The sequence below is a fragment of the Rattus rattus genome, chromosome X (assembly GCF_011064425.1).
Source record: "Rattus rattus isolate New Zealand chromosome X, Rrattus_CSIRO_v1, whole genome shotgun sequence".
Classification (NCBI taxonomy): Eukaryota; Metazoa; Chordata; class Mammalia; order Rodentia; family Muridae; genus Rattus; species Rattus rattus.
This window is the reverse complement of record NC_046172.1, coordinates 13,257,828-13,383,331: the sequence shown is the minus strand read 5'-3', so window position 1 is coordinate 13,383,331 and position 125,504 is coordinate 13,257,828. Positions and strand designations below refer to the sequence as shown.

The 125,504-nt window shown below is 43.8% G+C and overlaps 1 protein-coding gene and 1 pseudogene across 4 annotated transcripts; both read right to left on the bottom strand.

Moving 5' to 3' along the window:
* Nucleotides 1–8,082: 8,082 nt before the first annotated feature.
* Nucleotides 8,083–89,921, bottom strand: Iqsec2 (IQ motif and Sec7 domain ArfGEF 2). 4 transcript variants are annotated; one of them, XM_032890431.1, is made up of 15 exons: nt 88,968–89,921; nt 67,751–67,780; nt 31,738–31,999; nt 30,493–30,894; nt 24,497–25,392; nt 22,793–22,954; nt 22,191–22,313; nt 20,824–20,990; nt 17,576–17,715; nt 16,786–16,911; nt 14,282–14,381; nt 13,379–13,540; nt 11,504–11,677; nt 10,971–11,020; nt 8,083–10,383 (listed from the first exon to the last, which is right to left on the bottom strand). In XM_032890431.1, the coding sequence occupies exons 1-15, from the start codon at nt 89,672–89,674 to the stop codon at nt 8,650–8,652; spliced, it is 5,235 nt and encodes a 1,744-aa protein (XP_032746322.1). In that variant the 5' UTR covers nt 89,675–89,921; the 3' UTR covers nt 8,083–8,649. The 4 variants fall into 4 exon arrangements, with proteins under 4 accessions (XP_032746322.1, XP_032746324.1, XP_032746323.1 ...); XM_032890433.1 differs by lacking the exons at nt 67,751–67,780; nt 88,968–89,921 and adding an exon at nt 55,636–59,713; XM_032890432.1 differs by lacking the exons at nt 67,751–67,780; nt 88,968–89,921 and adding an exon at nt 32,903–33,037.
* Nucleotides 89,922–112,513: 22,592 nt separating this feature from the next.
* LOC116889256 lies at nt 112,514–112,899 on the bottom strand (annotated as a pseudogene).
* Nucleotides 112,900–125,504: the final 12,605 nt, after the last annotated feature.

The following is a 125,504-nucleotide window of genomic DNA, read 5'->3' as shown; positions in this document are numbered from 1 at the left end:
GGAGCTAGTGTCCATATGTAGTGAGCCTGGACTAATACGCACCCTTGCACGCTCACACACGCTCGCGCACGCGCACGCACACACCCTAGCTCCCAAGCTGGTTGTCAGCTCCTCCCCAATGTCCTTTGCTTCTTCTCCCAGGTCTTTTCAGTGTGAACCACGGAAGGCGGTGATTTCGAGGAATCTCCGCCCCCTTCCTCCCCGTCACCCTCTCCCATTCTGCGTGTCTGCTGCTGAGTGAAAATTTACTGGACTCTGAGGTTTTTGTTTTTAAAGGAAAGCAGGAAGCTCCTCACTCCCTAGAGAATGTGGATTTTAATAAGCTTCAGTCCCACATAGAGTAAAAAATACATTATTTTTATCCCAGTGTCATTGGCCATCAGCATTTTAATGAAGGCTTTCAACTGTTCTGTATACATTGTAACTGTATAAACACTTAGCATAATGTGTGTATTCACTTTTGTAGCAACTACTGCTACAAAAAACCAAAATGTTTACATTTTTGTTTCTTTTGAGTTTGAGACCAGCCTGAGCTACATAGTAAGATCCTGTCTCACAAAGTAATAATAATATTATTACTAATGGCCGGGCAGTGGTGGCACATGCATTTAATCCCAGCACTAGGGAGGCAGAGGCAGGCTACTCAGTGAGTTCTTGTCTCAAAAATTATGGGCAGACTTGGTGGCATACACCTTTAATCCCAGTACTCAGGAGGCAAAGGTAGGTAAATTTCTGTGAGTCCAAGGCTATCCTGGTCTACAGAGCTAGTTCCAGGATAGCCAGAACTAACTAAACTCCATTTCAAAAACTCAATACTACTACTACTACTACTACTACTACTACTACTACTACTAATAATAATAATAATAATAATAATAATAATAATAATAATGTAACGTCATAGAGCTGGACAGGAGAGAATGAATAAAAGTAAGGTTGGTAAGTTTGCTGTTCCTCATTTTGCTTTTCGACCCGAGGGACATCTCTGTAAAGAGTAAATAACTGATCAGGCTTTTGGTCTCGGCACCACCCAGCCTTCCTAATGTCCTTAGCCCAGACATACCATGGGGCAAAAGGAAACTGAGCACTCTTTTAAGCCAGTGATGTCGAATCCATTAATTTGTATTTGTGAAAGTCATACTATGCAGCAGGAACTTTTATGAGCATGTGGAAATACAAAGGGATGCCTTCCTGGAATAGGTATTTACTCACTGGGACCTGCCAAGTACCTCACGTCCCTGACCCTTGATTTTCTTGTTCATAAAATGAAATTAAGTAATCCTTTCATTACTTAGGAAGATTAGAGATAATGGTGTCTACCTTTCTTTAAGAGCCAAGTGCTGGAGAGTAGTATTCTCCCCATCTTGCAGATGAGACGAATGAAGTGGGAGAGCCAGAATTCAAACCTACAATTGTTTGACTCCAGTAAATTCTGCCTGTGAAAGTCTCAGATGAAACTCAGATGTGAAAGTTACTTCCTACACAGAAAAGTGTTTAGGAAACAAGTTCCTTTTCCAAGCTTCAAGTCTTGTTGAGGAACAATCAGAAACTAGGCATTGCGGGCTTCAGAATTTGGAAGCAACAGGCATCTGGTCTTGTGGTGAAAGCTGATGTGGCCTCGCTCAGCCATCTGGGAGAGAAAGGCTGGTATAGAATGTATGCAGAGCAACAATGCAAGGTCTTAGCGAAGTTCCCAAGCACACCCTCGTCTCTTTTGTAGATGAACTGCAAGAAAATGATACAGCTTTGGTGGTAGGGATAAAACCCAGTGCCCTAAACATAGAGCTTCATAGCCTCTAAATGGGTGCTCTGCTACTGAGCTCTAGTCCCAAACCCTATGGCTCTTTTTAATTTTGGTTTGTAAAATTCCAAAATAGATACAGGTTGTCTTTTGTAATTGTTTGTTTGGCCTTTGTTTGCTTGTTTGTTTGGCATGAGGTTTCACTTGTTATGTGGCCAAGGATGACTTTAAACCCCTGGTCCTCCTGTCTCTACTTCTCAAGAACTGGGCTTACAGGCAGAAGTCTCCATTCCCAACTCTCAAATAGCTCTGGAATCCATCTCCTTCCCACCTCTACCACCCTCCTCTACATCACGTGTGAATCATTTACTATCCCTTTACCATGGATTTTAAAAAGTTTTTATTATTATCATTTTTTTATGTGTATGGATATTTTGCCTGAATGTAGGTTTGTGGTTTTGGAGGACACTGAATCCCCTAGAACTAGAGTACCATACAGTTGTGAGACACTGAGTGGATACTAGGAATTGAACCTGAGTCCTCTACAAGAGCAGCCAGTGTGCTTAACTGACGAACCTTTCTGGCTTCTTTTCTTTTCTTTTTTCTTTTCTTTTCTTTTTTTTTTTTAAGATGGTGTATCGCTATTATGTTGATCAGGCTGGTCTTGAACTTGTGTACTCAAGCAATTCAACTATCTTGGTATTTTGAGTAGGTAGGGCTATAGATATGTACTACCACATCCAGATTCTACCCTGAACTATTTTAAGGATCCTAACCAGATATATGTGATAGTGAAAGAGTCAGAGAGAGACATACTCAGAGAGAAATATAGGTGTAGAGCATGTGCATAATACAGATACTTAACTATAAAAATCATGGGCTGAGAGGTGGCTCCGGTTAAGAACTCTGATTGCTCTTCCAGAGGTCCTGAGTTCAAATCCCAGCAGCCACATGGTAGTTCACAACCATCTGTAATGGGATCTGATGCCCTCTTCTGGTGTAGCTGAAGACAGCAACAGTGTACTCACATACAAATAAATCTTTTAAAACCAAAAAAAAAACAAACAAAAAAACAAAAAAACTAAAAAACCATACAATTAAAATAATAATTCAAAATGAATTTTAACAGTAGATTATAAGTTGATTAAAATATGAATTAAAATCCATATCCCACACTGATATAAATGGCGAATGTTAGAGAAAAGGGAAAGTTTGTTCATTGTTATTTTGGTTTTTTGAGACAGAGTCTCGTGTAACCCAGGTTGGTCTTGAACTCCTGATCCTCCTGCCTCCACCTCCCGAATTCTGGGATTATTATGTGCCATTACACTCATCTGAGAACATTTAGAATTCTAAACAAAAAATATAGAAGAAATAATTGAGTTAGGAAATTGTCAACACTGAAACTTTTTCCAAATAAGATGACACTATTAACATAGATGTATAACCTGAATGCCCAAATCTTAATCTTTCTCTTTTGAGGGGAGAAAATGAGACAGGGTCTCACCCTGTGCTAAACTGTCCTAGAATTCACAGTATTCCTCCTGCCTCATTCTACAAACTTCTGGATTAAATTTGTGAGACACCATGCCCTATCCAAGCCCTGATTTCCATTTTTTTTTTTTACCGGAATCTTTGTTTAAAAAAAAAAAAACAAAATAAAAAAAAAACCAAACCTAATCTACTCATTCTTGGCTGGAGCAGGGGAATTATAAGATTATCTAAGGCCAGGTGGTAGTGCACATCTTTAATTCCATCTCTCAGGAGGCCAAGGCAGAAAGTCTCTCCCTGAGTCTGAAGCCAGCACTACAAAGTCAGTTCCAGGACAACCAGGGCTACATAGAGAAACCCTGTCTCAAAATAAATAAATAAATAAATAAATAAATAAAAATTAAAAAAAAATAAAACAAAAAATCAAAAACAACCCCCCCCAAAACAAAACCAAAACAAAAAGTGGTGCTCAGTCAAAGGACAGGGGAGCTACTTAGAGTCTATCTACAGGCCAAATCTGGGCCATTTTATGTTCACTGATTTTTTTTTCTGTTTGTTGTTTGTTTGTTTTTACAGTATTTGGGATTGAGCCTAAGACCAGACAAGCACTCCTATCACTAAATTTTATTCCTAGTTTATCTTCTATATCATTTCCTTATTTGTTTGTTCTGAGACCAGATTTCTCTGGGTGGCCCTAGTTGTCCTGGAACTCACATCGTAGACCAGATCCAACCTGCCTCTGTCTCCTGAGTACAGGGTTTTACAAGTATGCACCACCACCACTAACACCATGCAGCTTTATGCCTTTAGATTTTTTTTTTTTTTCGGAGCTGGGGACGGAACCCAGGGCCTTGCGCTTGCTAGGCAAGTTCTCTACCACTGAGCTAAATCCCCAACCCCGATTTTTTTTTTTTTAGATTTATTTATTTATTATATATAAGGACACTGTAGCGGTCTTCAGATACACCGGAAGAGGGCATCGGATCTCTTTACAGATGGTTGTGAGCTACCATGTGGTTGCTGGGAATTGAACTCATGACCTCTGGAAGAGCAGTCGGGTGCTCTTAACCGCTGAGCCATCTCTCCAGCCCATGCCTTTTGATTTTTAAGACCAGGTTTCAGAGCTAGGCACCTTCTCTATGAGCTCAAGGCCATTCTGGTCTACAAAGCAAGTTCCAGACCTTGTCTCAAAGGTGTTTTAAAGGGGCAGGGAGGCTGGAGAGATGATTTAGTGGTTAAGAATACTGGCGGCTCTTCCACAGACCCAGATTCAATTCCCCATGTGGCAGCTCATAATTGTTTGTAATTCCAGTTTCAGATGATCCAATGCCATCTTCTGGCCACAGGTACACATGTGTACAGACATACATGAAGGCAAGCCACCCCTACACATAAAATAAATTAATAAAAATAATTAAAGACAGGGTCTCAGTTGCTCAGGCTTGTCTTGAACTCACTCTACAGTTCAGTAACCCAAAGTTGAACTTGTGGTCCTCCTTCCTCGTCCTCCAGAGCAGGATTACAGGCCTGTATCACCATGCTCAGCTAACTCTGGGGCATTTTGGATATTAAAATATTGGTGTTAGTAGAGCCAGGTATGGTGGTATATGATTATTCCCAGAACTTGAGAAATTGAGACAAGAGATCATAAGTTAGAGGCCAGCCTAGGCTACATCCTGAGACCCAATCTCAGAAATTGAGAGGAGAGGAGAAGGAGATCACAGAAGGGATGGAAGGGGAGGAGAGAGGAAGAAAGAAAGAAGAGAGTTTGGGGAAAGGGAAGTAGGGAAGGAGTTGAAGGAAGGAGGGAGAAGGAGAAAAGAGAAGAGAGAAAAATATTTGCACCATTAAAAAGAGGCAGTTTGCATTAGAATAACAAGAAAATGCCATAACGTTACACCAGAAATTGGTAGGTTCCCACTAAGTAGTAGTAGTGCCTTAGTAGTAAAAGTTTGCTTTAAGAAAGATGGGTGAGAGTTTAAGCATAGTGGGTAAGAGTGCTTGTTTCTAAGCCTCCCAACCTGAGTTTCATCCCTAGAACCCACATGAAGGAAGGAAAAGGCCAAGTCCCACAAATTGTTCTTGGAACACCACATGTGTGCCATTGTTCCCTTTACCCACACACACATCATGCACACAAACACAAGTGAATACATAATTTTTTTTAATTAAAGAGACCTGGGGGTTACTAGACAGTGCTGGTGCATGCCTTTAATCCCAACACTCAGGAGGCAGAGGTAAGCAGATCTCTTGAATTTGAGGCAGAGCCTGGTCAACAGAGAGAGGTCCAGGGCAGATAGATAGGTAGGGCTACACAAAGAAACCCTGTCTCAAAAGAAGGAGGAGGAGGGGAGAGGAGGAGGAAGAAGATGAGGCAGAGGGGCTGGGGAAAAATTGCTGAGGAAAATGAATCGCATGGCACAGTGCTTCCCATGGAAGCAAGAGGACCTGAGTTTTATTTGCAGCATCCACGTAAAAAACCAAACATGGGGACATGGGGTTGGGGATTTAGCTCAGCGGGATGAGTGCTTGCCTGCAGCACAAGGCCCTGGGTTCGGGTCCCCAGCTCGAAAAAAAAAAAAAACCAAACATATTGGTTCATGCCAATAATCACAACACTGAGGAGCGACAGGAGGATTCTTAGAACTGATGGATAGGTATAGTGAAAAACCCTATTCCCAAAATAAGATGGAGAGCAATTGGGGAAGATACATGACATCAACCTCTGCTCTCTCTCCACACACACACACACACACACACACACACACACACACACACACACACACACACACACACACATCCTGTGGCTCACTGTTCATACATCCTAGGGAAATATTTTCCTACCTCTGCCATTCTGGTACTACAAGACAGGGGCTGGTGTGGTCCAAGTCTCTCACTCTACAGTTGACAGCAGAAGTTGGCCACCCTCCCCATGACGCTGATTAATTTTGGTTTGGTTCAATTTGGGGCTTTTTGAGCAGGGTCTTATGTGTATCTCAAACTTGCTTTGTAACTCAGGTTGCCTTTGAACTCCTAATCTCCCAACAGAAGGGGCCACAGGGGCAGGGCTTTCCAGGCCTATATCACATTGTGATACCACATGACCTAGACACCAGACATGAATCGACAGAGCGTAATGTTCGCCCTACTGAGTTTTCAGCCTTGTTTTGGTCTCTCCCTCCTTTCTCTATCTTTATTCCTCCCTTGCAGAATGAGAACATTTATTCTTTACTGCTTTGGAACTCTGTGACTTTTTAAAATTTGTATTAAGTGTGTGGGGGGGGGCGTTGAGATTGGGACTTTGGAGATCTTGGCTAGGGCTGCTGTGAAAGATTCCTACCTTTTGCACTTATTTCTGTAGGTAGCTGAGAACACGTGACTGTGAAGTCTGCAATGAAGTAGGCTTTTCACATGCATTAGCAATTGTCCTGCAAAACTTTTATCTCTGTTCTAGAGGTCAAAAACTAGGCTCTAAACATTCAGGTGAATTGCCAAAGAAGCACTTGGTCAGTGCCAATCTCTAGCTGAAAGTAGAAAAAGAGGGCTGAGACCAAGGATAACCTAGCTTAGTCCACCAAGGAAGAAACCAAAACATGCTGAGAGGACTCCCACATCTGGGCTCTTAACTCAAGTCTAAGTCATAGAGAAACAGCAAATGCTTCTATGGCTTTAGCTGCTGCTCTTGCTAGCTGTCTTTCTTGGGTAGCCTTTCAGTGTGCTTTGCCAGGAAGAAAACAAAGGTACTGATTCAAGAAATGTAGGGTCATATAAACCGTTCCCTTTTTAGAGACCTTTCAGATTGTAGGAAAGCAGCAAAACTATCAACTGAACACTATGTGTAGGGACACTGCTGACTCTAAGAGCCATTGCTCTGCCTTGTCATTCTTCCCGTGCTAGGTTGAAACCCAGGGCATAATTATTGGTGCTAGAAATGAGTCCATTTTACAGAGAAGCAGCTTGGGGCAGTCGAAATGGGTTTGGGCTACAAGTCAAGAAAACCTAATCATGACTTGCTGTGTGGCCTCTTTCCTCATAAATGAGAGATGGCCATTAGTTACTTAATATCCTAAGTATACATAGAGCTCATACAAAGTATCTAGATCTGAGCTTTTCTGGCCCATGTCACCTCCCTGCCCTCAAAAGCAAAAAATATGGCCAGCCACTTCATGGAGGGTCAGTAGCAGAGGTTTCAAGACAAAACCAGGCCAGTCACAGGAAGAGGGAGAACAGAGGCCACACATTCTTCAAATATCCAACTTCTACAAAGATGATGAGAGAATTGACTTGCTTCACCCTAGCTGCTTGGCGTTTTTTTTTTGGAGCTGGGGACTGAACCCAGGGCCTTGCGCTAGGTAGGCAAGCGCTCTACCACTGAGCTAAATCCCCAACCCCTTGGCGTTCATTACTACACAGTCATCACGATTCCATGCGACTGTTTAGACAGCCTGGCAGAATTGAAGATATTCTTTTTCTAAGGGGGGGTATTTTTAATTATGTATGTGTGTATCCATGACTGTGTGCAAGCTTCATGGAGAAAGCATAACAACACATGGCCATCCCAAGTGGTAAACTGAAGTAACAAACAGTTGGAGGATGATCCCCTGAAACTCTTGTGCCTAAGTAAAACCTACAGGATGTGAACTGGATCAACCCCAGAGCCCACACTCCTGCCACCATCATACAGGCAACATATGAAACAGGAAAACCCTCACCATCATCTACCCTCCTACCTAACCAAAGCATCTTGCCCACACAGTTGCCTGAATTACCATTAGAACCTCCCCGGACTAGGATCTCTCCATGGGCTCCATGGCAGTGAAGGGATCATAAGTAGGAGGCAGAGGCCAGAGGTGAGCACAAGGTCTTTTATGAGGCATCAAATATACATTCTTATATACAAGGAGGGAAAAAGACAATGTCTGAACCCCAGCTCCTCTCCATACAGTCCCTCCCACCAACACCCTCCCACAACCCCAAGCCCCAGGGACCCTTTGACATAGAGGGTCCATCTGTCTGTCTGTATTGCAGCCCGTACTGGACAGGGGAGAGAAAGGCAGGGACTGTGAAAGGAGCTGAATGTAGGGCAAGAAGAGGAGCTGGGACTTGTAAAAAATATATTTATAATAAATAAACAGGGTGCAGAAGGGCTGGCGAGGCAGTGGAGATTTTGATGAACAAGAGGGGCTTGGGCATTCTGGCTCGCAGCCCCTGCTCTGATGGCTTCAATCTCTGCCTCAGGAAGGACATCTTGGGCTCAGGGTGGTCCTCTGGGAGTCTTTCCCCAGGGCTGATGCTGGGTGCCCTGCCCCAGTGAGATATGTGTGGGTGGTATCTGTAAAGTGCATTATCTTCAGTTGAAGGTGGGAAAAGAAGGAAGGGGGGGCATGCAATATGGGTGAGGGAGGGCAGTACCCTTCTCATCCCAGACCTGAGCCCCCCCCTCCCCCGCCTCCAAAGTAAAAACCTGTCTGGACTTTGATCAGGATAAGAACATTGCAGGGCAAGGCAAGTTCCTGAAGCCAAAGAGGTCTGGGCTGGGGCCTATTAGGAGAGAGGGCACAGACTGGCTCAAGAGAGGAAGCACTGCCCTCATTGGGGGCCAGCACAAGCGGGGTTCCACCCACGGAGTGCACTGACTGACGGTCTATGTGTCCTCCAGCAGGCAGAAAGACACATGGAGGTGTGTGGCTAGGCCCTGAGGTCAGAGGGCTGAGCCAGCTGAGGTTTGGCCACAGCTCTACAGAGCTCTCTCCTAGCCCCACACAGCCAGAGGAGCTCTGGGGAAAGCCTTCACCTCTGCAGCTCCAGAAGCCTGCCTTCTCCATCAGCTTGCAAGGAAGCTCACATTTGCCCAGAGGTCTGAGGTCACCAACTAGACCTCCAGGGACAAGAAAGAGGAGAGGAAGACAGGAACGGGAGGACGAGGGCTGCTGAGAGGCCCTTACCGCTTCCCAGCATTGCAAGTGCCCTATGCTCAGGCTGCAAGTGGCAAGGGCCCTCCAATCTGAAAGGAGACCCCATGGCAATTGCTGGGGGTTGGAAGAAGGGTCTGGAGATATGGAGGAAGTGGGAAGAAGGACACTGCTGAGTGTATATATATTTTGAAAAAACCGAGGAAGAAGTGAGGGGCAAGGTCCCTCTCCTGTGGATTTCCCCAGACTATCCTGTTCCCCAGTACACTCATTCCATTCCTCAGACCACAGTGCTGATCCGGCTTGGCTTGGCCTTGGGGTTTGCACTGGGTGGATTAGCCGTGCCAGGGGGTCCAGAGGCGTGCAGTGGGCCATGGGGGAGGTGGGTGGTGGGGGTGAATGGGAGTGGAGGTGAGGGGGGGGCAGGGGCGGTAGGAGGGGTGAGGGGATGGGTGAGTGTGGGGACAGTGGTGATTGGGGGTGGTGAGGGTGGGAGTAGGATCCCCCTGGTGGCCGGGACCCAGGGCCCCCAGCTGCACCTGCTGCTGGCATCATCTGTGGGTGGTGACTGAAGATGAAGTGCTTGGGGCCCTGTTTATGGGCAGGAGGGTGCTGTGGAGCAGGACTGTACAGGGGTAACGGGGATGTGGGCTGGTGCAAGGGGTGGCGGCCATGTGGAGCAAACTGAGGGTGTCCTCCAGCCCCTCGTCTTGGGGCTCTGCCTGGCCGGCCCAAGGTATAATGCTGGGGTCCTGGAACTGGGCCATGGGCATGGAAGTGTCGATGTGGCCCCACAGGTGGGGCTGAGGCAGGTGGTGGGGGAATGGAGCCCAGCTGGGGCAGGGGTGGAGGCTGCTGAGGGGGTGGAGGCAGAGGGGGTTGCTGGGGTGGGAGGTAGGGTGGTGGGGCAGGGCCCGGTCCTTGGCAATACTGGGCATGCAGGGCCTGGAGCTTGGACTGCCCATCAGGTAGCACCCCCAGGCCACCATGGCTGTGACCATGGTGGTGGTGGTGATGGTGGTGGTGGGTGGAGGAAGCAGATGAAGACGAGGCAGAGGCCTGGCCTGTTGGCGGTGGTGGCATCTGGAAGGGCCCTTTGCCTCTCTTGCTTCCAAATAGGGAGCCCAGGAAAGATGAGGAGTTGGAGACTGGCCTCTGGCTCTTGTACTCCTCTGGCGGCGGGGGTGGGGGCGGAGGTGGCATCCTCTGGTGAGGGCGTGGACTGCTAATAACAGACCCCTGAAATGGGGGAGGGGGGGAAGTCAGGCCAGTCTAAATATCCTAAACCCCCAACCCGAAATTCCACCCCTGTCCCTGAAGCTGTAGCAACAGGGATTCCAAAGTACAGTGGAAACCAAACAGCAGTCCTGTGTTTGTGGCCAGCTCTGCTCCCAAGTTCTGCTGCCACATCCACTAGCTCAGTTGAACCTCAGAGGGCAGAGGAAAAATCAGTAGGACTTCCTTCGCATGGCCATTTCTCAGGCCAAGAAAATGTTAGGCCTAGAAAGGCAGAGTGACTGGCTCAGGGTCAAAAAAGCAGGATCTGGAGGTTAAAGTTTCTTGAGGCCCAAATCCAAGGGCATCCCTATTTGGAGTTGGCCCTGGGGTTGAGAAGGGGCATGGGAGAGTGGAAGACAGACTGAGAGACAGGCAGAGTGAGGACAGACAGAGTTGAGGACAGATGGAGAAAGTGGTTGGCTGGGAGAGGCAGCCATATGGTTCCCAGCACGGAAGAGGGGTAGACAACAGGTCCCCCTCCTCCTCTGGGGCTCTATGGCCAGGGCAGGGCTCATGCAGAAATGAGTGGGGCAGGAGCTGACACTTACTTCGATGGTGCTGTCCAGCGATCCCACGCTGTTACGCCGCCCCCGCTTCCCTGCACCCACAAGCAAGGAGCCCAGCGTCAGAGCAGCAACCCTCCCTCCCCACCCTGCTGGGCTCCAGAGCTGGGCACCAGGCCTAGGTCCCTCCCAGGGACAGACACCCCATTGCCCCCTTCCCCCATTGAAGAGGGGGAGGTAGGGAGGAAGAGAGGTTGAGAAGGAGGAAAGAAAGGAGGAAAAGATGGAGGAGAGGCAGTAAAGGAGAGACAGAAGAGGGAAGAGGAGAGGGGCTAAGTTTGTGGCCCCACTTTATACTTCCTGGCAGAAACCCTGGGCCCCACCTGTTCTGACCTGGCTACCAGGCCCCCTGTGGCATAGAGTGTGTGTGTGTGTGTGTGTGTGTGTGTGTGTGTGTGTGTGTGTGTGTGTGTGTGTGTGTGTGTGTGCTGGAGGAAGGCTGACAGCCAGTGAGAGGAGGCAAAGAGGACACCTGGTCCCGCATCTCCCCAGCCAGGACAGGGGTCCAGAACACTTACCTGCATCAGAGAGGTCTCGCAGGGAACTACTGAGTGCACCCCGCTTGAGCCCATCGCCTGCCCCATAAGTGTCCTCCAGACTACTGCGGGCCAGAGTCCCATTCACTGAGTCCTTGGCTCCTCCAGGTTGTGAGGCATTAGGCCGCATCATACCTTTCTGCTTCTCCAGCTCCGCTGGGTAGCAGTGAAGAAAATGGGCAAAAGTCAAGATGAGCATTAAGAAAGAGCCCACCTGATTGACTACAGCCTTCCTCTTTTTTTCCCCTTCCTTCTTCTGGTCCCCAGGCTTCCTGCCCACTTCTACCCCCTAGTAGTAATTGTTTCCCCCAAACAGCAACTCTATCTTTAAAGGTCCTTAGGTGCCTAGCCCATCCTATGCTACCTACTCCTTCTTTGTCCTCCCTCCCTATGAGTGGAAGTGCCCCCTCCCTGCTCCCTCTCCATCTTCTTAACCTTCATTTTTTTACCCTTTTGTGTTGCTTTGCAACACATGGCTCACAGTAAGGATGGGAAGGCCCTTCTAGCCTGTGGCAAAAGACAGTTCTTTTAAAGTTCACTCAGTTCTCAGATGCCTTGCTTCAGAGCACAGGAGCTCTTGGAAGAACAAGGACATGAAACTGAATGGGAGCAAACCCTCTAGCGTATGCTGGGCAGTATGCTGGGGACAGCGTACGCTTGATCCCTCTCATTTCACATTCTGACCATCATCTACATTGTGCAGAAGAAACTGAGAATCTAAGAAGTCACAGTTTGCTCAGGGCCAGAAAGTTGAAATCTGTGAAGCGAACATTCTAGAAGCAGATCTATTCTACTCTCCTGGTTCCCCTAGTCCGCAGTGAGGTCAGGGAAACTGGTTTATCTGGCCTCTTGTTCTCTTGATATGGTTAACCATTTACATTTCCCCAGGGGATCTAGAATCCACTGAACTGATAGTCTGCCTTGTTGAAGACCTATCAAGGAACTGACTACTGCTTCTCTTTCTCTCTGCCTTCTTTCTCCTTGATGCCATGTTACTTAATTGGGACTGCTTAGTTTAGAGAAGAAAAGAGAAAAGAAGAGAAGACCTGGAAAGCATCAGGAAGAATGAGATATAATTACTATTTTCCATTGTATATGATGAAGCTAACTTGGTGCATTGCCTATGGATTAACCTGGATCTCAGCTCAGGCACTGATATTGGGGAGAGAAGAGGAGACAGGGAATGATATTTACTGAACACCATGGGTGCACTGGGGACACTTTGGCATCTCTCTTCTCTTCTCTTCCATTACCTTCCCTTCCCTCTTTTCCATTCCTTCATCTTCAACTTCTCCCTCTCTTCTCCTCTTCCTCCTTCCTTTCTCTTTATGACAGAGACTCAATACATAGTCAAGGCTTGCCCGTGAACTTGAAATCTTCCTGCCTCAGCTTCCCTAGTGCTGGAATTATGGGTGTGCAAGGATTGTGCCTGGCTCCTTGTCAAACTCTGTGAAGATTTCTTTATCCCTGTTTCATCTAAACAAAGGTTCAGAGGGCCACAGAACTCACTTGTTTGCCCAAATAACAAGCAGCATACATGAAATCTGAAGCTACAGTCCTAACTCCTATGCCCTGAATCTTCTCTCTGATACTGTTCAATAGAAGAAAGAATTGGCTCATGGTTTAAGGATGGGTTTGGAGGCACAGCATAGACTTTCAATGACTAGAATTATAATCTGAAGTTAGGAAGCAATCACCTTCTTGTCACTGAAAGCATTCAGACAGAAACTGAAGGGTTCCTGAAATAAGGGTAGGAAGGTTGGGCAAGCTAGCCCTCAATTCTATGGTTCTCAGAAGACAGGATTCTTGGTGTCTGTGAGGCACTATATCAGGAGAGGGGAAGTTGTAGCTACTCACATTCCACACGGTACTTCTCCATCTCCTGCACCTCAGCAATGGACTCCCGCAGGTCAGAGGTAAAGCGTAGCCTGTCTTGGAGGCTAGGAGCATTAAAGATAATGAGGACTTTTCGTTCCCCTCCAGGTACCGCAGATAGTAACTTGATTCCAAACTGATAATCTGTGACAATGAGAAGGGACAGAAGAAGTTGGATATTTCTGTCAACTTGGAAGCAAAGTGGATAAGACAAGAAACTGAGAGATGATACAACCCTCCTACACACACACACACACACTGCTGCCAACCATCTCTGAGACACAGACACACTGGCTAGGCTAATCTCAAACTCCTGCGCTTAAGTAACTTTTTTGTCTCTGCCTCTCAAATGCTGTCCTACAGGCACACATCATGCTGTCCAATTGGAGATGATTTCTGTAGCACCCAACTCTGAAATGCCTTTTCTGTGCTCAAGCATCTTCAGTGGTTTCCCTTTGTCCCCAAACTCCTGGTAGCCATGGCAACCTTATTCCTTATACTCCAAGATGTAAAGGCAAATAGAATTCTGAACTGCTTTCTAGAAACCTTTTCCATTGTCTCTCTGTCTCTCACAGTGACTCTGCTCTCTTGAATTATACCCAATCATGCTCTTCTCAATACATGACTTCCAAGCACAGTGTGACTGCGACCTCTTCTGCCTACTAAGGAACACACAAACATTGTTCTGTGTTTTCCAGGAGCCACACCCAAATCATACTCCATTCTAATCTTCCTTTCATCCTCAAACCGGTAGATCCTTTGGGGACTTTCCCCCAGCTATAGAGGACTTCAGTGGCTGGAAGCTAGTATAGCTGAAGGGTGAGATGGGCTCTGATAACCCCGTCCCCCCCTGGGATGCATGCTAGGGTTCAAGAGGGAACTCACATGAATTTTGGAAGAGCTGCATATGCATTTCCACCAGGGGAAAGGACTGACGGAAGCTGTATGTCACCAAGATCTTCTTCTTCTGGAAAATTTTGGTGACCTTTGGCAAACAAGGGTGGGAAAAAGATAAGAGGCAAGGTTTAGGGTGGGGGATTTCCAAATAATACCCATTTCTAGTAACCATCTTCCCCACCTATTCCCAGTAACAGGCATATGCACATGAGCACATATACCCACAAGGAAGAACTGAAACTTTAGGAGTGGAGAGGTGGGAGAGAATGCAAGTTTGTGATATCATGACCATGCACAACAAGCATTTGCAACTCTTTCCCCCGCTCCCCGGAGGACCAAACCCTGGGCCTTTCACTTGCTAGGCAAGCGCTCTACCACTGAGCTAAATCCCCAACCCCAGCATTTGCAACTCTTAAAGGAACTAAATGTTGTTCCCTCCAGGAAGCCTGTCCTACCTCACATAGATTTCTGTCTCCATCTTCTGAGCTTCCAAGGTGTTGCTCTATACCCCTTCCCTTATCAGATTTAAATATGTGATTGCCCCTGCTGGCCTGGAGGGCAGGGGGTTTGGTGGGTTTAGTTTTCAGGTTTTCTCTCTTATCCCAACTCCCACCATCCAAAACTAGCTTATAATGACAACCTCTGCAGAGCCCCTGAACAAGGTTAATGATCTCTCAATGACCAAAAGTCTTTATCAAGTATGTAGAGATTTTAGATTCATCCCTAACTTAAGTTGGACAATCTTCAAATGGCTATTTTATTCCATGTATTTTGTTTGCTGGGGAATGAAACCTGGGTCCAGACAATTGCTCTATCATTAAGCTACAGACTCATCCACTACAAATGGCTCTTCAAAGGTTTGGTTTAGGTTGGTTCCAGTGGTGTGGTGTGGGTGGTTGAGACTAGACCTCTGTCATGTAGTCCAGTCTGATCTCAACATTCTGTTCCTTTTGCCTCCACTTCCCAAATGCTTAGATTACAGGAGTTTATCAGCACACAATGTTGCAAAACGCATTTTAGGCCATTTGTTTGTGAGTCCTTGAGTACAAAGGCTTAGGCTGATATATCTCCATGTACTCGGTGCCTAGAACAGAGCTAGATAAATAGGGGTGTTGGTGCATGAAGGGCATCTAACAGGGACTCAGCATCCGTGTGGGCCAGGCACACCTGGTTTGAGATGGGATCATCTCTTCCTCACCCTCTTCTCTCTTATAGTGCTGGGAATGGAACCCAGATCCTTGCAAGCGCTAAGTAAGCACTCTACTGCTGAACTGCATTGTCAGGCACTGACTTCCTGTTTCATCCTCTTGACAACTCTAAGAGATAAGGGTTAGCACCATTTCATGAAGCAAGACACTAAGGTTTGCAGAGGGTGTTGGAGGTATGTTGTCTAAACTCATGATTCTCAACTAGAGATGATTTTGAGCCGCTTCCATAGGATACAGAACAACATCTGGAGAAGACATTGCTTTCTTTACTTTTGTTCCTTCCACCTTTTCTTCCCCGAAGATGTTCCTTCCCCTCCCACCCTTCCCCTTCTATTTCTTTATCTGCTTTTCTCTAGAGAACACATTTTTGGTTGAAGGTTTGCTGCTCCCTTCTAGTAGGTATCCCAGGGTGCTGCTAAACATACTACGATACACAAGACAGGCCCTTGCAAGAAAGAATTGCCTGGCCTCAAAATAACAACAGTAGTGACAAGACAGAGAAACGCTAATGTGAAGATGAAAATACCAAGAAGGAACAAGACTGCTGGTCTCAGGAGTACTGTCTCGGAGCAGAGGGAGAATATTTGCTCTTTGTGACCCCAAGAAACAGTGGAGAATGTAAAGTAAGACCGAACCACATCAGGAGGCAGATTTGAACCAGGTGTATTGGCACACACCTATAATTCTAGCTAAGAGGCAGAGGCACGTAGATTTCTGTGAGTTTGAGGCTAGCCTGGTGTACATAGTAAATTACAGGACAGCCAGAGCTATTCAGTGAGACTCTTTATTTTAAAAACAAAACAAAACGTAAGCCCCCCCAAAAAAAAAAAAACAGATTCAAGCACTTGGGGCTAAGCCATCTTGGAGAGTAGCTCTTGCCTAGGAAATCCTGAAAAATCCCTTTTGATATGTAGAATCAACAAATTCTATCACTAAAAGGTGGGTATCTCTGTACCAGTGGTGTGCTTCGTTTTAGTCACTTCCAACATCAAGAAAACTGAGAGGTTCCCAGAGCCACAGATTCACAACTGTGCTATGGTGCAGTGGGCAGGGACATTTCCTACCACTTCCCAGATTACAAATCTATTATTAGCCCCCTACTAATGTCCCTGTGTGGCTCTCACTACATCAAAATGAAGGAAATGGAGGGACAGAGACCTTACTGGAGACCATGCAGATGACATGCTGGAGCACTGTACCAAGCACACTGCACACAACATGGTTTGCACTAGACCCAGCAGCTCTGCTATCTCCCTCCCATTTCCTTCTGCACAATGCCCATACCACAAGGAGGTCATTGAAGAGGAAGACCTCCCGCTGATGCAGCCCCAGCCTTTGGGGGCGATTTGGATCTGGCACCTCATAGAGCTGGCAGCAGCAAACCAGTCGACGGTGAGGGAGCGACAGGACCTGGACAGGTGTGGAAAAGTGGTGGTCAGTAAGGCCACCCCATCAGTTTCAGGCCTCTGGTACCTTAACAAGGCATATCTGTCACTCTGACACAAAGAATATAAACAACTAAGTCCTTTAAGCTTTTCTGCTACCTTGTCTTTGTCCCTCTAGAACCTTCTGTCTGAAATGTCTTTCTTGCCCAGGCCAGCTAAATTTTGTCCTCTTTCACATCACAATTCCCAAGTTATTTTCCAAGAAGCCTTTCTGACTTCCTTTGACTTAAAATGGCCTCTCCCTGCTTTCTGTTCCTCTAAATTAGACTAGGAGGCAGAAGTTTTATTTGTGTCTTTGTCTGGGAACCTCACTAATCTTTGAGTACCCTTAAAGACAGCAAAATGTTGGGATCACTGGTAAGGCACTCATAAATGTTTGCTGGCAGTAGGGTATCTTCTTAGCTATTACAGCTTGGCTCTCTTTACCTAGATAAAAAGAAAATATTCATACCACACCTCTGATGGTCGGAATGGTTTGCAATAAACTAAAGGCACTTATATAAATCTATACCATGATTCCTAAGGAATTATCATATTTCCCACTTTATTTTATAGGTAAGGGGAATCTGGGGCTTAGGAGGCCAGTGACTTACCACACAAGGATGCCTCCTATCCCCCCAGTCACTTACCGGTTTCTTGCCAACAATCATGCGCTCCACAGCCTGCACCTGGGACACATGGTCATCGTTGGTCCTTAGTTCACGACCTTGGATGCGCTGGTAGATGCCTACTAGGAGGTCTCGGGGGATGTCTTCACCATTGTCAACTCCTACATGGAAAGTATTACAAAGGAATATGTCACATCAATATAGAGGGTAGGCAGTAGAGGGTTCTCCATAATACCCCACGCCCAGGCATAGGGACAGGAAGGTGCCTTTCAACAAAACAGCCCATTGCTTTTTTTAGCCAGGGTTGGGATTTTATCTAAATGATTTATAACACACTGTAATTAAGACATCCAGGTACTACTTTTTATCTTTCTTTTGCTCCTCTGAATTGGGAATATTACTTTCAAACGATATATAGAGTAAGAGTTGCACCAGTTGGCATGTCTACTGATGTCCGTTTCAGAAATGAATCTAGCAAGAGCGTTAGGTATTCAATCGCATCAACTCCTTTCCAAAACATATATCCTAAGGGATTATTCAGATATATTTGTGAGATTGATGTCAAAGAATGTTCAAGTGGTATTTATGGAGAAATTCTTAAACAGCTTAATTTCTAACAATAGAGAAATAGCTAGGTAAAGGATAGTTTATTTATAAACTTGATGTTTACCAAAATATTTCAAGAGTGAGAAAATTCTTGTAGCAAGTTAAGTGAGAAGAGGAAGATACTAAACTACTTGAGAGGCAGAGAGATGACTGAGCAGGTAAGGGTGCCTGCTGTCAAGTCTGACTGCTTGTGTTCCGTTTCCAGAATCTACGTGGTGGAAGAAGAGCACCAGTTCTTGCAAGTTGCCCTCTGACCTCCACACGAACAATTATGGCAATGTGCATGCCCACATCTCCAGCATCCGACACCCCCCTCACACACAAATACACAAGCAAATAGATGTAACAAAAGAATCATTTTGGCACTGCTCAGCATTAAACTCGGGGCCTCAGCATAGCGTTATTCCTAAAATAAACATGTATTACTTTCATTTATTTGTTTGCTTATTTGCTTATTTATCAATAACTAAAGGAAATATATAGTCATGTATGTACACACACACACACACACACACACACACACACAATCATCCCTCCAAGACAGATTAATAAAATGAAATTGCCAGATGGTGACACATGCCTTTAATCCCAGCACTTTCGAGGCAGAGGCAGGCAGATCTCTGAGTTGGTCTACAGAGCAAGTTCTGGGATAACCCCTATCTTGAAAAACAAACAAACAAACAAAAAACAACCCTATCCCTCTATCTCCATGGGAGACTGGTTCTAAGATCTTCCATCAGTACCCAAATCCAAAGATGCTCATGTCTCATGTATAAAATAGTATAGTTAAGAATGGTAAGTGGTCTATTATAGCCAAGTGGTAAGGTGTTGGTCTCAAAAAATGGGGGAATATCTTCATATAGCCTACACACATTTTCCCATTACTTTAACTCATCCGTATATTACTTATAATACCTACTGCAATGTTAATGCAATGTAAATGGTGGTCTTACTGTATTATTTAGAAAATAATGACAAGAAAAGGGGTTGTACATGTTCAGTACTGACCCAAGTTGGGTTTTTTTCTCAGAACTTTTCAATCCACAGTTGGTTGAATTCTTGGATGCAGAGCCCACAGATATGGAGGACTGACTGTATATATGGTGAGCATATGTATATGGATGAATGAATGATGCCAAGAATACAGAAATAGGTCTGAGTGCCCTCTGACAAAATTCCCTTTTTTTTTTTTTTTTTTTTGGTTCTTTTTTTGAGCTGGGATCGAACCTTTAGGGCCTTGCCTTCCAGGCAAGCGCTCACCACTGAGCTAAATCCCCAACCCCAAAATTCCCCTTCTTAAGTCTACCATCTTTCTCCATTCTTGACTGTGTGCTACATGCAATTTTCTCAGTCTTCTCTTTAAGGCCTCTGCTAGGAAAAAAAAAATAACCTCTCCTTTGGAAATACTATACTTCTTCCCTGGACAAGTGCTAAAGACCCATTCTTCTCCCTGCTTCCCTGCTGTCTTTTTCACCTTAGCTTCCAGACAGCTTAACTACGTACATTACAACAGTCAACAACTTTTTGTTCTCCGAATCTTTACTTCCCCTTTTCACTTCTTTCGAAATAATCACAACGTCTGTGCCATTTTAAGTAGGCTGCTTTTTTGGTGAGAGCTAGGGCTTGTCAATAATACAATAAAGCAAGAGAAAAGATCAGAGTGATGCCATTTATCTGGCATTGGAGGATCTCAGACAGAGGATCTATTTGACCTTCCCAAGGATTCATCTACCCCATCTCAGTTGTTTCTCTAAAGAACTTCACATTTTCGTCTCCCTGGGCCTTTGTTGTTCTTTCCACTAAGTGAGTTCTCCTCAATTTTCAGTTTCTCACCTCAAAGGCTCACCTTAAAGAACAAGCCCTGCAGGAAGTCAGTAGGAGATGATTGTTCCTTCCTCTGGGCTCTGGTTGTTTTTTGGCCTCTTTGACATCATTGTTTACTTTCTGTCTTACCTTGGTTATCTAGGCTCTACATTTCAATGTCTCTAGCAAGCAGGAAGAGCTCTCAGAACACAGATTATGGCAGCCTCCCCCCATTGTCCTTCGTACTCATTTTACTTGGTACACATATTATCCAGTGAGAGTCCACTGGCTGAGTGGTTGGTTGGCTAATTGAATAAACAAATGGAGAAAACGGTATCTAAAGTAATCAAATGAGTTTTTATGAGTATAAACAGGAAAGACAAGGGGAGAGATAATAAGGAATGGATGAAGGAATAACTGAGTGAGTCAAATAGTTTAAAAGCCAGGCAGTTTGGCTTTGTTTTGTTTTGTTTTGTTTTGTTTTGTTTTGTTTTGTTTTGTGAGACAGTCACATTCTATGGCCTGAGTCAATACTTAGTAAATAGTTGATCTGAGGGTCAGTACACGGAGAGATAACTATTTTTCTTTGCAGTGCTGGAAATCAAACTCAGAGCCTTGCACATGCTAGATAAGCACTTGGCTGCTGAGTTACCTACACAGCCTGGGAAATGACTTTTGATAAATTTGAGTGAATTAATAAGTGATTGCCTTGGGGAAGTCTAGCCATGAGCTAGAGTGGCAGCATACAAGAAGGCTAATTTATAAGGCCATCTGGGATCCCTCTCACCCCACTCCCATCCCCACCGTCTTTCCTTTTCTCAGATGATGTGCAAGAAAAATAGATGGGAAATTCTGGTCACCTCTCAGGTTCTTAATGAAGTCATCCAGCTTCATCTTTCGTTCAGCCTTGACACTGGGGCTGTACATATCGGTATTGAGGAGGATGATGGCAAAAGCAAGGATGAAGATAGTGTCTGGGTTCCGGAACTGTCGTACGAGGGCAGGGTTACAGACACAGTACCGCTGGCTGTGAAACAAGAAGGGTCAAGTCCAGACTCAGGTGCCAGAAATTTCCACGTACCCACCCAGGTTGCCATCACAAACCCTTCCCTTCAAGAATCACTCCCTTAGCATCTGAAGTCTGTCCTTTTCATTTTCTCCAACGCCACCAGGAAAAATCATAACCACTACCTTCTTGGAACTTTTCCAGGAGACGTATGTACATTATTTTATGCAATTCATCACAGCACTGCATGAATGGTTTTTGCCCACTTCTTTCTGCTTGTAGTGCTAAGGACTGAGCCTTGGGCCTTGAGTTAACCTAAGCTCTACCACTGACTCACACACACCTCCAACTCCTAAGCAGTCCCATTTTACACAGGATATAATGAAGGCTTGAAGTGGTAAGGTAACATGCCCAGGCAACAGAGCTGGTGAATGGGAAAGCCAGGATGAAAACGATCATCTGGCCTCAAGGCAAACCTTCCTCCACCTCTCCTGAGAAAAGCTCCAAAAGGGTGGAGCAAGATTCAGATCCAGCTTTGTCTGATCTTCAAAGCATTTAGAGCTGAGCACAGATAACATGGAGTTAGATACACTCAAGTTTAAACCCTGGTTCAGCTAACTTACTCTAACACCCCTGAATTTCAGATTTGTCATCTGCCAAATGCAAATGCCAGTAGAAGGATCCACCTCACAGAATGGTAGCCTTTCTTTCATCAGTACTGGGCACTGAAACCAGAGGCTCATAGTCATAATAACCAGCAAATGCTCTATCAGTGACTTACACACTCAGACTCATGACTGCTATCATTTATTGCCGACCTTGTCACTTATTACTACTATGCCTATATCTCAACGCTGGAGCTAGCTATGTCATTCATATTCACTGACTCTGAACCTTACAAATGCCTCTTAAGATGGTATTTATCATTTCTGAACTTTTGTTTGTTTGGTTAGGTTTTGGGTTTTTGTTGTTGCTGTTGTTGTTTTTGTTTTTGTTTTTGTTTTTTTGAGACAGGATCTCTTAGTGTCTAGGCTGTCCTGGAACTTACTATATAGACCAGGCTGTCCTTGAACTCAGAGATCTACCTGCCTCTTCCTCACCACACCAGACTTTTGTTTCTGTTTTATGGTGAGAAAATTATAATACTCAGAGAGTAGCTTCTTGTGGAAATAGGGCCCCAAAGTGGAAAGGGGCAGCTTCAGGAGTGGGAAGCAGGCACACCTGAAAGCTTCAATGAGTCGCTCCACTTTCTGGGCCTCACCCTGAACTCGGATATGGGATTGGAACTTCCTGAGTGCATCGTCCAAATCCATAGAGGAGAAGTCCATCTCATCCACCACACAGCTGAAGGGTAAAGAAGCAGGGTGGGTGGTGGCAGTCTTCATTTCTCTACACAAACCACTGACTCACCCACTTGCACAAGCAGCCCAACACTCCCACTGACAGACTCCCATACTTTGGACCTACGGCCACAAGTATAACATCTGAAAGACAAAATGTTTGAAACTCAAGTAAGAAACCAAAGGCACATGGACACTAAGAGTGTTTTCCCTTAATCTATTCATTTCAGTGATGGGAAACTAAGACCCAAAGCAAGCTATTAATGAACGTGCCCTGCCCAGAACCACCCTTAGGAGACTTTAGGAATAGGGTTAAGAAAAGTAAGACCCTTTTGGAGCAGAGGGGTATGGGAACGGGAAAAATCTACTCATCTTGTTTTGAAACGTTCATCTGAGCCGAAAAGACAGACTGCCCCCTTCCCCCCTCCTGCCTTCCTTTTTCCAGGAATCCCTGGCCCGCCTGCCCCATGCTGGGGTCCTCACTCCAACACATCTCTGTTGAACTGCTTCTGTCGATTCCCCAGGAATTCCCCTATCATCTGCCGACTCAGGCCTTTCCGCTCCAGGATGAAGTGAGCCACCCCCACAGGAGTGTCTGACAGGAAGCCTCGCTCGATCAAATACTGGATACCCTTCTCTGGCTTCCTGCAGAAAGAGAGGAGGTAGATGAGATAGTCGTTCCTCTGGAACTGCACGTGGTTCTATTTCTAGAACTGATTCTAGAGAACCAAGGATGGATCATGTGGTCAATTCCTTCAGGGTACAGAAGAAAACATCAGAGCACAAGAAGCAACTACTTTCCCATTCCATAGAATTTCCCAATTCCAAGGTATCACTAATTTCCTTTTTATCTGACCCATATCACAGTTAGGAAAACAAAAATCAACATCTAAATGAAAGGATGCTCTCTGCCAGGAATTATTATAGGCCCAGTAATCATCAGAGTCTTGAGAGGGTGCCTGAATTCTAGACCAAGACTGCTTCCCTGACTCACAGACCCTCAAGGCAGGGAAGAAGTAAAAAGGTTACTGTGTTAGATCTCCTACATCCTACCCAGCCTCCGAGGACTGTTTCTACAGAGGAGGGACCTCCAATGTTTTCGGAGAGTGGGGCCAAAAAACTCTTCGTTGGAATTGTCCCATATGCAGAACTTGAATGCCTTAGGCGGGCGTTCATAAAACTAAAATTTGCAAGTTTGGATTTTGATGTTCTAGGAGTCTCTGAACAATCACTTTCTAACTGCATGATTTTGGACAACCTCTTTCACTTCTCTGGGTCTCAGTTCTTTATCTCTAAAATAAGAATATTACTATGAACCTCGATGAAGTTATTGTGAAAATTAAATATAGGTGGCAGTGTTTAACAGACTATAAAGATGCAAAGAATTACATTAAATGCCTTCCATTATATCTAATGTTTTCTAATTGTATTTTATGTTTTCTAATTATTTTCTAATCAAATGCCACACTCTCATCCCCATTCCTAAGCACCTGGCACAGAACCAGGCACCTAGAAAGAGTTTAGTCACCGTTAGTCACACCAGCCTGCCACCAAATACACAACCTACTTATGGAAAGATAAAAAAACTGAAGCCCAAAGAAGGAACACAAATTACTTAAGACTAGACAATGAGTGAGTGAAGGCAGACAGGGTCTTGGTCTAGGGTTCATTATATTCCGAATTGCCTACCCCTCTACAAGGGGGGAATAGGGAGGACAATTCCCGGAAGCCATCTTGCTCAAAATTATACAAACAGGTACTGAAAGCACTAAGACCTGAACTCAGGCATGTTGGGAGTCTCTCTGTTCTGTAATCCTGTTTTTGTGTGTTGTGTGGTTTTTTTTTTTGGGAGGGGGTGTTTCTTCTTTGTGTCTTACTTTGGTGAGTTGTCTTTTGAAACAGGATCTTTGTAGCCTAGACTGGCCTGATGGTCACAACAGAGCCCTGGTTATCTTCTAACTTGTGGCAATCCCTTTCACTCAAGCCTACAGAGTGCTAAGATTTACAAGCGTGAGTCACTGCATCCATCTTCTGCTGTCCTTCTCATCCCTGGACATCAGGGGAGAAATACCATTTCATCAAATGCCAAGATGGCTGACCCAAGGTCACTGCTTGGAGCTAGCCTTTAAAACAAGGTGCCCATGCAGGGTGGGAAGTGGCGATAAAGCTAGAACTGAGAGCACATACTTATTGAAGAGGTTGAGGCCAATTCTGTAATGCCTTCTTTGTACCACGTCATTGTTGAAGGCTGGCGAGTCCCAGCTGTGCCTTGTCTCCCGCTGGTAAGTCTGCTTGCACAGGCCAGTGGCTGGAGGTTCCCTCAGGCTATCCCGAGAGGAGGAGCCAGAGCTGCAGTTGATGGTCTCATTAGAGTTGCTGGAGCTCTCAAGGCTCTCATTGTCTCCACCATCAGAGTTCTCACCTGCTGCCTCACACTTTCCCAACCTCCGACCTCCAGCCACACCACTGGGCCCAGTACCACTATTGGGGGCTGGTGGCAGGGGTCCTGGTGGGGCTGGAGCTGGACCCTCAGGGGCAGGGTAGTGGCGGTGTGGGATTGGGGCCCTGCCTGGTGGCCCCTTGTGCTTCAGGGTCCCATGGGGGCTGCAGCCATCAGCCTCATACACCAGCTGGCGGTGGACAGAGCCGCGATCTGAGCGGTCACTCAGGTCTACAGAACTGTCACTGGGAGGCTCAATGGTGAGGAGGGGGAGGTGTGCAGCCCGGAGCCGGAAATCCCGGCACTCCAAGCACCCAGGACCCCTTCGAGTGCCTTCCTCACGGCTACCATCTTCCCGGGTCCCTGGTGGCATTGGTGGAGGAACTGGTGGGAGGGGAGCTGGTGCCCAGAACTCAGGGCGGCCTTGGGGTGGGGGCTCTGTGCTGGGCAGTCGCTCAGGTGATGGAGGAGGAACTGGGTCATCCAAGTAGAGGGGGAGGTCACTGAAGGATGTGGCTGAGCTGTCTTCTTGCTGTTCCTTTGATTCCCGCTTCTCCAGTTGGCCTGACCCTGGCTCCTCAGACATAGGCCCTGATGGGTGGCAGTTCAGGGCCTCATCAATGGATTCAGCCAGAGACTTTACCTGTAAACAGTGGAAGGTGAAAAGAAAAGGAAATACCCAAGTTAATCAAGATGAAAAAAAAAAAGAAATGTAAATAAGAAATACCCAAGTTAATAAAGATGAAAAAATAAATAAAAAAGAAAATAAAAAAAAAAAAAAAAAAAAAAAAAAAAAAGGGAATCATAAAGGGAGGAATGGTATAAGGGTCAAAAGGTGAGAAGAAAGGAAGGGAAGGCGGGGCAAGCTTCCTGGTGTGTCAGCCAAGAAAGCAGATCCTTTGCCATAGGTTCTTTATTTTAAATGTTTAAAATACATACTTGTTTAGTGTGTGTGTGTGTGTGTGTGTGTGTGTGTGTGTGTGTGTGCGTGCGTGTGTGCGTGCGTGTGTGTGTGTGTGTGTGTGTGTGTGTGTGTTTTGCCTGCATATGTCTGTGCATCATCACATGTGTTTCTGGTGCTAGGGAGGCCATCAAATCCCCTGGAACTAGAGTCACAGAGGGTCATGAGCCACCATGTGGGTGCTGGGAACCAAACCCAGGTCTGCCACCTCTCCAGCTACACACACACACACACACACACACACACACACACACACACACACACACACACATTTTTATTGAAAATAAAATTTTTCATATAATGTTTGGATCACAGTTTCCCCCAATTCTTCCCAGATCCCTCCTACCCACCCAACCCCCCCATGTCTTCTTTCTCTTTTTAGAAAAAAAAGTAGAAAAACAATTTTAAAAGGACAAAGAAGCACACGCAGAGACATCTAATAAAAATCCATAAAACACAAAATTGGAAACTGTAATACACAAGCAAAAGACCAGTAAGACAAAAAAAATTTTTTTCAAACAAAGCAGTATGAGATAAAAAGTCTACAAAATACCATTGAGTTCATTGTGTGTTGTCCAGTCAGTTCCTTATTTGAAATTTTATTATTTTTAAAAGGTTGCAAAGAATCCCATAGGTTCTTACTAGTTTATAAAATAACTCCCAGAGAGTCACTATGAGTTCACAGAGGCTAGGACTAACATTGACAAAATGCCTTCTTGGACACTCCAGTATCCTTGTCTCCGTATCAAATACTCCCTCCTCCCTGATTCAAGCCACACTACTACCTCTGTCATATAGGCTCAGTTCCCATCCAGGGAAAACCCCAAATCTCAGCTTCCTCCCAGAGCTCTCTGTGTGAAACTCTCTTAGGAAATCCATCATATTTACTCTTGAGAAAATGAACACCTAGTAACTCTGTCTCCAGGTGTACTCAGCTTCCAAACTGGCCCCCAGTGATCTCTTCCTCCTGGTATTCATAATCTTAGATATCACATTGTGCTAGAGTTGTGTGGCCCACAACATATCGTAGAAATGAAGGAGTATGATTCTGGAATGACACTGGCAAGTACCGTAAATTCTGTCTTCTATGCTCTTAGACTTACTTGTACTCTTTCAGACTCTTCACCGAAGGGGAGCCACACTGTGGACAGTCCTGAGAGGGACTGCCAACAAAGAGGTATTTGAGCACAGAAGCAGACCTGTTAGCCCCAGTCCAGTCTTCTGAGACTGGGTCCTACCCAGATTAACAGCAGCCTCCTGAGAGACGTGGAAACAATCATCCAGCCATACCCCTCTCAGCTTCCTGGCTCTCAGAAACTGCATAAGATAATAAATGTTTGTTGTTGGGGTTGGGATTTAGCTCAGTGGTAGAGCGCTTGCCTAGCAAGCGCAAGGCCCTGGGTTCAGTCCCCAGCTCAAAAAAAAAAAAAGAAAAAAAAAGTTTGTTGTTGTGTGTGGTGACACAACTGTAATTATAGTACTCCAGAAGCTAAGCCAGGAGTTCCTCAAGCTCAAGGCCAGCCTGGGCTACGCAATGCTACTCTGTTCAGGAGAAAAATAAAGAGATCGTCTGTTGTTTAAGCTCAGTTCTAATCTCAGGTTCTTTGTTTTAAAGTCTGTTATTATTGTATGTGTGAGTACATGATGTATGGGTGTAGGTACAGAAGCCACAGCACGTGTGTTGAGTTAGAGGACAACTTTGTGGCACTTCTTCCTCTTTCCACCTTTCCATAGGTTCGAGGGATTAAATTCAGGTCTCTAAGCTTGCACACCAAATGCCTTTACCCAGTGAGCCAACTCACTGAGTCTCTTTGACTTGTACTCTGACCCCTAAGGTCAAACTTAAATTACTAAATTTTAGGGTAGTTTGCTGTACATACATTTCCCCCCAATCTGTCTTAGATAAAGCACTGAGTGCTAGGATCAGGCCTGGTTCTTCTCCCTTTTCCATCACATGGTATTTTCCTGTTTTCTATTCTTCCCTGGAGGGATAGGTGCGAGCCCAGTTTCTATTTTAGATCAGCTACCGCTCGACATAGAAAAGATGCTTAATTATCACACGAATAGATGGACGGATGATGCAGACCTTCCCTTCATCTTTCCTTCCCTCCATTTTACTAGCCTCAGAGAAGCAAGTGTAGACCAATGATAGGGTCACATAAGAGAGTTTAGATCGGGCTGGAGAGATGGCTCAGTGGTTAAGAGCACTGACTGCTCTTCCAGAGGTCCTGAGTTCAATTCCCAGCAACCACATGGTGGCTCACAACCATCTACAATCAGGTCTGGTGCCCTCTTCTGGCCTGCAGGCATACATGCAGGCAGAAAGCTGTGTGATGTATACATAATAAATAAATAAATGTTTAAAAAAAAGAGAGAGAGTTTAGATCACAGGGATATCTTCTTTTATAAAACTTCATTCATTCAACAATTTCTACCAAGTACCTCCTTGGCTCTAGGAGAAAAAAAATAACAACTAACTTAGCAGCTACCACATACCAGGTACTTTCGTGTATCTTACCTAATTGAAATGCATCCAACTGCTCTGAAAACAACACTAAAAAGAAAGCTTCACCTCCATTTTGCTGATCAAAAAGTGAAACCATTTGCCCGAGATCACATAGCTGGGAAATGGCACAACTGGGGTTGTCACACAGGGAGCCATGTTGAAATCTCCCCAGTTTAGAATGACCTCCCATCCCTCTCACTGCCATGTCCAGTCCCATCATTCCATGTTTTAGTGATGCAATCACAGTGCCTGGGCAAACAATGCACTTTTCAACGTCTCTGACTAGCAACATCTTTTCTGTCCCGTAAGGCCTACTTACAATGCTATTTTCTCCAAGAAACTGGTCTGGTCTTCCCAGAATCCCTTCTGGTTCTGAGAACACTCTATTTTAGGAGATGACCATGCACCTATATGCTTCTACTGTCTACCAGACTGGGAGAGCCTTAAGAATATGTACCAGAGCACATGCCTCAGCCTCAGTCTCCTCCTTTATAAAATGGGGACAGAATCTCCACGCCACAGATCTACTGTGAGGTATACATAATACCTGGCAGGCACCCAACAAGGGCTCGTTATGTTAGTAAAGGCTTTACTTGATATATATCTAGTTTCAAAAAGTAATGCCTTTTTGTTTTCTTATTTGTTCTATATATTCATATTTTTAGTTTTATTGCTTTATTTAGAGTGTGCGTATGTGCATGTGTGCATATGTGTGCATGCACATGTGCTTGTATGTGACAGTGCATATGTGCAGGTGAGAGGTAAACTTTCAAGAATCTTTTCTTGGGGCTGGAGAGTTGCCTCAGCGGTTGCCTTAGTTACTTTTCTAGCCCAAAGTTTCAAAGTCCTTCCACAATCCTCCCCCAAACATGGTCAGGTCTGTCACAGCAATATCCCATGAACCTTGTACCAATTTCTGTTTTAGTTAGGGTTTCTATTGCTGTGATAAAACACCATGACCAGAAGCAATTTGTGGAGGAAAGGGTTTACTTCAGCTTACAGCTTGTAGTCAGTCGATCATCCAGGGAAAGTCAGACAGGCTAGAAACTCAAGGCAGAGACCTGGAGACACAAACTGATGCAGAGGCCACTGAGGGGTGCTGCTTACTGGCTTGCTCCCCATGCTTCCTCAGCCTGCTTTTTTATAGCACCCAGGAGCACCAGTCCATGAATGACACCACCCACAGTGAGCTGAGCCTCCCACATCACTCACCAACTGAAAAACTGAACCATAAGCTTGCCCACAGGCTGGTATGACATGGCCATTTTTCTCAACTGAGGTTTCCTCTTCTAAAATGACTATCTGTGTCAAGTTCATGTAAAACTAGCAACACAACCATTAAGAGCACTTGTTACTCTTGCAGAGGACCTAAGCTCATTTCCCAGCACCCACATTCATAAAGTTCCATGGAATCAGATACCCGCTTTTGAATGCAACAGGTATGAGGTGTGCACATGGTACACAAACATACATGTAGGCAAAACACCCAAACATATAAAATAAAATAAGTAAATGTTTTCATAAATAAGTTTTGGGGGACTGGAGGAATGGCACAATGGTTAAGAATATATACTGCAAGAGGACCTGAGTTTGGTTCCCAGCAGCTATGCCAGATGAGTCACAAATGCCTTTAACGCTAGCTCCAGGGGACCTGACATCCTATTCTGACCTCCTTAAGCACCTGTACACACATGGCACACACACAGAGATACACAGACATAAAAATAAAATATTTAAAATAAAGAATCTGTTCTCTCTCCTTCCATAGCATGGGTTCTGGGGAGTCAAACTTAGGTCATTAAATCTGGCGGCAAGCGTCTTCACCCACTGAGCCACCTTACTGGCCCTATGGCACCCATGTTCTAATATGCTTGTTTTAGCAATGCAATTTTTTAAAACAGTGCTGGAGATGAAGCGCACGGTGTGGCACATGTTAAGCAAGTGCTCTACTACTGAGGTACATCCCTGTCTTTGGGGATTTTATTGGTTGGTTGGTTGGTTGGTTGGTTGGTTGGTGTTATTTGCCACAGGTGTTCCCAATCCTCCTGCCTCAGTCTCTCCAGTGCTTCAATTACAAGTATACACTCAGCTGTCATTTTTTCTCGTGTTAACAGTTCTCTCTCACCACTCTCCAAGTCTCAGGTCAAATCACTGCTATTTGTTGCTGTTAAGTGCTTAATAGTGCAAACACTTGCAGTTTGGAAAATAGATAAAAAGCAGTAGAAGCAGCCAGAGCCCAGGAATGGAGAAGAAAAGCCCCTTTCAGGGCTCCTGACCTGTTTGGAGAAGGAGTCCTCGAGCTCTGTGATGTCATTAGAAAACTCTCCAGATGTGGTGACTGAACTTCCGCCACCATCGATGCCCCCACCACAGGAGCCTCCATAGGGGAGGCCCCGTTCAAGCCGGTGGCTCCGGGCTCCAGCCATGGCACCCTCATCCAATGAGGCAGGCTTGCCTTCGAAGTATGCAGGGTTCTGTGCTTTCTCGTACTCCTCAAAGGAGAACTGCATCCGCATGTTGGACAAGATGATGCGGCGGGACATGCGGCTCTCTGAAGCCGAGCTGCGCAGTCGCTCAAAGTTCTTATTCATACGATACTGGCGAAAGGCTGTCTGGATGGTCCTGGCAGCCCTGCGGCTCAGGAAGGAGCCCCCATACTTCCTCTCCAGCATTTCCACCTGTCAGAGGAACAAGTTCAGAAAGTTGCCAGAGCCTCAACCATATCCCAGTCAAGTCACAACCAACTGCTGGAAGTCATGACAGGCTCTGTGCCCAGTGTTTTCTCACTTCTAATCCCGACATGTATATAAGCGGGGGGGGGGGGGATATGTATATTTAAAATCAGAAAACACTTAGAAAAAACAAGAAAGAAAGAAAGAAAGAAAGAAAGAAAGAAAGAAAGAAAGAAAGAAAGAAAGAAAGAAAGAAAGAAAGAAAGAGAGGAACAGTAAATGAAGAGAAGGAAGCTGAAGGAACAAAGAGAATCAGAATAACAGAAAAGCAGGAAGGAAGGAAAGAAGGGAGGGGGTGAGGGAGGAGTCACCTACAGTCCGAACATCTAGGCATAGCCATAATTAATGTGTTGATAAGTGCCCTTCCAAGTCCTATTTTTCTTAAATCTTGTATAATGTCCTCCCCTCCCTCCCCCTCTTCCCTTTTCTCTCTTTCACACCCCAAGGCAGTGTATTGCATCATACTGTGAAACTGTCAAGTTATGTGTGTGCCTGCCCCCTTAGACTGCATGTTGTTGAAGGCTGGATGCAGGTCTCATTCCTCTTCTGGAGCCCATTATCTGAGCTTGATAATGTTTGCTGAGTGAATAGGGGGCTCAGTGCATGTGCAGTGAATGTGTGAATCGCCTGTACAATGAGAGGCCCTGGAGCCAGTCTTCTCCAGTTCCAGCCTTACAGTCCCTCCCTGAATACCACCCCCAAGTGCCACACCCCAACCTCCCTCCTTTGGCTCTCTCCGTATCCCACGTATCCCACTCCCACTTTCAACCAGAGCCATCTCTTCTGCACCTTCTTGTCCTGTAGGTCTGTGGAGAGTTCATAGCTGTCTGACAGGGCCTTGGAGCGCTTTATCTCCTCCTCCTCCTGCTTCCTCAGGGCGACACTGGCTGGCTGGAGGCGAGCCCTCTGAGACCAAGGTAGGCCCACGCCAGCAGGGGGGCCCCCCATGTGGCTGCTGGTTGGGGGCAGTTGGCTCAGCCGGTAGGGGGGTTGGCTCCCAGGACTATCAACCGCTGTGCTCAGGTCACTGCCTGGGGCATCACCCTCCACACTGTGGGGATGAGATAAAATGAGCCAGGGTGTGGCAACAGGAGAGAGGCTTGCTAGGCCCAGTCAGTGAGTACACTAGATCCTGCCCCCAACCCCATCCCCTCCCATTTTCCTCAGATACCTAGGGACTCCAACATTTAAGAGACCTTCAATCTGTCTCTTCACTGCCTGCACAGTTCATTCACTCAAGTGCCCTTGTTTTTTTTCTTCATTCCTTTGCAGTTCCTTCCCATCAGAGAGCGCCATCTCCATAACCCCTTTTTGAGACACTGTTCCCTCAAGGGTGTCTTCTCAGTTTTGTCCTCAGTCCTACCCACCACCCCTCACAATCTGGACCAGTCATAACTTTACCTCTAGTCTCCTCCCACTCTTGTCCCTAACGGCTCCATCCCCTGATAGCCCAGTTGTTCCCTCCCCAGACCTCTTCTCCCAGCTAACTCCTCATAACCCCATGCAGTGATTTCCCCTATAATCCTATTCCCAGAACTACCTCAGACCAGTTTCCATGACATATCGCCCCCTCCCAGCCCCGGTTGATGATTCCTGCCCATCCAGGTCCTCCCTCCCCCACCCAGCCCTGCCCCTGTGCCCTGCCCCTGCCCTTAGCAGCCTGGAGTCCAGGCCTGGCCAGTTCCCAGGGTTCCCAGGCTGCTGCTGCTGCTGCTGCTGCTGCTGTTGTTGTTACTGCTGCTGTTGCGGCTGCTGCTGCTGCTGGTGAGAGGGCAGGGTGAAGGCACAGGCTGGGCCACAGTGGGAAGCATCCTCACAGGTAAAGAGCTGCCCTGCGGGGAAGCTTCCTTTTTCTCCTCATGTCCTCCTCTGCTCAGCTCCGGGAGGAGGGCAGGGGGCTCTCAAGCAGAAAGGTGGCAGGAGCTGGGTCCCAGGTCTTGCCTGCTGGGGTTACCTAGAGCTGTTGTTCTGCCAGACCTGCTCCATAGTGCCATGGCAACCAGGCTGCCAGGGAACCCAGGTGGCAGCAGAGCTCCAGGGCATGTTGAGAAGCACAGAGGTGGGGTGAACCAGGAAGACTGAGGCATGGAGGAGGTTGTGGGAGAATGGGTGTGGCTGGGGCTAAAAGAATGTTGTTTTTTTTTTTTTTTTAAATCAGGGAAGTAATATAGGCTGTGGGGTGGGGAGCTCTTGGCTAGTAAAAGGATTAAAGGGCCACTCCTCCACCTCTATTGAGAAAGGGCAGGGGGAAGGCAAGGGCAAGTTGGGTGGGTAGAAGGGGTTACCTACTGGCAGAAGTGCCTATGCTGTCTGGGGTCTATCTGCCCTCTGTGCTGAGGTCAGGGGCAGTAGAAGTGGGCTCTGCCCTGGTGGGAACTCTCATTCACTATTTATCCTCCAACCTCCCAAGTACTAGTCAGAACAAGACTGAAGGGCTGCTTTGCACCCTAAATTTCCTTTATCTCAGACCTCAGAGGCTTCCGACGCCACCTTCCACAGGTTAGACCCAGCCCAGTCCAGCTTCAAAGACACTCCTCTTGTCTCCATCAGGACGGCTGGACCCTGCTCACCAGCCTCTCAAACATTGTCCCTTACCAGTACACATTTCAAACCCAGCTTTGAGCAACTGTCTCCTCTATCCACATTCCCAGCTCTCACTGTCTATACGTTAGTCCAGTTTCCAAGCATTCTGGCATTGAAGTCCTCTCAAGGTTCAACAGACAATGCTTCTAGAATACTTAATATTTAGGTACCGTTTCTTACCATTTTGTACTTAATAACTTGGCTGTTCCTTCCAACAATGCTGTACAGTTGTTAGCTGTCTTCATTTTATATAGCAAACAAAGCCTGGAGAGGTGAGCTACCAACAGTACAAGCAGGACTCAACTCCAAGCAGAGTGACTTCAGAGTTCACACCGTCAGTCATTAAGTAATCCCCTAATCTAATTCACCCAGCCCAGATTCTGTTTCTCTTAAATGTTCCTCAGGCCCCTACCTCCCAAACTGCTCATATAAGATTTCCCACCCCCAATGCTATCCCCATCATTTCGGCTAGTGCAACCTGAGAAATGCAGCACATGCCAGTGCTGTTAAGATTCAAGGTATTCAAGGCCCCTACTGAGATGCCCCCTGGATCTTACCACCAGCCAGAAATGACTGCTGATCTTTACACAAGACTTCTTTTTTTCCTGGCACAGATTAGCTTTGGCAAAGAATGCAGGACTCTCACTATGTCAGCATAGGAAGAGAATTTAGTGATCTCTCTGCCAGACACAGGACATGGGGCCTAGACCAGTAGATGTTTCTGGTGTAAGTGAGTCAGTGAATGTTCTTGGTGGCTGCTCTAATAAAACTCTCACTCAAATTTACACCACAAACTTCAGGCTTATTTGCAGATCTCTTCTCTATCCTGTGGATAGAGAGACTGTTGAAACATACAAATCAGCCCATCTCCCTTTTTCATCCAACCCTGCCACAGCTTCCCATAATTCACTCAATAAGCAGCAACCAAGCACTTTCCATGGATCAGCACTAAACACCAGTAATACAATAAAAATCAAAGCCACCAAATTATTTCTTCAGGAAGGTGGTATTATAGTGAGGGAAACAGACAAGAAAAAGAAAGAGGAGGGGTATCATTTTAAATAAATGTTGAAATAGAAAAAAAAAGCAGAGTGTTAAAAGGTACTGTTTTAATTGTGTGTGTGCACGCACACGCAAGTACGTATATGTGATAGAGAAAGACAGAGGACAGAGAGAGACAGAGGTAGACTAGGGATAGAACTCAAAAAATTATGCAGGCTAGGCAAGCTCTTTACCACTGAACCACAAACCCAGACAAATTTGCTATTTTAGATGTGATGTCCAGGAAAGCCTTGGTTGGGAGGAATGACACAGAAGCAGAATCCTGGTGGAAATGTGGGAGTGAGCTGTGTCTGAGGCTAGAGAGTAGAGTCAGTACAACATGTCTACATGTTTAAGGAACAATTAAAAAGACAGTATAGCCAGAACCTAGCGAACAAGAGAGAGTAATGAAAAATAAGATTGGACATGTAATGAGAGTTGTACTAGTTAAGTTTTTGTCAACTTGACATAAGATAGCATCACCTAGAAACAGGAAGCTTCTGAGGATTTGTCTCCATCAGATTGGCTTGTGGGCATGTATGTGGGCATTTTCTTGATTGTCAACTGATGTGGGAGAGCCTAGCTCATTGTGGATGGTGGGGCAAGTAGTCCTGGGGTGTACAAAAAAGCAGGCAGAGCAGGCCAGTAAGCACCAAGTCTTCTGCCTCCAGGTTTCAGCCCTATCCTGCTCTGACATTCCTGATGAGTAAATAAACCTTTTCCTCCCCAAGTTGCATATGGCCCATATTTTATCATAGCAATGAAAAGCAGACTAATACAAGGGAAACCAAGCCTAGCATAAAGACTGGCTTTTGCTTTGATTGAAATGAACATAGGAAGGATGTAATCTAACTTACCATCAATAGAACAGCTTCCTTACCTGGCCTGAACCCTGTACCACACATAAAGTTGACTACCTTCTGCTCACATCACACTTCAACATTTATCTTAGGTGTCCCTTTCCATACCTGCTTGTCTCCTTCGCACATGTTGCCTTACATACGTGCCCCTCCTTCATGTTACTGTAGGGCTCTGCAGTCATCTCTCCCCCTTGCTATTCCTTGTAGCAGGCTCTGTTAGCCCTCTTCATAGTGAAGAGAGGTAGAGTTGATATAAAAGTAACTCAAGGTCATATATAGTGAGAAAGCCAAATTGCAAACTCAGAGCTCAGACTATCCCCTAATGATATTTCAGCACCTCTCCTATTCCCAACCCTGTGTTGCTCCAGGCTCTCTACTCCTTGGTAATCCCTCTTGAGAACTTGCTCCATTTTGATTGCAAAGAGAACCGTCCCAGGAATTGTAGGGTGGCAGCACAGCCTCCCATGGGAGAGACTGGCCACAAACAAGGAGATTGCTTGAGAGGATGTTTTTGCTATCATACATACTGCTGAAGAATCTGTGACTAGAGGTGTGGAACCCTTCATGTCAGAGCCCTTGGAACACTTAGCAACAGGCCAATCACATGGAATCCCCACCCCCACCCCCACCCCCACCCCCACGTATGGACAAGTATAACATCACAGACACAACCAAAGGCCAACAAATCTAGAAACAAATATACACATCCCTATTCACACGGAAGTAGACATGAATACATGTAGACCAAACACACATTGCCTGCTGGACTATTCTTTAGGGGGAAATGAGAGCATTCTTTGTAGAAGGGGAGAATAAGCCATGCTACACAAATAACCACAGAACAAAGTGGAAAGTTATCAGGGGTGGGGAATACAGGAAGTGATGGGGGAGTAAAGGAGAGAGATTCCTTCTGCTTGGGGGTGGCTGAGCAGAATAAAAATAAACTGGCACTTAACTATGCACCTACCCTGTGTCAGGCATTTTCCACACATTATTTAATCTGCATGGCAAACACAAGGAAAGACTTAGGATTTCTGTTTTACAGAGGAAGAAAGCAGCTCTAAGAGGGAAACTGACTGACAAAGGTCACAGAACTAGCAAATGGCAAGATAGGGATTCAGACCCAAAGCCTGTGCTGGCCCTCCTGCTGTCTTGAAGTCTTCCCTGGGAGAGGAAGCTCATGGACTGTGCTTTGCCTAGGAGGAGCTAGGCGAGGTGAGAGTAGAGCAATCCTGTAAGCCAAGGCTCTAAGATGGGGGAAGAAGGTTAGGATGCTTTCTAGAGACTTGAGGTTGGTCTGCCCATGACAGAGGGTGTGGCACGGACCCTTCCCAGATGCTACTCCTGTTTAGTGGGGGTGTCTTTTCTCCCTCCTTTTTATTGGTACTGCCCAGAGCCAGGAATTCAGCTGGGGAATGGGAATCAGAATGCAGTTGCCATGGAAATGAATGGAGACTGTTGCTATGGATACCATAAGATGAGGGCAAGAGGAAAGCAAGATTGCTGAAAACTATCCCCATGACAACTTAGGTTAGAAAGGGAAAGGACTGGAAGTGAGATACAAGAAAACAAGGAGGTCAGGGTGTGTAGATGGAACCAAGGGCTTTAGGTTCTAGAAATAAAAGGTGGGGCAAGAAGATTGGAGCTGACAGAGAGACTGACAGGAGCAGTGCCTTTTGCTGTCCAATCCATTGCCACATAAAGTCCAATCCCAAATTCAGCTTGGACTAGCTAACTGCTGAGGGATAACCAGGGAAACAAAGGCAGATTCTGGGAGCCCAAAGACCTTGGTTTGAATCCTGGATCTGCTCATTTGCAACCCTAGAAAAATATTAGTTATAATTTATTCTTTTCACCAGGCCTAGCACCTGGGCAAAATCTGGCTTTTCTCACTAAAGGAGATACAACATAGGTGGGGAGATGAACTCGGTTGCAAAAGGTCTCAAAACTAAGTAATGGAGAAGCCAAGATTCGAAAGAAAGCAGATCTGATCACATGAGACTGATAGTATGGCTAAGTGGGAGAGCATTTGCCTAGCATCTCCAGTTTAGGGTTTGATCCCCATCTACACACACACACACACACACACACACACACACACACACACACACACACACACACACACGAAACATAGAAAAGTTCTTGCTCTTCCTGTCCTCTTCCACAGAGGAGTCCTTGTGCTACCCACTTCTCCATTTCTTCACGTAGTGGTACACAATGGACGAGACCCTGGGGGAAACATCTGTGGAGCGGTAAGTGAGGAAGCAGGAAAGGCTGAAGTCAGATGGGAAAAGCTCCTGTATTTAAGAGCAATGACTCATGGATTTGTTCAGTCCACGGAGTTGGAGTGAATTTTGCAAACAAGTTTTAAGAACTATCCAATCCCATAGATGCCAAGTGAAGCTCAGACAGTGAAAGTGACTTTCTCTCGAAAATTTCCCTATCTCCTAGACAAAAGTTGCACTTTGAGCTACAAATACCCATGCCACCCCCACCACTTCCTATTGCCTCTCACTCTGTTCAATATGTTCCAAACAGGGAACAACAATAGGCTACTTGCAATTCGCATGTAGCAAGCTTATCCATTACTTTTCTGCACTCAAAGACTTGCTTTATTTTTCTTGTCCAAAATGTCTTTTCTCCTTTTTACCCTTGGACTCAACTGGCCTAGATGAGCTCATCTTCATTTTGAATACCGTGAACAGGCAGAACTTCCAGCCAAGAGAATTCTGACTCACTCTCACCCTACCAGCACCCGACAGGATCAGGTACCGTCTTCTCTGTGGCTCATGCTCACCCATCTCATGGTACCACCAGTCTCTCTTGAAATATGTATTGTCCACTCTTGATCCCCATATCTGTTTTTTCTTTTAAACAAAAAAAAAGATTTATTTATTTATTATATTTATATGAGTACACTGTAGCTGTTTTCAGAAATACCACAAGAGGGCATCGGATCTTACTACAGATGGTTGTGAGCCACCATGTGGTTATTGGGAATTGAACTCAGGACTTCTGCAAGAGCAGTCAGTGCTCTTAACAGCTGAGCCATCTCTCCAGCACCCCTTCCCCTACATCTGTTTTTCAAGAAAAGTGACCTGGCATGATTCACTTTCACAGGGCTACCATGCACAGGTCAGAGCCTAAGATACCTTGCTCACCTACCATGTCCCTTAAAATCTACAGGTAACATATGTCTGTATGTGTGTCACCATCTGTCTGATAACTGTTACCCTAAGAGCCACAGCCCCATGTTTAAAAGCCAACCATATCCTACCCCTGTGATTAATTCGCTGGGCACATACATTGAATCTTTCAGGTACAGAAAGCCAGACCTCACGCAGACACCTCATAGTCTCAGGACTTCTCATACCCAGTCTCACATAATTACACTTCCTTAGATATACAGCAGCTCATGCAGTCTCTCACTATGAGACCCGTGTAGCCTCACACACACGCGCACATAGATGTACAGACACACTGAGGCATATTTTTCTCACAACAGATATAGGCCTGCTCCCTTCCTACAGTACAGCCCCCTCTGTTCCAGTCAATGCCATTGTCTGAACAGGTGTCAAGCATTCTTACAGTTTCCAGTCTGTTCTTGACTTGCCCTCTTCATTCATTTAACCCCTGCCCACTTCCTTCTATTTCCACTGAAATAAAGTATAGATGGTGTTCTCCTGGTCACAGGTCATCTAGATTCACACATCCTGGAGAGACATCTGAGCACAGTAATTACTCACAATTCCCTAACTTGACCCTGGCACATGTCAGTGGGTTTTTTTCTCTATGTGGTCCCTATCCCCTGAAATGTCTTCTCACCTCTTGCCACCTAATCAAATCTTTCCCAATACTGGAGACCCATTTTTTATTCATCTTCTTCCAGCAAGCCCCCTGGATCCTACCACTCCCCACCCACTTTTCCATTTCCTAACATAAACACATCATGGAAGGGGAAGCACAAAATCACAAAGGCCTCTGTCTTCTCTCCCAGGAGTACCTTTAAAAGCAAACAATATTTCTCAACCTTCCTAATGCTGTGACCTTTAGCATAGCTCCTCATATTGTGGTGACCCCAACCATAAAATTATTTCATTGCTACTTCATAACTGTAATTTTGCAGCTGTTATAAATTGTAATGTAAATATCTGATGTCTTAGGTGACCTCTGTGAAAGGGTCATTCAGCCCCTAAAGGGGTCACGGGCCACAGGTTGAGAACCGCTGCTTTAAAGAGTCTGAGCTTTCAGCTAGGCCAAGGAAGTGATTGCAGTTTTGTTGGGGTAATGGCTTCCTCTCTGAGATCCTAAAGTTACAGTATCAGAACCAAGGAATCCTAATATCACAATATTAAAATCATATCATCAGATTTTTTTAAGTGGTAGAATTACGAAATCTAAAATCATAAGATTGGGGAATTGTAGAAAAAGAAATCACAGAAGTGCATGAAATATGTCTCAGAATCATAGTATCTTCAAAGCTCATAATTACAGCTATATAAAATGGTAGCATCTCAGATTCCGAATGTCAGAGCTGGAAGAATTCTGGTGACCCTGGTCAAACCACCCTCCCAATTTTCCAGATGAATAAACTATCTATTGCAGAAGTCAAGGGCCATGTCCAAGATTAGCCAGTTCAAAACCCCAGGCTAGTGCACTAAAAGAAGGCAGTAGGTGTGCTCCTGTCTGGAGACATTCACACATTTATTTTTTGAATGACTTTTAGGCATTGACAAGCCACAAATCAAGCCCTATTCTGTCTTCCAACCCTTTCCCAACTCTGGATAGGAAAGAAGGCAAAGTTCTGGTGGGGATGGAGACAGGGAGATGGGGTAGGGTGGAACATACATCAGACAGAGAGAAGAGATCAGCTTTTATTGATGGAAATTTCTTTATACATAGCAACACACATGCTGAAAGGCCTTTTCCTCCTAATCATGTTTACAGAGCGCTATGGGAGTGATAGGGGTTGGGAAGAGGGTATGAGGTGAGGCCTTCAAGCAGTGGAGAAAATGGCAGCTATGGCCACAGCAAGGGAATGAGTGACGGGGAACTAGGCAGGCTGGGTTCCTGCTCCCGTCTGGTCCTCTGAGCCCTAGGCACCCTGCATCTCTGTTTGTGCTCACAGAGAACAGAGGTAGGTCCTTGGGGTGTCATTTGGAGACCTCTCCAGAAGTAACAAGCTCCAGGGTGCCTGGGAAGTGGGTGTATAGGTGCAAGAGGGTCCAGGTTGCAAGCTTCAAAGCTCCAAGCTCTGCGTCTCCCATGTATTAGTAAAATCTAGGACTCCAGCTCTTTAATTCAGGGGCTAGAGCCTAGGGGAGATAGCAGGGGCGGGGAGGAATTCCAAGAAGGTTGGGGAAGAGCATGATGCTTGCCCATCTGGTTCCTGAAGCAGGGGACAAGGTCCCATGAGGGATCCACAGAGGCAGGGGTGGGGGCTGGTTAAGGCTTTTGCTTCTGCATAGAAAATGGCCCTTGTCCTCTCAGTTACCGAGAGGAGGGACTACTGCATTCGGAGGCCGGACAGCAGAACTGGTGAGCGTCTTCCTCTTCTTCTTCCTCAGTTTCCTCCTCCTCCTCCTCTTCCCTGGGGCCAGGAAGGGCAGGGTAGAGGCCACAGGCAGGGGTGACAGAGAGAGGCAGAGACATTAGTTTGCAGAGAAGGGGAGATACATGAAAGGGCCAGAACTGGGAGGTTGGGCTAGGATGGGGGTCTAAATGGGGTAGGCAGTATGACACATTATCTAAGGCCACATCCAACTTAGTCTTCAAGGAAGAAATAGCCCTCCCCAACCCAGCCTTAATCTTAGGGTCACCTTCCCAGTATAGAAACACAATTTCTGACTATGACAATTGCTATTATTTCCTATAAATAATAGCCACCTGTTTTATGCCAGAACTTAGTACACATTATCTCATCTAACCCCTGCAACAACTTTGCAAAAGCATCATTTTAGAGATGATGCTTAATCTCAGAGATGTTAGATAAGTTGGGCATAAAATACAGTCAGAATTTAATCTAGAGTTCTTAGAGCCTCAGGTCTCACCCTCCATCCTTCCAAGTTTTGCGTTAGAAATCTACTCTGTCCTTAAAGGACAAAGATTTGTATCATTAAGACTCAAGGTCAGCAAAAACAAGAAGATGCTTATAAATAAAGTGTGGAAAGTGCCCAGCTTTAGAAGTGAAAAGACCTGAGTTCATGGGTAGGGATGGAGCATATGCAAGGCCCTAGGTTATACTCCTAGAACCACAAAAAAAGAAGGAAAAAAGAAAAGGAGAGGAGAGGAAAGAAGAGAAAAGAAAAGAAAAAAGAAAAGAAAGGTCAGGGCCCAGACCTAGGCTTTACAATTGTTTCCATGTTATGTGGCCTTGGGCATTGTATTGCCCCTCTCAGGAGTTATTACTTCATCTGTAAAATGGGACTTATGGTTCCAACTCCCAGGATGTTGTAAGGCCTAGGACATATATCATATCCCTAGCACACAATCACAATGGAAATAAGAACAATGGGGTTTTGTTAATTGTATCAAAATCTCATTTCTAAGAGGCCAGACTGCATATGACAGCCACTTGAGTGGAGTCACAGTATCATGGAGTGTATGGACAGACAGTAGGGCTGGGAGGGGATCAGATGCCTCATAAGTAAAAAGGTGGGTCTTTTGGGCACAACCAAGGAAATGGCAATGTCCTTCCCAGACTCAGTTCAGAAAACGTAAGAAGTATGGAATCCAGGAAAGAAAAGGATGAGGAAGAAATGAAGATGAAAGATGGACAAGCAGGGGAAGGCACTTTGGTCCACCTGGCAGACAAGCACACACACGAATACACATACTTACACACGTGCACGCACCCTTTTCCAATTTGGAGACCACTCTGACACACTGTTCCACACACTGAATCAGCAAAATCACATAAACCAGGTTTCAAAGCCCTGAGCCTTGGTTTCCCACTCCTCATTTCTACAAGGTGATAAAAATGCCATAATTCTTAACGTTGTCATAAGAATGACAGTGCAGTCTCACTGTGCATTTTCCTATTACCAAGGACTGGGTCCTGCTCTTTCTCCCTTGGACAATCTCCTTCTCCTTACATTTTAAACCTCCTTAAAAGTTCACTCTAAGCATCAATTTCTTCTGCTCACATACCTATCTTGGCTCTTCATTGTCTGCTGGATAATAAAGTTAAGACTTCAAGTTGAATTGAAGGCTCCTCATCATATGGTCTCACTTGGCTTTTCTGGACAGATGGACTCAAACAAGTCTGACTTTCTTTTTTTTATTTTTTAAGATTTTATTTTATTGTATGAGTACACTGTAGCTGCCTTCAGACACACCAGAAGAGGGCATCAGATCTCATTACAGGTGGTTGTGAGCATGTGGTTGCTGGGAATTGAACTCAGGACCTCTGGAAGAGCAGTCAGTGCTCTTAACCACTGAGCCATCTCTCCAGCCCCAAGCCTGACTTTCAATACCAGCCCCACGACCTACCACCTTGGTAGGCTAGGATCCATTTCTTAACCAGCCTGGGATTCATTTTCCTTATCTGAAAAAATGAGGAACTATCTATCCCACGGGGTATGGTAGGACTAAATGAATCCACGGATAGTTGGGTGCTTAACACATGGTAACATTATTATGGCCGCCATTGCCAGTGGCATCCACATTGTTATACTCAGTCATGTTGAACTGTCATCAAAGGAGTTCATTATTCTATCTGTATGCCCAGACTTTTCACTCCTCTATGCCTATGCTGATTCTATTCATGCTGAATTTCATGTCCCTGATCAAATGCTGCTTCCCAAGAGCCATTCTCCCCGACTCCCAGACATAGATTATTCTTTGCTTCTACCTGGCTCCAGCATTTATGTGCTTGGTCGGGGCTCTTTGTTGATTTCTTTGAACTTCTTGAGGCATTCCTTTTACTGATCTCAATGCACCTATATGCCCACTACCACTACTACTTTTCCTCTCGAGAGAAAGAGGGGTCCCTTATACTGTTTAAGGCCAGTTTCCACCTGCGCGCTGGGGCCTATCCCTGCTCTGTCATCCACAACAACCATCCTTTCTATCTCCCACATTCTCAACTGTTCCCTCTTTGTTGCCTCCCTTCCTGTCCTCATTTATAGAAGCTCAAGTCTTTCCCATCTGGGAATCAAAACCCTCTACCTGCCTCCACATCTCCCTCTGTCCCCCTTTCTTCTTCACAGCTAAGCTTCTTGAGAAATGTGTCTACACTGGCCATCTCCATCTCAGTACCTCCTACGAGTTCTGCAACCCACTGCAATCTGCCTCTTGCAGTCATCGCTGCATGGAAAATGGTTTTTAGAAAGGTTGCCCAGGACTTCCTGATGGTTGAAGCAATATATTCACTTCTACCCTGAACTTAACTCCTCAAGATTTAATACTCTTAACAAGGCCACTTTCTTCCTTGGTGAGTCCTGTCACAGTCGCTTTTCTGCTATTTCTCTGGCCCAGCCCTCTACCTCTTCTTGGGACCACTCTTCATGTTGGTACCTCTTCCCAAGTTCTTCCTTCCTATTCTCCCTCATGCTGCTTCCCTTTAGTGATGTTATTTCCATTTTGTAACTTCAGGTATGGTTCCGTCTATCACAGATCTTTCTGCTGGGTCTAGGCCAGCTCCAACAGGCCAGCCTGTCCAGCCCATCCAGCCCTCAGATGCCAGAGGGACCTCTCCCACAACCTTATAATGTAAGTAAGCCTTGCCTCTCGCATCCCCCACCTTAGTGAAAACTATTGCCTTACACCTAGTCACCTGTGCCCAAAACACATCTTGGAGTTACCCCGCCAAGCAGGTCCAAACTTTTGACATTTTGACATAATGACACCTCCACAGTTTATACTTAAAAAATTGTGCGATCACATTACAAGGAAAAAAATGCAAAGGGTCTCAACAGTGTTTCAGGTAAGTTTAACATTTTGTGTTAGACCAAATTCATAGCTACTATTAGTCTACCGTGGCCTACAAATTGGAGATTGGACACATATGCTTGATTTCTCCTGCTTCCTGAGCAAGTCAGAGTGACTGACTGGAACTTGCTCATTCTACCACCTAAATAGCTCTAACATTCTGTATCATCAGCTGGTGGCACCTTCTCTTCTGTTCCTTTTGCCCCTCATTCAACCTTTCTCAAATCACATCATCCTTCCCACTGTTCTTCAAACACACACACTGTCTGGAATATCACCTAAATTTGTGTATGGCTTTGCTACTTGACTTCCATCAAGCCTCTGATCAACAATTCATCATTAAAGAGTTAACTCCTTAAAAGGCACACAACACCAACATCCTCTACTCCTTTGGCACGCACACCCTGTTGTTTGTTATTTGTCTTATGTACAGTAAGATCCACCAGGGCAGGCATCTGTCCTGCTCAGTGCTCCACTGCTCATGCCTAGAACAGTGCTTTAGTAATTATTCATGTAATAAGTGAGTCCATTGCTAAGCCTGAGACTCCAACTTACTATGAACTCCATTCTCAATCATGTCCACCTCCTCCTCCATCTTTCCTCAGGCCCCCAAGTCTCTGACTCCGGTACTTTCTTCTGCCAATCACTTCCCAGTCCATCTCTTCTTCTCTAAGCTTACTGTTACTTTCTTAGTTTCTCTTTTCTTGGATGACTGCATTAGCCTCTTCCCACATCTTCCTTCTAAAATGTTAATTTGATAATGACACTTTCCTATTCAAGAACTGATCAAACCTACCTAGCTGTCTACCCCCTTAAAAAAATAACAACGCTATACTCCCCCAGACAACTGCCTCTGCTCCACTAATATTTTTATTTGCTCCTTCTTATTTCTAAACCCTGTATAGACCCTCAGAGCATCTTCCGTCTTCTATCTTTAGCCTCCCTTTTTGAGACAGGATTACTCCGTATAGCCTTGCTGTCCTGGAACTCCCTTTGCAAACCAGGCTGGCCTTGAACTCACAGAGATCTGCCTGCCTCTGCCTCTCTAGTGCTGGAATTAAAGTTGTGCATCACCACAAACAAGCTATCTTTAGCTCATGACGTCATTATGGATCTTGAGTAACTAGCTTAGATGTTACTATCTTTGGAAAACTTTGACTCACAACTAAGAAGCAATCAATAGCCCCCTCTTTCCATCTCTTTGTTCTGTTCTCTAGTCCGCAGGAAAAATAAGTGTGTCTGCTGTTACTTGGGATCTCTAAGAACAAGGACGATGGTGGAAGTTAGTAATTAGTGATGAGACCAAGGACTTTGGATGGTGGGTGAGCGCTGATCAATAGAAGTTCTTGTTTCTTGTACTAGTATCCTGGACTGATCTATAACCTGCTGTCTGTCATCCTGTTAATGTCTACTCACTTGTGTCCTCCTGCCCCTCACCTTTGCTATCTATGATAGTTTATATCACCAAACAGTTGAATTGAAGCTATCTTACTAACAACTCTCAAAGGAATTGGATTCCAAGTTTTGAAGTTAAAATGCCTCTAAATGAATGGTGCCCACCAGAGTTACACAATGTGCTGACAACTTGATGCTACTTTTTCTATGACAATCCCAAGTCAGACCTCACACTGGCCTCTATGCACACAATCCACTTTTTGTATCTCTGGCTGAACTGTATAGTCAAAGACGGCTTCCTGATCCTCCTGCCTCTACCTACCAAGTGCTGAGATCACAGGTGTGTGCCACCTTGCTACAATTCATTTATTACACGAACTGGTAATATGACAGTTCTAAAACAAATTTTATCAAATTATACTCTGATTTCAGATTCTTTCACGTGATAGTTTGTTACCAAACAATTTTGGCTCTCAACATTTCTGAGGGGATACAAATCTCTTTATACCTTCAATGAAAGCCACAAACTGTCTTTTTCATAAAATTATGTGCATATAGTTATAGACATGTAGCATTTTGATCCAATTTCAGGAGGATCGTGGGCCTAATGAAGCCTATCTGGGAGCCATACACTCTTGCTCTATCTAAAAACATCCAGTTCTTTCACATATGCTATTTCTTCTGCCTAGAATATTCTTCAGTACTTAACCCATCTGGCTAACTCTTACTTATTCTTTAAGACCCAGAACTCAGGGTGAATTTATCTGTGCCAGCCCCAGACACAGGGACGGATCTCTTCCTTTGAGCTCCTATTCTCTACCCTCTACATCTTGTTTTCTTTTCTGTCACAGGCCTTCACAATCTTCCTCCAAATAACTGTGGATTCAGAGAGGACAACAGCTATTACCTTCCAGAGACTGTACTCTGTAAATGTCTACTGAAATAAGTCCCAATGACTACAACTCTACTGAGTACCCATTATGTTCCTGGTACTCAGTGCTATGAATTCTGAATGCACTCATTTGAATGAGATCATCTATTCCTCAGTCACTAAAAATCCATAATGCTGTTCATAGTATTCTGTCCTGTTCAACAGAGAAGACAGTAGATTAAGAGATATATGAAGTTGTTCAAGTGACAGAGTTTGGACAGAGAGTGCCATGGATATCATGGCAAATAGTGGTATACCATACCCAACTGCTCTGAACTGTGTGATTACAAGAGAGTATCATCAAAAGAAGAGGATCAAGAACTAGGACCAGAGCTCTGGACCTGGGTTCCAATTTTCAATACACCTCTTATTCTAATTCTCACAATAGTCTTGCCAAGGTCAGGCACCTGACACTCTCCTTACGTTTCCTCCTCTTTCCCCAAAATCCTGCCTGCTATGTTGAGTGCCAGCCTTTGTTTCAGAACTGTGGTCACACATTTATAATGTTGCACACTTTGTTAGTAGGAAAACAAGATCTGAGTAGTCTTTCCTAGTCTTTATTGACAGTCACCCTGCAGTTTCACACGGACCATCTCCAATCCTAAAAACAGTCCTGAGAAGCAAGTAGGCATTAGCTTCATGACTAGATTGGGGAAAGAGAGGCCCAGAAGCTAAGTGACTTACCAAGTCACAGAAAGGTAAATGGAAAAGGTTGAACTTGAATAAGCTGACTCAACTACTTTTCCCCAATGAGGTCATTATGCTTGGAAGAGGTAAAAAGACAAGGCCACGTATCATAAAGGAGGAAGATGAAAGAGAATTAATATTTTTTCAACTCATTACAAATGTCACCTATAGGAAGCTTTTTCTAGGAGCCAGATGGAGTTGCATGCCTCTCTTCTGGCAGCCAGCTCAGCATAATTCAGTCTCATTCCAAAGTACACTGTGCCTCTTTTCTGCCTGCTAGACTAGAGCTCCCTGAAAGTAGGACCAGATACACTCCATTCCAAAATAGTAGTGCATGCACTTAACCACTGAGTCATCTTATCTAAAGTGAAGATAAAAGTTATTTCCATTGTTTTAAGTGTATAGGCTAAAGGGAAAGGCTAGTCAAAAATCCTGTCTTTATTTAAGGCATACATTACATAACTTTTTAATGAAAACGTGGTCAAAGGGCTGGAGGACCGGAGTTCTATTCCCAGAACCCATTATCATTTATAACTCTAGTTCCAAGGTATCTGGTGCCCTCTTCTGGCCTCTATGGGCACTAAACATGCAAGTGGTGCTCAGACACACATGCACATAAAATACCCATGTACATAAAATAAATTAATTAATAAAAAATTATGAGACTTGGTCAAGAGTATCATTTGAGGCAGGAGGGATGGCTTATGTATTAAGACCATGCTGAGTACAAAAGTTCAACCCTTTAGCACACATATCAGGAGCTCATGACCTAGATCTCCAGCTCCAAGGGCATCCAATGCCTCTGGCCTCTAAAGACACCTGCAAGCACCTGGTCTATAGTGAGTTCAGGACAGATAGAGTTATGTAGTAAACCTGTCTTGAAACAAAACAAAAACTAAACTAAACAAACAACAATAACAAAGACACCTACATTCTCAGGCATATACCCCCTACACCAAAATGCGTACACGGGTGCGTACACACACACGCACACGCACACGCACACACACACACACACCCACGCACACACACGCACACATGCACACTTGCACACATCCACCCACACAGCTAAAATTAAAATTAATAGTTTTTTTTTTTTTTTTTGAGCTGGGGATCAATTCAGGGCCTTGCGCTTCCTGTAGTGAAGCGCTCTACCACTGAGCTAAATCCCCAACCCCAAAATTAATAGTTTTTTTAAGGAGTGATATTCTACAAGGTATTTAATAAGGAGTTTCACAATAGAGCTCATGCTTGAAATCTGAATTGGATGTTTTGGGAAGGTTTTTGTCTGGCTGCGCAGGTTTTCTGTCACTAAATCCTCAGAAAGATCTTGCTCCAAGACATGTTTTTCAGCTTGAAAGAATGTGTACACTCATGATTCCCATGCTCATGATCTTCACTATCACAAGCCTGTGATGCCATCACTCAGAAGGCTGAAGCAGGAGAATCAAGAGTTTCAGACCAGCTGGTGCTATCAGCCAGACACTATCTCATAAATCCAAAAAGGAAAAGAGAAATTTTCCTGGAAACTGACAAAGTGGCCCCATAAAACAAACAAACAAAAACCTTTATTAATCTGTACTTCAATCGAGATATCTAAGAGGCTCTGTTTTTTCACTATCCTTCTGATCTTTTAAAAATTTTTAGACCTAAAAAACAGTTTGTTATGGTTTCACCTCAGTTTGCTAACCAATGATAAGGTTAATGTACTTATTAGGCAATTAACTATTTTATTGTTGAATCATCAAATCATGTTATTTTAACATTTTATTTTACTTTATTTGGGACAGGATCTCACTCTATAGTACAGGCTGTCCTGGAACTGACTACTTAGCACAGGCTGGTCTCAGACACACAGTTCCTTTTGTCTCAGCTTCCTGAATGGTAGGATTACAGTTGAAAGCTACCATGCCCAACCTATTTCTCCATTTTCAATGGATTGCGTATCTTTTTCTTACCGACTTCCAGGAGACTATATAGATTTAGACAAAGATAGCAACATTTCACCTGTCGTAAACATTTCATCTATGTCGTAAAGATACTTTCTAGTGCCTTGTTATTTATGTCTTGTATGCATCATCTTTCTCCACGTGGAAGTTTTATATGGTAATGCAGAAAAATATTATTCTATTTGATGGTTCCTATTTTGGTTTTTGTTGTTGTTTTGCTTTTTGAGAAGGGATCTGGGATCTCACTATGTTGCCCCTGCTAGCCTTGAACTCCTGACATCATGAAATCCTTCTGCTTCAGTCTCCTGAGTATGGGAATGCTGGCATGCACCATCACAGTTGGCTTGACTAATAGATTTTATTTTCATTGCTGTTGCTGTTGATTTTTCAAGACAGGCTCTCACTAGGTAGCTTTGGTGGTCCTACATAGTGACTCTGTAAATCAGGCTGGCTTTGAACTCACAGAGATCCATCTGCCTATGCCTCCTGAGTGCTGGGATTAAAGGCGAGTACACCTTTAATCCTCAGGGTCTTAAAGCCTCACATTGCAAGGCTCTCTGAATATTATAATTAAAAGATTCCAGATTTCTTTCTTATAATTCTACAACCATATCTTCTTATGTGTCACTGGTCTGAAATGTCTTCTTTATCACAAACGAATTACCCATTTCAACATATGGGCTTACATCTAAACCTGCCACTTCATTCCATTTGTATATTTCTCTATTTCTGGGAGGATATAATATTTGTAATTACTGTAGTCTTACATTTTTGACATGTATTTTTTATTATTTTACGTGTATTGTACATCACATGTATGCACCTTGTGCCTGTGGAGGTCAGAGGGTATCAGAACCCCCAGAACTGGAGTTATGGATGGTGGGAGTCACTATGGGTGCTTGGAATTGAACCAGGCCTTAGGAAAAGCAACAGTTCCTTAACTGTTGAGTCACCTTTCCAGTCCATTAATGTGCACTTCTATGGTAAGGTTTGGATCCACCAAATAGATAAATCTCCTATATTATTCCTCTTTTCCAAAACTTTCTCAATTATATACCTTTTCAAAGGAACTTCAAAGTGTAATTGCTCAGTACCACAAAAAATATCACTGAAATTTTTATGCCAATTGCATTGGGCATTTTGATCAAATTGGGAGAAAATATCCTCGTTCACCATATTGAAAACCTTTTCATCCTCCAATAGAAGATAATCCTTGACGTAGTCAAGTCTTACAGCCTTCAATAAAAATTTACAGCCCTTTACAAAAATATTTCCTGTTTCATATAAATTCTTTAGGGAGTTTGTAAGTTGTTTCTACTACTGTAAATAGCATCTTTTTTTTTTCTTTTAATTTTTTTCAAGACAGGATTTCTCTGTGTAACAGTCCTGGCTGTCCTGGAAATAGCTCTGTAGATCAGGGTGGCCTCAAACTCAGAGATCTGCCTGCTTCTGCTGGGATTAAAGTGCTGGAAGCAAAGGTGTGAGCCTCCATCGCCCTGCAAAAGTATCCTTTTCTATTCTGTCATTTAGATGCTATTGGTATCTAGAGACGCTAATGTTTTGGGTACATATTTTCCCTGTATGAACCCATCACACCGGAATTTCTTAGTTATTGAAAGAAGCTTTCATTTTACTCTCTTTGATTAAACAATCATATCATCTTCAGATAATGCTAATTATGATTCATTCTAATATTTACACTACTCATTTCTTTTTGATATCATTGTTTACAATTGTAATGAAATGTATACTGTATGAAATCATCATATAATAAATTCAATAAAAGTTGTTTTAAAAATCCAGTTTAAAATTTGAAAAATTATTAAATAATACTGATAACAATCATCCTTTGTTCTTAAATCTAATGGAAACGTATTAAATGCTTTTCATTGTTACATTTGATTGTCTCTGATTTCTGATAAAAACAAACCTTTACCAATTTGAGGAAATTTTCACTAATTCCTAGCTTAGTGTATTAGCTATCTTTTGCTATGTAACAAACTATTCCGTTGTAGCAAGAGAATATATTGTAAATGCATCAGAACATTTTCTAGCGTTCATAAAAAACAATCTTTCCTATAAAAGAGATATATTGTGGGGTTGGGGATTTAGCTCAGCGGTAGAGCGCTTGCCTAGCAAGCACAAGGCCGTGCGTTCGGTCCCCAGCTCCGGAAAAAAAAAAAAAACGATATATATTGTAATAAATTACAGTAGCAGAGTTCTGATATTTATCATTATCATTATTATTTTAATGTATATGGATGTTTTGCTTGCTGTATGTCTATGCACCAAATGCATACCTGGTGCTTGTGGAGGCCAGAAGAGGGCATCCTCTGGAAAGGGGGTTACAGAAGTCTGTGAGTTGCCTTGTAGGTACAGGAAATCTAACCCAGGTCCTCTGGAAGAACAGCCAATACTCTTAACCACTGAGTCATTTCCCAGCCCTCAGGGTTCTTAATGTCTAAATCCCTGCACTCCTAGGAAGCCTTTACTTGTTAAGATTGTCTGCCTGTCTGTCTGATGCAGTCTAGATTTGTTTTCAAACTTACTTATGTAGCCAAATCTGACCTTAAGTCCTCCATCTTCCAGCCTCTACCTTCTATTCCAAGTGCTGGAATTACAAAGTGCCACCAAGCCAAGAGAAATATACTTTTAATACTCTAATGGATTCTATTTAACATTCTATTAAAATATTTGCTACATCAGGTAAGGAGGACGGGCCTGAAATCCCAGACATAGCTCAGTCTAACAAATCCCTGCATCTAATTCCCAGTTCTGATAGAAAACAAACAAACAAACAAACAGTTCCTCACTGATGTATAATCTTTTTGTTGTGTTGTGTGTTTGAGAGCAGAGGGATTAAAACCCAGAGCTTTGTGTTCTTCCATTTAGCTATATCCCCATCCCTGTTCTGCTTTGTTTTTGAGAAAGGGTCTCTCTCCATTCAAACACCTACCCTAACGCAGCATTCTTGTCTCTGCCTCTTGGCTGGCCCAGGGACTGCACTGAACAGCAGTTACCGACCTAGCCTTACAGTATGAACTGGGAAGATGGTTGTCTTTCCTTATTATCCAACTCTGCAAGATTTGCTAGACTTTCAGAAACCCCAGAAACAACTGGACATGTATTATTTCTCAAAGAGAAAAAATGACCAGTTTTTAAATGTATTCTTTCCATCCTAATCAGGTTTTTTTTTGTCCTTTTGTAAGTAATTGCAGTAATTTACATGTTCCTAGAAAATCACCCAATTAAATTGCATTTTTTGTGTTTGCATAAATACACATACATACACACACACACAGTATTTTCTTTTTTAATTTTAAACTTTTTCCTCAAATCTATGGTTTTTAAAACCTTCCTTTAAAAAAAATCTTTTATTTCACTTACACTTTTTAGTTTTTCCATAGTCATATCTGCTAGAGGATCAAAAACTTTTTTGTTTTTTTGTTTCACTGATTTCTGGCTTCATCTACAATAATTAGTGTATTCTGTTTTCCTTTTGTTGTTCTTTTTCTAGCTTTTTAAGGGGAATAATTAGTCCTGTCTTGTTCTCTAATAACAGCACTAGAAGAGCTGGGAATAGAATATTATAGTATTATTATAGAGTATTTGCCTAGCACTTGTGAGGCCCTAAGATCTGTTCCCAGCACCACACAAAATAAAGTACTGGACACTATAGATTTTCTTCTAGAGCCTCTCAGGACATACCTCATGAGCTGTGAGATGAAATTGTCTCATCAATTAATGTATTCTAAATAGTCTATAAATTCCATTTTTACTTCCTTTTAAATGCAAGATGTTTTGTTTGTTTAATCTCATTGTGTAGTTCCAGCTAGCCTTGAACTCAACTGTGTAGATCAGACTGGCTTTGAACTCAGACATCTGCCTGCCTCTGCCTCCTGAGTACTGGGACCAAGGTGTAAGACACCACACTGCTAGACCTCCCTATTTTGATATTGCTGTTAATACTTCCTCTTGTTGAATTCTAATCAGAAATATAAAATACAATTTCTGATTAACTTGAAAATAATGTAGGCAGATTCTTCTCTCTGCCTAAAAATCTTTCCACGGTCCCCAAATGGCAGTCTCCTATTCATACTTCAGAACATCCTTTAGATGCCACATATTCCAAGACCAACCACTCCCAGCTTTGGAGGCAGGCCTCTAAGAATGGATTTCTTTAAAAAAAAAAAAAGTACAAATAGATTCTGAAGGTTCTTTATTCCAGAAACACATTCAGAAACCACCCACAGCCACACGGGGACTAGGGGACACAGGACAGGGGTTGGGGGTGTCTGGCAATGATGGTGCATATTGGTTTGGAAGGGGGAAAGGACTAGGGGAGGATAGGTCTAGCTCTTACCTGCTCTCTGCCAGCCTGCCTGAGGGGGTAAGCTTCATGGAGTCAAGGACCTGAGTAGGACAGCAATACTGGTGTAGAGTATGAGACGCTGTGGACCTGAGAGACAGTAAGAGACAGGGAAAGAGAGACAGAGAAAGAGACAGGGAAGGAGGGGAAAGGCAGGGTGGGCAGTGGGGACAAGAGGGTAAGAGTGGGTGGGGGATGGGGAAAGGGAAGGCTCACAGGAGAGGCAGCGGAGAAGAAAGGGAGGAGGGATGGGAGGAAGGAAAGGAAGGAAGATATGATGGGAGGGGGAAGACAGGAAAGGAGTGTGAGAGGGAAGAGTAAAGGGAGGAGGGAGGAAGAGGAAAGGAAGGGAAGGAGGAAAGGAGTGAGGGAAGGGAAAGGAAAGGAGGAAAAGAAGAGAGGGAAGGAGAAAAGGAAGGAAAGAAAGGAAAGGAGGAAGGAAGGAAGGAAGAAGGAAAAAAAAACCACAAAGTCAAGAAAAAGAGAGGACAGCACCAACCACAAACAGAACATAATGACAACAGGGGGCAGAGGAGAGGAGACTGGGCTTGGGCCTGTGTTCCAGGTGACCCATGGGGACCTGGGTCACTGAGAGACGCTGGGACACCACAGCAGGGAAGGGAAAAAGGAGCCCTCCTCACACCAGACACCACAGGGGAAGGTAGGAAGGAAAGCAGAAAGGGGATGAAAGAGAAGAAAAAGATGTGTGGGTGGATGCAAGGGTTCCCCTTAGAGAAAACCCCTCATATGAAGGGAGGGGAGGAGGGAAGAGGGGTCTGGGGTAGGTTAGGGTGGGGTAGGGCACTGAAGGAGCAGAGGAAAAGACAGAGAGAAACCGAAAGAGACAGAGGAGGAGAAAGAGGAAGAGGGAGACAGAGAAAGGGCTAGACAAAAGACACAGAGAGAAGACAGGGAGAGCCAGAGAATATCAGAGCAGAGGGGGCTGAGGGCAGAGAAGACTGACAGGATCTCAGTGGTCTTGGTGACAGGATAGGACTCAGAGCTAGAGGTGGAAGGGCAGGTAAGGTAGAGGACAGGGTGGTTCCAAGGAGGAATCTTTTGCTTCCAAGGCCACTACTGTCCCCCACACATCCCAAGGCTGGGCCCACACTCCACCCCTCTGCTGCACCCCGCCCCCACCCCTAGTGCACAGTCTAAAGGCCCCTCGGGCACCTGCTTGATGTGATTAAAGTCCAGAAAATGGAAAGAGAGAAGAGGAGGGACAGTAGGGGGAAGGCCTCTCCCTGCTGCCCTATCCAACGCAGGTGGGCCACAGCCAGGATGAGCTGAAAGCGGAATCCCGCGCCCAGGTCAGCCAGCCTGTCTCCATAGGCTCCCCAAAGGGAGATGGTCAGTATTGGCCATTCAAGAGTACGAGCAAAAGTCAGAAACGGGGCTATCGTTCAGGCCGGCTGACCACTCTCTAACGCATTACAAGTCAGAAGATACCCAAATTTTTACAGAGAAACTTGGAACACCAGAATCCATATCCGAAACTCCAAATAGCTGCTGTTGTCAGAGTGGCTGTTTCTCCAGTACCTTCTATGTGTCAGTCACTACTGGTCCCAGATTCAATGTCTCACTGCATCTGAGCCTCAAGCACCCTCAGGCTGCTGGAATGCTGGCATCAGAATGTCAGTGGCTAGAGCATGCTGGCTGCCGGTGGTGTGCTACGCTAACGCCAGGGCAGTCAGGAAGGTCACCTCTCTTAGACCACGGACTGTGCTGCTTTGGGCTCCTAGGTCCTTACCAAGCTGGCTTTCAGTTGCCCACCAACTCACCCACTCAAGTCGGCTCCCTCTCCTAAAGCAAAGGCCTTCAAGTGCACAAAAAGGGAGCTAGAAACCAGGAAGCTAGAAGGCAGCTGAATCAGCAGCCCAGGCAGTGGGTCTAGGTCTGAGCAGGAAGAAGGGGATCAGGCTAAGTGGCTCAGGTTCCTACCTGCTGCTCTTCCAGGGGGGTTCCATGAGTCTGGACCTGTCCCGGGGCAGTCCCCCTCCCTACCCCCTGCCAGTGCTGCCGGGTCACTACCCCCACCCCTTCTTTTTCAGCCCTTCCCTAGAAGGAGGAGCCAAGGAGGAGGGGCCAGGCCAGTTGGGCTGCAGGCCAGGCTGCAATTGGAAACTTTGCTCCTTCCTTGCTCTCCAAGAGCTGGGAATTCCTAAGAAGAGGAAGCAGTTTAGCGAGCTCTCTTCTTCCTCACGGCCAAACTTGGGGCTGTTTCCCCCACCATGTGCGTCTCCTCTGCAATCTCCACAAGCAACTTGTCTCATCCTGAAAAGTCTGTGTCTCAAGGCCTATTTGAATACCCTCTACAGACAATTGAGATACAAAAGTGTAGTAGTAGTAGTAGTAGTAGTAGTAGTAGTAGTAGTAGTAGTAGTAGTAGCAGAACCCCAAGATTAGGGTTTAATTTGGCTATTCCAAAATCTGAAATCTGCACCCTCAGCCTTATTACTATTTTGTATACACAGAAATCTTTTAGCAGAAGCTTTTCACAAGCATCCTCGTTTCATCACATTTACAGAAATATATAGACTAGAGCAGTCCACATCAAGGAAAATCCAGATCAGTTTTCTGATATGAGGGCGTGGCCAGGAACACTATTCTTTATGATTATAATAAGCTCTCATTCCTTCTCTGCTATTTTCTTACACTGCAAAAACAAAACAACTGAAAAAGCACACGCCATTTACAATCAAGAGGTTGTTCGTCCAGGAAGACTGTCCATCCTGATTCTATAGGTTCGACAACTGAAGTCTGGATGAGAGCAAAAGACTCTCGGCAATGTTGATGTATCAGGGCACTCTGTCTACCCACATGGCAGTCTCTACTGTCTATATGGGTAGTATCAGAGAAAACAGAATTTTGAGGGTCTGAAGGATGGGAACATTCCTTTAAAAGGAACATGGGTTCAGCTCTGAGCATTTCAGCCTTTCATGGCCCCAGAGCCCAGGCTCCTGGCTGTTCTGAGCAGAAGGCTCCTGGGAAGGGCCAGGGTGGTTAGTGATCCAGAAGAAATAGGAGATGACAGGCCACAGGCCAGCCTTCCTGTCTCCCTACCAGGACAACTAGCTCATCTGAAGAAAGCCAAAGCAGCTAGGAAGAGAGAGGCCCTCCAAACCACTACCAGCCTGGCATCTGTGGGACCCCTGCGGTCTCCTCTATTCTGTAGATCACTCCATTTGGTTACCTATAGAAAAGCAATGACAATCCCCTACTCCAGAGGTTTGGTTGGGTTTGCTTGAAAGAGTCTTGCTCTGTAGCTCAGGCTTGCCTCCAATTCATCATTCTCCTGCTTCAGCCTCTCAAGTCCTGAGATTGCAGGTTACCTACCATGCTCAGTTACCTCAACCTTAACTCTCTCAGCTCCTGCAGCTGCTTCGCCTCTGGCCCAGACCTTCGTCTTAGCCCGGCAGCAGCTGAGGACAGAAATTGTAGTCCTGACTGTAAGGCTGCTGATATACAACTTTGGGCAAGCCTCTTACTCTCTGAGAAGTCTAAAACCTGCACTGTGGAGCCTAGTAGGTTCAATGTAATCATTTGTCTGGGTTTATCCCCGAGACTCTGGTTACCTATAGAAGAGGACTGACAATCCCCTACTCCAGAAATTCGACTGGGTTTGTTTCAAAGAGTCTTGCTCTGTAGCCCAGGCTTGCCTCAAATTCATAATCCTTCTGCTTCAGCCTCTCAAGTCCTGAGAGTGCAGGTATATGCTACCCCACCATGCTTGGTTACCTCAGAGCACTGTTTTTTTTTCATTTTGTCAATTTTTGAGATGGGGTCTTGCTACAAAACCTTGGGCTGGCCTGCTAGTTGTTATGTAACCCAGACTGACCTCAGACTCACAGCAATGCTCCTGTTTCAGCTTGCTGAGTGCTGGAAATATAGGCATGTGCCACCACAACTGGCTTACCTTATAGGCTCTTGTCAAGATTCTATAGGCTCAAGTATGCCCATGATAATGGAAGAGTCTCACTTAAGCAAGAGAATCAATCTGACCCTTCTCCCAGTGGACAGAGGGGGACTTTTGAGAAACCCATTTGCTTCAGGGATAGGGAAGAATTCTAGGAAAATACCTGTTAATGAACTGCCTTTGTGTGATTCAGGCATATCTAAGCATGTTACATAAACTTATATAATGAATCACAAGGAACTGAATGAATTCAGAGTGAGGAGTTTTTTCCAGCCACAGGGTACTAGTGAGTCCTTTTTTCTGGCAGATACTGTGGACTAGGCACAGTGCTGGGTACTAAAGGTAGATAATGTCCTGTCTTCAGGAAGCTTATGTGTGAGAGGAGACAGACACTATGTTCACATGGAGACAGGAAGGAGAAAGAATTCTATGCAGAAGAAAAGGCCTGAGGTGCCACTTCCAGGAACTTGAAAAAGGCCAATGTGGCTGAGGGTAAACTACAGAGACATGCATGAGGCTGGCTGGAGGTGCAGAAGGGGTTCAATATTGCAAATCTTTGGAGGCCATGATAGGCTTTCCTTACTTATATATATACTATGGTTAGTTTGGAAGTCTGTGGTTCGTTGGTAGGCATGGGAGGGAGTTGTATGGAAAGTATTCTCAGAGAAATATATTCTCTAGATTTCATCAGATGCTAAGATGGATGTATGATTCCAAAGGGTAGAGAAGCTTTGAGCATGGTTCCATGCTTTAAATCCCCAGTAAATAAGCTAGTAGCAGGTATCATAGATCCTTAGGTGATGTAGCTCCCATCTCCCACCTCCAGCTAATCTTCATCTTCCCTCCATTAGTTTTTTTTTTTTTTGAGATAGGATTTTGCCTTGAAGCCCAGGCTGGCCTTACACTTGAGCTCCTCCTGCCTGCATCTTATCAGTATTATGGTTACAGAAATGTACCATATTTCCCCGCAACCCGCACTTCACCCAGAGAGAGTTTCTTCTAATTCCAGGCAAACACAGCTGCTCCATGCTTCACCTTAACTCGTGCTCTCCCTCTGGGCCCCCAGAGCCACCTCTCCCCCTGAATAGTCTTCAAAAGTCAGCTAGAAGCTGTGTCTTCTGGGAACCTGCCCTCATCCCACCTAGGCAGGGTGGATCACCTCCCTAGTGCCCTTCCATCCTGCTCGTGTTTCAGTCACCTTCTCTCAACACTGTTCACAGTTTCATCTACTTAATTTGGAAAACTGTAAGAGCAGGTGTCTCTACTAATCCCAATCTAGTACAGGTCCAGTTGGTTACATATGTTGGTGGGAAATGTTGTACTACAACCAGTGGACACTAGAGGGCACTGAAGCCACTATAATATAGCGAGGATGCCGCACAGACCCACCTAGGAGGTGGCCTGGCCCAGTACACATTTCCAGGAGCCCAGGAAGCATGGAAACACCTCTGCTGAGCCCTATAGCTCCCTAGTAGTGGGTACAACTGACCAGGGCTCCAGTTCCAGCCTCCTAACGTATACTCTTCTAATTTCCAGATTCTCTTAACAATCCACTCCCACTGCAGATGAAGCTTTAGTTCCTCACAAAGCCAGGTGCCAGCCACGCCTCCCACAATTCTAGCCTGTAACATGGTCCATGTCATCTCACACCACTTCATCCTCCCTTAGATCACATCTGCTCATCCTCCAAGTCTCAGTTTGGACATCAGCTTGGGAATCTTCTAAGACTGGGTTAGGCATACTTCCTTGATGCTTCTGCACCACATCACACTTCTCTTACAACTGTGGATCATTTTCTGTTTCCTAGCCAGACAGTGGAGTCCAGCACAGGGCCCATCACTATACTCTGCGCCACCTTATTTGCCACATTGAATCATCTGGTATTGGTAGGTACTCCATAAGTCATCCTTGAATGAAGGACAAAATGCATGAAGGGATGGATACATTGATGCTTTGGAGAGTCTCTTCACCTCCTCTATGCTTCCCCATCTTTAAATCACCCCTACTCGGCAGAATGGTCATGAAGACCGAAGATAATGTGTGTCAAGTAGTCTCTAATACTACCTGAAATTCAATAGATATTTTCGGAATCAAAGCAATAATTAATATTTGGAACAATAAAAAGCGAAGGAAGAGGGGTTGGGATTTAGCTCAGTGGTAGGAGCTTGCCTGGGAAGGCGCCAAGGTCCTGGGTTCGGGTCCCAGCTCGAAAAAAAAAGAACCAAAAAAAAAAAAAACAAAACAAAAAAAAAAAAAAAAAAAAGGAAGGAAGAAGAGGAGCTGAAAAGAGACTCTGCGGGCTTGGGATAATCTCTGTCATAGACTTAGCAGTAATAATAGTGATCATATTTATTAAAAATAATATCAGCATCTCTTGCTGAACCAGAACCAGAAGGCCCCAGATGAGGTGGTCAGGAGACTCTAGTTTCAGCCAGAGAATGCTAGGTCAGAGTCAAGTCCAGAGCTATGGGCGTGGCCCTCACATCTGGAGACCAGTCATTACTGGCACAGCTGGTTCCTACCTCTTTACTAATAGGTGAAAACTTGTCTAAGGTGTCATTAATTCCCTCTGTAATTAATGTAAAAACTGCAGGGTTTATATTAATGGAAAAGTAAGCTCAAGCGTCATGCTGGTAATATTGATAATGTGTGTCTGTAATTATATACTACAAATAACTATAAATTTAGTCACTGAACCAACAAAACAGAAAAATCTCTAAAGTGACCATGAATTTGGTAGCAGCTGTAGCATCAGGAATATTATGCAAATGTTCTGGGGCTAAAACTGCCCCAAGCTGGTAGCAATGGCCATTTGCACTGTGCTCTTGAAAGGCAATTTTGGGCACATGTGGCACATGTCCTTATTCCAGCATTCAGAATGCTCTCAATGTGAGTTCAAGGCCAGCTGTGTCTACATAAAGAGTTCCATGGATACATAGTAGGATTCCATCTCAAAAAAATGTTTAAAAGGTATTTGGACTTAAAATAAAGAAGCAGGATACCTCAAGAATAGAGCATACGCCTAGCATGTGAGGTTCTTGGTTCAATACAAACCCCATGAGAAAAAGTGAAGAATAGTTTTAGATATAATAGTGTGTTTTGATATAAGAACATGGAATGTGGAAACGGAGAACAAAGGTCACCTGGAAATGAGTAGGGACCAAAAACTTGATGAATGGGCACTCTTTTTCTCCCCCCCCCCGGAGCTGAGGACCGAACCCAAGGCCTTGTGCTTGCTAGGCAAGCGCTCTACCACTGAGCTAAATCCCCAACCCTGTGAATGGACACTCTTAACATCTGATCTCAAATTTTTGTTTGTTTTCTGAGACAGAGTTTCTTTGTGTAGCCCTGGCTGTTCTAAACCTTACCCTGAGGACCTGGCTAGCTTTAAATCCAGAGATCCTCTTGCCTCTGCAACCCAAGTGCTGGGATCAAAGACATGTGCCACAATACCCAACTCCTAATCTCAATTTTGCGCCCGTAAAAACCCTGCTCAGCACAGAAACACCAGGTTCTAAGTACTTTACCATCTGTACCCTCATCCATTTTCAAAGGAACAGAAATCCACCTTGCTGTCTTGTATTACAAGAGGCTGAACAGGAAGGATCTTTGCAGTTAGATGACAGGGACCTTAAGTCACATAGCTTCTAGGTTGTGACCATGCTAGGGTGCACAGCAGCAGAGGAAGCCACAGAGAAGAGTTAGACGGAAGCGGGGGAGGGCAGGGAAGGGTCAAGCAAGCTATGAGGAAGAAAAACAAGACAGACCCAAGAGATCCACAGAGTCAAAGAGCAATCTTGTTCCTTGACTTCTGGTCTTGATTTTAGTGGCGAAAAAGCATGGCTATCATTAATCTACTGTTCTTACTTTTGTGAGGCGTAGGCTCAGGATAACCCTCCCCTCTCTATTCTTGAGCTAGCTTGGTTAAGCTTCTGTTTCCTGCAACAAGATATATCCTAACTAAAGCAAGTGAAATTTGGGAATTCAAGTGCAGGGCTGGTATAAGGGAAAACATCAGGAGAAATGACTGCAATTATTATGGCATTTGCCTTTGTTAGCCCCAAAGCTCCCTCCCTCATTTCCTGACACTTGCTATCACAGCTGCACACTACAGCCAGACGTTCATACAGAGAGACATTCAGTGACACACAGAGACAAATGCAGCAACCACCGGAGTTGATTATGTGCAGACTCCCTGACATGCATGGCCTGGAGGCAGCATGCAACGTTCCCCTGCACTTTTCTCAGCAGCAATGATGCAGATCCTCTCTGACATGCAGTAATACACACCCACACATATGAACACAGTGGTGCTGCCTGTAAGACTCAGGGCAAGAGTCGAAGCTTAACTGGGCTCTGCATAGCCTCCCTCCCCAGCTGCCAAGTGACTCATCCCTAGGGCTGCTAATTAAAGCCAGGACAGAGGGGACAGAGGCAAGGGGAGGGAAAGAGAGGGAAGGCAAGTTTATTTTGGTGCCAACCAGGCACTCAGCCAGCTTAGGGGTCACCCACTTCCGGGGGCTGGGCCAAGAGGAGGCAGGAGAACCCAGAGAGGAAGGGGAGAAGAGGAACCATTTGCTCTAACTCATCTCTCTGGAGCTTCCAGAAAAAGTTCCTCCTTTGGGAAAATTACCCAGCTCCCCTCGGTCCTTCCTTTTGTTATGAGAAGCCATATCAACCCCTCCAGACTCCTGTTCTTACACATTGGCATCTACCTTGTCACATTCTAAAACTAACTTATCTTTGTAGCAACCCTAGACTAAGAGCTCCTTATATGCAGAGGTCCCCCAGTTACTTCTTTCTGTGTCACCCCTCCTCAAAAACAGATTGTCCAACCCAGGTCTGCTACTTAGGAAATGAATGTTTTCCATGCTTCAGGAAAGCAATCAAGCTAAATTCACAACACTGTGGTAATTACAAATCTGATGATCTAGATTCCTACCTTAATTTTTGCCGTGGGGCAAATTAACTTAGCTTTCTAAGCCTTAGAATTTTGGTTTGTAAAATAGCACGACTATATAGCCTTTAAGAGTATAGTGAAGACAAAATGAGAGACTACATATAAAGTACCCAGCCATCGTTTGGTAGGGTTGTCAATGCCCAAGATGAAAACTCGCACCTGCACCCCAGGCTAGGGGCAGAAGGAATGATACAGAGACAAGTTCTAAACCTGGATCCCCCATAGGGTACCAGAAGGGCCTCAGACAAACCCCAGGAGCTTACCCGATAGTATTATGTAAAGTGGGGAATCACAATATGTCACCATAAAGGTACCTGCCAAATATCATGCGGAGAGCCCAGCTCTTAGAAATAGCTCAATAAATTGCAACAGTGATCACAAGTGGGGTGGGGTGGGGTCAGACCTTTGACATCCGGGAAGCCTATGATGGAGGAAGCAGTCTGGGTGGATGGGGTCAGGCTTCCCACACTGTACAGGATGGGAATTGCTTCCCCCTCCCAGGCAGAGAGCATGTTGCAGGCAGTAAGTGAAAAAGGCTGGAGGCACAGGAAGCAGTAGGAACAGAGAGTTGGGCAGGGTGGGTAGCCAGGCAGAGCTAAACAGGAAGCATATGGGAGGGAAGGCCTGGACACAACTCGGGTGGCTCTGGGGATTGGTTATAGTGTCTCACATATGTGAATGGGGGAAGCCAAGAAAGGATTGTAAGGTCTTAGTCATTCTAGGAGGTCAAAACAAGGAAGAATCTTCAAAATACCTAAACCAAATTTTCAGTGGGACAGATAAAGGGACACTGAGGCCTGGAGTGGGAGGCCTCCTCTGGGAACAGAGCCAGCCATTGCTCCTCCTCCCACTTCTCCAGACACCAGTGGCTTCTGTTGCCATGGGGATGTCCCTGACTCAGAGGGTGTCAGTGGCTCCCTAACCCCTCCCTCCTTCCCTAGCAACAGGCCACCTTCTCTTGTTCTTATCATTGCATACCTAGCAACCCCAGGGTCATGGAGTTCTAGCCTGACCTCTTACAGCCATGATTGCCTCTGGGACATCTGGGACTCCCTCACCTTCTTCTGATGGGATCAGTCTAGCTTCTCCTGCCAGCCTGCTTTTAAGTTCTACACTTGTTAACATTTTGCAGCATGACTTCATATCATATGGCTACGAGTTAGTTTAAGGGAGGCTGTAGTGCAGTTGGTTGACCTGCTACTTGATGTTGAGCATAGGGTTACTTCAACTTCCCTCAACTCAGTGGAGTCAGAACCATTTTATAAAAGAGAAACAAAGGACCAGAGTATTTAAGTGATGGCAAAAACCGGATAGCTGGGAAGCAGCCTATGCTGATAGCTTTGTGACCTTTAGCTATGGCCAGTCTTAATCTGGGCTTTGGCTTAAAAAAGTGCCTGTAGGTCTGACAAATTCTGTTGGATCTACAGGAAACCCAGACATTCATTTTGGCCCCCTGCCCCACTGTCAGCTGTTCGGCTTTAATTATATCCTTGCACTGAATCCTGAGGGGTCCTAAAGCCTGGGCCCCAAACATGAGTAATTTGCCGTCTACCTGCCATGCTCACTCCTTGCTGTTCAGTTTTCACACTAGCTGAGGTCTACCTGTCTTCCTCCTGCATTTTTTTCCCCACCACCAAATTCTTCTCCATTCACACATGCACCCATGAGTGTACACACTCATGAATGCCGGTGTGTACCAGATGAAGAAACTTGGGGTTTACAAGAGACAAACAAATTTGCCCAGTCAAATAACTGGAAAGCAACCTAGCCCAAAATGGAGCCCTTAACCTGGATCCAGTGTTTCTCCCCATTTTCTGTGCCACAGAGCCTACTTTCCTTAGCTTCTCACCACTCAGGTGTGGGTAACTTACAGGTTGGAAGCCTCCTGCACCCCAAGAGAGCTATAAATGATGCCACCACAAAAGTATGAACTTACTTAAAAACATTATGAGATTGGTTGTGTGTCTGTGTGTATGCATGTGTGTGCACGTGCAGGTGTGTATATGTGCATGTGAGTTCACAAGGACATGTGTATGTGTGTGTGTGTGTGTTTGTCTCTGTGTGTGTGTCTCTGTGTGTGTGTGTGTGTGTGTGTGTGTGTGTGTGTGTGTGTGCGCGCGCGTGTGTGTGTGAAGGCGAGAGGTTGAAAACAGGTGACTTCTTCAATTGTTCTTCTCTATTTTAAGACAGGGTCTCTCATCGCTTGTTAGGATGGCTGGCCAGTGAGCTCTAGGAATCTGTCTCCCAAGCACTGTGATCACCAAATCATGCCATCATGCTTAGCTTCTGCGCATCAGCCAGAGGTCCTCACACTTACCAAATGAGCCTTCTCCCCAGTTGAGTTTTTTTTTTTTTTTTTTTGGCGTTGTTTTGTAAACTTCAGTTTACAAGGTTCCCCTGTGTGAACTTTGTACATGACAACATCATGTCTTAAAGTCAAAAGGCTGAACACATCCTTGACCCAATCATGGTTCTTACCTTTAGAAGTGCTTTCCTGCTCATGTCTGTTTTAGCCCAACTGACTGGTCCCTGGCTTTAAACACACCCCTTGCTTTCCTAGTCATTCTGATTCTATATCCGCGGACTCTCCTTATGTAAAGTCAATCCTGATAGCCCTGCCTGCTTAGATACCATCTACCCAATGAGCACTCCCTAACTGTAGTGAACCTGAGAACATATGCATGGGGCCTAAATGTATCCTCAGAGAGCCCCATCCACCTGTGGTCCCAAATTAAAGGGTCTGCTATTTCACAAGACCTTGCCTTATATGTGCTATGGCTATAGGCCCTTCCCGAGTTTGGTCTGCCTGCTGAGTCCTCAAAGCTGTGAGAGCATCCTTGTATATGAACCTAGTATTCAACACCAGGAAGCAAACCCGAGTAAAATCAACACTAGCTTCAGAACCAGAGACTTCAGTGTATGCATCAGAAGAATGCCACCCCAACCCTGGTTAAGGTGCTGATCCTCTTGGGATCTCCTTTCTTGTTTGCTTTTGTTTTTGAGACAAGAGTTTCACTATGTGGCCATGACTGTCCTGGAACTTGTTCTGTAGACCAGGCCAGCCTCGAACTCACAGAGATCCACCTGCCTCTGCCTCCCGAGTGCTGGGATTAGTGGCATGTGCCTCCATACTAGGCTCCTTTTCTTCGACTGCAGATCAGACATCATAATCCACAACTAATGCAGCTGCTGTGAGCATTAAATAAGATCATATTTACAGTTCTTAGTGTATGAAGAATCAATGATAATTATTATGATTACTAATATTTGGATGATGGTGAGGATGATCATCATCTACAAAGCTGTTATGAAGTCCCACAGTGACAGTCAAGGCAGGAATCTGGGCTTGGTGCCAGGCTGACTGGAGTTTGAATCCTGGCTTGTTTCCTCAACTGTAAAACAAAGATGCTAAGGCCAGTGCAGGCTCTACCCACAGTGTCACTGGGTGGATCAAATAAAGCAAATCCTCAACAAGTTCTGTTAAGTTATAAAGGCCCAATCTATTCACCACATGACTCATGGTTATGGTCATTTTAAATACCATGAACTAAAGATTCCAGGAGCTCCCCAGCTGGAAGGAGCTGGCAACTAGAGATGTGTTCAGTCTGGTTCCTCTACAAGTTAGCAGGTACATCAACAGGGAGGCCTGGGCTTGAGGTCATTCCAGGTTGCCTTTCTCCAATCCCGCAGGAAGGACATTGAGATCTGTGTCCTTTCTTAGACAAGTGCCATCCTAAGTGCTAGAACAAGCTGTGCCTGGCCATGCTCCTTGGCCGCACGCAAGGATTAATTATGTGCCATCACAGACCTCTTGCCCAGACATTAGGACTGACTATATCTACCGCATTCCCACTGATTTAATGCTGGCCTCTGCAGGTGTCCATCCTCCCCCTTGGACCTGGGCACCAATTTGCTCGCCCCAGACCTCCTGCAAAGGATGCTAGGACAAATTCTGTCTGTACACAGACGACTTCTGACCCAGGCTCATGTTCAGTAATGTGCATGGCACAACAGGAACTGTGCTGTTACATATGGTTGGATGAGCTGTGCCCTACCCAAGGGTTTACAGCTGAGAGGTAGTGAAAAGGGGCTAACATCCCATTTGTGCTTTGTTCACCAACCTAGAAAGCCTGGTGAGCAAGGCTCACAAGAAAGGGAACATTTTTCCAATTGATCCATTCAGAAGGAAGGATAGTTCCTTAAGTGATCTGTTTTCTAGCCAACACAAAGATGTCATATACTAGTGCAAGCCTAGACAGCACAGACTGTCCCCATTGTATGTCTCTACTGCCTGGGCCCATCTTATCTCAAAAGTTATAGTTCCCAATCCAGATGCTAAGACTAGACCGCACCCCAAACCACCTCACCATCCCTACATTAGCCCTATTTCTGACACATCTGTCTTCCTGAGGTTTCTGACAGAAGAGGTCCATAGGCATGCACAAAGGGCCCTGGTCATACTCCGTCTTTAGTTCTGCTTCCTCAAATGCCAACAAGTCACCTTTAAACCTTTCCAAAGCTCATAAACTTTTAACCAGGCATGCAAAACTGCTTCCTTGTCACCACTATCTTCCTTCCTTCTTTCCTTCCTCCTTCCTTCCTTCCTTCCTTTCGGGTTTTTCATGACAGGGTTTCTCTGTGTAGCCCTGACTGTCCTAGAACTCACTCTGTAGATGAGGCTGGCCCCGAACTCACAGATCCAACTGCCTCTGCCTCCCAAGTGCTGAGATTAAAGGTATGCGCCACCACCACCCATCATACCATATATGTTTCTAATATCTAGAATGTATCACATCTAAAGTCAATGTAAGTCTTATTACTTGAAAGAGGAAATAAGACCAGGCAAGCCTAGCATCCATTGTTCCCTTCTCTCCTCGAAGAAGAAAACAGAAAAATTCTTGGGTCTAGAGCTGATGTCTTATGTGCCCTGAGGTGTGCAGCAAAGCTCTCAAGTCCCCTAGGACTGCAAGGACTGAATGACAGTCTTTAACACCATCATCTCTAAGTCTGCCATATTCTCCCCATCCTCCCTTCCATTCCACACCCACTTCTAATACCAATGGGGGAATGAATCCTGCCATTGACCACTACCCATGGATCCCAAAGTAACAACCAGAAAACACCCCCTCCCCAGGCCCAGCCCCACCCCCCAAGTACTACTAAAGAAACGAGGTACTGACCTGACTGTTCTGGAATTCTCACCATCAGATCTGAAAGAAACAGGGAAAAAAAAAAACAATGGTCAATATAGGCTCACCACTCTTTCCCCTTAAAACCACGTTAAAGGCCCACTGTCTGTTTTGAAAACACAAACACACATGTTCCATTCATGCATGGAGAGCAGCAAGTGCAAAGACCATGATGATGAGTGCTTAGTTGGAGTAACAGGGAGAAGGACTGGTGGGCTAGGTGAGCAAGCAAAGGGCCACTGAAGGTGTGTTGGGGTCAGAAAACTAGCTGCGATCACAATGAGTGTGGCTTTCCTTGGAGTGTGGCTTGATAACAGCCAGAGACAACCAGGTTCAGATATTGTCTCTACTACTTACCATCCCTGTGACTTAGGCAAGCTACTTCATTTCTCTGACTCTGAGCCTCAGTTTCCCCATTTGTAATACAAGGTTGATCCTCACAGAATTGTTGGGATGATTAAGCTCTTTGGAACCAAGCAAATGCCAGACATTATTAACAAGACAGGAAAGGCTTTGCCAACTGCCTAGTCCGACCTGCTTATTTTCCAGAGGAACAGACTCAAGCTGAGAGGGTAAATGAGTCAGCTGCTAGGCTCCTTTCTACTGTACTGAACTGCCTTCTTCATTATGCATGGCCCCAGATGCAAAAGAAGGGTGAAAGAGAATGGAGTGAGGGCCAGCTCTGTGGAAAGCCAGGAAATGAGCAAAACCCGGCCCCCTCCCCTCCCTTCTCACTCCTCCTCCCTGAGAAGAGTATGTGTTGTATAGGCACACATGCCTGGACAAGTGATTAGTCACATGGATAGTATGTGTGCATGTACGTATGCACATGTACTTGTGTAATGGAGGCTAGGACAGAGAAGCTACTGTATTGGGAACAGAAGAGGAGAGAAAGGAAAACTGGGGACCCTGGAAGTTCGAGAGTATGAAAAGTAGTCTTCCTCCCTCTTCACCCCACACCTCAGGTCCTCTCTCAGGCTGAGCTGTAAAAGGCACAGAGATGAATACATGAGGCTCTGTCTTCAGCTGAGAGAGCCAAGATATATTCTTAGGTTTCTTGTGGATATTATCCATATCTATGTTGAGAGGATGATTTTAAAAGAGCATTTGTTGAGAGAATGAGCATACTCGATCGCGAGCGCGCGCGCACACGCACGCACACACACACTCCAGCAAGGTAGGGCAGGCAAGCATCAGGGTCTTTACTAGGGTGCTAAGTGAGTCTGACTGCTTGCTAGCCACATTATCCTGAAGAAGTCACCTTGCTAGCTAAGAACCTCAGATTTTTTTTTCATTCAGTAAATGGGGCAGTGTGGGGCAGTGGTGAGTATCCCTCCCTTCTTGGAATGGCTTTGAGGCTTAAAGTGCCTGACACCTGGTGCATGTTCAGCTGATAACAGTTGTCTTTTTTTGTCCCCTTAAAGGAACAGAGAATCAAGGCCACAGCAGACTTTACTGCAATTATTAAAACTCTCCATTGCACAAGACAGCTTCCAAATTCCAGCTCAGTTATTCTCAAGTACCAAGTATTTAGCCAAACTTCAATGACTCCCCAGCTGCTTACAGAATGGAAGCCAGAACCCTTGGCATCTCTAATACTAATCCCCTGTCCAGAGAGTCTGGTTTCCTTACAAGCACCCATCTCAAAACCCACCACGCATTTTATTCAGTTGACCATACCCTAGGCTCTAACCTGGGAAGACAACTCCCTGCTTAAGGAGTTCAATTGCATCGTCGTCGTCATCATCATCATCATCATCATCATCATCATCACCACCACCACCACCATCATCATCAACAACAACAACAACAACAACAATCAATGAGCATCTACCGTGTATCATTTATAGTATTTCTGCTTCCAAAGCATTTCTGTGACGTGTTATACTTCTCAAGATGGCAGTGGGGTTGGAGGGGATGCCCAAGTCCTGATGCAGAGTGTATTAGCCAAGTCTTCTCACAGAGGACTAATTCTTCCTCTTTTGGTAGGATATAGCACCATAAGATCCAAAGTGAGGGTGTGTTCCACCTCAAGGGTCTATCACTAAGCATTCAGTATGTTCTATATGGATAACAATTGTGCTGGTCAGTTTTTGTCAATTTGACACAAACTTAGACATTTTGGGAAGAGGAAATCTTAACTGAGAAAATGCCTCCATTAAATTGGCCTGTAGGCCAAGTCTATGGGACACTTTCCTGATTAATGATTGATATATGGAGGCATAGCCTGTTAGGGGTGGTGCCACTCCTGGGCAGGTAGTCCTGGGATGTATAGGAAAGCAGGCTGAGCAAGTCAGGGGGAGCACGCCAGAAAAGAGCATTCCTCCATGGCCTCTGTGTCACTTCCTGCCTTGAGTTCCTGCCAGGACTTCCTTTAGTGATGGACTGTGTAGAAGCATAAACTGAAATTAAGCCTTTTCTTCCCAAAAGGTTTTATCACATCAATAGAAAACCTAAAACAACAAACATCAATATAGAGTGATCTGGCACCTTTTTGCCTTGAACAATGGTCAATCTGCTTCTTACTTCATGAACCTAGGCCACCATTTTGCTGAGAGGGAGTATAAAGTGGTAGGAAGTTAGGATGTATTATGATTTGGTTTGTAGTAGGCAGTGTTAACTCTGGTAAGTCACCTCTCTGAACCTTTGTTCCTCATCTGTAAAATGATGGAGCTGTGTTAGTTGAGTTCTAAGCACTCTTTAGGCTTTAAAACATCTACTTTCTGCCAGGCAGTAGTGGCGCATGCCTTTAATCCCAGCACTTGGGAGGCCAGCTTGGTCTACAGAGAGAGTGTTCCAGAACAGTCAAAGCTATGGAGATAAACCCTGCCTCGAAAACAAACAAAAAAATTTACTCTCTTCAAACTCTAGTGTTATTTCTCTTATCAACTAGTCTCAGCTGTTCACATGTGGAACCAAAGACCCAGGGACCACACTCTACTTTTTTACTCATGTCTGTAGAAGGAAATATCTATCTGCCCATTCTTCTTTCTTTCTTCCTTTCTTCCTTCCTTCCTTCCTTCCTTTCTTTCTTTCTTTCTTCCTTTCTTTCTTTCTTTCTTTCTTTCTTTCTTTCTTTCTTTCTTTCTTTCCTTCTGTCTGTCTGTCTATCTGTCTATCTATGTGTGCATAGATACACATGCATATCAGCCCAGATATCATACCCTGTTTGTGGCCCCCTCCCTTGCTCCTTAGGCTACCCTTGGGCCTAATGAATAGACTTTGATGATAAGACAATACAATTCCTAAAAGCTTGAGAAATCTAGACAGGAAATTTGGGACCTCAGACACCCAGAGTATAGTCTAGAAGGGATGGGGTCCTAATGGGCATAGCCTCACAGATACTTGCTTTGTGAGGAGGAATCTCTGAAGTTTGGAATCCAGACCTGTGTTTCTTGGGGCAGTCTATGATATTGTGATTTGTAGTAAACTGAGACCCAAGAACCTCCTCTTTTTGTTTCCTTAGCTAAGTCCTGCTTTGAAATCCAGGTATGTCCCACAGGCCAAGACCTACAGGATCGATCTATGGCCAATGCACCTTCCACTTCAAACCCTGCTAAGCAAATGCACTGATTCTCAGACTATCCATTGGGGTATTTCATTCTTAGGTCTTTCTGTACACTGATCTTCAGTTCTGCATGGCTTTTTAAAACCTGTGCACTGAATGCATTCTTGCATTGGAAAATCCATGAAAACCTTGGGAAGGAAAGGAGAAAAGTATGCACAATTACAACACAGAGGCGGTAACAACTCTGAACAGTTGCTCTATCTCTCTAGTCTCTGCATTTCTTCAAGTAGTTAAAAATGATTTTGCATTACATGGTTTTTATTGCATTTTCCTTAACATGTTTCCGTACATAACTGCATATTCTTCATTACCAGTATTTTGAGTAATCATGATATAGTCCAGTATCCTCTGAATGTACAGAATGGAAGCAGGTATATTTTTGCATTGGCTTAAACTGTGCTTAGGAAGACTTTCTTGAACACAGCTTTAAAAGCAACACATGCCTTTTAAGAAACTAACCTTGTATCAGTACAATTGCACCCAACTTATTTCTCTTTCTAGATAATCATTCCCTCTAGCTATGTCTATATTCATTCATTCATTCCAGTGGCACATATTCACTCTGTACTTTTATGAACCAGATCCCAAGCTCGGGCTATGGGAGCAAATGAGGCATAGGTCCAGATCACTATTAGATGGGTCTCAGTCATGCCTGAAATAGGCAATTTCAGAACATTAATGGCTGAGAGGGAAATAGAGGATATCATAGGAGAACAGAGAAGGGTCCCTTAACCCACCCTACGGACATGAACATAAACTCTTTGGAGGATATGGTGCCTATATGAGTCATGGAAGATGACTAGCAGCTGGCTAGAATAAAAAGAAAAAAGAAATATTCACCTAAACACAATGAGTTGATTAAATTGATTTGTCTCTGTTCCCAAATCCTACCAAAATGTGAGTAAATAAACAACAGAAAGAGACAGAAAGAGAAGGTCCAGGATGCTGACCAGAAGTAAACTATTCTGCTTATAGAACACCTTCAGTGCTGAGGATTTGGAGGTACTGGACACCTCAGAAGGCGGAGTGAGGTATAAAGCTAAAAATAGTGGATTGCAAAGCTGTCCTCAATGCTGTCCAGTCAGATTCTCTCCACTTCCAGCACCAGACCAGCAACCGGAGGCTTTGGATTTGAGAACACCAGGTGCAGTGGCAGATGGGGTGAAACAGAGCTAAAAGCAAAGGAATCTTCCTTAGGAAATGCTGGTACCCTAACTTCCTGCTTCTAACAGCAAAGTCAGGTGCACCTGTGTAGTGTCATGGGAGCTAGTTTCAAAGCAGCAGCATCCAGAGACACGTAAGGGTTTCTGTTTTTAAGATTCATTTATTTGTATTTTATACGTATGAAGGTTTTGTCTGCATGTATATAAGCGCTGTGTGTATGCTGAGACTAGAAAGAGGCTAGATCCCCTGGAACTGTAGTTATAGATGGTAATAAATTGCCAAGTAGATGTTGGAACTGAACCCGAGTCCTCTGCAAGAGCAACAGGTGCTCTTAACTGCTGATCCATTGCTACAGACCCCAAGTTTCTTTTATATTAAGTAAACCTTAATAAAATTCATTATTTTTAAAGGAAACAAAGTTCTAGGCAGTCAAAGATGACGGTATGCTGCAAAGCTGTGTGAGGAAGACCGCCAACCTGGAAGGCAGATGGACAAAGAAAACAAACTTAAGAAGGAATCTGACAGGAACAAAGACACTGAAAATAGAAAAATCTGGAGAGAAGAAATAGTGAGGGGCTGGAGAGATGGCTCAGTGGTTAGACCACTGACTGTTCTTCCAGAGGTCCTGAGTTCAAATCCCAGCAACCACATGGCAGCTCACACCTGTCTGTAACTCCCAAGAATTTGACACCCGCACACTCACACACTCACACATACATGCAAGCAAAACACCAATGCACATGAAATAAAAATAAATGGATAAATGTTTTTTAAAAAAGGAAAAAATAGTGAGAGCCAGAATAAAAATGTCACTGGGGTTAGAAAATAAAAGGAAAGAAAATAACAGAAGAAAGAGAAAGACAGAAGGGAAAAGATAAGAAAATTGGAGGATTAATTGAGGAATTCCTCCATCTAACAATAGGAGCTCCAGAAATAGAAGCTGGAGGAAACAGCAGGAAGGAAATGCTCAACGGCACAGTATAAGAACGTTTCCCAGAACTGAAGGAATGAAAGGCCACAGATCAACAAAACAGAGACCCACCTCAAGATATGTAGGTATACCATTTCAGAATACTGAGGGTTAAAGAAAAAGATGTTAAATGCTTCTAGAGAAAAAAAAATACATATGTATAAAGGCTCTTTCTAGAATGTCACTGGCCATTAGGTTTTCTATAGTCCTTGTTCACCATAACTCTCTGAACAAGTCTGAAATCATAATAAAGATGATGGTGGTGATGGTAACAATTGCTTCGAACTTTAGACTAAATATTTGTCTATATTTATTCTTATTTTTCTGAGACACGATTTCACCAGGTAGCTCATGGCTATCACTTTTTAAATGTCATGTTCCAGAACTAAACAGGCAAAGATCACTTTATATTTAGATCTTGAGAAAAACAAAGACTACAACCAGAGACTTAAAGGCTAGGTAACAGAGTATCAACATTGCCCTATAATTGCTGGGAAGCTCTAGGGAGGCTTCACATAAGGTATGCCTCCTTTTAATCATAAATAAGTATTATATAATCATAATAAATATAATAAGCAGGCATTATTGGCCTATATCATAGCCAAACTTACAATAACCCAAACCCTAACAATGTCACTATTTATTACGTGTTTACAATGGTCTGGGACTCAAGCTATCATCCTAACATCTGTACGAGGTAGTTGTTCTCGTCGTATGGGTTTAGAAACTGAAGCTTGGTGGAACAATGTGATTCATGCACAATTGCCCAACTAATAAGTGGTGAATCTGAGTTTAAAATCTGTACTTGACTGATTGCTAGGGTTTTTGAGACAGGACTTTGCTATGCACTGAATGCTTGTGGGCAACTTCCTGCCTCAGCTTCCTGAGTCAGCATGTGTCATCATGCACGCGCACACCAAATGCCTCTTTAACTGCCACAACTTTTGCTCCTTTCTGTCACAGTAGAGCCAAGAGGCACTTCATCTCTCATACTAGCCTGCAGACTTGACCTGCCTTCCTTCCCTGTCTCCTATCTCCCCTCCCATAGCATAGCCCAAGGCATCCTATAACCAGAAACATTTAGCAAGCACTTTTATTTTTACTTATTTTTAAATTTTACATTAACTTGTTTTTGTTTTATATGTATGAGTGGTTTGCTTGTATGTATGTCTATGCACCACGTGCCTGCCTGGTACCTTCAGAGGCCAGAAGAAGGGGTTGTAAGCACCATGTAGGTGCTGGGAATTGAACTCGGGTCCTCTAGAGGAGCAGCCAGGGCCCTTAACTGTTGAGCCATCTATCTCTCCAGCTACAACAAGCACTTTTAGAAGGGGCAAAAAGGGGTGCACACACAAAAGAAAGTGGTGGTGGGGTACAAATATTGCAGATGAATGTAGAGGAACAGGAAAATGGAATTGGTTCTATGGCCTTCCATTTCTCTGCTGGAGGTTCAGGAGTCAGTGTTCAGCCAAGATGAAGCAGTGCCTGCAGAAGAGTAGGCAGCTGGAGCAAGTCTTCTGTTGCAACTCTAAACTCAGCCTCTGAGCCCCTTCCAGTATGCTTAGGGATCATCTCTGGCCTGCCTGCTTTCATTGCCAGGGTAAAGATGGGCTGCTCTCCAAGCACTTAGCCAATCCTGGAGTGATTGCTCACAGCAGACCAGAAGCCTATCAAGTCACAGACAGAGCACCCAGGGAGGTGAAGGAGAAGGTCTGAAGGTTCCTAAGGATGCAATAGCCAGAATAGGGACGGAGCCCAGGTATCTGTTCTTCACCTGAGGCTCCTTGCTATGGTCTAGGTAGAGGAGGTTGGGGGAAGGGATGTGCCAGGGCTGCTAAAGGAATGTTCATGACGCTGGCTTCAACCAACAGTAACATAGGGTCAAGATGAGGTCATCCAAGCTTGGCTACTGAGAATGTGGAGTTACTAATATTTCCAGTTTAAATCAGGCTTAGCTGGAGCCAAAGCCTATAACTCAAGAGTATAAATATGTACTGCCTTTCTTCCAGAACTGTAGTAAAACACAAGTAAAGGAATAAAATAAAGTATAACTATGAGATCATATCAGGAAAGGGGGGAGAGTAGCATCAGTGAGGAAGAGATTTCACCAAGTTTCTGAAAGCAAAAACAAGTTAAAAAGAGGACTCCGGGAGTTGAAGGATCTCGAAGAAAACTTCAGAGGGGAATGCAGTTAAGGAGGGAGCGACTTGGGCCACGAGAGGCTGAGAGAGATTCCAGATGTAGCCTTGGTATGTATCAAGAAAAAATAGACATAACTAGGGGGCAAAAGACAGGGGATAGGGGTTGGGGATTTAGCTCAGTGGTAGAGCACTTGCCCTAAAGCGCAAGGCCCTGGGTTCGGTCCCCAGCTCTGAAAAAAAAAAAAAAAAAAAAAAAAAAAACAGGGGATAAACTGACAACATACAAAATCCTTTCAGGCTAAGGGAGATGGCTCAGCATGTGAAGGTACCTGCCATGCAAGTTTAATGACTTGAGCTTGCTCCCTAGACTCCGCACGGTGGAATGAGAAAACTGACTCCTGAAAGTTGTGCTCTGACCTCCACTTGTGCACCATGACACATGAGTGCTTATGCACACGTGCATACATGCGCACACACACGTGCACACACAATCATCATCATCATCACCATCGTCGTCATCATTATCGTAAGCAAAATCTTCCCTTCCGTCCTTGCCACTTTAAGTACTGGACTCAGAACGCAAGCTGCCTGTCATTTTCACATAGGCAAAATGTCATACGGCTCCTGGAGAAAGGAATTAAGCTCTGAGGAATGGTGACATTTTAGTGGTCCCCAAATAAACTGCTTTTCATTTTGGCTTTTGAAAGACATCCATTATAACAATCAGCTCCCCGTTGAATCACCAAATAAAAGCAGCAAGTGGACAAGCGATTCTGGACATACAGAGAGTAAGAATTTATATTAAGTCATTCATAGTCTGTAAGGCAGAGAATAGGAGAAAAGGGTACATGGCAAATCAATCTAGTATGTCCAATATCCAACTTACCAACGTGCTAGAAAAAGAAAGCAAAAAGAAAATGAAGTGGAGGGAGCTGACAAAGAAAGAATGTAACAGATAAGTGCATGCTAAAAAACGTAGGGTAGTGGTAAGATGGCTCACCTGGTAGAGGCACTTGCTGCCAAATCAGATGACCCAAGTTTGGTACTTAGAGCCCACATGGTAGGAGAAGAGAACAGACTCCCTTGGGTTCTTCTCTAACGTCCATAAAAAATGCTGTTTGTGTTCATGTGCATGTGTGTGCACGTGCACACACTAAATAAATGTCAAGCTTTTTTAAAAAACAAAAAACATAAAATAAGAAAAGACCAAGACCTTCACATTGGAAAGCTTTCCCAAGACCAAGTAAACTGAGAGTCAGATCTTGATCTGATTACTGGTTAAGTCAGTGTTTGGTTTGCATGGTTTTTACCATTTGTGATATGAGCACTTTTCTGTATGCATATTGTGGTTCAGGATGAAAACAACATTTAAATTTTTTTCACTGGCTGGGCCTGGTAGCATATGGCCACAATCCCAGCACTTGGGAGGCAGACTAGGTAGGATCATAAATTCCATACCTGTGTAACTACCTAGTAAGACACTCTCTCTCTCTCTCTCTCTCTCTCTCTCTCTCTCTCTCTCTCTCTCTCTCTCTTTCCCTCTCCCTCCTCTCTCTCTCCCCCATACACACAAATAATAATAATAATAATAATAATAATAATAATAATAATAATAATAAAGAGAAATGAAGTTACTATCAGAAAAGCTAAATGATAAAAGTGACCATATACAGCTAGGCATGGGAGCTCCTGTCTATAATCTCAGTACTGGAGTCAGGAGGAACAGGAGTTCAAGGTCAGCCTCAGGTATATAGCTAGTCTAAAGCTACCTTAGACTTCATGAGATCCTGTCTGAAACAAACAGCTAGGTGTGGCAGAAGGACAAGGATGCTTGATAAAAACTACTGCAATATTTCAAATGAGCTAGTAGACAGGGTTTTTAGTGTTCCCAATACAAAGAGATATAAATGTTTGAGTAGGTTAATAAGTACCCTGACTTGATGATCACATATTGTATACATATTAACATGCCACATTATGTATAATAAACATGTATAATTACTGCCAGTTAAAAATAAAAAATATTGAATATATACATTGCTTTGATTTGTGCTGACCTTGCTTCTCTTGTATTTGAGATGAGGTCTTGATAGTGTTGCCCAGGTTAGTCTTGAAATTCTGTGCTCAAGTAATCCTCCTGCCTCAGCCTTCCAGCTGAGCTGGGTGCCACCTTGATTGACTGGTATGCTTTTTAAAATCCTTAAATCAAGTCCCTTTCCTTTTTTGGGATCTCTGTCTTTCATGCTGTACATACCAAGCAGAGACTGTGTTGATTCTCTTGATATGAGGTTCTGGTCTCCAGTGTTTGCTTCTGTTTAGAGCAGAAGCAAGAGAGGTGGGTACAGGATTGGACACTCTAAACTAGCAGCTTCTTAACCTGTGAGTTGTGACTCCCTGGAGGATGTCAAAGAACCTTTTCACATGAGTTGCCTAAGACCATCAGAAAGCATAGATATTTACATTATTATTCACAATAGTAGAAAATTATAGTTAAGAAGTAGCAATGAAAATACTGTTAATTATGGTTGGGGGTCACCAAAACAGGATGAACTATATTAAAGGGTCACAGCATTAGGGAGGTTGAGAACCACTGCTCTAAACTAATACTTTTGCTCCCTACAACCATCTATACCAATGCCTTTTCAACCTAGCTCAGCCTCTTCAAACATCACCATGACCATTCCAAACCCCTTCAGCCTTCCATTTACCCAACTATTTATACTCAGCTATTATTTATACCTGCCTGAGTCACGAAGGATTTAAAGTTTCTTATTCCAAGAGCACAGATAAGGACAGACAAGAAATTGAACCAAAAAAATAAGATCGGGGAGAGAGAGAGAGAGAGACAGAGAGACAGAGAGACAGAGACAGAGAGACAGAGAGAGAGAGAGAGAGATCAAATCAGATATTCAAGCTATATTTCAAGTTAACTGGTGGCTGAGGCAGAAAGAAACACACAATGAACTATGACAGCCCCATATTAGCCAGGAAAAAATATACCATTTTCAGGAAAAGCAACGCTTGGCCTAGCCCTGTATCCTTCAAATCACTGCCCACAGGAGATTTCAGAAAGAGAACGAAAATGATTGTTTACTGAGCACACACAAGCATCTGAAACTGCAAGTCAAATGATCTCGGTTAATGCTGAGCAGCGGGCATTGTTATTCCATTTTAAAGACCAGGAAATAAAAGCTTAGAAAACAGAAAATGGTTTCACTGAGGTTATCGACAAATTGAAGCAGAGTTTATATTCAAACACGAGTCTGTCTTTCTCAAAAGCACAGCCCTACTTTATATGAAAATTGAAACGGGAACATGGGGGTGGCCAAGCCTGGCTATCAACTATCAAGCCAGAAATTGCCTCTGAGCTGCCTCAGATACACCAAACAAATCCTAGCAAGACAAAACAAACAAACAAACAAACAAAACAAAACAAAACAAAAACCCAGTAGCAAAACGTTTGGTCCTAAAGAACCAAATTGGAGCAGAAGCCCAGTCCACCATTCAAGCTTCATCTCCAACAATCTCTTGGAGTCCTAGCTTTCTTCTTTCTTTCATTTGGGTTTTCTATAAGTAGAACACAAAACAATCTCACCTTCCTTAGTGCAGGAAACAGCACATTAGAGGGAAGCTGCTCTGAACATTGGCATCAATACTAGAGAGACTCTTCCAGTCAGGAATGCTCTCCCCCACTCACACCTCGGATGGCCATAACCAGTCTTTTGTCTCTTCTGGTCTCAGTGTTCTCGCCTGTAAAGTAAATCTCCTTCAACCTCACACTTCAGGTCCTTCCAGCTCCAACACCTGACATTTACAACCTTTTCAGATCCTGAATGATTGCCACATCTCTAGGCTGCAGCGGGCTCTGTTCCCTTGTTCCCTTCTGTGATGGCACTTGAAGAATTTATTGTCATTACTATTCTCTCTCTCTGGCACCCAAGTGTGCAGGTCTTTTTTTTTTTTCTTCTTCTTCTTCTTTTTCTTTTAATGAGATCTACTATCTCAACAAATTGTTTTTTTTAAAGTAGTTCCATTGTGCTGTTTTTTCTTCCTTCCTTCCTTCCTTCCCTCCTTCCTTCCTTCCTTTCTTCCTTCCCTCCTTCCTTCCTTCCTTTCTTCCTTTCTTTTCTTTTAACCTACAGAGCTATATAGTTTTGGCTCTCCTGGAACTCGAGATTCATCTACCTCTGCCTCTAGAGTACTGGGACTAAAGACTCATTATATAATATTCGCACATGTATTTTTGTCCTTTGCTCATATTTGTCCCCCCAATGCACTCTCTTACTTTTCTCTCCTCCCTCCAGGTCCCTGGAGGTCCTATTCCTGGCAAATAGTCCCATTTTACCTTTCATGTCATATATGATGGTGTATGCTCTTGTTCATGTGTGTGTGGGCATGCATGAGGTTGATGTTGAGTGTCTTCCAAAATGGCTCTTCACCTTATCCTTGAGACAGGGTCTCTCACAGAACTTGGAACTCACTGACTGATAAGACTGACTAGCTGACAACATTCATGAATCCTCCTGTCTCCACCTCCCCAGCACTGGGGTGACAGGGGTGCACCAAATACCAAGCTTTTTAGTGGGTGCTGGGAATTCTATCTCAGGTACTCACAATTACACAAGCATTTTACCCACTATGCCATCACCCTAGCCCACGTAGATCTCTCTCTCTCTCTCTCTCTCTCTCTCTCTCTCTCTCTCTCTCTCTCTCTCTCTCTCTCTCTCTCATCTATCTATAGATAGATATTAGTGTAGATTCTGCATATGAAAAAACATACAAAATTGTCTTTCTGAGTCTGATTTATTTTGCTTAGCATGATTCCAGTTCTATTCATTTTTTTTCTTACAAATAACAGTAATTCTTCTTAGGGTCAAATACAACTGCACTGTTTATATATATGCATTTTCTTGATTCATCTGTTAATAAGCATCTGCACTGCTTCTATATCTTGTCTTTTGTGAAAAGGAGTGCAGAACTTACTGTCTCTCATCTAGACTGTTATGTGACTTCTTCACTATACGTTTTCAAATCTATCTTATGGCCTGCACTTCTAGGGAGATTGCTCCAAAATATGACCCTCAATACACTGTGCAAAGGACACCCTTCTCCCTAGCCTAAAACCCTAAAGTTCTTATGTCCTCATGATTTAAGCTGATCAGTCCTTCAGGATCTCTTCCTCTTTGATAAACCTCCCTGTCTCTCAGTTGCTGCTGTAGTTTGGTTTGACTGATAAAAGTCTTCCTTCTCTTTGCACATACTTCATGTATAAGTTTACTTAGGCTGATATTCCTTCCTTAACCTCCCATTTGTCCCCCAGTTCCCAGCAACATGCATGTAGTCCTCTTTCACCTAGTAAACTCCAACGCGTCCTCTAAGCCTCCATTCAGAGACCAACTCCTCTAGGAAGCCTTCCCTGATGGTCTGGGTAGATACCAATCGTTAGGTACTTCCTGTCCATCTCTCTGGCAATATCACATCGAATACCACCTTGTTCATCTGTTTCCACAATTGCTTTCTGCACCTGAACAGAACTGTGCATTGCAAATACATCGAAGGCCACAAGGTGCAGCGTGCACCAGACATACAAATGTTCACTGAATTAACCTGTCTCTTAGAATTGTGGAGAGTGCTTACATGGCCTCTTCCTCCTTCCCCTCAATAGCACAGAGCTTTACACAGCTCTCATCAGTAATAGTGTTTATCAATGAACAAACACATACCGTGTATTGAGATTGGCTATGCCATACTCAATTTTCACAAGCACAGTTGAATTGGGTTACTCAAGAAGTGGCTAACACAGCAGATGTACCGTTGTGTGAGGTGCCAGTTAGGTATGTCACATCATATATAACAATAACAAATTTTTCCAATGCTGGGAACAACCGGAGCTCTATCCTAAAGAGAAAATAGCTAATTTATTCACAATTCTTCCTCATGGCCAATGTTTATTATTCTTCAGAATAAAACAGAAAACGAACATAGTAAGCAAGGACTACACCATAGTCTCTAATGACAGTAATTCTAACATAGTTATATAGAAGAAAACATTGGCTTGGGTGGAGGCTTAAAAGAAAATGGCCCCCATAGACCCGTAGTGAGTGGCACTATTAGGAGGTGTGACCTTGTTGAAGGAGGTGCATCACCTGGGGACAGGCTTTGAGGTCTCAGAAGCTCAAGCCAGTTCTCTTTCTGCTGCCTTCAGATCAAAATGTAGAACTATTGGCTCCTCCAGCACTAAGTCTGCCTGCATGATGCCATGCTTCCTACCATGACAATAATGGACTAACCTTCTGAAACTGTAAGCCCCAATTAAACACTTTCCTTTCTAAGAGTTGCTGTGGTCATGGTGTCTCTTCATAGCAATGGAAACCCGAAGACAATTTGATTCAGATGAGTGTAATACACTGTATCCTAGGATCCAGTAGGAGATCGTAAGACCTGGATATGCAGCCATCCTAACCTTTTAAGAAAGCACAAGAATCATACAACTGCACTCTTATTTCCTTGTGCCAAGTAAAAATAAATGAAACTTACAGTCTAAAAAAAGGCCCAGAATGCCACATAAATGCATTTTCTGTGAGTGAAGGGTCCCTCTCCGGTGATGGTGGGGATGAATTTACATCTAAAGCATAAAAGGAACAATCTCAATCAGTCATAAAACTGGCTAGCCATCTTTGTTTTGGCTAAGATATGATGGGACTGTTTTCATGTTGTTTGTCACACTTCGCCTCTAGGGGGCAGGGAAGTATCATCTATTCTTGTCTAGCTTTAGCTGTTTTCCATTCTAATCAGAACCTTGATGAGCATGAGGAGCAGGCAGGAAACTTTCTGATATGCGGGGCCAGGAGGGTGGGGGGGTGTTTTAGCATGAATCATACATATTAGAAAATGCAGTTTTATCCCCATATCTTACTGGGAAGGGGGGAAACAGTTCCTGCAAGTAAAATGATGCCTAGAGTCTCACACAAAGTCTACATTCCAGGACATCTTACTTCCTTCAGATTCTCCCAGGGAGTAATCAGAGCTCCTAGGTCGCAAGGAGCTTGAGCTACTACGTGTCTGAGATGGACTTCCTGTGTATGTGCTTTCAAGAATCAGAAAAAATGGACACTTGGTGAGAGAGTAGAGACCAGCAGGAAACTAGTACTTGGCAAATCATCTTTCCCTAAACAGATCTGCACCAAGAAGGAAATAAGTCATCTGCTCACCATTCTTCCCTGTGACACTGGTTCCTGCCAGGAAGGAACCAAAAAAGGCTGGGTCTATTCTCACCCCCAAGATGCTGTGCATGGCCTGGGGTATATTCTCAATAAAGACTGGAAGGATATAAAAAGGGAAAAGAATGGGAAAAAAAATCTATAAATGAACAACTTGTAATTGGGCTTGGGTGAACTGCATACAGGCCTTGTACAGGATTGCCTGGTTCATTCAGGAGAGCGGATTTTGTCCAAGGGTCAAGAATGTGACCTGACACAGACATGGTATGCTAGGGAGGTATAAAAATAAGCAGCCAGCCTGTATATCTCTAAAACTCTCCTCTAATTCTGTTTCTCTGTCACTATATGAATTGGGAGACCACTGGTAAAAGGCAGAAAAGTCATAAGCCAAATGCCTCCAGAGAGCAAGCGGAAAAGGCCAAGAGAATTTTGAAGTTGACATTTCTCTCCAGAATAAAGAAAAACTGAGGTACTGGGCCATTAGCTCACCAGGACTTAATTAGACATTCGTATGTCTACTCAGAATTGACTGAGCGGCTATGTGTTATGCAAAGTACTTCAAAGTTCTTCACTCCTTTGTTATGCCCCCAGCACCAAGCACAGATATATAACTTGTACTCAATACATGTCAGTTAAGTCTAACTCCTTTTAAAGCAGTGGTTCTCAACTATCCTAATGCTGGGACCCTTTAATACAGTTCCTCATGTTGTGGAGATCCCCAACTATAAAATTATTTTGTTGCTACTTCATAACTGTAATTTTACTATTGTTATGAATTGTAATGTAAATATCTAACATACAGGATATCAGATATGCAATCCCCAAAGGAGTTGCAACCCACAGATTGAGACCCACTGTTTTAGAGGCACGAGATGTGAACAACTATGAAGATATTGTAAAAAGCTGGAGCTGGGGCTAAAGAGATGGTTCCGTGGTTAATAGCATTGGTTGCTCTTACAGAGGACCCAGATTGAATTCCCAGCACCCACAATCTGTGACTGCAGTCCCGGGGAATCTGATGCACCTCTTCTGGTCTCTACAAGCAGAACATGTACCCGGTGCACAGACATGCAGGCAAAACGTCCCTACACATAAAATAAAAATAAAGGTTAAAAAAGGAAAATAAAAAGGCTAACCTGCTCATTGCAAAGGTCAGAGATACACTGAGCATTAGGAAGGACCAACAAGGGCTTGGGAGATGGCTCAGTAATCAAGAGCACTTGTCTATCTTCTAGAAGACTCAAGTTTGATTCCACTGCAAGTCACAAGGCAGCTCACAGCTTCAGTTCCAGGAAATGTAGTGCCCTCTTTTGGCCTCCATGGGCACACATGTGGTACACATACATACATTCAGGCAAAAAAAAGCCACAAGCATAAAATAGAATTTAAAAAAAAAATTAAGGACCAGCAAATAAACATAGGAGAGGTTTCAGTTAGGTCTGTGGACAAGGGACTCGCAAAAATGAGAAGGGGAATCTGTAGACAAAAACAGAAAGACAGTGAAAACATAGGAGCCAGACTGCAGACATGGCTTGGCTCCAGCTAACCAGAGGCTTAGCAGAAAGACACGGTGGTGGTAAAAATCAGCAGATAATTGTAAGAGTGAACCTCTGTCAGAAGAAAGTCGGAGTCATGTCTACAGTCCACGTTTCTAAACCCCACCTACGGCAGGTAATGGTGTATTGAAGGATTGAGAGCCATAGAATGCTAGGTCTCGTCAGTGGTTTAGTGCTCCTCTCTGATTCTCCATTTCCTCATCTGAGGATAACAGTAACACCCACCTGGCAAGGGGTCTGTGAAAATGAGATAAGAAATGGGGCTGCCAATGGGTAAGAATGTCAAGAATGCTACAGACTCTGGAGCCCAGCCGCCTGGATTCCTAACTAGCTCTTTTGCAGTCCTGCCATGCATTTGCTTAGGGACCTTGGCTGTGTTGCCTGAAGCTGCTAGACCTCAGTTTCTTCATCCATCAAATGGAGTTAATAACATTTACAGGAAGGGATGCATGTGAAGACAGACTGAATGACTACATGGGAAACACTTAGAACAAAGTGTCCAGCACACAGTAAATGCATTAGAAAAATGTTAGCTATCATCATATAAAGCTGCATAGGATAGTGCCTACCACACAGAAAGCTGAGACTCACAATGAATAGGGCCTTTTCACCATGCTCCAGGTTTTTACTCTGCCCCCAGCAAATTTAGAGGCCATAGTAGGTAGGGGGTGGACAGCGAAAGAACAGGCAGCGAACATCAATTGGACACCAAGGGACTATGTACACTTCTTCAAAGCACCTTCCTCTACTGCCCAGGTCCTCAAACAGTGGCCTTGCTCACTTTGGTCCCTCTATCCTCTGAGGAACCCCACCCTTTCTGCTCACTTTGTCCTCTGTAGTGTGTCTATGGCCTGACTAAGCCCGCAACCCTGTCTTCCTGGCTGGTGGGAAGAGGGCTCTGCAAGTGCCAAGAGCATGGTGTTTGCTCAGCCTGGTGGCCCCTCCTGCTCTGTGAACAGAGCCAAGAAATATTTGTGGATGACAACAACCCCATTCTTGCCCCAGATCTAGACAGAGAAAGCGAGACTCCCAATTTTACTTAAACTTAACATTATCATTTTCTCCCATTCCAGCATAATGCTCACAACACAACATGGTGGAGGGGACAATAAATAGTTTCTCTCCTCAAAGGAAAGAGAGGCACCCTAGAAAAAGAATCCAGCATGCCAAAGGAGCCAGACTTCCTCCAGAGCCTCTCCCTGGGATCTCTGTCACTTGCTCATTTTCTCAGTGGCCTGGGCCCCTATGGGGAACATGCTGACACTCCACCACACACAGATGATGATAGTTCGGCAGTGAAGTGGTAGACCATGCATCGCCCTGGGTGTCAAGAACACCACGCTGGCGTTCTCTAGGTTCAGCGTCTAAATGCGAGCCAGCTTGCACAGGCAGGGGGGGGAGGGAGGCGAGGAGAGACAGTTACCAGCATACTGGCTTCAGCCCACCGCTGCATACAGCACAGACAGAGCTAGGCCTATACAGAAAATGTAGGAACAGAGCTCTTCAGCAAGGGGCACTCAGCAGTGGGTCCTAGCCTCTGTAAATCATTCTAGGTGCTAGAACTGTAGTGTGTGGGGCGGCAGTGGTGGGGAGACAAGCTTAACAACAAAAATATCTCGTTTTAAATCATGGCAGGAGGTGACAGCTCCACATAAAAAGATCAGAGCGTTCGTTAGTCAGGATCAACAACTAGTAAGCAAACAACTAAATCCTCATGGACCAGTGACCAGAAGGAGGTAGGGACTCATGTTGCTTTCTGTCACACTAGGAAGACCACACCCAGAGCCTGGCAGCAGAGATTCTGGCATCCTGGAACCTGTCCAGAGGAGCAGTGGGAAAGGACGTGGGAGTCCTGGGTAAGTATCTGACCATGGATGGGTGATGCCCAAAGCAAAGAAGGCTGAGTTCACAGGAAGGCGAGCATGTTGTGTTAGTAGCATGACCTCTGATGGACATCACTGCTCCGAGCCCTAGGTTTCTTATGCTGTGACATGATGATAGTGACAGATGCACACAGGGCTGTTGGGAGAACTGAGTCGGAGGCAGAACAGGCCCCCAACAAGCTACATCTTGACCCAGGCCCTTGTCTTCCTAGTCTGTCCACCAGAGGGAGCCGGGGGCCCAACAGAGCCCAGCCTGTACCAGCTCTGCCTGTCCTCCCCCAATGCTGCAGCCTCAGCTGCTGAACTCCCACCCTGCCTGCCCGCGCTTCCAACAGCAGCCTTCTCACCCACTCCTTACAAACCCAGAACAGGCCTAGCAGGGGAGTCGCTTGCAGCAGCACTGGTTACAGCAATGGCTACAGGTTCTCCTGACACCCGGGAAGGAGGAAGGTGGGAAAGAGGAAGATAGCTGTCTTTTCTTCTCATCAACTCCACTCATTCCAGACCTATTTCTTCTAGTTCAAAACCTGGAGATACCTAAGGCTCTTTTGGCTTTTTTCAATTCAGTACCTCAGCAGGTCCTGAGGCCAAGATTCCTAGGGGTAGTTAGCTGTAGGGAACAAATAACATGCCTTTAAGACAGGCAGACTTAGATTCTAGTCCCAGCTCCATTAGCAACTAGTAGCATAACCTTGAATAAGGAGCCTTCATCTTGAAGCCTCAGTTTCTCCCTCTCTGAAATGGAGCTGCTAATGCTCACTGAGTGGGCTTGGCTGTGAAGTCCAAAGGAAGCAATCACAAATAGGCAAACAGTTAATATGTGGTTGAGAGAAATCCAAAGTGCTATTTAAACCTCTTTATTAGCCAGTGGGAAATGCGATGCAAGGGATTCCAACAAGCAACCTGGAAAGTGTACAAAAAGAAGGAAGGAGTCAGAAGCAGGCCCGCAAGGATGGCAGAAGGGCAAATCGGCTTCCAGCCAGCCAAGAAATCCAGACCTATGTCTGCAGGGTGGAGAATCTGAGAGCAGTGGAATTCTGAAACTGAGAAAGATTCAGATCTTTTCACTGGGCTTAATGCCCAAATCAGGAACTATATGCTTCCTCCAGCTCTCTCAGACCCCCTTTTAGACTTCAACTGGACCAGTCGAGCCAGACATCACCCCCATCCCTTGAGGCAATGTACTGCATCACAACTGGCTAGGTTGAAAAGTTCTCTTGATTTTATCTCAAATGTTCCCTCTGTTCCTGGATTTGCTCCCTGGAGCCATACATATTGAGGCTTCCTCCATCACAGGCCTGACCCCTCTAGAGAAGTCTGCAACCAGGCTCAAGGGCCACAATGCCCCATCCAGTCTTTCTCTGCCCCTCATTCTGGGGCTGTCCCTCCACCCCAACACTCAGCTAAGGGTGCACTGCAGTGGAGCCCAGCCAAGCCCTCAAGCTGCAGCTGCTGCTCCTGGGGCCCAGCCATCTCAACCCAGCACCCCAGCCTGCTGCCTCACCATGGGGGAGTTGCAGAGAGCTGTCTCCCGGCAGATTTCCTGAGGCAGAAGGCTTCCCCACCCCCAGCCCAGCCTCCAAGAGACACTCCACTAGTTGTGGCACATGGTAGGACCAGCTGAGCAGTGAGAGGAGGGGGAAGCCTGTCCATTTGCGAAAGGACTTCAGACTTTGGTGTGGCTGGGTTAGTAACATACCCATGGAATCTCAGTTCGCAGTCCTTGCCTTTAAAAGAAATATAGGGGAAATGATGGGCTGACAGAAGGGACTCAGTCAAGGTCACAAAGCCAATCTGCAACAGAGCTGGAAGGGGAACCCACTTCTCCTATCTCCCAGTTCAGTGTTCTTTTCAGTATAGCAGCAAAGCAATAGGAAGGCCTTTAGGGCATCCCTGAGAGCCTTTGTGCCCTTGACTCACAGCCTAATACATTTATCCCAAACAGCACACAATGGGATCTACATGGGAAAAGTAGACCCTGTCCATGTCCCATCAACTCAGAAAATATTCCTAACCTGTCTCAGACACATGCACAGACCCCAGCACAGGAACTGAAGCTGATCCAACAGATGGGAGATCTATGGACTTCCCTTCCTGGTAGGGCTCTTTAAATGGGTGTTGTTTTTTCTTGAAGGGTGGAGACCAGCTGGACTTTGAGAAACTAACCAAGGGCCTAGCCTCCATCTTTGCTCCCCCATCTTTGCCACCATCACCCCCCCTCCCCATGCCAAGATGTGCTGCAGTTTCCCTCAGAGGGATGTCTAAGCAGCCAGAAGCCGTTCTGGTCCCCACCTGCCTCAAGACAAGATCACCCCCCCCAAAAAAAAAAGGTGTGTAGGAGTGTTTCTCTCTTTGGGGGTTTTGAATTGATACCACCTCTGTCTAAAAATTACTTAATTCATCCTCTGGAGAGGATACACCTAGGGGCTGAAGAAGTGGAAGGAGGCAGTGGGGATTGTTTTAGTCTCTAACTGGCCTTGGTTCTACCGGGAAAAAGAAGCAGCCAGCCCTCATCTGACCAAACCAACGTGTGGTGGCTAGGGAAAGCATGTCAGCTGGTTGAAGAGAACCTTCTCCCGATTGGGACAGGCGAAGCAGGAAATGGGATCAGACATGGGCTTCATATACTTTATCTGCCAGCTAAGTTGGAGAGGGATCTAGAGGGGAAGGGATGGGTGGGGTGGGGGCTGCAAACACATTCCTTACTTTCTCTGGAGGGTTGTAGCAGGGCTGGTGCTGGTACTGGTGCTGTGACCTCCGCCCGCGCCAGGGCTGGAGCTTCTGGATGCGCCACGGCTCAACTGGCCCCGCTCCCGCGGTGGCCGCTGCCCCACGCCCACCGCCGCGGAATAGCCGGCTTCCTTCTCGCGGCCCGGGTGCGCTGGCCCAGACTCCCTCCCGCCACGCTCGCGACCCAGGGCTGGGTTCTCATGGTGCAGGTGGCACTGGGCCACGTCGCGCTCGCGGGCTGTGTAACCGGTAGTGTCCTGGAGCTGATAGGAAGCTTCTCGCTCCTTATCCCGATAGATAGCTTCCCGGTTCTGGTAAGCGCCATCCCGGTTCGGGTAGCCCACGTCCCGGGACGCCTGGTGGAACTGGCTCTCCCGCAGCTCGCGGTGGTGGAACTGGGTCTCACGCAGGTTCTGGTACTGGCTCTCGCGGCCAGGACTATCCTGCGCGCCAAGGGGGGTCCCAGTGCAGTTCCCACGGTGCAGCTGGCTCTCCTCCCGCAGGGCGCGGTTCTCCTGGGTGAGCTGGTCCAACTGGCCCTCCAGCTCTTCTATGCGCCGCCGCTGGGTCTCCAACAGCTGCTGCTGACTCTCGATGATGTTGTTCAGCTCCAGCAGGTACTCCACCGCCCGGTTGGGGCTCTCAGATCCCGGGCCACCCGGGGGACCGGACCCCGCCTCCATCCTGGCGGCCCAGGGACAGGGAACAGGCAGGAGGCCCAGTCCCGCTCGCTCACGGCGCCACCCTCCCCAGGCCCAGCCGGAGGCCAGAGACAGAGGCGCACCGGGCTCAGGGGCCCAGGGGCCCCTAGGGGCCCGGGAGACAGCGCTGGGGCCGGCGGCACGGGGCGCAGGAGCTGAGGCTACCGCTGCCGCCGCCGCCACCACCGCCACCGCCACCGCCAGGGCTCGGAAGGACGCGGCCCGGCGCTCCGCCCGCTGCAGGAGTCACTGCGCAGCGCGGCGCGCGGGACCGCCCCGGCCGCCGGCCCGCCCCCCCCCTGCCCCCACCCAGCTCTCCCCGACCCGCCCCCGCGCGCCCCACCTGCAGTCGCCACCAGCACCTAGCTGGGACCCAGCCCCAAGGCACTGGCACCTCAGCTGGATGGCAGCCTTAGCTCAGCCTGCAGGAGGTATCTCCATTCCAGCCGTCCTGGGGTCTTCACCTAACAGCCTAAAGAAGTCCTCCAACCTATTCTAACATGCACTGGTCCAAAAGGCCCAAGACCCAAGCCGTCACAACACCCAGCCCAAGCACTCTCCAGACTCAGCCAACTTAAACTTCCAACCCCAGTCTGCCAAACCCGTTCAATATCCCAATTCCTATCCCAGCTGGCTTCTTGTTTCATATTATCTCTTTCCAGCTCCATGACAATCTCTTGATTTTTCATTACAACTAGTCAGTCAGTCTATAGACCATTACTCCATCTCTGTACTTCTGTGTTTCTCTAGCCTTGTGAGCCTCCAGCCCACCCAGTCTGTAGTGCCCTATCCCAGGCAGTCCCTGAAATTCAACTCACACACACATACCCCACCACTATCCCCCACACACGTAACTCTACAGGCATTTACCTTCGGCCAGCCTCTAAATTCTCCATCCAAATAAGTGCTCAGATTCCCAATCCTATCGGACCCCAGGATTCCCTATATTAGCCACTTACTGGGTCTTTTGACCAAGGCCTTTTTGACAAGGGTCTTTTGATCATTGATAATCAACTCCAACAAGCTCCAGGACTCCCCATTAGAGTCAGACTTGATGTCAAAACATCTTTCTTCAACTGTCATTTTCTAATCCCCATGGAAATAGTGTCTTCATTCATTCCACCATTGCCAATCAGTGAAGTCTTATCTTTCCATCAAGACTTGAATGAAAATTTCAGCATGGGTTTACAATAACTGTGCTTGTAAAGTTGAAGGGGGGTGGTTAGGATTTAGAGGCCAACCTGAACTAAGTAATGAGTTCAAACAAAACAAAACAGAATGACAATAGAAAGTTAAAGCACTGACTACTCTTCCAGAGGACCTGAGTTCAATTCCTAGCACCTACATGACAACTCAAACTGTAACTCCAATTCGAGAAGGATTTTACTCTTCTGGCCTCCAAGGGCGCCAGGCACTCATATGGTACACAGACATAAATACAGGCAACCCCACCCCCTTTTCCATGAGGGAGAAGGAGGAAGAGGAGAAGGTAGGAGAAAGGAGGAGGAAGAGAAACAGGAGGAGGAGAAAGAGAAGGAGGAGGAGGAGGAGGAGGAAGCCTTAAGTCAAATGCCTCTTTCTAAGTCCGTCCCTGATTTTCCTAGTGATAAATGTTCTGTGCTTCTGCAAAGATCCTGAAGCGATTGGACAGAAACAGCAGAGTGAGAGGTGCTGAGAAAGCTGTGACTAACCAAGGAGAACGCTCAAGAACAATGGAATAGCCAGCTTTCTGGCATGGGGTTGAGTCCAGAATGATTAGACGGTATGGACAATGCCTTCTGAGCCCATGCAGAAGTTCTCTAGTGTGCTTAGCTAGCCACTGAGTACTGGCCTTCATTTAGCTGTCACTGCTTAGGGTTGCCTTGGTAGAAACAACTACAGAGTGATGTTCTTAAGCTATCCTTCTATGAGCAGAAAGTAAAGGTTAATGGAAAAGAGTCACTTGCTTTGTAAAGATTTATTTTATTATTATTACTATTATTTGTGTGTGTGTGTGTGTGTGTGTGTGTGTGTGTGTGTGTAAGTGTGTAAGTGTATGCTACATATGAACATTGGATCCCCAGAGCTGTAGTTACAGGTAGCTGTGAGCCTCCTGATGTGGGTGCTGGGAACTGAACTTGGGTCCTCTGGAAGAGCAGCAAGTGCTCTTAACCGCTGAGCCCCTAAACACCAGTTTCTTAAATATACACAATAAGATACCACATCTTCTGTAACAGCAAACATCAAAGGGATTTACGATTTAAAAAATGTTAGCACAAATATGAAGATATTGGAACTCTCATTCATTGCCAACAGGAATATAAAATGGAGCTGCTTCTTTGTAAAGCAGTCTGCCTATTCCTTGAAAGGTTAAAAAAACTGAGCCAACAATTCTACTTCTGGGTGTCTGTCTAAAAGGAATGAAAGTGTACAACTATACAAAATTCCATAGAGTATTCACTGTTGCCTTATAAATAATAACAACTAAATACTAGTAACAACCAAATAATCAATTGCTGGATAGATAAACAAAATTCGATGTAATCAAAAGTTGAAATATTGGGTAGAGATGGCTCAGTGGTCAAGAGTACTGATGACTCTTCCAGAGGTCCGAGGTCCACTTCCCAGCACCTACATAGCATCTCACATCTACCTGTAACTCCAGTTCCTGGGGATCTGTTGCTTTCTTTTGGCCTTCACGGGTACCAGCCATATATGTGGTATACACACATACATGTAGGCAAAACACTGATACACATAAAATAAATAAAGGCAAAATTTTAAGAAAAATATTATTTGATGAATGTAGTGTGTGGTATGTGCTTATCATCCTAGGAAGTTTTGTCAGAATTGTGACTTCCAAGCCAGTCTAGGCTACATAGTGAAATTCTGTATAAAAACAACAACAGAAAGAATGAAGTATTAAGACATAAAAAGAGTGGGTGAGAAGGGAGAAGAAGGGGGCTGGGAGGAGTTGTGGAGGAACTGAGAGGAGTGGAGAGAGGAAAAACTGTGGTCAAGATGTATTGAGAACAAAAATAAATTAAAATATATGTATAAAAGAATGGGGATCCAGGGACTAAGCCACTACCCAAAGACTATACCTGGACTGACTCTGGGCTCCAACTGCATAGGTAGCAATAAATAGCCTAGTAAGAGCACCAGTGGAAGGGGAAGCCCTTGGCCCTGCCAAGAATGAACCCCCAGTGAACAAGATTGTTGGGGGAGGGCAGTTATGGAGGGAGGATGGGGAGGGGAACACCCATAGAGAAGGGGAGGGGGAGGGATTAGGGGGATGTTGGCCTGGAAACCGGGAAAGGGAATAACATTTGAAATGTAAATAAGAAATACCCAATTTAATAAAGATGGAAAAAGATAAAAAAAGAATTGGGAAGCTTAAAATCTTTATACTAAGTGAAATAAACCAGTCACAAAAGACAAATATTGTATGATTCCTTTTATATGAAGTTCCAAAATAGACAAATCTACAGACATGGAAATTAGAGTAGTAGTATAGAGATGGGTGGTAGGGATGTAGAAGTTTCTGTTAATGTGTATAGGACTTTATTGCAGGGGATAAGATCTTTAAAGGTAGCTTGTGGTGATGGTAGCCCAACATTGCTTGTATACTAAAAGCCATGAAATGGTACTTTTTGAAAGGGCCCAGTTTCATAGCATGTCCACTTCATCTCAATAAAGTTGTTTATGATGAAAAGTGTTGCACAAAACGAGCACATATCAACAGCTATAATACTAGCAGCTTTACTGTTATGGTGCTTCCCATGTTCTGGGTACTGTGCTAAACAATTTAACTATATGAGCCTACATAATCCACATGACAAGGTTGGATGAAAGGTTCTGTTATTACCTCGGCTTAGTACATAAGGGAGGTAGAATGAAGACTGAATGATTTGCCAATGGCCACACTGAGGTAAAATGTATTCAGCAGTTTCCTTCTCACTTCTTTGTATATTTTCCCAGTGCCTTGTACAAAGGTGGCACTCTATAAATGTTAAAGTAATATATCTAGTGAATATTTCTATTCATCCTGCAAACATTTGTAGAGCATTCTTCATGTTTCCAACAATACCAATACCTGCAAGGTCATCCTTACCTGCATCTGTCACTCAAATTCCCTCTGTAGTTGGGGGCAGATAGGTACTAAGGTTCATTCACCAAATACTAAGTTTACTATGCGTTAAGCATTTCTTTAAACACTGAAGATATAACGACAAATAAAATAGACAACAATCTCCTAGTAATGTCAGAAGCTACAGCCTCAAAATCTCACCAACATGACTGCCCAAATGTGAGATAAAAAGGTATGGCATTTGTAATGGCTATCCCTGGTTGTCACCTTGACTATATCTGGAATGAACTACAATCCACAATTGGAGGACTCACTTGTGATCCAGATCTTGAGGCTGGAAGACACAAGTTTCTGACCTGGATCTTGGCATGGAAATCTTGAGGCATAGTGGCTAAGAAAAGCTTAGGACCAGGCAAGTTACTACAGGCTTTTAATCCCAGGAGACTGAATGAGGCAAGGAGATCTCTGAGTTCAAGGTCAGCCTGGGGCAAAACAAGTCCAAGATACAGGTGTGGTCGTACACACCTGTAATCTGGGCCACACCTTCTGCTGGAAACCTACATAAGGACATAGGAAGAAGGAAGACTCACTCTTCTTTGCCTGCTTGCATTTACTTGCCAGCACATCTGTTGGAATCTACTTCTACAGAAGACCAGCTAAAGCAACTACCTCATGGGACTGAGCAACTACTAGATTTTTGGATTTCCCATTCACAGTTGGCCATTGTTAGTATAGTTGAACTACAGATTCATCACAGCAAATTCCCTTAATATAGAGAGAAATTCCATAAGTGCTTTGACTCTAGAGATCCCTAAGACAATATCAATGGACACGCCAAAGTGGATAGGGAAAGCCCAACCTGGAAGTCCTCAGCCCTACACAAAGAACTATAGGCAAACAAGGAAAAGTGAGAGTGAACGAGGTAGCCTTCCTCAGCAAAGAGCACACCAATCAGCCAATGCCAAATGGTCAGCCCTAAAAAAACAGAAGTAACATTTATAGAAGTAATTATAGTCTCAAAAATCCCCTACATCAAACAAAAAACAAGCTGTAATCTTATGGCGCTAACATTCTAGTAAGTTAGAGAGACAATAAACAGAAAATGTAAAACGATGTTTAATACTGTTCTTTCAAAACCCAAGTTACTCAGAATTGGTGAGTAACCTTATTTGGAAATAAGGTTCCTACAGATTTAATCAACTTAAGATAATGTCCTGTGAAATTGGTGTGTTCTAATCCAATGATTGATGTAATTTGAAGAAAAGGGAAAGGTCTGAGGATATAGCCCAGTAATAACACTTAATTGTCATACTAAGGTCCTAGGTTCAATTCTCAGCACTAAAAAATTGGATAATTGAATACAAAGACACACATACACACACACACACACACACACACACACACACACACACACACACACACACACACACACGCACACAGGGAGAATAATGCCATGTGGTGAATTATGAGGAGTAATATTCATTGTTAACTTGATAGGATTTATAATCACAATAGACACAAATTTCTGGGAATGCCTGTCAGGGATTATCTGGATTCTTCAACCAAGGTAGGAAGAATCATCCATGGGCTGGCATTCTGGAGTGTTTAAATGGGAGAGAGAGGCTGAGCACAGGAATGCATCTTTCCTCTGCTTCCTGCCTGTGACGCAATGTGGTCAGATGCTTCAAGTTTCTGCTGACTTGATTTCCCTGCAATAATGGACATGTACCTGCAAAATTGTGAGCTTAAATAAACTCTTCCCTCCCTTAAATTGTAATCAGAGATTACAGCAACAGAAAAAGTAATTAATATATAAAATTGGTATTAAAATTGGGATTTTTTTGGGTTTTATTTTGTTGTGGGGTTTGGGGTTGTTTTTTGTTTGTTTTGTTTTGTTTTGTTTACTATGTAGCTCTGCTGACCTGGAACTGACTGTAGACCAGGCTGACCTCGAACTCCCAGACATCGCCTGCCTCTGCTTCCCAAGTGCTGGGATTAAAGGCATGCACCATGACACCCAGCTGAGGTGGGGCTTTGCTATGTTAAACCTGACTATGTGGTTCTTAGGCCTCTGAGATCTTTTTATGGTTGGAATATGGAAGAATGTCCATGTGTCATGGTGCATGCCTTTAATCCCAGCACTTGGGAAGCAGAGGCAGGCGATGTCTGGGAGTTCGAGGTCAGCCTGGTCTACAGTCAGTTCCAGGTCAGCAGAGCTACATAGTAAACAAAACAAAACTTTGGGCTAGAAAAAGTCTAACATGCTGGGAGGAGGATTTAGTGGGCTATTCTCATGGGACATTGGAAGCACTGAGAGGAGTGTACACAGTGGAAACCTAGCTCATGAGATTTCAGAGGGGAACAAGGACTCTTGGAAAAGTGGGCCAGGGCCATTCATGTGATATTTTGTCCAAGAATCTTTCTGCATTCTGCTTGTGCACTAAGCACATGAGCAAGGTTTAACCTGAAGGCAATGAACTAACTTGCTTGGTAAAGGAAATTTCAAGATAGAATAGCACTTGAGCTATGACATAGCTACTATTTACCATTCTGATCCAGATCTACTGTAAGAAAGAAAAAAGTAAAGCAGAAAGATATTAAAATTGTGTATGTTAGTGAAGAAAAGAGTGTGAGCAAGTTTAACCTTCTAGACAAGGCAGCTTTGAAAGTAGCTACAACTGTTAAGGAAACTACCATCATTAAACAGAATCCCAGTGCTTTGCACTGGGACAGTAAGAATGGTGTTACAAGGATAGAATAACACCCATCAGAGTCTCCATCTTATAAAGGTACAAGTTCACTTGAATGAAGAGTCTAAAGTGAAAGGATTCCTAGCTCTTCAAAGGCAACAGCCTAAGGAAGTGTTTTTGTGTGGTCAGCACACAGAGGTTGATACAGCTGTGATCCAAGTGAAACAAGCTACATTTTGAGCTAGCAGCAGAACTCAGTGGTAGCATCTGTGTGATACTAGCTTGAAATCATGAAAAATGCAATACTCAAGAGGTCATAGAATCTTTCTTCGTGGCTTCAGAGAGCCAGTCAATGTGGGCAAGGTTGGAGGCCCATCAAGGAGATCCCTAGAGGCTATTGCATGAAACTGTGAAGGTAAAAGTTGCAATGGAGACCCCGGGTTGTTGGAGGTGGCAAAACCACAGAATGTCTGCTGAGGAAAGCAGCAGGATATAGAGTGGACACAGTCCAAGAGAGAGGCTATATGTTCTGCATGTTGGAAAGCTAGAGAAGCAGAGCTCTCTACACCCTTTAGAGTCTGAATGGTTTCATCTGGAACCCCAGAGGTGAGATGTGGAGCTTCAAAATTTGGTATGATCTCTGCTGGGTTTTTGGTCTTAACTTCAGTCCAATCATTGCTTGCTATGCCCCCATTTTTCCCTTTTGGAATGGGAATATTTATTCTGTGCCATATATGTTGGAAATATGTAACTTATTTTCTAACATTGTAGGGACTCACAGTTAAAGAGTTTGCCTTGAGTCTCAGATGAAACTTGGCTTTTATTTTTAGGATGCATTTTTATTTTATGTGTATGAACATTTTGCTTGCATGTGTATATGTGTACCACATGCATGCCTGCTACCTGCAGTGGCCAGAAGACATGATCAAAACTTCTAGAACTATAGATGGTTTTGAATTACCACGTGGGTGCTGGAAACCAAACCCACATCCTCCGAAAGCACAGTAAGTGCTCTTAACTGCTGAGTTCTTTCTCTAGCCCCGACTTTGGACTTTTAAACACTGTTAAAATTTCTAGACACTTTCTGAAGACTTTTGACTTGATATGTTTTGCATTATGAGACACTGTGAGTCTGAGGATAAAGGGGGTAGAAGGTTAATGGCTTAAAAATTATGTGCTTAGGTCTCAGGTTGACAAGAGGCAGAGTTGTGATTGTTGATAATGATTGTCAACTCAATAGGTATTAGAACTACTGTGAGAAAAAGATCTCTGGGAATGTTTATGAGAGATTATGGTTATTACGTTAATTGGGGTGAAAAGAGAAGACATACACCCCACAAATGTGGACAGTACCATTCCATGGGTTAGAGTCCTGGACCAAATACAACTAAGAAACAGAATTGAATGAACAAGACTTTGTGTGCCATGGCAGGAGAGGAACAGAGTCAGGAAAACACAGTATTTTGGGAACTGTGTCTGTCTGTCTGTCTGTCTGTCTGTCTCTGTGTGTCTGTCTATCTGTCTGTCTCTGTCTCTGTCTCTGTTTCTCTCTCTCTCTGTGTCTGTCTGTCTCTGTCTCTGTTTCTCTCTCTGTGTGTGTCTGTCTGTCTCTGTCTCTGTCTCTGTTTCTCTCTCTCTCTGTGTCTGTCTGTCTCTGTGTGTGTCTGTCTATCTGCCTGTCTCTGTCTCTGTCTCTGTTTCTCTCTCTCTCTCTCTCTCTGTGTCTCTGTCTCTCTCTGTCTCTCTCTCTCTCTCTCTGTGTGGGTCTCTCTCTCTCTCTGTCTCTGTTCTCTCTCTCTCTCTCTCTCTCTCTCTCTCTGTGTGTGTGTGTGTGTGTGTGTGTGTGTGTGTGTGTGTGTGTGTGTGTACATGAATGTTGTAAGGGAGAATAGATGGAAAAACATTGCCGGATTAAAGATTCTATTACCAAGCTAAAGAATTTGCTCCTTCTCTTACAGGCAATGAAAAGTTTTGAACATATTTTGAACATGGCAGGTGGAGCACTCACATGGGTATTGTAGGCAGCAAACATGCCACACTACAATATGACTTCAGTATTGGTTTGTTATTGTTTTTCAACAGAAACCATGGTACTACATCTCTCTTTTTTTTTTTTTTTGCCTGCCACCACCCAGAGTCATTTCCCAGAAGCCTCTGTAGCCAGTGAGATTGCTCCAATTCTCCTTATCCAAGGTTTATCTTTGCCAAGGAATGTGTGCTAGAGGAGGAAAGAGCCCCGCCCCCCAAACCACTTCTCACCACTGCCAGGATCCAGTCAATATGAATTTGTCGAATTTGTCGTGATGTTGATAGACATGAAGCACTTTCCTCAGATGGTGGCATCTGTTCAAATTGGGTCTTGTCTACTAGATTCTCACAGCTCTATCTATGCACAGACCTTCTCCTACACCTGTTAGCTGCCAAGTACAAAATGGGAATATAAAGATTTAAAAAAAAAATCAGGATCTGGAGGTGTCTCTCAATGGTAGAGCATGTTCTTAGCATGTGCAAGTCTCTGGGCTTGCCAGTCATGGTGGCACACACCTTTATTCCCAGCACTTGGGAGACCAAATAGGCCAGCTTGGTCTACATAGTAAGATCTTATCTTTAAAAAAATCTTTCCCTCAGAAAATTTAGTATCCAGAGGAACTCAATTTTGTGGAGAAGACATTGAGAACTAGAGAGACTAATGATACCTATTTGCTGAAGCCAGTGACCACTAGTCTAGGAGATTGCTACTTTAATGTTTTGCTTGGACAATTTCCTAGGGTTTGCTGTTCCAAAGAGACAAGAGGCATCAGACTTTAGAGAGCAGAAAGGTAGGAAAGTAACCATTTGTGTGGAACACAGAAAGAGAGAAAAGGACTACGCTTTCCTCTTGGGTATCCTTACAGAGATAGCGGTGCTTAAAACTAAGACAGCTTTTAGCTAATTAATTAACTACGCTGCCAGCCCCCTTCCCCCTAGTGGGGATGGGGTGATATGTAACCAAAGTACTTGTCAGCCTCTAACAACTGCAGAGAGCAAGCCTAATAGGGCTGCTGTAGAGTTTCGTTTTAGGAGAAATTTTCTCTCTGAAGATGATGTGTAAGCTTGATCCTGTCAGAACATAAAACCACATAACCCATCATGTTTCCAATTTTGTCCTAGCTGCCATAAAACTTTGAGCCAAATTCAGAGTCCAATTATAATCCAGTTCATTTTAGGTACCTGGCAACATCTATTTGTGCTTCTTTTCCATAGTTGCTGGTCTGTTTTCTTCCATATTTTTATCCCCAATTTTCCTTCTTTCATGTTATAAACTGATGAGTCGCCTAATATCCTCTTTAATGTAGGCGAGATATAAATCTCACATAAACTAAACTATATTTACAGATGCTAAGGGGATTTAAGACAATGAAGAACATTTCAAGAAACAGATGATATTTGGCCTAAAGGAAAGCAGGCTGCTAAGGAAGTGATTACGATCTTCAAATAGCCAATAGGCTACCAGGAGGGTAATGTAGTAGAATTATTCTACATAACTCCAAAGTGCACAGCCAGAAGTAATGGGTGAAAATTACAGGGAGACAGAGCCCAAAGGAAGAAACCTCTTCCAGGGAGGCCTCATCAACAAGACGAGTTCACTATCACTGGAGGCCTTCAGATAGTGACCGGATGGTATCATTTGGAAGGTCTGTTGCAATAGAGAGCGGAAACATTAATAGGATGGTTTCAAAGTCCCTTTACAGCCCTAAAATGCGCCGCCCTAGCTGTAAATTAGAAGACAAGATGGAAAAAGAGGAATGTATGGAGGGAGAACAGGAAAGAAGCAATGATTCACCAAATACTGGGATATTCTAGCCAAAATGAACCTTGACCACTTCAGAGACACTTATAAGGAGAATAACAAGCTATAAACAGAACCCAAGCCTGCACTAACCCAATCCTATTCCATGTGACTCTTCTAGGGGAAAAGGAAATGAAAAGGACTTTCCATTGCTCCTTACACCATAGGCTGGTGTAAGAAACAAAAGGCCAAGGTGTTCGGAGTTTAAAGGGAACCTTAGAGATCATGTGGTCCAAATCCCTCATTTTATGACCCAATAAAGAGACTCAGAGGGAGCTGACAGTGGCGACTCATGCCTATAATTTTTTTTTTTTTAATTCTTTTTTTCGGAGCTGGGGACCGAACCCAGGGCCTTGCGCTTCCTAGGCAAGCACTCTACCACTGAGCCAAATCCCCAACCCCCATGCCTATAATTTAAGCATCTGGAGTCTTACAAGTTCAAAGCCAGCCTGGGTTTATAGAACAAGACTCCATCTAGATGGGCAGAGAGTAGGTAGGAAGATAGATAGATAGATAGATAGATAGATAGATAGATAGATAGATAGATAGATAGATAGATAGATAGATAGATCAAGGTAGACCTTGTGGAATGGAAAGGACTAGTCAACCAATTGCTCATTTCACCTCATTAAGAGCTGCTCAAGGTCAAAACCAAGTTTTCTATCTTTCAGTTCTTCAATAAGCCTTGATGTTGGTTCCTTGTACATGGTGGGTTTACAATTAGCAGTTGGGAACTTGAACTCAGCAGAATTGTCCCAAAGTGCTAAAACTAGACATTATGCCTTCTAACACTGAGCTACTTTCTATGACAAAATACCATTCATTTCTAGTCAAACATTTTCACATCTGTTTCAGAAGCCTGGAGCCATACAATCGTAGACAGGAGATAAACTGTGCCCTCAAGGAACAAATGTTCTGCCTATGGGCTGTCCGTTTGCTGTCACAGAAAGCTTCCTTCCCACTTTTGCATACTTACTGCCTGCTTATTCTTTAGATCTTAGTTCATCAGCTGTTCCTTCTCTCCTTCTCAATGTAGGCAGGTCCCCCTGATAGATGTCTGCGAGTCCTTTTCTTTGCCCAGCACAGCAAGTTTATAATTACATATTGACTGGTGCAGTTCTTTGTTGCTTACCATCTGCTTCCTTCTTTGAACTGTTAGCACGAAAGGTTCGATGTTCCTCTGTCCATTGTTACAGTCGATGTTCAATGTCATAGGTAGAGTAAAAATCCTGGTACATAGTAGGTAAGCAATCAGCAATTCATATTTGTTGGATGCCTGGACTAACACCCTAACATATAGATAGATATATCATAATTACAATTTAGTATAATAAGGGATCCAAATCACTTCCTTAGGAGGGAGATAGCCAATCTGGGCATCAATGGGACTAGTCTAGGATGGCCTCATGAAATGTCTATGCTGCTAGGCAACCATAAGGAGAACAACACTCACAGCTTTGTGAAAGTGTCTCTTTTTCAGACAAAGCCAGGTACATTTCAGAATTCCTTTATTTCCCCAGTCCCTCAAGAAGCAGACTGTTCTGCTAGAGTGAAATAAACTGAGCACAACTGGCAGTCGACCACAGAGGGCTGCCCCAGGAAGCTTAGAGACTCGGGATTCATGAATTGCTCTGTTCTTTAGCATTCTCCTGTATAGGAACAAGACTGAGAACAATGATTGGTTCTGGATTCAGGAGACAGTTCTGAACCTTTTGGTAGGGTAAGACCTACTCTCCAACAGAAGAGTGTTGCCCCCTGGTGGTAATAATAATGATAATGATGATCAAACGATCATTAGTGGGCTTGATCTTTGCTAGAGTGACCAACCTTTCCAGTTTGCCCACAATTGTTTTTAGTCACTAAAGGCCCTAGATCCCACTGAAGGCTCTGAATGCCAGGTAAGCCAGGGCATTTGGCCATGCTACTCCTCCAGGATGTTCAATATACCCTGCATAACATGAACTCACTACAAGATTCACGACTCCCAAGGCTAAATTCAGTTTGGACAGAGCCTTCAAGATCCAGCCCATATTCCAGATGAAAAAAGCAAACTCTGAAAGAATGAGAAAAAAACCTTTGTCTTTAATATCTTGTTACGAATTAACAGAAGAACCGATTATAGCATCTAAGCATGCTGACTGGTAGCCTCATGTTCTCTGCCCATACCTGGCCCCTGCTCAGCTATTTGTCAGTTTGTGAGGGTCTCCTGTTTTCCAGGAGGTCTTTCCCAAGTCACCTGCACTGCTCCCTCAGCCTTTCAAAACAAAACAAAACAAAACAAAAACAAAAACAAAAAAACTTGCCCCTTTAAAAAACAGGTACTGTTTTTCCCCCTCTAAATGTGTAGCAAGGAAAATATTTCCCAGGGAAATAAGCCAAGAAGATGGGGCACTGCCCACACATTTGCCCAGACAGACCACGTTGACCTCATATGCTTCCCTCTCTTGCTTCTTTACCCCTCCCGCTCCCACCGTTTTTTTAAAGGTTTTTTTTCCAGCCCCCCCCAAATCCCATCCCCAGAAATACTAGAGAGGAGATCAACTATAGCTTAGGGCAGTCTCAAGTTTCTCCAGTGGCCCAAGGAAGGGCATCTGGCATGGCAGATACAGGAGGGATGGGGAAGGAGGCTTCCGAAATCACCAGGTGGGATGGATTTGAGAACAGGAAACTGAAAGGTAAGAAGGCATCCGTGCAGCTGCACTGGGAAAGAGGACACCTTGCCAGACTTCCTAACCCTACCGAGTCTGTCAAGGAGATAGGTCCTAGTTTCCTGATCACCTAAATTTACATGTCCTTCTTTGTTCCCTTGATCCCTGACAAGGACCCCCCTCCCCAAAAAAATCAGCTCCTGCCTCTCCCCTCCACTGAGACAAATTTGCAAACTCCCACATCTCTGTGGAAACGGCAGAGAGCAGGAGAGAAGAAAAAAGGAGAAAAATCCACCCACATGCCAACAAACTGGAAAAAAAATAACCCAGGCCTTGTCTCACTCAGCTGTTGGCTTGCCTCTCCCTCCCACTGTGGCGGCTGCTCCTGCCTCCTGGACAGAGACCTGGAACTGTTCAACTTTCCTGTTCCAAGCTGGCTTTTGTCAATATCCCCTGCCTCCAACCCCACCCCAGCTACCAGAGTGAGAGTCCTGGATTCCAGGAGCAGGAGAGCTAGAAAGGAGAAATAACAGAGCCACTAAGTGTTTGTAGCCGGCTTTGGATCCTGAGTTCCCAAACCATATGGGGTCCCTCTTCTTGTCCCATGAAAAAAAAAGTCAAGGAGACTGGTCACTACTTACAAGCTCTCCCTGCCAGGCCCTTTGCTCTCAAAAGCTCTTCCTTGCCTTTTCCTGCCTCCTTGCTACCCTATTCAAGCTCTGTCAGACGACTTCATATGCTTCTATTTTTTTGGGGCTGGGCCCTCCTGTTTCTTCACCTCTCCTAGCTCTGGACACCATTTAGAAAACAAAACCGAACAGGAGTATGCTATTAGGAAGGAGAGATCTGGAAATAGTTAAGAACTATTGAGGAAAATGGGAATGTTTAGCCTGTGGGGAGAAGATTATGAACAGCACAGGAGGATAGACTCGAAAAGAGGGTTTACCTTACCAGATGAAGTGGCTCAGAGACAGAGATATTATATGGACAGTTCCCCCACCCCACCCATCCACCCACCACCCAACCCCACTACCCCTCCGGGCCTCCAGGAAGCAGAAGGAATAGTGAGTGAAAAGATGCAAGGCAGGAGATTTAAATGGCAGTTTTGTTTCTTCTTTCAAATTCTTGTTATTTCATTCCCTTGTCTTCCTGTGTGGGATCTCTAGAATGGGGAGATACAGGTTTTACTGTAGCTACAGCTAACAAAAGAGACAAAATGGGCATCTTTGTTACTCATCTAGAAGAAAGAGAACTCCCTACTTTAATGCAATGCTTGATGTACAGTTTTGAAGGTTTTTTTTTTTTTTAACCAAGTTAAGGAAATTTCTTCTTATCCCTAATAGCTAAGAACTTCATTTGTCAAGAACATGGGTTAAGTCTTATTGAATACTACTTCCTTAGCATCTTTTCTAACAACAATATGTTTTTTTTTCTTTTCTCTTCTATACACATTTTCAATGAGCTAAGGGACAGTATCATGGCTCAGTGGGTAAAGATGCTTGCCACCAAACCTGACAAGCTGGGTTTGATTCCTGGGTACCACATGGTAGAAGGGAAGAACCAACACCCACAAGTTGTTCATTGACCCCCCACATGCATGCTATGACAATGGGCATCCCTTCAAAAATATAATTGAACAAAAGAGGCTCAAAATGAGCTCAAAAATAGATAACTTATAGTACACAAATTTATCCTAAAGAGACACTGTCTAATTTAGGGGCAAGGGTCATTGAGGGAAAAATGTCCCTGGAATTATTCAAAGAGGTGTGTAGCCATAGCATGCACAGTGACTTATACATGTTGTCCTAGAACTAGATTGTGTGAATTCAAGGATGGCTTTATCTACATAGTGAGTTCCAGGCCATCCTGGTATATGGAGGGAGACTCTGTCGCAAAACAGCAACAGCAAATCATCAGTCATAGAAAAATCCAAGCAATCTGTAGAAATCTCCAAAGAATCTAGATTTAAAAATCAAATTAAATCCAGAAACTAGTAAAAGAGTGTAGCATAATCATAAGAGACAAAGTCAACATACAAAAGTCAACTGCTTCTTATGTATTAGCAATAAACAATTAGAACTTGACATTTTAAGACAACAAAACTATTTTCAATAGCATCAATGAAATGTTTATATATAAATATGACAGCATAATAGGTACACGATCTTAATGTACAAAACATTGATGACAAATCTAAATAAAGAATTGTTCCATATTCATGGACAAGCACACTAGAAATTGTAAAGATCTGTCGTTCCCAACTTAATACCTAAATACAATGTCATTCCAACCAAATTCCTAGCAAGCTTACATCGTGGGTATATATACAAAATGATTCTGAAGTTAATACAGAAAGGCCAAAAACCTGTTACAACTACAATAATTAAGAAGAACAAAATCGGAGGATTCATAATATCTAGTTTCAAGGCAACCACAATACAAGCGAGTTAGAATCCACAAGGGAACTAAAGAGGGAATGCATACATACATCAACAAAGCAGACTAGAACAAATTCTGAGATATATGCAATAAAACTTAATGGAAATATGAGCTGAAGTTAAAAAAAGAACGAAGTCAAGATCTGCTTATACAAACTTCTCGGTGAATTAGAAGGTGGCTAATACAGTCTCACATTTCACGCTTCCATTTTTAAACACGCTTCTTGTCACATAGTCCATACAAGTGGGCAAGGGGGGCTATGTTATAAAACAGAAGGGGTTCTGGCTAGATAAAAGACAGATCAAATACAACATTGAATAGAATGTGTCAAGTTCTCCCCCATCACTATAATCTCATTTTAGAAAGGGTGTTACAAGGGTGAGCCTGGCGGCACTGGCCTATCATCTTAGCCACTCAGCAGTCTGACAGAACCACAAGTTCAAGGCCTGGGCCACATGATGGACTAGGTGTACAGCTTAGCTTAACTCTCTTAGTAGAGAGTTTTCCTAGTATGTGTGAGGCTCTGGATTCAATCCTGAGAGAGGGGAGAGGGCAAAGAAAGGGGAGAATAAAGAAATGGTAGTGGGAGGAAGATCCTGTTAGAAAGCTTAACTTTTCTTCCAAAGTTTGCTTCTCCTTTTCCCCTGGGCTCTAGGGAGCGAACCTAGGACTGTGTGCCTGGTAGGCAAATGCCCTACTACTGAGCTAGCTCCCAAATCCTCAAATTTTACATATTAATAAGAGATTATGCTGGAGAATGTAGCTGAGTGGTAGAGTGCTTGCCTAATATGTATGGGGCCCTGGGCATCATCTCCAGCATCATAGAAGTAAACATTATAAGGTATATGAGTCTTTGACTTGTCCAATGTAATTCTCTAAATTCTCTATGGCTATTCTTGTTTTTGGGGGTCGCTCTTCTTATGGGCACTATATCTCTAAACCAAAACCTTACTCCCTTTTCCTACTCTGGCCAGGGGTGGGGGGATACCAGAGACTGTTAGTGGGATGTGCTGAGGAAGGTAGATGCTGTCCTGATTTAAAGAGACTTTAAATCTATTGCCATATCATGCTGAATGTTCCTCATTTCATTTGACCTCAGATGGGTAGTACTACCAGGTATAGAGGTGTATTCATCTAACCCCAGTACTTGGGAAAGTGAATCAGGAGGATTGCTGAGAGATGAAAGCCAGCCTATAATAAGCTCAAGACCAGCCTGGAGTACATAGGGAGATCCTATTTAAAGTGGGAAACTGAAGAAGAGGAAGAGGAAGAGGAAGAGGAAGAGGAGCAAGATGGGGAGGAAGAGGCAGAGGAGAAAAAGGAGAAGGAAGGAATAGAGAGATGGCTCAGTAGATCGGAGTTTGGTTCCTAGCACCCATGTGGTGGCTAACAATCTTCTTTAATCCCAAGTCTGAGGAACCTAATGCCCTCTTCTGGCATTCATGGACACGGCATGGGTACATGAACATACATATAGGCAAGACACTCACACACAGTAAAATAAGTCTGTTTTTGAAAAGAGAAAAATTCCAAGCCTTGTGTGCCAAAGATCTCTTTGCCCTATAATTTGTGCGTTAATGAAGCATGAGACAGAAATTGAAAAAAGTACAGAAAATAAACTGAAAGAGAAAAGAACACTGATGGGGGAGGGGAGAACAAATCAAATGATCTATTAATAGAAAGGGAGTAAAGGATCAGCCCAGGATCTGCAGCACCCTTGGACAGACTGTACCCAACACTTTGATCCCCGATCTCAACAAAATCTCCCAACTTGCAGCTGTAAGAGGAAAGGAAAGCAGCTATAAAGGGAAATAGTCCATGTAGTGACAACACCTTGTCAAAGCAGAAAGGTGGGTAAGTAAGATAGATAAACGCAGAGTGATGATGGTTCTTCAGTTTTTGTTGTGACTCATCTGTCTCAGAATAATGGTAAAGGCTCCCGCCTGCACACTGACCCCAGAAAAACTGTAAACCACACAGCATACCAAGTTTTGCCTGTAATTCAGCAGTTTGAGTATATTCTCAATTATCTAGTTCACAGACAGCTGTGTAGGATCTCCGTGCTAAACAGTATAGAGAGATTGTTTTAATATCCACAAGAGTTCTACATGCAGTGGTAAATGCCTGTAGTCCTAGCTATAACGAGAAACTAAGGCAGGAGAATCACTTGAATGCACGAGTTTGAGGTTAGCCTGTGCAATATAGCAGGAACCCATTCCAATAAAGAGCAAGAAAGCAGCATGACCAACAAGTGGATTACATTGGCATACAATCTGCTTAGTCAAAGAGAAAGCCTGGGTTTATGACTAAGGCAGCTAAATGGATGGTGGAACCTTTCTCCGAGAAAGAGAACACTCAAATAAGAATACATATCCAAAGAAAATATTGAATGGACTGCTATGTTTTCTCAGCCATTGGGAAGACATCCATGAGATAGATGTAGGGTTTGGTGTTCACGAGAGAAATGGAGACTGGAGCTACAGAGCTGGGAGCCATCTTGTAGGTGATCAGTAAGCATGGAGAGAGGGATGAATGGATCACCCGCAAACACTACACAAAGTGACCCATTAAATATACAAATGGATAATACAGGACAACATAGAACCCAGAACTGTGACATACAGCCTGCAGCAACCTGTGTACAAGATTACCCTTTACTTACAGTAAACAGCCTAGGAATCAAGCCCATAACAACTAAGACTTATAGGAAGCTAGGTGGTTACTTCTAGTGACCTTCGAGGAAGCTAAATAATGACTTCCCTAACACTTGGCCCAAAATGATTAGGACTTGATAAATGACAGTTTCCCAAGTTTTCATTCCCTCTTTCAACCTACATCTACAGAAAGGCAAGTATGTACCCTAACTAACCACACAGGATATCCTTTTTTGCTTTAACTGCTTCCAAAGCAAAACAGTCTCTAATCGGGCACACCTAAAGCTGTCTCTTTTCTTCTGTGAACCTTTTCTCCTCTACCTGCCTCTGAGTCTCTACCAAAACAAATCGGTGGCAGATTTCCTTGCTATAGCAAGCTCTAAATAATAGCTTTTGTGATTCTCATTTGGCTTGTCTCTGCCCTCCCCCCTCCCCCGCCCAAGAATGAGAAAAGGGCTTGAACATAGCTTTATAAAAAAATTAATAAAGAGACAGAGGAAAAAGGATCTACAAAATTGACTGAGATGTGGGGGCCCAAGGTATGAAGAGCAAACCGAGGAAGAGTGTGTTTCACCAAAACCAAACGGAGGGAGTGGTCTACAGTGCCAAATATTACACAAAACAAAGTCTGAATCAACTAGATTTAGAAACAAGATCATTGGCAGTCTTGCAGAGAGCAGTTTCCATGGAGTAGTGGGCGTGGATGGCAAATTACAATGGGCTAAGAAGGAAAGAGTCGAAGGCGAAATGAAAAGAGGTTAAGAGGTGACTGAGGAGAAAAGATTAAAAAGTGAAGGGGAGGTGAGGAGGCGGGACAGTAGCGGTAACACCTTTTGTCCACGACAGGGAAGAGAGGGATAGGTTAGAATCTAGAGAGCAGTGAAAACCCCCACCCCCACCCCATCCCCGGAAGTGCCTTTATTTAATGTGGACCTTTCTGTAGCATGAATTTCATGTGATTTAAGGACACATTTAAATTATTTTTACCTTCTTTAGAAAATTGTGTGGTCATCACAATTCACTTTGTTTTTTCTTGAGATGGGAGTTGTTCAAGCTGGCCTGAACTCATGAGTTCAAGCAATTCTTTTTTTTTTTTCCCCCCCAGAGCTGGGGAAAGAACCCAGGGCCTTGTGCTTGCTAGGCAAGCGCTCTACCACTGAGCTAAATCCCCAACCCGAGTTCAAGCAATTCTTCTGCTTCAGTATCTAGAATAGCTGGAACTAAAGGCACAAAGCACCATCCCCAAATACAATCTATTTTTCTAATCATTTCTATTTCCTCTAAAAACCCACTCATACCCAGGTTCTCCTTATCCTCACCCCACCTTTAGCCAATTGCTTATCTGCTTTCCGTTACTATATACTTATATTTCATGGAAAGTTTCTATAGATGGAATAGTATGTATAGTATGTATATGGTGGGGGTTGTGCCTGAGTTTTTTGACTGAGCAAAATAATTTTGAGGTTCATATATGCTGCAGCATGTTTCACTGCTCCAGTGTTAAATAACATGATTATACTGTGTTTTGTTTAGACATTTGTCAGTTGGTAAAAAAAAAATCAGACTTTTGCCTAGTTTGAACAAAAAGGCTATGACACCGGAATATAATTTCTTCTATACACTTGAGTTTTCATTTGTCTTAGGTATTTAGAGGTATAATTGTGGGACATGTTTTACTACAGTGCACATGCACAGGTCAGAGGCCAACTTGTGGGTGTCAGTTCTCTCCTCCCATTACCTGGGTTCCAGAGATTGAACTCAGGTCATCAGACTTGCAACAAGAGTCTTTACCACTGAGCCATCTCATAGCCTAGACAATGCTTTCATTAATTAGTGACATTTATAAGAATTGTATAATTTAATGGCATTTATTGTGCATATAATAACTACCCCCCCCTGACTAGTTCTAAATCACTTTCCTCACTTCAAAAGAAAACCCCATACTCATGTATCAGTCATTATTTATTAGTCCCTAACCCCAGTTTATATAGCAGCCACTTATCTGCTTTGTCTGTATCTGCACTGTGCAGTGATTCATATAAATGTAACCATGGCGTAGGTGACCTGTTGTGTTCACTTAGCATTGTGCTTTCAAGGTTCATCTACATTACAATATATCAACATTTCCTCCCTTTTCATGGCTGAAAATATCAAATTGTACTGCATACATTACATTTCATTTATTAAGCTCACCAGTGTATGACCCATTTGTACATTTTCTACCTTTTGTTATTGGAAATAACTCTTCTATAAATATTTGTATACTTATATTTGCTTGAATCTTGTCCCCAACTGCTCTGAGTACATGCCTAAGAGTGGGATTATTGGCTTATATGGTAATTCTGTGTTTACCCTTTGAAAGAAATATCAAATAATTTTCCGCAGGGGCTTCACAATTTTGTATCCACGTGAGCAACATACAAAGATTCCAACTGTGAACACTTCCCTTTTCAAAAGTTTTACATACCCTAGTATGTGTGAAGTGACTTTGATTTGCTTTTCCCTTATGTCTAATGGTATTATGAGTTTGTTTGTTGAGTCAGGGTTTCTCTATGTAGTCATGGCTTGCCTGAAACTCTGTAGGTAGACTAGGCTGGCCTTGAACTCACAGAGATCCACCTGCCTTTGCCGCCTAAGTGCCAGGATTAAAGGCCTGTGCCACTGTATCCAGTTATGAATTTATTTTTTCAAGTGCTCCTTGGCCATTTCTATATCTTCATTCTCTGTTCAAGTATTTTGTCCATTTTTCAGATGGATTGTATGTCTTATCATTACTAAGTTGTAGGAGTTCTTTATTCAGTCTGCCTTCTAGTCCTTTATCAGACATATGGTTTGCATTGTTTTCTCCTCGTTTGCAAGTTGTTTTGTGGCTTTTGGTGGAGGACAGTGGTGGGGATCAAATTCAGGCACTTGGGAATGCTTGACAAGTATTTTACCACTGAACTATATCATAAGACCTCGTTGATTTTCCTGATGAAGCCTTTAGTACACAAACTATTTCTTCCTTCTATTCCCTGGGGATTCTACATGGCCAATTACATGACCCTGCCTACAACTTTGAATGTTGAATGAATAACAGAAAAGTGTGCAGGGTCATTTAGTGATTTCTCAAGGAAGCTACTGAAGTAGAGAGTTTGATAATAGCTGGGCATGGTGGCACAAACAAAACCTACCCCCTCAAGAGGTTGAGGCATAATCATGAGTTTAAGACCTGTGTGAGCAAGGAAGTGAGACCTGGTCTCAAAATAAAATCTGTGAAAAATAGCAGGGTGCACAGCTTTATGGGCAAGTGGTATGTTGATCATGGGTGAGAAAGAATTATCCTATCAATCCATGCCATTCTAAGGTTTACATGATTATATCCTGTCAGGTTACATCCATAGCCAAGCCTGGCTTATGACCTTGCTGTGATGGTTTATATATGCTTGGCCCAAGGAATAGAACTATTAGAAGACATAGCCCTGTTGAAGTAGGTGTGTCACTGTGGATGTAAGCTTTAAGATCCTCATCCTAGCTGCCTGGAAGCCAATATTCTGCTAGCAGCCTTCAGATAAAGATGTAGAACTCTTAGATCCTCCTATACCATGCCTGCTTGGATGCTCCTGCCTTGATGATAATGGATTGAACCTCTGAACCTGTAAGCCAGCCCCAATTAAATGTTGTCCTTTTAAGAGTTGCCTTGGTCATGGTGCATGTTCACAACAGTAAAACCCTAAGACACTTGCCTTTTCCTCTTGGACTCTTATGGACCATATAGATTACTGGATATTCTTTTCTATTAGTTAGGGTAGGCTGGCTTAAGCTTTGAAAAGTTAACATCTTGAAATTACTTCCCACATACATAAACAAGAAATATATTTGACTAGTTATGATGGCGTATGCCTATAATCCCAGCACTCAGGAGACTAGATCAGGGAAATCAGGAGTTTAAGAGCAGTCTGGGCTGTAGAGAAGACTCAATTGAAGCAGAGGGTCATATTTATGCAAAATTTACTTCAGGTCTAGCAGCTCTTCAGAATAGTTCCTTTCTAAGTGGTAACTTAGGTGGGCAAGGAAATGAAGGCTCTACCGTGTTTGTGGCTGACTCATCTATCTCGCTTATGGTTGTCATATTAGAAAAAAAGAGAGAGTAGGTGGATTGAGCACCAGCTATTACATTGCATAACATAACCTATTGGCCGGAACTAGTCAATGGCCTCACCAAATTCGAAGAGGACTGCAAAGTTTGGTAAGGAGTAAACGCCTCTGCCATACCTTCCAATACTTCTAATGCCAAAAAATTCAGTCTCAATAATGAAACTGCAATATTTATAATTCCATTTTCTCTTACAGTTTACCAGAGACACAATGAACCAACCACAAAATAGATCCATAACTAGTAAATGTGTGGGGATGAGAATTTTCTGATGATTAAAGTGGTACCACATATTAAAAACTGAACATTAAACAAATATTTTTTGGCAGTTCTGTAACTTTATTTGACATTCAGCAGTTAGTTCTCATCCACATTGACCGTCTGTAGATTTTTGAATGTGGTAACAGGCACGTAAGTTACCAGTGTGTAGAGCTTGTTTGGTGAATCCTTATCCTTGTTACACTTTCTGGACAAACGTACTCGGATGCGGTACGGAACATTCCTTATTCCCTTGGCCCGGATGGCTTTATTGAGCCTGGTGTTGATGTGCACATCTGAAGTCCCCATCTCCTTCATGACAAATTTCTGAATTTCTTTGAGTACCCGAGAAGTATGCTTCTTGAAGTCACTCCATGGATGCGCTTGTGAATATTGATGATGTATTCTCGGGTCACCACCTCATTGATGGCAGAATGGCCCTTTTTCTTCTCACCACCCTTCTTTGCAGGAGCCATTCTGCCGGGCCCAAGTTAACAAATATTTAATGAAGAAAATAAAAGGTCATTTATAATCCCTAAGATAACCATGTTATAGTTTGCTACATACTCTTTCTCTCTATTGTCTATGCTATTTACAAACAAAGGATTTGTACATACATAGTATTTTGCAAGTGTCTTGCTTATTTGTTACTGTGTACTTGAAATCATCCTATAAACACAATGTAGTTTACTTGAGCAATTCTCTATCAATGAATAATCAGCTTTTGAATTTTAGTGTGGGTTTTGTGCAAATATTTCCCCAAGCTTATCCCTTGATTCTACTTGGGATATTATTTGACAAATGTTTAACTTTACATGATTGAATTTATCTACATTGTATTGTTATCTGAAGAAAAGTGAGCAAAAGTCTGTGTATGCTATTATCCTTGTGCACAAAACCAGAAAATAAGAAAATATGTTTGCATATAGGAGTGAAAGATGGCTCAGTTGCTAGATAGAATACATACCTTGCAAGCACAGTGACCTGAATTAAATTCTCACAGCCCACATAAAAATGGCAGGTAATGGCCTAGGAATCCCAATGTTGCAGAGACAGATATACCAGAATCCTTGAGACTCACTGACCAGTCCATCTAGCCTAGTTGATGAGTTCTGAGCCAATGAGTGACTGCCTTGAAGGAGGTGTATGACCCTCCTATAGATGACACCTGAGGTTTTTCTGTTGCCTCCAAGAACATGTATACAGGCAAATATATACATATTCAGGCCCAGCAGAAAAAGTCGAAGCAATGAATACACTAGATGTTAATATAAATATTTACTATGTAGAGCTCAAAGGGAACAGCTGAATGAGGACAGATTGTTGACAATAGTTTCCACAACACACTTTACATACAGTTTTAAAATTTTTTTTAACTATTTGTTATCTCTGGCATAACAAATGACCACAAACATGGTTAAAAATAACATACTCAGGGGCAGCAAGACGGGTTAGCAAGTACAAGTATTTGCCAACAAACCTAACAACATGAATTCAATTCTTGGGAACCACATAATGGAAGGAGAGAGTTCACTCCCACAAGTTGTCATCTGACCTTCATATGTGCAGCATGGCACATGCACACATGTGCACACACTAAATAAATCAATGTGAAAAAGAAAACATGCTCAGCATGTACAGGGCTCTGGGTTGGAAATCAGAAGACTGAAATGGATTTTCGGGGCTAAAAGCAAAGGATGTATTCTTTAACGTCTTTTTTTACTTTATTAAAATACTGAGTTTATTTCACATGTATATTTTTGTCTCCCTAACATTTCCAATTCTGACCACCACTATTACTATGTCATATTCTTTAGTGGTTTTTTTTTTTTTTTTTTCGGAGCTGGGGACCGAACCCAGGGCCTTGCGCTTCCTAGGCAAGTGCTCTACCACTGAGCTAAATCCCCAACCTCCATATTCTTTAGTGTTAAGGGGAGCATTTTTGTATTTCTTTCACTGCCAATTCCAACTTCTAAAGGCTCCTCACATTCCTTGGTTTATGAGCACTTCCTTCAAAGTCAGAAATGTAAAGTTTATATTTCTCTTTGTTCTCCACTTTTCCCTCCTGTCTTCTCTTTCCCCTCTCTTTCTCTCTCATTTCTATAACAAGTTGTTTCACTTCTCTGACTCTCCTCCTTTCTCCTTCACCTGTAAGTACCCTTGTAATTGGGTTGAGCCTACCCAATCAATCCAGAGTATTCTTTCTATTATCAAGATTCTTACCTTGACATCTACAAAGTCCTTTGTGCCATGTATGCGTTCTCCCAAAATTCCTATGTGGAGCCCACATGGTGTTAGTTTTAAGAAGTAAGGCCTTTGGAAGGCTCCACCTTCATGAATGTGATTAATTATCTTATAAAGGAGGCCTGGGGAATCTTGTAAGTTCCTTTCTGTGCATTAATCATGTGAGGTTCCATTAAAAAAGTACCACGTATAAAGAATGGATGCTTATCCAACATTGGATCTGCAGTGACTTGATCTCAGACTTTTCAGCCTTCAGAAGTAGAAGACATAATTGCATTGTTTACAAAGTACCCACCTAGTTTATGAAGTAAACCAATGACCAACATGGAACATTGTACATAAGGATACAGTAGTGGTATGCATATCATGGCATTAAACAACAGCTGTCTAAGTAGACTTAAAGCCCACTCAGCAAGAAGGAAACCATTCCTGGAACTGGAAACCTAGTAAACTTCCTTGAGCTAGTGAGATCATGGATCTTGGAGGAGAATACACTACCACCACTTTCCTAAACTGGAGTAATTCCTAGCTACATTTTACATATTATCCTTATACTCACAGATAAGTGTAAGCCTCACCCTTCATCAAAGAAACATCTCCTTGCAACAAATGGAGATCATTACAGAAAACCACAACCAATCAAAATGCAGAGTTGTGGAGCTTAGCTTACTCCCAAAGGATACATCTACGACACAACTCCTGCACATGAGGAGGAGGAAAGATTGAAAGAAGAGGAAGTTTACTGCGAGATTGTGTCTCCTAGAAATGTCAGAGGAACTACATCCATGACGTCTCTACAGTCTAAACATGACCTGAACAAAGACAACACTGATAGACATGCTACCATGGAATGAGAAAGGATCATGGGGCCTCAACCCTAGACAAAGAATTACAGGCAACTAAGGAATGCCGAGAGCAGGAGAAACAGTCTTCTCCAGGGAAGGACCTCTAAAGTGGTTGTCTAATACCAAAGGCTGCCTTGAAATCACATATATACAAGTAAAGAAATAGACACCATGAATTGGGAAGAGAGCAAGGGAGTAAGGACATGGAAATAAGTGGAGGAAGGAAAGGGAAGGGAAAAGTAATATAATTATGTTTTAATTTCAAATGATAAAAATAAAAACAATTATCTGCCTAAAGCATGTTCTTATAGCATCTGAGCTGGTTAAGAGGCCATGTAAACCTATTAAAAAATGGGGTTCAGAGCTAAACAAAGAATTCACAGCTGAGGAATGCCGAATGGCTGAGAAACACCTAAAGAAATGTTCAACATCTTTAGTCATAAGGGAAATGCAAATCAAAACAACCCCGAGATTTTACCTCACACCAGTGAGAATGGCTAAGATCATAAACTCAGGTGACAGCAGATGCTGGCGAGGATGTGGAGAAAGAGGAACACTCCTCCATTGTTGGTGGGATTGCAGACTGGTACAACCATTCTGGAAATCAGTCTGGAGGTTCCTCAGAAAATTGGACATTGAACTGCCTGAGGATTCAGCTATACCTCTCTTGGGCATATACCCAAAAGATGCCCCAACATATAAAAATGTCACGTGCTCCACTATGTTCATTGCAGCCTTATTTATAATAGCCAGAAGCTGGAAAGAACCCAGATGCCCTTCAACAGAGGAATGGATACAGAAAATGTGGTACATCTACACAATGGAATATTACTCAGCTATCAAAAACAATGACTTTATGAAATTCGTGAGGCAAATGGATGGAACTGGAAAATATCATCCTGAGTGAGGTAACCCAATCACAGAAAAACACACATGGTATGCACTCATTGATAAGTGGCTATTAGCCCAAATGCTTGAATTACCCTAGATGCACAGAACACATGAAACTCAAGAAGGATGACCAAAATGTGAATGCTTCACTCCTTCTTTAAAAGGGGGAACAAGAATACCCTTGGCAGGGAATAGAGAGACAAAGATTAAAACAGAGACAGAAGGAACACCCATTCAGAGCCTGCCCCACATGTGGCCCATACATATACAGCCACCAAACTAGATAAGATGGATGAAGCAAAGTAGTGCAGGCTGACAGGAACCAGATGTAGATCTCTCCTGAGAGAGACAGCCAGAATACCGCAAATACCTAGGTGAATACCAGCAGCAAACCACTGAACTGAGAACGGGACCCCCTGTTGAAGGATTCAGAGAAAGAACTGAAAGAGCTTGAAGGGGATTGAGACCCCATATGAACAACAATGCCAACCAACCAGAGCTTCCAGGGACTAAGCCACTACCAAGAGACTATACATGGACTGACCCTGGGCTCCAACCTCATAGGTAGTAATGAATAGCCTAGTAAGAGCACCAGTGGAAGGGGAAGCCCTTGGTCCTGCCAAGACGGAACCCCCAGCAAACGGGATTGTTGGGGGGAGGGCGGTAATGGGGGGAGGATGGGGAGGGGAACACCCGTATAGAAGGGGAGGAGGAGGTGTTAGGGGGGTGTTGGCCTGGAAACCAGGAAAGGGAATAACAATTGAAATGTAGCTCTTGTTCCTGCGGGGTTGGAGCGGTGGCCTTCCCTTCCAGTGCTCAACAATAATAAACACTTTGCACTCGAAAAAAAACAAAAACAAAAACAAAAAAAACCCAATTGAAATGTAAATAAGAAATACTCAAGTTAATAAAGATGAAAAAAAGAGGCCACGTAAAGTATGTATTTTCAAGATATTGGGGATGATTGGGATATGGTTATGTACTTTCAAGTTAATGGACAATCTTGGAAAGCAATGTTTTAGCATTTCATACTATGTAAATTAGCAATTCAATAAACTAACAAAACAAAGTATGCTGAAAACATCTTTTCTTTTTGATTTTCTGGGTTTTGAGTCACATGGAAAAGTCCTTTCCCACTGTTGGCCATAAACATCTCTTCACACTTTCTTTTAAAACTTTGGGCACTGTTATAACTAATAATAGTAATGTTAATTTTTATTGGGGTGTAATTTGCGTAAAATGAAATGCTCACATTTTAGTGAGAAGTTCAATCAGTTTCAATAAAAAACATGAACCCATGTAACTTACATCTCTATCCAGATACATAATATTTCCATCTTCCTAATGACTGTTCAAAATTAGCCTTCTTGCTGAAGTACTATTGGTCTTACTTCTATCCAGTGTTTTATTTTATCTTGAGTCATGTGCTTTTTTTTTGATAGAAGTCTGGCTCCATTCAGTCTGAATTACAACTCTGAGATCCATCCATACCTCTCCTGTTAGTCAGTCTCCTCGTGTGCGGTTGTGACATAATTTGCTTATCTGCTCACATACTGGTGGGCATTTGGGGTTTCCATTTCCTTTTTTCCATAAGATATGAGTGTTTAAAACATTTTAAAGTAAATTTATTTATTTATTTATTTATTTATTTATTCATATGTATGTATGTGTGTAAGCCCACATGAGTTTGGGTGCACCTTAATAAACATGAGGGAGCCAATAGAGGCCAGAAGAGGATGTCACTGTGTTCCCTGGAACTGTCATTACAGATGGCTGTGAACTAACGTGTGGGTGCTGAGCACCCAACTTGGGTCTTCAGGAAGAGCAATAAGTTCTCATAAATGCTGAGCCATCTCTCCAGCCCCTAATGTTTATATTTATATTTGGAACACTTGGAGTTTATTTGGCATAAGCAACAAGATGGAGATATGACTTTATTTTTGCCAAACCAAAGTGAATTGCGCAATTTGTCTTTTCACAAATAAATTCATCATTGTTGATATGCTAAATTCTTCATAAACCTAATTTTTAAAAACATCCTGCTGTATTTCATTAATCTAGTTTTCGGTTTTGAGTCAGTACCACTATGCTTTAATTTCTACAGCCTCACAATTTCTTTCATTAAGTGCTAAGATGGTGATTACTCATTAGACATTAGTCATCTCAGAATTTTCCTGGTTATTTCTAGATCTTTATTTTTCCAAATGGATACAATTTATATATGTAAGCTCAATATAAACTTATTTTAATTTCATGAAATTTATGAATTAATTTAAACAGTATTAACATTTTTATAAATAATGAACATTTTCCATATTTTTATTTTATTACAGTATCTTTCCAGCTACTGAATGCCTGTACAATCATATGCACACACACATACACACCATAGTGGTCAAAGGACAGTTTGTAGGAGTAGGTTTTCTCCCTTCATATTGTATCCTGAGGGCTGAGCTCAGATTGTTGGTTCAGTGGCAAGTGCTGTTACCTGCTGAACCATCTCATCACTCTATGCACATAGTTTATAACCTGTAAGAGAGTCCCTTAACTATACGGTGAGGTTTCTAGAAGGATACCATGACAAAGTTTAGAAGGAAATATAGAACTTTAAGTATAGCTTAAGGGAGGAGAAATACAGAGCTGTATGAAATACAGGAAAGAGAAAGCAGAGGAATACATGTAAGCGCTGGTTATTGTATTTGTTTCCTATTGCCAAGAAGCATCCACAAATTCAGTAGTTTAGAACAACAGCCCTCATAGTCTCATAGTCTCTATGGGTCAGGAATCTAAGCACAACTTAGCTCAAGTTTTCTGCCTCAGTGCCTCACAAAACTACAATAAAGGTGTCAGTGAGGGTTTGGGAAACATCAGAAGAATCAGTAGATGAAGGGCCACACCCAGCAGAGGTGGTTTTTGTCATATTTTTCAATCCTTCAATGACTGTTGGACTGCGAACCCCCTCAGTTCCTGGTCTTCAGTTTCCTGACACATGACCCCTCCAGCATGGCAACTTGTTTCATCAAGGCTAACAAAGGGACCAGAAGTGTAAGTCACAGGTAACGCAATTAATGGAATATGAAGGGCCCTGAGTTTGATGTCCAGTAACACACACACACACACACACACACACACACACACACACACACACACACACACCCCAAGGTAAAGAATCATTGTTTAGCAAGATAGAAGTCTCAGTCCTATGTAATCTAAACACTTAAGTCAAATCCCACCACCTTTGTCATGTACATGAATTGTACACTAGTTTGTCTGTTTATTCACACCCACAGGGAGGGGATTACACATGAACATCAATATCAAAAGTAAGAATCATTGAGAGCCATCCTAAAGGCTACTTTTCATAGTCACTAAGAAATATAAGGTGTGGTAAGTTTAGAATCATTACCCAATTTTAAATTTTTCTCTCTTTTTTTACATTTATCTTTATTGGATAATTTTTATTTACATTTCAAATGTTATCCCCTTTCTCGGTTTCTCCTCCAGAAACCCAATATCTCATCCTCCTTCTATGAGGGTGCTCTGCCCCCCAATCCACTCCCTCCCACCTTCCTGCCCTGACATTCCCCTACTGCGACATTGAGCCTTGACAGGACCAAGGGCCTCTCTTCCCACTGATGCCCAAAAGCCATCCTCAGCTACATGTTCTGCTGGAGCCGTAGGTCGATCCCTTGTGTACTCTTGGGATGGTGGTTTAGTCCCTGGGAGCTCTAGGGAGGTCTGGTTGGTTGATATTGTTGTTCTTATGCGGTTGCAAACCCCTTCAGCTCCTTCAGTCCTTTCTTTAACTCCTCCATTGGGGACCCAGTTCTCAGTTCAATGGTTGGCTGCGAGCATCTCTGCCTGGCAGAGTCTCTCAGGAGACAGCTATATCAGGCTCCTGTCAGTAAGCATTTCTTGGCATCCTCAATATTATTTGGATTTGGTGACTGTATATGGGATGGATTCCCCAGGTAGGGCAGACTCTGGATGGCCTTTCCTTCGTCTCTGCCCCACACTTTGTCTCTGTATTTCCTCCTATGAGTATTTTAGATCCCCCTTCTAAGAAGGTCTGAAGCATCAACACTTTGGTCTTCCTTCTTCTTGAGCTTCATGTGGTCTCTGTCTGAATTGTATCTTGGGTATTCCGAGCTTTTGGGCTAATATCTACGTATCAGTGAGTGCATACCATGTGTGTTCTTTTGTGATTGTATTATTTCACTCAGGATGATATTTTCTAGATCCATCCATTTGCCTATGAATTTCATGAAATCCTTGTTTTGATAGCTGAGTAGTACTGCATTGCGTAGATGTACCACATTTTCTGTATCCATTCCTCTGTTGAAAGCATACTGACCTCTTGAAACAGCATAATTTGTTGAAAATGCTGTCTTTGTTTCCATTGAATGGTTTTAGCTCCTTTGTCAAAGATCAGGTGACCATAGGTGTGTGTTTTTGTTTTTTGAGACAGGGTTTCTCTGTGTAGCCCTGGCTGTCCTGTTTCTGGCTATTATAAATAAGGCTGCTATGAACATAGTGGAGCACGTGTCTTTGTTGTATGTTGGAGCATCTTTTGAGTATATGCCCAAGAGAGGTATAGCTGAATCCTCAGGCAGTTCAATGTCCAATTTTCTGAGGAACCTCCAGACTGATTTCCAGAATGGTTGTACCAGTCTGCAACCCCACCAACAATGGAGGAGTGTTCCTCTTTCTCCACATCCTCGCCAGCATCTGCTGTCACCTGAGTTTTTGATCTTAGTCATTATGACTGGTGTGAGGTGGAATCTCAGGGTTGTTTTGATTTGCATTTCCCTTATGACTAAAGATGTTGAACATTTCTTTAGGTGTTTCTCAGCTATTCAGGATTCCTCAGTTGAAAATTCTTTGTTTAGCTCTGTACCCCATTTTTAATAGGGTTATTTGATTCTTTGGAGTCTAACTTTTTGAATTCTTTGTATATATTGGATATTAGCCCTCTATCGGATGTAGGATTGGTAAAGATTTTTCCGCAATCTGTTGGTTGCCATTTTGTCCTAATGACAGTGTCATTTGCCATACAGAAGCTTTTCGGTTTTATGAGGTCCCATTTGTTGATTCTTGATCTTAGAGCATAAGCCATTGGTGTTTTGTTCAGGAAAATTTCCCCAGTGTCCATGTGTTCGAGACTCTTCCCCACTTTTTCTTCTCTTAGTTTGAGTGTATCTGGTTTGATGTGGAGGTCCTTGATCCACTTGGACTTAAGCTTTGTACAGGGTGATAAGCGTGGATCGATCTCCATTCTTCTACATGCTGACCTCCAGTTGAACCAGCACCATTTGCTGAAAGTGCTATCTTTTTTCCATTGGGTGGTTTTAGCTCCTTTTGTCAAAGATCAAGTGACCATAGGTGTGTGTTTTTGTTTTTTGAGACAGGGTTTCTCTGTGTAGCACTGGTTGTCCTGGAAATCTTTCTGTAGACCATGCTGGCTTTGAACTCAAAGAGATCTGCCTGACTCTGACTCCCAAGTGCTGGGATTAAAGGGGTTTGATACTACTTAATTTCTTTATCTTTCTTTCCTTTTCTTTGGGATAGTCATGTAGCTTGGGCTCACCTCCATCTCCTTGAACTCCTGATCATCCTACCCCTACCTCCCTAATATAGAGATTACACCATAGTTAACTTTGATATTTTTTCTTTTGAGGAAAAATCTCACTATTTATTCCAGGCTGATGCAGAATTTACTGTGTAGTCCAGTATCCTCAAAGTCTCTATCTTCTATAATGTACATTGGTAAATTGCCATGTGCTGTTTGAGATCACTAAGAAGCTAAGTTTAAATTTGGGATTGTTCCCAACCCATTTCAGATTGAAGCATGTTTGTTTCAAAGTCTCCTCCAAGTGCACATTTTTCAGAATGAGTTCTGCCTGACTCTGTGACAGAGAGAGACAACAATCAAAGAGTTAAAATACTGTGCTCTTAAAAATAGCTAGAGGGTAAACCGTTTCTAATTAATGTAACTATCATTCACCCCACAGTATTAACATGCCTACAGGGGGAAAGCAAAGCTACAACTTCAGCCATGGGCAGTTCTATCATTAGTAGCGCAGCTACGGAGAGAAAGCACAAGGAGGAACTTCAGTTGACTACCTCAATGTCTGTCCGCAGTCATTTTCTGCTGGATGTCTTGAGATAATTTAGTGATGTTATCTCTTTCTATTGCTATTTAGTCTTTTATTTTTGTTTGTACTTGGAAGCCTCACCCAAGGGAATCTCTTTATGGTGACACTCATGTGACTGCCCAAGGCATGCTTCCTCAGTTGATGTCTACGGGATGCTTTAAGCATCTAACTTGTTTTGTTATCTACCTATCTGTCAATCGTTTGTTATTTATTATTTTAGTTTGGCTTGCTATATACTTAAATTTGCTCATTCACACCCTAAAATATGGCTGGCATAGATTATTCCCTGTAGCATACAGAACATCTTCATGTATCCACTTTCCAAGTACTGGAATTACAAGCATGTGCCACTATGTTTAGCTCAATTTTAATTCCTAAGAAAATTATGGTCTCTGGCAGAAGAGACTCCAGGCTCATATAGCCAGATAAATAGTAGCCATATATCCATTTGTGTAGCATTTTAGAGCTTACAAATCTGCTTTCAAGTCATGACTTAATTTTATTTCCTTTAAAAAACAGATGATGTACCCAGACAGTAAAACTAATGTTTAAAAGAGGCTATGTGGCTATTTCACAACCAGTGGGCGGCAAAACTAGGATGAGAACATCAAGTTTTAAGTTCATAGCTTATTATACTAGAGTGCCTTCTCCAAATACCGGAGATGCGTTGGTTTTCTCCTACAGTAGGTAGGTCTCACGCTGTCTTATCTTGCTGAGTTCTTCTCCTTGCTCAGCTATTACTAGTCAATCAGACCAGTCTCACTCCATCTTCCAGAATTCTCATAGGGAATGAGAGAGGAATCTTTATAAGGTTCCCACTCTCTGTAATCTTTATAAGGTGCCACACTCTATGGCACACAGCAAGTTCTCCCTAATTGGAGGTGTTACAGCCCGACCTCATTGTCAATCACTTCAAGTTCTACCTCTTTGCCTTAATCACTATGGTAATATGTCATCAGGTATAAGTTGCTTTTAGAAGATATCAAAACAGGAAGATACTGCCAGCCTCCCATCACTTGTGGCAAAGTGCATTTAGCTGTCAGCAGTGTGGATCCAGAGTGTCTTCACAAATAAAAAAACCAGACTCTTAAACATTATAATAAACGCTGAGTGTCCAAGTCATGGTTTCTAATTGTCATAATCTGACCAAAACAGCCAGGCTTCTTGGAAAGCTGGCTGTTTCCAGGGCTGGAGAATTAAAAATATAAGCGGTCTAGAGCATCTTCTGGTGTGAGAAAATAAAGAACTGCTCAAAGAAAGGTGGAGTCACAAAGACTAAAAGCATGCAGTAGCAGCCTGAATGGAAGGTGGTTAAATTTGTATATCAACTTGATAGGACCTAAGGTTGCTAGAAAACTGGTAAATCACTGCTTCCGTGTGTGTGTGTGTGTGTGTGTGTGTGTGTGTGTGTGTGTTTCCAGAGACGACTCATGTATTGGTTAGCAAACTGAATGAGGCAGATCCACTTCAAATAGGATCAATATAATTAGATAAGGACCCAGATGGAATGGAGAGGAGGAAGGGAACATTTTTTTCTCTCCAGTTCTTCCTTCAAGAATGGAGACGTTTTCTGCAATTGCTGCCCATGGACATCAGGACTTCAGGTACTTTGGACTCCAGGCATTTGAATTCAGGATACCAGCATATGTCTATATACTGGTGGGTTCTTGGTCCTTTCCCTGGACCAAGGTTGAGGGACTGTATCATGAGCTCAAGATTACCACAGTGAAACTTTTCAGCCTCCATGGTGTTGTCAACTAATCTAATTAAAACTCTTTCTATATGTTTTATTAATTTTTTTCCCTATGGAAGACCCTGACTAATACAGAAAGTTTTCTCCTAGTTGAATATAGGACATTTGAATATTAATATAAAGAATGATATTAATATGCTATAATTTGCTGAGTTCATAGAGATATATGCATATATACTTATATATTCACATACATGTATATTTCCATATATATTCAGATAGATAGGTAGATAGACATGCATACATACATACATACATACATACATACATACATACATACATGGTGGTTGGATAGACAGAGGGACAGATAGACATGTGTATCCTTACCCTGCAGTGTAAGAAAAATTACATGAGAAAAAGCAATGCTAATAGAACGACAGCATTTGAAAATCACCATTTGATAATCCCAATCATGATAGTTGTTATTTTATGATAATTGTTTGAAGTGAATGTAAAAGCTAGTAGGTTCAAGTCTGAGTATTGATATAATTGCAATTAGTGGGATGCATCTTTCCACCAGATACTATTAAGTACAGTAACTCTACTATGGAGAAATCTGGAATACATTTTTTTTAAGATTTTATTTATTGTATATGAGTACACTGTAGCTGCCTTCAGACACACCAGAAGAGGGCATCAGATCTCATTACATACGGTTGTGAACTACCATGTGGTTGCTGGGATTTGAACTCAGGACCTCAGGAAGAGCAGTCGGTGCTCTTAACCACTGAGCCATCTCTCCAGCCCCTGGAATACATTTTTTAACCATGAGATCACCATTAGTGGGACAATAGATGTTGTATGCCTAGTGGGACAATAGATGTTGTATGCCTCCTAGTACTATCTACCAAAAAGAATAATCCATCACTCATGTGATCTTGCTACCAAAATGTGTAACCAAATATAATTATGAAAATTACTAGAAAAACTGAAATTGAGGGATATCCTAAAAATAACTAGTCTGTACTCTTGGAAAAAATGTCAATTTTACCATAGTGGCTAAAGAGACATCAACCAAATGTGTATAATTCAGAGAATTCTTTTCTATGAGGAACATTGCTGGGGGCTGCAGAGAGAGAGAGAGAGAGAGAGAGAGAGAGAGAGAGAGAGAGAGAGAGAGAGAGAGAGAGCGCTCAGTTAGTAAAGTGTTTGCTGTACAAGCTCGAGACCTAGAGTTCAATCTCAGGACCCACGTAGAAAGC

Bases quoted from the DNA above. Each gene is read 5' to 3' on its own strand.
- Iqsec2 (XM_032890431.1), bottom strand. From the start codon at position 89,674: ATGGAGGCGGGGTCCGGTCCCCCGGGTGGCCCGGGATCTGAGAGCCCC. The intron at 30,895-31,737 runs GTGCAGAAGAGA...TTCCTCTGACAG, and splicing joins CAGACCTACAGGACAAGAAG to GTGGAAATGCTGGAGAGGAA. The intron at 22,955-24,496 runs GTATGTGCTCTC...CTCTTTCTGCAG, and splicing joins GGCCTCAACCTCTTCAATAA to GAAGCCAGAGAAGGGTATCC.